Raw genomic sequence first — 144,179 nt, forward strand, 5'->3', positions numbered from 1 at the left:
TATAACTGAAAACTGCTGACTGTACTAAGAACCAGGATAAGCACAGCTTAAATGCAAAAAGGCTATCAACGGAAAGTAACACAGAGATAAATCAGATATTTTAATTATCTAATAATGATTTTAAGGCAGTTATTTTAAAAAGTGCTTCAATGAACTATTACAAATTCTCTTGAAACAAACAACAAAAAAATAGAAAATATCAGTAAAGAAATAAAAGTTATAAAAAAAAAGAACCAAACAGTCTGACCATTGGTGGCACAGTAGGTAGACCTGGGTTGCTGAAGTCCCAGTTTTGAAACCCCAAAGTTGCCAGTTTGAGCTTGGGATTATCCACAAGATCCCATGGTCTCTGGCTGGAGCCCAAAGGTTGCCAGCTTCAAGCCGAAGGTTGCTGAATTGAGCAAGAGCTCACTGGCTCAGCTGGAGGCTTCTGGTCAAGGCACATATGAGAAACAGTTAATGAACAACATGATGTAACTATGAGTTGATGCTTCTCATTTCTCTACCTTCCAGTCTGTCTGTCCCTGTCTGTCCCTCTCTTCTCTCTCTCCCCCCCTCTCTCTCCCACTTAAAAAAAAAAGAGTTGGATTAAAAGAATATTTTAAAAAATGACTAAAAATTTCTCAAATGTGGTCAAAGATGTAAATTTACAGAGTTAAAAAATTGAAAATTTCTCTAAATATCATAAATCAAAGAAATATATGCCACAACATATCATAATTAAACTCTGAAAATTAAAGCCAAAAAGTCTTTAAAGCAGCCAGAGAGAAATAACACATTAACCATAGGGGAGCATAAACTCAAATAAAGACATATTTCTCATTTAAAACCATGGAGGCCAAAAGGGAGTTAGTTGCACAACATTTTTCAAATGCTGGAAGAAAGAACTGTCAACAGTGAATTTTACATCTTACAAAACTATTCCTCAGGAACTAAAGGGAAGTAAGGACATTCTCAGATGAAGGAAAACTGAACACATCTTATTGCTAGCAGACACTTCCTTGAAGAGTGGCTAAAGGAAGTAATTCAAATGAAAGATAATGGTAAAAGAAAAACTTGAAGCACTGAAAAGGATAGAAAAACAATGTAAAGAAATATGGTACATACAATACACTAATCCTTATAAATTTTATAAATTATATTTAATGATTAGAACAAAACTTATAACCTCATCTGATGCGCAAGAGCTAATATTTAAAACTGGAAAAGGTAGAAGGACTAAATGGAAGCAAGGTGTCCACACTTCTTAAGTGGTGAAATGCCAGTAGACTGTAAAAAGTCACATGTGTATATTGCCACATCCAGGGCAACCATTAAGAAAACTATATGCAAAGAGAGATACTCTCAAAATATTATAAATATATCAACATGAAATTCCCAAAAGTGTTTGTGTAACACTCAAAAAACAAGAAAGGAGGAACAAGAAACAGAGAAAACAAACAATTTAAAGGAAGACTTAAGCCATAACATATCAACAACTACCTTAAATGTAAATAGTCTAAATATGTCAATTAAAAGACAGATACTAGCATAGTGGATTAAAAACAAAAACAAAAAATATAACCCAACAAAACTGATTACAAAACACTCACTTTAATGTCAATGATAATAGGTAACTTGACAGTAAAAGGACTGAACTATACATAGCATGTAAAAATTGATTTTAAAAAAAGGAATAACAATAAAATTACAGGTAAAATAGACTTAACCTGAACAAAGAAACTTATCAGAGACAAAGAAAGGCATTACACAATGACAAAAGAATCCACCAACCAAAAAACATTACAATCTTAAAGATATATAAACCAAACAACAGAGTCTCAAATACATAAAACAAAAACTGATAGAGCTGAAAGGAGAAATCAACAAATTCATAATTATTGCTAGGGATTGCAACACCACTCTTTTAGCAAATGATATAATTTTTAGATAGACAATCAACAAATCAAAGGGTGTTTATGTATATGGTTAGCCATGACTCAGACATACATCTCTATAGACTGCTAAAACAAGATAACCAGAGCTTAACTGCTATTCTTGTGGTGCATCTCCCAGGGCAAGGAGTCACATGGGACACTCAAAAGCTTGAAAATAAAATGCGCTTATGATCTGCATTGAGTACATTTCTTAACTTGCTGCTTAATTCAAGGTATAAAAATCTATATGAAATTTATTAATTTTCTTATGAGAAAACGTATGCCTTTCTGTTTAACAGGGTATTTGCAAAAAAGGTGAAATCTGACAGAGTGTAAAAAAAGGCTGTTTGTAAGTAGATAATTTTTCTTTAATAACTTCATCAGACCTCACATAATCAAGTAACATTCAAACTAATTCATGCAAGAGAAATTCACTTTACAATTGTAGAATTTGTGAACAAAACAAGGTAATTCAAGAAACAGTAAAAGCTTACTGTGGTAGTTAGGAGACCTGTGTTTTGGTCATCACTCCCTCATTAATAGCTGTGTGATTTTGATAAAGTCACTTAACTTCTCTGAGCTTTTATTTTCTCACCTGAAAGATAAAAACAATAATATCAACTAACCTCAAATCGATCTTTCCTGCTCTAAACTTTTAAAGCAATGTGAGTCAACTTCACGCTTGTAAACAGGAAGCATTTGTTAGTGTCCAAACTGAAAGTGTACCTTCAAACCATTAATAGAGGACTGTGCTCCTCTGGGTGAATCTGAGATCACCACAGAATACTGTATTTCATTGTGAAAGCAAAGCTAGAGTTCAAGGAGTAAGGCACATGTGAATCAGGTTTCTCAGTACAATGGGCAAACTTGTGGGCCACAAAATTTCTCATAGTCTAAAATATATATTCCAGTGTCTTTCACAGTTTGGTTTGGTTGCTGCAAACCTAAATATATTCTTATCAAATGGACTTCAGATGGAGGTTTAATGAATGCTCTAGTTTTTAAAAGGAAATGCAGTCACAGTGACCTCTGAAAAATACAAGTACTCTTAGATGTGGTATAAGTATACCAATGAGTAAGTTTCATTCTAATCAGTTTTCAGCTGTGTGTACAAAAAATGGACAAGAGCTACTAAGGATGCAAAATCCACTAGAAGGAAGATCTTAGCCTCCCTTTGTCTTGGCTTCAACTAGGCAACATATATACTACATATTTAATTATCTCCAGAATCGTCTACCTTTTATTGGGAAGAGGCCTTTAGGAAACAGTGAGGGTGATATTAGTTCAGAGACAGTAGGAGTTGTAGGGAAATACAAACAGTACTATATGATGAGGGTGGTAATAATCAGAAAGCTCAAGAGTTAGAGAAGCCTTAAATAGATATTAAGAATACCACAGTACCAGAATTGATTGATGCAAACAAAGATTTATTAACATATGGAAGTACCTGCCAGCATGAAAATGTTGAGGGCCCAGACACCCCTGGAGGAGTTGCTTAGTTTACTGGCTAGTTGTTTAGCACCAGCAGTGGTAGGGCTTCTCCCTTGTGCCAGAATAAAACCATATTCCCTCAAAGATTTTCACCATAAACTCAAGAATTCTGAGCTCTGCCATTTTAGTTTCAGCAATGTGCTACTTGTGGTCATCATGTGGAGGGTCTTCCAAAACCTTCCACTTTGGTTGGTTCCATATATGTGGGAGTGGAAGTGTATCTGTGTGGGCTTGGAGCTTCTCTCCAGTCTCTTCAGATGCCAGCCCTGGTCAATTGCTCCTTTAACCCAGATGTCCTGGCTTTAGGAAACAATCAACCCTCCAGAATGCTTGGGCTCCATGGCACACTTGAGGAAATAGACACCCCAATGAGGTTGATGGTTGACAAACCAAGGTTATCAAGTAGACTCAATCCCAGGTTTGACCTGCTGCTTATTGTACCTCGTCACTCTGAGACTGGCCTAGGAATGAGTGATAATCCCTATTAGACAAAAGTATTATCATTGCTAGTGGCCATTACTACTTTACTCAGAGAGATTACTTTAATCCTCATCTCCTCTGGCATAGCATCTGAAGTTTCCCATAATTTTCTCAATGCATTCATCTTTAACTCTGTCTTCTATATTTTCAAAAAAGCAGAATAATGTGCAGGGATAATTTAGGCTTTATTAGCACGTTATAGATGCCTATAGTATAGTACTTATCACATCATGCTGTAAGTTTTTGTTTACATATCTGTCTCTGACATTGACTGTGAGTTCCTCCAGGACTCTAGCTATGTCTTACTCATCTTAATACTCTACCTGCCCCCGCCCCCTGCCGAACTCAATAGCTAAACACTTAGAGAATAGTAGGTTTTAATTGAATGAAACAGATTTATAGTAAGGCTCAGTAGAAAATTATGCCTACTATGTATATATTCATTTACTCAGTAGATATATATTAAGTTCTTACAATGTTCCCAGCACTATACTAAGCTCTAGGAATCCAAACACACTACCTATGAACCCTGGGAGATAATGGCACATAAAAAGATTAATTTCTAATCATTATAGCCTAAATGTTATTGTTTCTGCAAAATTTATATGTTGAAATCTTACTGCCTAAGTAATGGTATTAGGAGGTGGGTCTTTTGGGAAATGATTAGATCATGAGGGTAGAACCCCTATGAATTAGATTTGTGTCTTTCCAAAAGAAAAGCCAGAGAGACCCTTAGCTCCTTCTGATATATAAGGACACTGTGATAAGACAATTGTGAAAGAAGTGAGCTCTCATCAGACACTGAATCTGGTGGTGCCCAGCCTCTAGAACTGTGAGAAATGTTTTTGTTGTTTATACCCAATATATGATATTTTTGTTATAGCACCCCAAATAGACTAAGACACTAAGTAATCATCATGCAATTTACAGAGATGCAAGGGGTATTAAAGACTAGAAGGGTTTATTTAATATAACCTGGTTGAGGAGAGGCTCAGCAAAAGGTTCCTAGGGAAGGAAACTGTTGACCTGCATTTTGAAGGACAGTTATGAGCTAACCAGTGAAAGACATGTTGAGAGCAGACCCTCAGGGAGAGGAGACAGTGGGAATAAAGGCATTGGAACATAACATAGCCAGGTGTGGGTGAAAAACTCTGCCAGTTTGGTGGTTTTGGAGGAAGATCAGGTGTGAGACAAGTGAGGCTGGACAGAGTAACAGAGCCATATGGAAGTAGGAAGTTTATTAGAAGTTATAGAATTTGGATGTTATGCTGTGGCCAATATTGATTCAATAAAGGTGCTTAAGCTGAAAAGGCATGTGGTAAAATTGGCATTCTAGATAAATCACTCCCTGGCATTGTGAAGAACAGAGTTGGAGGAAGAGAACAGAATCAGGAAAACCAGTTAGAAGACAGTTGCTATCGCACTGGAAAGAAGTAAAGAAAACTTGAATTAGGATGGTTGCAGAAGGGATGGAAAGAATAGAAGTGATTTGAGCTTGATTTGGGAGTTGTACTTGGCAAGATTTGGTGATTAAGTAGATTTGGGGTGAAAGGAAGAGACAGGAGACAAGGAAGACAAGAGGTTGAGAGGGCATCCTTAGAAGACAGAATAGAGAAAAAAGACCAGATTTAGGGGGATGTCGTGAGTTCATTTTAGACATCTTGAGTTTGATGTGTACCCAACTCATTCAGGAGATGTCCAACAAGTGGTTGAGAATATGTTTGAAGTTTTATGAGGATGGAGAGAGGGCTGGGACTAGAGGTATATAATTTGTGGTCATAAACTATAAAGTAGTGGTAGAAACCATAATAGTGGGCAAAATCACCAGGGTAAATATGCAGTGTAAAATGGTCAGTGGTTGGCCCTGGTTCCTGGGAAACCAGCATGTAAAGGCCTGGTGGAGGAAGATAAACTCACAAGACCGAGATAGACAATCAGAGCATGTTAGTAGTGTTGGTAGGATTAGCCCAGCTCAGGGCCAGCTTTTCCTTGAACTCTTGTTATAAAGTACTGTACCCTAGATTCTGAAAGGCACTGTACCTCATTTCATTGAGTCCATGTAGAGACACTCAGTCAAGATGAATTTTGAAGAGTCTTATTGAAGGAGAAGATTTGTTAAATATGCCGGCTGCATATGGCTAACATGGGGCAATTGCAGACCCAAATAGTGCTCACTAAGTATATTTCAGAGGCTGGTTATATACCCTTTGACCACCTACAGGTGTGGGGGCATGACAGCATGACACAATCATTAACAAGATTAACATTTAACAAGATTTACATTACATTAACAAGATTAACATTTATCTAGGGCAGGGTAGTCAACCTTTTTATAACTACTGCCCACTTTTGCATCTCTGTGAATAGTAAAATTTTCTAACCACCCGCCGATTCCACAGTAATGGTGATTTATAAAGTAGGGAAGTAACTTGACTTTATAAAATTTATAAAGCAGAGTTACAGCAAGTTAAAACATATAATAATAATTACTTACCAAGTACTATGTCGGATTTTCGCTAAGTTTGGCAGAATAAATCTTTATAAAACAACTTACTATACAACTTAAATCTATCTTTTTATTTATACTTTGGTTGCTCTGCTACCACTCACCATGAAAGCTGGAATGCCCACTAGTGGACGGTAGGAACCAGGTTGACTACCACTGGTCTAGGAGGTTCACAGAAAATGTAGTTCAAGGTAATACAATCAAAGACATTCACAAATTTTTTCAGTATCTATCTCTCCTCCTATGCCTTGAGGTTAATCTCAGGATTCCAGGAAGGGAGAGAGAGCTAAGATCAGTGTAGGGCTGGGGTTGGTGAGCCAGATGTGGCTCTTTTGATGGCTGCATCTGGCTCGCAGACAAATCTTTAACAAAAAAATAATAACGTTAAAAGTATAAAACATTCTCATGTATTACAATCCATTCATTTCCTACACTCATGTTCATGGTTGCAGGTGGCTAGAGCCGATCACAGCTGTCCTCTGGGACAACACCAAATTTTTATTGGATAATATGTAACATACACAGGTCATTGTGAGGTCAGGAAGTAAACTTCCCTCCTTTTAATCAAGTAGTCAGCTAGCTAATTGCAAAAACTCTTCTGACGAAGAAGATGGCTAAAAGAAAAAAAGATGAGGAGTATAGTACTTTTCAGCAGGAATGGACAGAGGATTTTGCCTTTGTGGAGAGAGCAGGTTCTGCAGTGTGTCTAATATGCAATGATAAAATTGCATCGATGAAACTGTCAAATATAAAGTGGCACTTTGAAACACACCATACTACATTTGCATTGAAATATCCAGCGGGGGACAGCAGGAAGAAAGCATGTCAAGAGCTACTGTGCAGAGTGCAAGCTAGTCAGCAGCAACTCCATGTTTGGACCCAATAAGGTGACTGGAATTCGGCTAATTTTGCTGGTGCTTTAGCAGTTGTGAGAAACAGAAAGCCATTCAAAGATGGGGAGTATGCCAAAACATTCATGCTTGATGTTGCCAATGAACTTTTTGATGACTTTTCAGATAAAGACAAGATAATCAAACGAATAAAAGACATGCCTCTGTCAGCAGGAACTGTTCACGATCATACCATCATCATGGCAAATCAAATTGAGGCAACACAAGTGAAGGACATAAATGCAGCATCATTCTTTTCTCTCACTTTGGATGAGTCAACAGACATAAGTCATTTATTCCAGTTCAGCGCGATTGCAAGGTATGTTGTCGGTGACATACTATGTGAGGAAAATCTTGCTGTTTTGCCTATGAAAGAGACAACAAGAGGAGAGGATTTATTCAAGTCTTTCACTGAGTTCGCTAAAGAAAAAAATCTACTGATGGATAAACTTATTCCGGTGTGTATTGATGGTTCTCTGTGCATGGTGGGGAAAAACAGAGGATTCATAGCACTTCTTCATGAACATAAAAAGAGACCCATCCTAAGTTTTCACTGCATCCTACATCAGGAGGCGCTTTGTGCTCAGATGTATGGTGAGCAGCTTGGTAAGGTGATGTCCCTGTTCATTTGGGTAGTCAACTTTATTGTTGCCTGAGCTTTAAATGATCACCAGTTTAAAACACTGCTGGATGAAGTTGGAAATAATTATCCTGGCCTGATTCTAAACAGCAATGTGCATTAGTTGTCAAGAGGGAAGGTGCCCAGCCTTTTTCTGGCTTGTCTGAGAAAAATCTGGACTTTTCTTGAAATGAAAAACATCATGCATCCTGAGTTAGCTAACACTGAGTGGCTTCTGAAGTTCTACTATCTCATGGACATGACTGAACATCTGAACCAGCTCAATGTGAAAATGCAAGGCATTGGAAATACAGTCTTACCCCTTCAACAAACAGTGTTTGCATTTCAAAACAAACTGGAACTCTTCATCGCCGACATTGAAACAGGTTGTTTACTACACTTTGAAAAATTGGGAGAGTTTAAAGATGCATGCACAACAAGTGACCCTGCTCAACATCTTGATCTCCAGCAGTTAGCGGGCTTCACATCTAATCTCCTGCAGTCATTCAAAGCACGCTTTGGAAAATTTCGTGACCGCACTCGTCTTTTTAAGTCCATCACCCATCCACATGAGTGTGCAGTGGACATCACTGAACTGAGTTACATCCCCGGTGTCTCTGTCAGAGATTTTGAGCTACAAGTTGCTGAGCTGAAGGCCTTAGACATGTGGGTGAATAAGTTCAAGTCACTGAATGAAGATTTGTAAAGACTTGCACGACAGCAAGCAGAGTTGGCGAGCAAACACAAGTGGGGAGAAATGAAAAAACTTCAACCTGTGGACTCAGCTGATTGTCAAAACTTGGAATGCTCTTCTCGTCACATACCACACACTACAGCCTGTGAGTATTGCTGTACTGACAATGTTTGGCTCTACGTATGCATGTGAGCAGTCTTTCTCACATCTAAAGAACGTTAGGACCAACCTATGATCACATTTAATGGATGGAATTCTCAACGCCTGCATGAAGCTTAACCTTACCACGTATCAACCAGACTACAAAGCCATCAGCAAAACCATGCAGCACCAGAAGTCTCATTAATGGTAAGAAGTACTTTATTCATCATTGGTTAGCAACAGCATAACAACGTTATTAAAAAGAATTCAGAGACTTATTGTACTTTAAAAGTGTTGGTCTTACACAAAATGCACACATTTACTTGTATTTAGTGTTAAACATATTGTATGGCTCTCACAGAATTACATTTTAAAATATGTGGCTTTCATGACTCTCTCATCCAAAAATATTCCCAACCCCTGTTTTAAAACCTTTTGGCACGAAAGCCCTCCTCCAACACACATTAATATAATCATGCCCATCCCAAGCAGTAAGGGCAACTAATATCATCACCTGGGCAATGGGCTTCCACATGGGCAGTGCCATCTTTAACAAAGTGAGCATAATATGTTTTATCTGCCCAATATCTTGTTAACCTGTTTTTTATTTCAAGGATGTCCCAGCCAAGAACCCAGAAGGGTAAAGGGAAAATTATTTTTCCTCCCTGTTGGTCAAATAAGTTTTTAAATATGATATATGTTTGCTTGCTTATAGTTTGCATTGGGTGTGGGGGACAGGCTGTAAGCCAGCAGGGTGGTTATAGCCTAAGGCTTAATTTTAAGACTAAGCTTTCCCCACACCCTTGACTGATTGCATGATATGGGATGGTGCACTCTCATGAGGAATCCCATTATGCCTCAGATAAGTGACTTTGTATCAGAGACTTCCTTGTTTGTGTATTGGATTAAAGGTTTTAATTTCTACACTATAAAGTGGGGCAGACTAGGAGCTTGCTCTCTCGGTTCCTGAGATTAGTATTAGAGAAGAGTGATGACATTCTAGGAGGAGCCCATGCTGTAGGAGGGCAGAGAAAGGCCATGTGGAGAAGGCCAAGAGAAGCAGCGAAGATGGTGGAGTGCTGAAGGAGAAGGCAGTTAGTGTAGAGTTTGTGCAGAGAGAAGGAGATGGGAACAGAGGTGAATAAGGCTGGTGAGCTAGAAACCTTTGATTTTAGGAAACTCAGATAAGTCCGTAGCTTTGTGAGCACTGAATGAGTGGGTTTTGGAGCCCAGTGTGTATTTTTACTTGCCCACTGGGTGCAAGCTAGGATTAAAGGTAATGGCCCACCAGTTCTTGGCTCTGTTGTTTTTTTACCGACTGTCCAAATCTCATGCAAACCTGCATTGGCCAGGTGGCTGTGATAGTGGCCGTCGCTACTGGCTTTACACTTTCTTACTGAGCAATAGGCGATGTATAGTAGGCTATATCAGCCAGATTTGTGTACATGTACTATCTGATGTTTGCACAACAAAATTGTCTAATGGCACATTTCTAAGCATGTATCCCCTTTTTAAGTAGTGTATAACTGTATGTATATTATATTTTTTTATTTATTAAAATGCTAACAATTGAAATTTACTATTAAATGTCAAAACTCTTACAAATAAATTTAAATAATTTTATCAATATTTATGAAAGGCCTTATCTGTGAACATAGAGGCTAATGCAAGGGGAAAATATCCAGGTATTAAATGGTCAGTCTCCAGGTTTGAACATACACATTTCAGAGATTTGGGTCTTTGTCTTTCTTTTCTTTTCACTTGTGCCTCAAATTTTTATTCTTCTGCAGAAATGTTTTTATGCTTGAGATGTTTGTATAAAGGAATAAAACCTCTAAATCTATAGTTATATTTACCATGAAAATGCCCTGGAAGATACAGCACAACAATTCATATGTGTACCAAGTTTCAAAACATGTCTTATTGAGAATTTTCTGATGGGAGAAAAAGAGGATTTAAAGGGCTCAGTAAGGAGTGGAGAAATGCAAAGGAAGTCTGAGGCTGTGCAAAACAAACATTGTTTCTTTGTGGTCAGGCACACTGGTTAGAGTTCAGACTGCAGCTCTCTCTCTTTAAGTTTTTAAATACTTTCTTTTAGCAGCCTGGGTTTCAATTTCCACATGTAAAAATGAGGATCATACAAGTACTTAATTTATGGTGGTGTTTAGAGTGTAAATGTATTAATATGTGTAAAGCACTTGAAACAATGTCTGTCATATATTAAATACTAAAAAGTATTAGCTGCTATTGTTATTTGCAATTTAAAAACATTTTTATTTTTAGTTTATTGTGTGGACAAGGTTTCAAGTGTCCCATTCAATAGACACCTCCGTTATCATGCCCCTACGCCCCATGCAAAGTATCTTTCCATTCATATTTCCCCATTCCCTCCCACTCCCTACCTCTATCCCCTCCTTTCCATCTGGGACTTGTTACTCTATTGTCTGTATATATGTGTTATGTACATATAACTTGGATAATCCCTTCACCTTCTTTGATCCCACCCCTTCTTTCCTCTTCCCTCTGACAGTTGTCCATCTGTTCCCTGTGGTCCTGTTGCAATTTTAATCTGGGCCATGGAATTGTGTACAGACTTTTATGTTACCCATTTCTCAGATCACCCTCTCCTTTGGAAATGTTTACAGTGCAGACACTTTCCTGTTGGCTCAGGTATGCTCTACACCCATGTGCAGTTTTCAAAGGTTGGGGGCCAACAACTGACTTTTAAGTGATGGGTTTATTTTGTTTTGTCCTATATGTACAGCCCTCAGTTCTTTCACCCAGTACTTGTAAACCCTGGTGAAATCATTGAGCAGCACCAAATACAAACCTTCATAAGTGCATTGAGAACATTTCCCTTAGGAATTTACTTAGAACCCTCTTAGTTGCCCAGGGAAACTAGCTGGTGATGTCACAAGGTATCACCCTTTCAGCTCTCAGTTCCCTTTTGTCCAGCTTGAAGCAGGGCTCAGTTCTTCAAACTCTCCCCAGCCTAAACACATTCTTGTCCTCTCTAAGGCAATGCAGAGACCTTCAATTTTCTAAGAAATGTCTAAACTCAGGTATGTTGAGGTCAAGACCACTCACTTTTGCCTATGCTTCTTTGGCCACAGACCACTTGTTCTGCTTTTTCCCTCCCACGGTATAAAACACTTATGCAAAAAAAGTGTCTGGAGTGCCCTGGGTAACACTTGGTTCTCTTAGATACAAAACCTTAAAAACAAACAAACAAACAAAAAAAAACTTGGAACTGGTCCCTGGAGGTCCAAAGGTTGTTTCAGATATTATGGGGCCTCAGACACCTCAGGAGCAAGATTGCAATACTCTTTCCCTTTCTACTTTGCCTCTGCCCATGCCCCAACATGTCCCAAATCTCTCCCTTCAGGTTTATCAGTCTGCTCCTCATTTTCTTAAGAGATATTATTGTGACTTCCTTGTTCTGCTCAAATGAAAAGGAGAAAAAAGAGATTGCAGCCGTGATGGTATTTTGTCAATGTAGTGGTCTTTCGTAATAAGGTCACTTAAATCATCCCAGCCTGGTAGAGCAGAATACAACTATTGGGTTGATCCCTGCTTTTATGCAAATCTGCAGATTACCTATTATCTAAATGGTACATCTTAAAACAAACAATAATCCTGTCACTGAAATTTATCGGGAAGCAAAATTCAATCTTGTTGAAACTCTCAATCCCAGAGGGGTGTGTTTTACAGTTCCCCAGCCTGCTGTGGGACTTCAGCTCTTACCCAACTGACAAACACCAGAGGAAAGCTGCGGAAGGCATTCAGAGACATTCATTGTTTCCTGGGCAGTACGAGCCATGACGAGGACTTCTATGTGCATATACCACTTCCTGGTTTTGAACTGGTATATTTTCCTCAATTACTACATCTCACAGCTAAAAGCGGATAAGCTGAAATCCATAATCTTTCAAAATGGTGGACAGTGGAAGTATTTGACATTCCTTAATCTGGTAAGTCCATATGACCATCTCAGGAAGCAACCTATTTATGTATAGTATCAGATCTTTAGATTTTAGATTTTATTAGATACAAAATTCTATTATTTCTCTTCCTTCTTCATTGTTTTTGAATTTTGGCTCTCTCTTTTAGTTAACAATTTGCTTTGAGAAGGCTGATTTAGAAGTTATCCATAGTTATACTTTGTGTTAATAGTTAAATGCTTTTTTTTTTTTCAAAGAATCTTATCTTATCTTGGGGCTTTTCTCAGTTGACCCAAATTGAAGGACTAAATTCATTTTTCACCATGAGATTGACTACAGATGCAGGAGGGATTTTGAACTTTGCTTGGGTAAGTCTGTGAGGAAGGCAAAATGGGGTCGGTTGCATATTAAGTGTTCTTCCAATTGAGGAATAGTGCCATTTTACAACACACAGAGACTAACAATTTATCTGAGAAAACCAACCACATATTGCTGTGTTCAGATCCCCACTTTAATTTTTCATAGGCTCAAGGCTCCATCTTAAAGGACAAAATCACCCAACCTAATAGCAAACACAGTTTTCCACTCTTAACAAGGCTTGATCCCTTTTTCTCTTTCTAGCCATGCTGATTACATTCTGGTGAATAGAGTGGGAAGAAATGCAAGAAAAGAAAAGATTTTTTAAAACTTTTGGGAACATGTAAACATATTTTTAGAATTAAAAGCTAAAAATGGCACATCCTTTGGGGGTGTTAATTAATATATAATATTTTTAACTAAAATGTCAAGTGCCAGTGTCAACATCTGATTTCAGAAACTGGACAAAATATTCCATTCCTTTGGAATCATATTCCTAAGCAGAGGTTATACATGCATGGTTACAAAAGAGTGATACTCTGAAATGGTAAGGGTTGAAAATTTAGAAAGTTCCAGTCAAACAAGCTTCGAAGTTCTGCTTCTCCTCTGGTCATTTGCAGACCTTTGATTTTTGTCCTGAAATATCTGAGGCTTGAACACAGCTTTAGTGTGGTTGAAAATATCAAGGTGATAATTTATTTCAATCATAGAATTTTATGGGGGTTAAAAAGCCCAGAAAATAACAACTAAAGAAATGCTTTCTTGGCCCTGGCCAGTTGGCTCAGTAGTAGAGCGTCGGCCTGGCGTGCGGAAGTCCCAGGTTCAATTCCCAGCCAGGGCACACAGGAGAGGTGCCCATCTGCTTCTCCACCCCTCCCCCTCTCCTTCTTCTCTGTCTCTCTCTTCCCCTCCTGCAGCCAAGGCTCCATTGGAGCAAAAGATGGCCCGGGCGCTGGGGATGGCTCCTTGGCCTCTGCCCCAGGTGCTAGAGTGGCTCTGGTCGAGACAGAGTGACACCCCGGATGGGCAGAGCATCGCCCCCTGGTGGGCGTGCTGGGGGGATCCCGATCGGGCGCATGCGGGAGTCTGTCTGACTGCCTCCCCGTTTCCAGCTTCAGACGAAGAAAAAAAAGAAAAGAAAAGAAATGCTTTCTTAGAGATAGAATAAGATAGTAAAAACCTTAGCTTTGTGTATTTGTTGGTTTTATATTAAAATGGTCAATGAAAAGATAGGTGTTTCAATAGCCAGAAATAATGGTCAAATCAAATCCAAATTCCAGAGTCTTACCTCACATTAGCATGGGTAAGCACAGATTTGTCACTTAACTTCTATAAACCAATTCCCTGACTCCTTAATTTTATCTTGGTTACATGCCCCAGAGCCCCCATGTTTTCTGAAAACAAAACAAAAAACACTCATTTTGTTAGACAATATTATTTTCTAGCATTAATTCCCTTTTTGCTTCCCTAACTAGTTAGCCACTAAATCCTGTGGGGGTTTTTTGTTTGTTTGTTTGGTTTTTTGCTAGGTTCATCCCATCTTCCCCAACCTTACTGTTTATCTCATTACAGGTTCTAATTAATTTTTACCTGGATGACCAGATTATCTCATTGTTTTCTCATTAACAATTCAACCATCCATCACCAGATTCCAGATTAATCTTCCCAAAACACTGTTTTTGGTCTGATTTGGTTTTAAACATCATAAGCCTGTTTGAGAAGTATGGTCTGCTACTCAGGAAACTGCAATGGCTTTCCTCTACATTACGGAACCAATTCCAAACTCCTGATGTAAAAACTCAGTACCCAGCCTTCATGTCTCCCTTTTTCCAAGAAGGCTGGTCTCATCTCCTTAAGGCCACTGTTTTTACCTTTCAAAGCCAAAAGGATGAGAGCTGATAGAAGGAGCTCATCCAAAATCCAAAATAAAATAGCTATAATTTATTGAGCACCCATGACAGCATTTTGGTAGATTTATACACAGTATAGAGATGAATGATGGAAGGCCAGGGTATACCATTCATTTGCTGTGGAATCATGAGTAAGTTACCCAACTTCTCTGTGCCTCAGTTTCTTCAAATGCAGTGAATACTATGGGTGGCACTCAGATCCCCCACCTCCCAAGCTCTGAGGTACTCATCTGCCAGCTCTTGGGAAAAATGTTGGCTGCTGATGGCTCCCAGCTGATTGCCCATCCCAGAACTGGGTTCAGCAAAAGGGCACTGTCTAGACCAAGGCTTAGGGACCTCCCTGTGGTTGCTGTTTCCGATGACTGGTTGATTTGGGATACAAAGGCAAGGCTCCAGCACAACTGTGAAGGGCCCACTCAACTCCAGGACTTCTTCAAAGATCAGCTGATTCCATGCAGCCACGTTGCCTTTTAGCTTTCCCTGCTGCTCAGTCCTGTTTCCTACTTTCTTCCCTTGCACCCACAGATGGTCTAAGAGCAATCTCAAGGAGCACTCTGCAGGCAGACCTCAGAGTCTCGGGTTCTGTTTCCCAAGAAACAGACTTACATAATGTAAAATATAATAAACATACAGAAAAGGTTCCTCCTCCTCTGCCTCTTTCTCCTTCCTAATAAAAACATATTTATATAGAGCCTGCGCTGGACTGCATTATATCTAATACAATTTCTAGCACCAAACAGACACTGTGATGTTGTTGCATGAATAAGTGATGAGAACATGGTTCTCACTAGTAAGAGGCACTTTTTTAAGGACCCACCTGTAAGACAGTCTACCCTATCACCATCTCACTACTACACTGCTGCCTGTGGTCACCACCACTCTGGCCAAGTATTTTTGTTATTCTTCTTTCCAACCTGTCCTTTGATGCTCTTTGTTCCTTTGTTCCTTTTCTTTTATCCCCTTCATCATTCCAGCTTGTGTTCTTTAGATCATTTCTTCCTTATGTTCTTCTTACCCTTTATCTCAATTTCTTACTTAAGCTAAATGCATTCATGATTACTAAGATACAGATATAGTCTAACTGGGCAGTGGCGCAGTGGATAGAGTGTCAGACTGGGATGCAAAAGACACAGGTTCAAGACCCCGAGGTTGCCAGCTTGAGTTCAGGCTTATCTGGTTTGAGCAAAAGCTCACCAGCTTGTACCCAAGATTGCTGGCTTGAGCAAGGGGTTACTTGGTCTGCTGAAGGACCACAGTCAAGGTACATATGGGAAAGCAATCAATGAACAACTAAGGTGTTGCAACATGCAATGAAAAACTAATGACTGATGCTTCTCATCTCTCCATTCCTGTCTGTCTGTCCCTGTCTATCCCTCTCTCTGATTCTCTCTCTGTCTCCGTAAAAAAAAAAAAAAAAAAAGATACAGATATATTTGCCAAAGGCTTTCTCTACCTGTTCCAAATGCCACCATGCTAACCACCACAATTATATAAAATTCTCATCACAATTAGTCTCCATTTGCTGTTTTATTCTGAAATAGTCTTTCACTGAAAATATTGCATCATTTGCAAGGCAAGAACTAAGAAAGTCTCTGCCTGTTCAAGTGAGGCACAAAGTGCTGAGCTGGGCATTGGATTACTTGACTCATCAAATAAGAGTTGTAATATCTTGCTCAGGAAACTTGTGGAATCTCCCTCTCTGGAATTTTTTTTTAAATAGAAAAAAAATCTCATTTCTTGTGGTAGTTTAAAAGGGTTCTGGCTTAAAGGCAAAGACATAAACTTGATGACTTAGATGAAGCTTCTGTGATTTTAAGATTCTTGTGAATTTTGTGAAAACACATGAATATAAGAAATAAATATCTTTTAGCTATGGTTTTGTAAATTGCACTGGTTATAAAAATGTAAATTAAGCTCTCCCAGGTGGTAAGTTTGTCAGCTAGCGACAGAAATGGAAGACATCTAACAAACTTAGACCAGCAGCATTTCAGAAAAAGGCACTAAAGAACAAACAGAATTAAGGAAGGACTGGTAAAAAAGAGAGTCAGAGAGCAACAGCTCTGATGTAAGTCTTTTGTGTGTGTGTGTGTGTGTGTGTGTTGTGTGTGTGTGACAGAGACAGAGAGAGGGAGAGATAGGGACAGACAGACAAGAAGGAAGAGAGATGAGAAGCATCAATTTTTTATTGTGGCATCTTAGTTGTTCATTGACTGCCTTCTCATTTGTGCCTTGACCAGGGGACTACAGTAGACCAAGTGACCCCTTACTAAAACCATCGACCTTGGCCTCAAGCTGGTGAGCCTTGCTCAAACCAGATGAGCACACTCCCAAGCCAGCAACCTTGAGATTTCGAATCTGGGTCCTCTGCGTCCCACACTTATCCATTGCGCCACCACCTGGTCAGGCTGATGTAAATCTTGGTCAAGAAGATACCACAAACTCTACTTTCTTGGGCAGCCAAAATAGTTGAAAAATGTAAACGACAATAATGTTTTTAAGAGAAGACCAATTGTTGCTATATTATTTTAACACTGCTGTGTTATTCTGCTTGGGTGATCATAATGGAGGACCACAGACCAGGTGGTTTAAACAATAGAAATTTATTTTTCTCAGTTCTATAGGCTAAAGGTCCAAGATCAAGGTATTGGTAGGATTTGGTTTCTCCTGAGAACCTGGTTTGCAGATGGTCACCTTTTTCCTATGTTTTCACATGGCCTTCCCTCTACATGTCTGTGTCCTGATCTCCTCTTATAAAGACACCAGTCATAACTCCACTACCTCTTTAAAGACTGTATATCCAAATACAGTCACATTCTGAGGCACTCGGAGTTATCACTTCAACATATCAATTTTGAGACAAAGAACAAAATCTACCCCATGACAGCTTCCATCTTCTCCCTTGACTATTCTTTCTGTGCATGTTTTATACAATTCCATTGTATTTTCCTTAGAGAAAGAGCAGGCCATTGTGCTGTTTGGTGAGCTGATCCAACCCTGTCCTGAGTATCCCAGAAGCCTCCTCATTGTGTGAGGTCACGAGCCTTCCTGTCATGTCCTCTAGCTCTGTTGCAGGGTTCCTCTATGCCCTTGTTCTTGCCTATTTATTTCTCTTGGCTATACCCTTGCTCCTCCCTCCTGAGCTCCTATGTGGGAGATCCTTAAATATTTCTTGCTGATACAGATGATGGCATGTCAGTCAATGCAGATTAAGATCAATGGGGACAAGGTTGCCTCACATACACACAGTTGGTGTCTATACACTGTGGCCTACGCCTGTGAAATAAAGTGTGACTGGAGGGTGGAGGGGGAGGGGGAGGAATGACTGGCAAGTCTGCAGAGTGGAACAATTCTTACTGATGAAGGAGGAGCCATGGAGGCTCTGAGTAATGTGTTTTTTTCCCCAATCCAATTTCCACATTCTGCGACTGGAAATGCAAGGGAAGTTAGGATGAGCTCGATTCATGATGACCCTAGGAGGTTCTTGCTGAGGAAAGTGGTCACATGGACTTCACATGCTGGGTGGAGGCAGCCTCTTCCCAAAGAGGGAAATCCTGGCAGACACTCAGTACTCAGGGTGTGATTAATTATTATGTTGATAAAACAGTGTAGGCCTTCTTACCCGAAGCCTGGGCCCCAAGCCTGCCTTTCCTAATGAAAGCAGCTGCCTACTGTGGCCTGAACAGCTGGAAGTAAAATCAGCAGTGAGGTGAGAGCTGCTAGGGTGGAAGGTAGGGTGGCAGAGAACCTTCTTCTAACATCATGTGCAAAAGACTGCACTTCGAATGCTATAGCCCTAGGACCCACATGTCAAAAGTAGATGACAATATTGGGATGGCAACCTCTTCATGACATTTAAAATGGTTGCCAACCCCTCCATGGAATGCTCCCTTCTTGCTTGAAGCTTTCTCCTTCAGAAACCACAAGTTTCTTATGTATTTCTGGTTTTCTACCACCTGATCACCCTTGCTGTTTTGCTGCCCCTTCCTCCTCCTGTCCCTTAGTTGAGGGCATTTCCTCCACTTCACTTCCCACTTCTCTCTCCACTCTCTCTTCCCCTTCCTTTTCCCTCTCTCTAGCACTCTTATCTCACCAGGAGGGTTCAACGCCATAGGTCAGTACAACCCCACCTCTCCTGAGGCCAGGCCTGATTTCCAGATAGAGTTCCTCTACACAAGTGGTTCTTGACCTTACCTGCCATGATTAGAATCATTGGTGAAAATGTTTTAATATCCTGAAGTCTAGGCCAAACCCCAAGACCCATTAAATTAGAATCTCTGGGTGAGTGAAAATTAAGCATTGGTATATTTTGAAGTCATTTTTAATTCTCCCACCTGGAGATAACTTTCTCTTTTCTCTCCCACAGTTCTTTATCTGAGCTGTTCATAGAAACCTGATACTTTTTTTTTTTAAGTTTCAAGAATCAGACTCTGGGTCTCAAATCCTGGCCTTGACTTTTACCAAATATGAGACTTCAAGGAAGTTTGTTCATCTCTCTATGTCTCAGTTACCTCATCTGTGAAATGGGGTAAGAGAGGGAATACTAATAGGTCTTACCTCATAAGGTTGTTATTAAAAATTCAAAGCCTAGATTAGTACCTGGCACATAGCAAGAAATCATTAGAAGTCAGCTATCCTAGCTTTGAGTAGTCACTAGGATTTCTAAGTGATAAACTTATATCTAATCCAGTGATTCTAGAATTTTAGCATATATAAAGATCACTGGATGAGTTTGCTAAAGAAACAAATTCCTGGACCACATTTCCAAAGATTTGGATTCTATAGTCTGAAGTGGGCTGAGGTCCTGCATTTCTAACAAAGTTGCAGGTGACACTGGTGCTGTTGGACAAGGACCCAGCTGGGAGTATTCCTGACCTTACCACCTCTGCATTCTCTCCCACCCATACCTTCAGCCTACAGAGGCCAACTCTGCTAGAGCTTCTCTAATTTCAGCCCTCACACATCATTCCCTGAGAGCCAACTTGACCCCAGGTTCCAGAACTTGCCTGATGCACACTCTCAGAGCCATCCAGCTCCCCAGGTTCCAGAACTTGCCTGACGCACACTCTCAGAGCCAAGTCTTGGCCCATTTATATCAATCCAGAGCTTTCAAGGAATAAAATGGAGTTCAATGAAAGCATAGTTCAAAATCAACCCCAACTCTGTATTAGAAGTCATGAGTTTGTACAAAACACTGAGTGGGCAAAGTTTGCCTTTATGTGATCTTACACCCTGAAAAAGGCCCTCTTTTACTTTACCTGCCCTCAAGGATCTCACAGAATTTAGTGACGACCAGAGCCCAGGGTTTGCTGGATCTCCGTGGACTGAAATTGCTTTCTGACAGATACTCCCTGGAAGGCCTTCAGACCTTTCCCTTTGTTGAAGGAAAACACTGGCTTCTTCCTCAGATAAGCTAGAGGTCTTTTGTGTCTCCCTTAGGAGAGCACTGGGCTCCTTCACAGTGTTCTTGACCCTGACTCTGGCTTTTCTAATTACAGTGCAGCACTAGGCATTTTTCTCTATTTTTCTTTCTAGGAAGAACATGTTGGCCACGTGCCTGGCTCTCCACTCTTCTGATGTTTATTTGGTTTTCCCACCTTGGTGCAGCCAAGGTGTCTAACTATTACATTCTCTGTTTAAGCTGACTCTATTTTGTTTCCATTTTAGCTCAAGTCCATTACACTAAATACTGTACACATTATTATTCCATACACGCCTTTACTCAATCAGTTTTAGAACAAGGTTAGAGCCCAGTGAGCTGGAAGACCAGCCCTTGAATTGGTTTTCAACCTAAATAGCCGACAGTCTCCTCCTTCTCAAGTCAACATTGTTCCCAGAGGGATGAAGGTTTACATCAGTAAAGAACATATTAATTAAAGCAAATTAAAACACCCTCATTTGTTGTAATGAATTTAGTTCTTGCAGGCCATTTTCTACGGGGTTGCCTGCCTGGATGATGTGCTGAAAAGAATTAAAGAGAAAAAAGACATTAAGTTCATAACTGCCTTCAGAGACCTGCTTTTCACCACGCTGGCTTTTCCTATATCCACAGTGAGTTACAAAGATGTGTATGCAATATAATACACATATACATATGGACGAATGTGTCTCCTGGGTGGCAAGGCTGTTTGGGAGTCCATTATTGTAGAACAGAGCAACTGCATTTGCATAATTGTCCTGAAGACTGCATCCCATTGACCAGTGTCTTCAAGAAATAGAGCACATTATTGACAGTTATCATTAGCTTCTGTGTCTTTGTGAATGTTTGGGACAAGATCCTTATTGCTGTCTTATAGGGAAGTTTAAAGGAATTTTCTTTTTTTTTAATTTTTATTTTGAGAGGAAGGAAAGGAAACAGAAACAGAGAAGGAGAGAAATACTGATTCTACTTATTTATGCTGTCACTGATTAATTCTTGTATGTTCCCTGACCAGGGGTCAAACCCACAACCTTAGCATGTCAGGACAATACTCTAACGAACTGAGCTTCTTCCTAGCGAGGGCCTTAAAGGACCTTTCTTAATCAAAATACAACCAAGATAACCTTGGTTGCAGCAGGCTGATGGGAATGGAGAGTGTTGCAGAGAAAGATACCTAATTTTTCCTTTTATACATCATGTTTCACTTGTTACAATAAGGAATACTACTTCTGCAAGTAGAAACCATAAAAGAAAAAAGGTATGAGGAACTTCAAAGTTGGCACATGAAAAAGACAATTGAGGAGAGAGAGAGACAGTCTGTCTGAGCTACCTGGGCATAAAATGGGTGTCCCATTTATCTCATTCATTTTGTTGAATGAATGGACATTGGAAAGAAGCAATACATATGCAAGGGAGAGTAAGCTTGTTTGCTAATATAGTTGTCCACATTTCTAGGACATTGCTTATGTTTTCATTCATTAGTTCGAATGAAAACAAACAGAGATCAAGCATGCCAGCTGCCCAGCAGGGCCTGTAATTAGACATGACTACCTTCTTCCACCTGTCATTGTCTTAGTAAATAGTTTCTATAGTATTGAGACCTCAAACTTAAATACAAAAAGGAATTCTACAAACACTGAATTCTCAGATAACAGAACAAGTATGGGCATTCAGTTTCACTTTGCATGACACCTCTTCTTCACCCTCACAAATCTAAAGGCCAAGTTTTTTGTAACAATGGAGTTTATTCATTTGTTAAAGCTTAGAAATTGAGCCTTTGGAATAGAAGAATATAAGAAGAGTGGAAGATTAATAGTTCCTTTTTCTCCCCCATCTCTACATTGACTTGGATATAGACGACAAACACTTTAAAAACACAGCCAAGGGGTACAAGAGAATGGGGATCAACTTAAACCTCTGAGCAACTGAGAGATCCAACTTGTGATCTAGCTTGTGAGTGATCCTGGGAGTATTTCACTACTTCTCTCTCCCAGCCTTCCTGCTTCCCTGGTGTTGTCTACGTAGAGGGTAGGCAAGGAAAGTGTAAGACTCAAGGCACTCCATGTGGCTTCTCTCAGCATGACTAGGAAAAATTTAAAGAAAAATGAAGTCATTGGTTAAAACAAAATGACTTCATGGTTTGCAAATCCTGTTTATCTATATTGTCTCTGCCTGCCACAATGACAAATAATTGATCCCTAATTCTCCAGACTCCCCAGAGAATCAATATTATAGTTCTATAGTATGAAATTTTCTTCTTTATTTTACATTTTTATAATGTCTTTAAAACAGGTATCTATTTTTATTTTGCCATGTTTCCTTGGTTATCTTAGGATGCTCTGATTGAAAACTAACTTAATGATATTTTTGTGTTTTACTTCCTAGTTTGTATTTTTGTCATTTTGGATCCTCTTTCTTTATGATCGAGACCTTGTTTACCCTAAGGCCCTAGATGGTATCTTTCCAGTGTGGATGAATCATGCAATGGTGAGTGAGGGGAAAGATTTAGTGAATATAGAAAGGCAATATCCTCCATACTAAACTCCAAACTGCCTTATTTATGTTTCCAAACTTCTCCTCAACCCCCAACATCCTGCTCATTCCTCCCTCTCCATCCTGTCACTATTTATTGAAAGAGCTCATTGAAGATATAAAATGAACAGAAACTGGTACTGTAATTGCAGTCACTGAGAGCAGAGGAGATGCCCAGGCAAGACTATACCAAGATACTTATGAAGTCACTCAAAAGACATGCAACCATAGGGCAGGGAACTTGGCACCTGAAGTCCTGAAAGAAAAGTGACTTCAGCAAATAACATCTCATGAAAATTCTGGTCTAGAAATGGCATTAAGCAAGCTTTAAAAAATCCACCCCAACATCCAAAGAATATCTCAGAACTCAGCAACAGCTTCTTAGCTAACACCTGATTCGGACTATTCATCACTGGTGGTATTATTATTGATATACATCTATGAATACATTCTCATTTGCTTTTTATTCATGCACTTATTTTTTAATTTTATTTAGAAAATTAAATTTAAAGGGATGGCATTGATCAATAAGAGTACCTAGGTTTCAGGTAAACATTTCTATAGTATTTGAATTATTGATTATGTTGTTCATGCACTTGATTTTTAAAGGGCTAAAGAGCTAACATAATCTTCTGAGTTCAGTCAGACACAGACTCTGGGATTCTGCTAATTTAAATGGAGAAACTCTCTACAGAAACATTTCTAGGAAAGAAATGTTGGCATCAGCAACTCCAGCCTTGGGTGTCCCTAATGTGGTCATCTCCAAACTTCCATGCTTCCTTTTGATATCGGCTCTAAAATCCAGTGTTCTCATGACTGCATCTCATTCCTTTCTGCAGATTGTGTCCCTTATTCTGGACATTTTCTATTCTCACTATTAAATTCTCTTGATCTATTGTGTCAAGGAATGTTTTCTGCTAACTTCTTAAATACTAGTACAAACAAATATGGAATTGGCTGTTATGGGGTTAATTCGTTAACACTTTCTACATTTTAATAGTGTCCTTCCATGACAACCCAAAAGAATATATACCCAGAAACCACCACTGTGGCAGCCAGAGTGTTGATGGCCAGTCAGGCTGGACGTTTGGGACCAGTTGCCTACACAAATGTGGGAGTGACCTTGCTCCTTTCTCCCTTCCACAATATAAGAATTATTGGCCTACATAACCAGTGTCATAGTTTTTTGAAATTTTCCTTCATTTCCCAACTGCTCTTACATTTATTTTAGTCTTCACTGTAAAATATTGTCCCTGTTGCCATTAGTGATGATGCCCTGAGTTTATGAGTATTATTTGTCAAATTAAGAAATATCACTCTACCCTTTGACACAGTGAGGTTCTGAAACTTTCAGTATTTATCAAGTCTCTGGAATCCTCCCAATGCAAGCCTGCTCACCCACTGGAGACTTGCAATTGTAGTAGAACCATTCAAAACTGAAGAGCGTCTCTAATGGACATTTTTCTACTCTTGTTTTGTATTTGAATCAAATATACTGCTCACAAAAATTAGGGGATATTTCAAAATTAATATGAAGTGATAAAATATTTCCTAATTTTTGTGAGCAGTATAGTAACATCAATGACATATTTGCATCAACCAGGGACAGGCTGCCATTCACTGGTGCCCTAAGAACTCCCATTTGAGCCGACTGCCTTATTTTCAGTAGATCAACTTGACTGTCTAGCTGCTAAGCAGTTCTTCAGTGTTGATGAAAGATAGAAGAGAACAGCAAAGCCTTCCTCCAGGTTTGCCAGGTGAACAAACATTAGCTCCTCAGGTCTTATCTAAATGGCCACTACAGATAGTATCAGAGCCGACAGGTTTAATAGCAGGAATAGGAGTTAGTAACTGAGGAAACTATCAGAGGCCAAGTTAAAGGAGCTGGGAAACTTGCTTCTCAGAAAATTAACCTAAATAGTTCAGGTTTCCCCAAAAGAAAGGTGAAATAAATCAGGGAACCTGTCAGAGCTCCTCTATGTTTGAAAGTAGTACCCAGTTATTGAGAACGTGGTGCAAGTAGTTTATAAACTATCAAGAACTGCATAAATATGCTATCAAGTAAAACTCTCAATCCATGTCAGAATTTTAGAACTGAAAAGACTTTATTGATATTAGTGGAGGTTTAAAAACAATCTGCTCTTAAAAGCCAGGCCTTACTTTGGCTCTTTCAATTGTGAAAAATACCAAATACAACTACTTTGTTATTTAATTTGCTGTCAATATCACTTGGTAAAATAATTATTAAATACCTACTACGTGTGTAACACCATGATTGATATTTTACAAGGATTTTGACTTCTAGCACTGTAAGTCTGGTTCAGCTTAGTGTACTCACACAACCTTGAAGACATAAAATATCAGTTAATACTAATACAAGACATTGATGTAAGTGGCATGCATTGGTTTGTGATTACTGTCAAATGAAAGACACAGACAGGAGCACTTCCTGCGCCTTGTGTTATGGCCTGGCTGTAACCACCATGTGAGTCATGACTAAACACCTGAAAGAGCTCTAAGGCCCTCCAGGATGGAGTGGGGAGTCAAAATGTTAAGGGGGTGAAACTCTAACTTCCAGTTTCCTCCTCACTCATAGCATGCAAGATGTTGTCTATTATTAAATTCAGATCCAATCTCACATTTTTCTCCCCCATCTTGATGTAAAATAGTTGGGCTGCTCAGTAGAGGTGGATGAATCTTGATGAGTGAAGAAGGTCAACTGCAGGTATGTTGGCACTGATGGCCACCTTTGCCCACCAACATTACAGAGCCTTCCTGACAGCTGGCTGGGTTTCACCCCAGCCCTTCCTCTGGGAAGAGGAGGCCCACAACATACATATCTCTAGAGCTCAGTTGTTTTCAACCTTCAGAGGCTAGACCCCTTTGTAAACCTAGGGAAATCTATGGACCTTTTTTCAAAGAAAACACAAACATCCATATAATTATCTGTACTATTTTAGGTTTATGGACCCTCAAATTTTCATTAAGGGCCTCAGGTAAAGATCTCCTGACATAACTGAGCAGATAGTTGAATAAAGGACTCCCAGATAATTTCTAATGTTGAGTTCATATCAAAAAGACAGTGTCAAGAATATTTAGTTTTTGGTCATTCATATGTACTTAGTGCTGTTTTCATTTCTGTTGGGTGGCAAGAGAAATATGAAATATGGTTTTTAACCTCAAAAAGCTTAAATTATAGATGTTATATATCTAATCAGGGTGTGTGGCAATAAGGGTACCAGGAAATCCCTCTATAATGAACTTATATTTAAACAAAAATTTGAATAACATTAGGGAGGCATCACAAAAAATTCTGGTGGAAGAAGGACTCAGGCAGACAGAACAGCATGAACAAAGACTCCAGTAGGAAATACCAGCATCTTAGGGAACAGCTAAAAGGCCAGTGTGGTTGATTCAGGTTGAATAAAGAGGTGAATGATAGAACTGCAGCCAGGGATTGGATTATGTCTTACATGATTTATAAGGAGTTAGGATTTTATTCTAAGTATGATGGGGAAGGACATCTTTTCAGAGAAACCTTACAGGCTGAGGAAGCACTTTTAATATTTAAACTGTATAAACTATAAGAAGGCTGAGGAACAAGCCTTACCTGTCCCTTCCCAACATGTTACATATAATATATATTAAATAGTGCTTATGGCTATATAAATCCCTCTTCCTTTCTCAGCACTTATATCTCTGTATCTATCTATATAGCATCAAATTTACATTACATTTTATTTATTTATCTTGTTAACAGTTCAAAAGCATCACATTCATTGCTGTGTGGAAGATGAACACTAAGGGTGGGCATAGTGGAGATGTAATGGGGAAAGGGAAGAGTGAAGGCCAGTTATAAGATGTTGGTGCAAAGTGCAGAAGGAGATGATAAAGGTTTGGGTTAGAGGTATGTGAGTAGAGTTAATACAACTTTCAGCTTCAGACAAAGGGAAGATGTATAGATAAAAATTCTAGGAGAGGTAAAAGGATTGCAGAGAAAGAAATTGTTTCTGAGATGCTTATTAGACAACAAAATCTAGATGCAGAGCAAAGAGTTGGACATTTAAGCCTAGGGGAGACTTCTGGGCAGGTGACATAAATTTGGTTGTCTTCATCATAAAGATTGTTTATTTGTTTGTTTGTTTGTTTGTTTTTTAGTGAGAAGAGGGGAGGTAGAGAGATAGACTCTTGCATGTGCCCCAACCAGGGTCCACCTGGTAACCCTTGTCTGTGACCAATGCTTGAATCAGCTGAGCTGTTTTTAATGCCTGAGATTGATGGTTTGACCAAGAGCTATCCTCAGTGCCCAGAGCCAGTGCTGGAACCCCTTGAGCCACTGGCTGTGAGAGGACAAGAGGGAGTGAAGGAGGCAAGGGGAGGGCAGAGAAGTAGATGGTCACTTCTCCTGTGTCCCCTGACCAGGAATAAAACCCGGGGTGTCCATACACTGGGTCAATACTCTATCTACTGAGCCAACTGGCTAGAGACAAAGATTGTTTTAAAATTTTTATTTATTAATTAGAGAGACAGAAAGGAGATGAAGGAGTGGGAAGCATCAATTCATAGTAGTTGCTTCTTATATGTGTCTTGACCAGGCAAACCTGGGGTTTTGAACCAGCAACCTCAGTATTCCAGGTTAACACTTTATCTACTGTGACACCACAGACAGGTAAGGCGAAAGATTGTTTTTAATGTAAAATAAGATCAGCTAGGGAGTAAGAATGGTCAGAAACTATATCCCAGTACTAAGCCTTAAAACTTCAGTGCTTGGTAGGAAAAGCAGAATTCAACATAGGAGATTAAAAAGGAGTTGCCAATAGGTCAGGGGGAAGCCCTGTTCATTCTCCTGGAAGTTGAGTATAAAAATGTTTCAAGAAAGAGGAAGTATTTTATATCAAATGTTCCTGAGAGATCAAGCAAGATGACATTGTAAGATGACTTGAGTTAAAATTTGAGATTAGATTTGGCAATATTGAACTCTTTGCTATGAAAGTAGTTTGATTGAGTGGTGGGGAGAGATAGAGCTATAAATAATGCTGTATATATTAGTTTACTTTGCTGCTATAACAAATGAACATAACTTTAATGGCTTAACACAAGTCAAATGTATTAACTTATTGTTCTGAAGGTCAGAAGTTCAAAATGTGTCTTATGAGATAAAATCAAGATATCAGCAGAGCTGCATTCCTTCTGGAGACTTTAGAATTTGTTTCCCTGCCTTGTCCATCCACAACCTGCCTGCATCCCTTGATTCATGGGCTCTTCTTCCTTCAAATTTGTTGTACCATTAAGTTTTAAAATCTTTGGTGATTTTCTACTCTAGACCAAACCAATCTACATTAGAAAGAGAAAATATGACTGCTAACAATGACCAAAAAATGGTATTGGTAAATAACTTGTCAGGTGACTCGAGAGGGTAGAGATATACTGGTTAAGCCAATGAATGGATGCTTCAGTGGTAAGCCACTGGAAAGACCCTTTTTCAGAGCAGTGTTCTAAAGCTTCTGCACAAGAATGAAAATGGAATCATTTGAGGCACAGAGATATTTACTTGGATTTTTTTCCCCAGGCTTAATCTCTACAGTGTTATTTATGGATTGTCCTCTTGGTTAAAACACTTTCTAGCCATTTCTTCACTCATTCCATTCATTTCTCTCTCTGAGGTACGTTAGACTCCCCGTGGCATTCACCTGGGAAACATGAGAAGTTAAATGAATGCTTAAAGCTCAGCAATGAAATTAGAAGCTAAACTTGGATTAAGAAGCAGAGAGCGTTAGTTAGCTGAGTAAGGACAATTGAAGGCATCTTATCCTTCAGGAAGTTTTAAGGTACATAAATAGAGGAGATCCTGATAATGAATTGCCAAAGGATTACCAATCCACTTAAGGTTTTATATAACTAGAATCAAGCATTCACAGTGCCTGCTTTTTTAATCTCTTGAGAGAAGAAACCAAAATGGTGAAAGTACATCTTTTTATTTTTAATTCTAATTCAGAGAACTTTCAGTGTATGCTGAAGAGTAACTTTCATTTACAATTCCATTATCCAGTGAGTCTATCCACAGGCTGCTTTTTAAAGAGAAGAACAGCAGTAGAAAATACATCCCAATTTCAAAATCAAGGTCAAAGGTTTTTAATGATCAAAAAATTCATCCTGTCTTCTAAGAAGTTACTAGGAATTTGAATAGTTGAAATCATTCAGTGCCTTTGAGGGTTTGCTAGTGAGTCTCCTCCCCTCCTGTGTGATGTAATTAATCCTCACTTCCATGGCAACCGTGTAAATACTACCAACAGAAAGAATGACTTTATGCTGGAAAGTACCTAAGATGGCAAAACTCATTACAGAAGATCCAAACCCCTCTGAAATATCAAGAGAAAAAAAATCTAAGTGGGTAGGAAAGAGCTAAAGTCCAATGACCTCAGAACAGAAGAGAAATGCCCAAGAGCTGCCCAGTGGTGGGTGGGTGGATGGGATGGCCTTCTCTGTCAAATGCAAATGGACATCCCCTTCCTGATTAGAGGACAATGCAGAAGAGCCCTTGTGATGCTTCTAGGTGCTACATAACCCCACAGGAAGACACTCTGACAGTTGTGGAGTCCCGTTCTTGCCTTGAGTAGAGAGCTGCTGACAGGTTTTCAACCAGCTCCCACATTTATTTTCCTGTTTTTTTTTTTATCTTCTCTGTCTGATAAGCAATCTTGTGCTTAATTTGGAATTTGAGTTTGTTCAAGTCCTCTATCTCCTTCTCACCTCCAGGTCCTTGTGTTACCAGACAGTAGAATATTTCTTCAGGGCATTATCTATTCTTCTTGATGGTGACTCCACTTGCTCACAAATTACACACATGGGTTTCCTAGCTCTCAGATGCATTATCTAGTATAGGGGTCCCCAAACTTTTTACACAGGGGTTCAGTTCACTGTCCTTCAGACCATTGAAGGGCCAGACTATAAAAAAAACTATGAACAAATCCCTATGCACACTGCACATATCTTATTTTAAAGTAAAAAAACAAAATGGGAACAAATACAATATTTAAAATAAAGAACAAGTAAATTTAAACCAATAAACTGACCAGTTTTCAATGGGAACTATGGGCCTGCTTTTGGCTGAGATGGTCAATGTCCGGTTCCATATTTGTCACTGCTAGCCGTAACAAGTGATATGACGGCCTTCCAGGGTCGTGACACGTGCTTCCCGCGTCACTGGAAGTAGTACTGTACATGAGTGACGCTGCGCTTTGTGACACTGCCACATACAGTACACCAGGAGCACAGGACTCCTCTCACTGACCACCAATGAAAGAGGTGCCCCTTCCAGAAGTGCAGCCGGGGCCGGATAAATGGCCTCAGGGGGCCGCATGCGGCCCGCGGGCCATAGTTTGGGGACCCCTGATCTAGTAGTTTAAATTCTGAGCCCTGCCCATTATTTTCTTCTCCCAATCTAAGGTGCACACTCATTCACACAGAGGTACTTGCTTTGCCAACTTTCTAAATTTCACCTAGTCTTCCAACCTATCACCAAGCCTTAGCTACTAACCAGCTTCATTCTCTTTCTCTCTCTATGTCATTTCTTTGCTAGATTCATCCATTTTCTCTAAAGTTTTACACTAGAGCAAAACTAAAGCAAAGTGAGCAAGGACGTAGACACAAGGAAGAATTCTTCCTATAGGGAGGTCACACATGTTGACATGTGTGAGACAGAAATAACTGTCAGAGTCAGTGGAAGTGTGAGTAAAAGGTTTGCTCAAAGTGAGAATTCTGTTTTTAAGCTCAGTGCTTCTACACTGAGTGCCAAATATATACCTACAGCCTTTTAACAGTGGACAGTGTGCCACTAAAAAACATGTTGCTTCAAACTCCATCTATCCACTCAAAGAATCAGCCATCTAATTATGGATATTTAAAGCAGGATGAAAACCTGATCAGGGGCAGGATGTCCTGGCCATTTTTTGAAAATGCTGTTTTTCTGTTTTAAGAACACATGATTATAACAGACAATAATATGCTAATATTCCCTTTCTCTACCCATTTCATGCTTGACAATAATTATTCTTTTGTAGTGATGATTGGCAGAGATACTAAAATACTTAGCCTATCAAATAGTATTTAATAAAAGTCTTTTGTCTCCAATTAGCTCAGGGAGTTTAGTTAAAGGCTTATACGTAGGAACATTTTAATTAATGTGCATACTTTTACCGACATATTTTAAAATACTTTGCTAACCTAATAATGTCAGTTAGTAACATGAAAATATAATAATTACAGAAATTGTAAGCCTAGAAAAAAAAGGTGCTAAGAGATATTTGTTAAGAAATAAAAGGCATCTAAACTGGGGAGAAAAATGTTACTTTTTGCAAATGACATGTTTCTGTGTATAGAAAACCTTTAAGACTTCACCAAAAACTAGTAAAAGCAACAAACCAACATAGTAAAGTTTCAGGACATAAAATCAATGTACAAAAATCCACTGCTTTCCTATATAATAACAATGAAACAATGATGTATAGGAACAGAATATGGTGTAGGGAATACACAAGTCCACGAATACAGGGAGGCTTTTTCTGTGGGATTGAGTTATCTGCCCCTAGCAGTATTTCTACCACAGAACTCTAAATTTATGCAATAACCCCTAATTGGACTATTCCAGTGAACTGTGTAGTCTGACATGGGAAGCAGGTGGCAATATGGTAAGGTCAGAAAACATTTGAGAGAAAAATGTGAAGTTTCTGAAGTACTCATTTCAAAGGGGTAGGGGTAAACAAAGAAAACTAAAGATCAAGTAATGCATTTTGCTCATCCCTTTATTCTGGACAAGAGCCTTATTTCCCAAGGTTTACCCCACAGGCTACATTGAATAATACTAAATTGCGATTATAGATGAATTTGGTGAAGTGTTCTTCTTTCTAGTCCCTGATGGTGGTGAGTTCCTTAGAATTTTCTGGCAATGACACAAAAGCTCTCAATCATGAAGTGATTTCTTAAGGTGATCAAATTGCCTGCCTTCCATGATAGGAATGCAGCAATTAAGCACAAGTTGGCATTTTTCTATATTCTGTTGCTTACTATTTATGTGTTTATATAATTAGAGTTTCTAGGCTGGGTTTTAATGTCCCCATGATTGCTTGATTTATTCTCTGGTGAACGTGAACATGGCAGTTCAGCACACAAACCTGCAGAACAGCTGGGGCCTATGGGCGAAGGGAGGTATAAAATGCGATTTTGAATTGTTAATTGGGATTTGCCCAACTGAGGAATTTAACTGGTAACTAAACTCTCAGCTCTGCCTCATGATGCCGAGTGACCTAAGATAAAAACCTTGCTAACATAAGTGTTGATCCTCACTGCCACACCTCAATTTCTTTCTTGAATTCTAGATAATTAGATTGAACCATCTTGTCTCTTTCATTTAAAGCCTCACTAGAAGAAGGATGGAAGCTTGCTTCTAGGTCACATTTCTGGGACCTATTCTGTAGCATCTACTTTATGAGGAGGTGACAGAAAAGACAAGAAAAAGAACATTCCTGTCTGACCAGGTGGTGGCAGAGTGGATAGAGCATCAACCTGGAACACTTAGGGCCCAGGTTTGAAACCCCAAAGTTGCTGATTTGAGCGTGGGCTCACCAGCTTGAGCCCAAGTCGCTGGTTTGAGCCCAAGGTTGCTGGCTTGAGCAAGGGATCACTGGCTCAGCTGGAGTTCCCCGGTCAAGGCATATATGAGAAAGCAATCATGAAAAACTAAAGTGCCACAAGAATGAGTGACAAGTTGATGCTTTTTATCTCTCTCCTTTCCTGTCTGTTTGCCCCTAAGCCCTCCACTAAAAATAATAAATAAATAAATAAATAAATTCTTTCTATCACCTGAAGCAGAGCTGAACCTCAAGTTATAATTTTATTTGCCTGAGCCCTACCTTGATTGTCACCAGGATTTTGGGGAGTAGGGGGGTCGTTGTGGGGTTGGCTAATTAGTTTCCTTCAAGACGGATACTGCTTTCAAGCCAGAGCCCAAGAGCATTGCCCCAGACCCAGTAAGTATTATCTATACTTACTCTGTTCATTCCTCTTATTCTGGCTACCAATTGCTTCCACATTGCCAAATCCATGGCTCCTGTGTTTGCCCCCATCTTTCTTAACTCTCAGCAGCATTCATCACAGTAAACCTCTCCCTCCATGAAATGCTGCTTTTTTGGCCCTATTGATAATACACCAAATAATTTTCCTTCTACTTCAGTATCTGCTTGTGTCCTCCACCTGCCAAGTCGTGGTGTTTTTCCAAGCTTTCAGGCCATCTTCTTTGCCAGGACTCTTGTCCCAATAGCTCATATTCATCCCTGCAGATTTAATTTTATTCATTTGCTGAGTCTCCAGCTCAGATCTCTTCTGAGTTCCAAACTTGCATCTCTGTCTACCTGACATTGCTGTATTGGCCCATTTCTGAGTCAGCTTGTCCAGAAGTGAACATGTAGTACTCACTGCCACAGCTGTCCGGGGGTCCTCCTTCTCAGGAAGTGAAACTGCCTCCTCCCAATTGTCAAGACAGAAATTAGCACCCTTATATTCCATCTATTGGTTAATTTTGTTCCTTCTACCTCCAAAATATGTAGTGAATCTGTTAAGTTTCTAGTTCTACTGAGAATACCCTGGTGTTCACCTTCACTTCTTCTACACAACACCTCCAAACTGGTCTTCCTGCTTCCATTCTCAACCTTCTCAATACAGCAACATGGGTTTGAAATGTATGAGGCCACTTACACATGGATTTTTTTTTCAGTAAATACCTGTACTGTTTCAATATGTGGTTGAATTTATTTATAATTTAATCAAATGATATTAGTTAATAAAATTATATAGGTCTCAGGTATATAATTCTTTAATACATCACCTATATATTGCATTGTGTTTACCACCCCAAGTTGTCTCCCTCCAACACCATCATCCTCCTTCTACCCTCCTCTACTTCCTCCACCTCTCTTACCCTCCTGCAATCCCCATACTGTTGTCTGTGTCTAGAAGGTTTTTTTTAATCCACTCACTTTATTCACCCAGCCCCCACACCCTATCCCCTCTGACAGCTGTCAGTCTGTTCTTTGTATCTATGAATCTATTTCTATTTTGTTTAATTATTTTGTTAATTAGATTCCACCTATAAGTGATGTCATATGGTACTTGCCTTTCTCTGACTGGCTTATTTCAATTAGCTTAATACATTCCAGGTCCATCTATGCTGTTGCGAAAGGTAAAATTTCCTTCTTTTCTATGGCTGAGTAATATTCCACTGTGTGATACAGCTTTTTATCCACCCTTCTACTGATAGGCACTTGGGCTGCTTCCAAATCTTTGCTATTGTAAATAATGCTTCAATGAACATAGGGAGCATGTATTCTTTCAAGCTGGTGTTTCCAGTTTCTTTGGATATATTCCCAGAAGTAGAAATGCTAGATCATAAACTAACTCCATTTTTAATATTCTGAGGTAACTCTATACTGCTTTACACAGTGGCTGCACCAGTCTGCATTGCCACCAGAAGTGCATGAGGTTTTCCTTTTCTCCACATTCTCACTAACACTTGCTATTTTTTTGATTTATTGATGATAGCCATTCTGACAGATGTGAGGTGATATCTCCTTGTGGTTGGTATTAATATGCATTTCTCTGATGATTAGTGAATTTGACATCTTTTCATATGTCTTGACAATCTGCATGTCTTAATTGGAGAATTGTCTATTCAGGTCCTTTGCCTATTTCTTAATTGTATTGTTTATGTTTTTGATGTTGAGTTTTATAAATTCATTGTAAAATTTGGATACTAAGATCTTATCATGTGTATCAGCAAATATGTTCTCTCATTCTGTGGGTTGTCTTCACATCTTGTTGATAGTTTCCTTTGCTGTGAAAAAAAACTTTAGTTTGATATAGATCCATTTGCTTATTTTTTCTTTTATTTCCCTTGCCCAAGGTGATATATCAGAAAAAAATAGCTCCTTGCTCAAGATTTTACTGCCTATGCTTTCTTCTAGAATTTTTATGATTTTGAGTTTAACATTTAAGTCTTTAATGCATTTTGAATTTATTCTTGTGTATGGTATAAGAAGGTGGTTTGGTTTCATTTTTCTTTGCATGTCTATCCAATTTTCCCAATATAATTTATTGAATCTTTATTGCAATGTATGTTCTTACCTCCTTTGTTGAATATTAATTGACCATATAAGTATGGGTTTATTCCTGGGCTCTTTATTCTTTTCCATTGACCTATATGTCTATTTTTATGCATGCTGTTTTATATGACCTTGTAGTATAGTGTGATATCAGGTAGCATAATTCCTCCAGTTTTTTTTTTCCCTTAAGATTCCTGTCACAATTTGGAGTCCTTTGTGATCCCATATAAGTTTTGGGATGTTTATTGTAGTTTTGTGAAATAAGCAATTACTATCTTGATAGGAAATATATTGAATCTATAGATTGCTTTGGATAGTATGAACATCCTAATAATGTTAATTCTTCCCATCCATGAACATGACATATGTTTTCACTTATTTGTATCTTCTTCAATTTCATAATTTTCTAAGTACATTCTTGGTTGAATTTATTTCTAATATTTTATTCTTTATTTAACACTTGTAAGTAGGTTGTTTTCTTTTTTAAATTTTTCCATTGGTTTAAGGGGGAGAGAGAGAGAGAGAGAAAGAGGGGAGGGAGAGAAGGGGGAAGAGAGAAAGAGAAAAAAAAGCATCAATTTGTTATTTTACTTAATTGTTTCACTTAGTTATATACCCATTAATTATTTCTCATTAATTATTATGTGCCCTTATTAGGGGTAGAACCTATGAGCTCTGGCATGCTGTGTCTACATGTTATCCATTGAGCCACCTGGCCAGGACCGGGATTGTTTTCTTAGTTTCCCTGATTGTTCATTATTGGTGTATAAAAATGCTACTGTTTTCTGGCAATTTATTTGTATGCTGCTACTTTACTGATTTTATATATTAGTTCTAGTAGTTTTTTGGTGGAGTCTATAGGAATCTCTATGTACAATATCATGTAAACTGCAAATAAGAACAGTTTTATTTCTTCCTTTCCAATGTGGGTATTTTTTATTTCTTCTTGTCTGATTGCTGTGTCTAGGATTTCCAGTACTATATTGAATAAGAGTGGTGAAAGCTGATGTCCTTTGTTCCTGGTATTAAGAAAACATTGTAGTTTTTACCCATTGAATATGATATTAGCTGTGGGTTTGTCATATATGGGCTTTATTACATTGAAATATGTTTCCTCTATTCCCACTTAGCTGAGAGTTTTTATTATAAATGGCTGCTAAATTTTATCAAATGCTTTTTCTGCGTCTATTGACATGATCATGTGGTTTTTATCTTTCATTTTATTTTATGTGGTGTATCATGTTAATTGATTTGTGTATACTTTACCAACCTTGCATCCCTGTAATAAATCCTATTTGATTTTGGTATATGATCCTTTTAATGTATTGCTGGATACGGTTTGCTAATGTATTGTTGAAGATTTTAGCATAAATATTTATTAAGGATAGTGGCCTATAATTTTCATTCTTTGGTCTTTATCTGATTTTATAATTAAGATAATGCTGGCCTCATAAAATGAGCGTGGCGGTGTTTCCTCCTCTTGAATTTTTTGGTAAAGTTTTAAAAGAGTAGGTGTTAGTTCTTCTTTGAGTGCTTAGTAGAACTCCCCTGTGAAGCCATCTAGTCCAGGTGTTGTTTCCTTGGAGCTCTTTTTTTTTTTTTTGACAGAGACAGAGAGAGAGAGAGAGAGAGAGAGTCAGAGAAAAGGATAGATTAGGGACAGACAGGAAGGGAGAGAGATGAGAAGCATCAACTTTTTGTTGTGGCACTTTAGTTGTTCATTGATTGCTTTCTCATATGTGCCTTGAGCGCAGGGCTACAGCAGATTGGGTGACCCTTGCTCAAGCCAGCAACCTTGGGTCCAAGCTGGTGAGTTTTGCTTAAGCCAGATAATCCCGTGCTCAAGCTGGCAACCTCGCGGTCTCAAACATGGGTCCTCTGTCTCCCGTCTGATGCTCCATTCACTGCACCACCGCCTGGTCAGGCTTTGGAGTTCTTTAATTATTGCTTCAATTTTACTAGTTGTAATCTGTCTACTCAGAGTCTTTGATTCTTTCTGATTCAGTTTTGGAAGATTGTGTTAGAAATTTGTCATTTATTTTAGATTACCCAATTTGTTGGCATAGAGTTATTCATAATATTTTCTTGTAATCATTTGTCAGTTGTTATTTCTGTTTTATTTCTGATTTTAATTTTTGGATCCTTTCTTTTTTTCTTGATGAGTCTGGTTAAAGATTTGTCAATATTGTTTATCTTTTTAAAGAACCAGCTCTTGGTTTCATTGATCTTTTGTCTTGACTTTTCAGACTCTGTTTCATTTATAACTCTTCTGATACTTATTATTTCCTTCCTTCTACTCACTTTGGGCTTTGTTTGTTGTTCTTTTCCAGCTCCTTTAAGTGTAAGATTAGATTATTCATTTGAGATTTTTCTTATTCCTTAAGGTAGACCTGTAATGCTATAAATTTCTTTCTTAAAACTGCTTTTCCTTTGTCCCACAGATTTTTTTGAGTTGTTGTGTTCTCATTTTCATTTGTTTCAAGGTATCTTTTGATTTGATTCTCGATCTCATTGTTCATCCATTCTTTGGTTAATAACATGTTATTTAGCCTCCACATCTCTGTGTGTTTTTCAGAATTTTTCTTGTGATTGATGACTAGTTTCATACCATAAGTTCCAAGAAGATGCTTGTAATGATTTCAATCTTCTTAAATTTACTTAGACTTGTTTTGTGTCCGTATATGTTCTCTAGCCTAGAAAATATTCCCTATGTACTTGAAAAGAGTGTGTATTCTGTTGCTTTGGGGTAAAATGCTCTGAAGATATCAGTTAAATCTAGATAATCTAATGTGTCATTTAAGGCTGCTATTTCTTTGTTGATTTTCTGTCTGGATGATCTATCCACTTATGTCAATGGGGTGTTAAAATCTTTTGCTATGACTTATTATTGTCAGCCTCTTCATTAATGTGCATCAAGATTTACTACATATTTAGGTGCTCCTATGTTGGGTGCACTAATTTTTATAAGAGTTATGTCCTGTTTTTGGATTGCGCCCTATAATTATGTAGTGCCTTTCCTGGTCCCTTACGATAGCCTTTGTTTAGAAGCCTATTTTGTTATATAACAGTTTTTTTAAATAAATTTTTATTAATGTTAATGGGATGACATTAATAAGTCAGGGTACATATATTCAAAGAAAACATGTCTAGGTTATCTTGTCATTAAATTATGTTGCAAACCCCTCGCCCAGAGTCAGATTGTCCTCCGTAACCCTCTATCTAGTTCTCTGTGCCCCTCCCAATCCCCCTAACTCTCTCCCTCCCTCCCTCCTGCATCCTCCCTCCTCCCACCCCTGGTAACCACCACACTCTTGTCCATGTCTCTTAGTCTCGTTTTTATGTTCCACCAATGTATGGAATCATGTAGTTCTTGTTTTTTTCTGATTTACTTATTTCACTCCGTATAATGTTATCAAGATCCCACCATTTTGCTGTAAATGATCTGATGTCATCATTTCTTATGGCTGAGTAGTATTCAATAGTGTATATTGCCATATCTTCTTTATCCAGTCTTCTATTGAAGGGCTTTTTGGTTGTTTCCATGTCGTGGCCACTGTGAACAATGCTGCAATGAACATGGGGCTACATGTGTCTTTACGTATCAATGTTTCTGAGGTTTTGGGGTATATATCCAGTAGAGGGATTGCTGGGTCATAAGGTAGTTCTATTTTCAGTTTTTTGAGGAACCACCATACTTTCCTCCATAATGATTGTACTACTTTACAGTCCCACCAACAGTGGATGAGAGTTCCTTTTCTCCACAGCCTCTCCAACATTTGCTATTACCCATCTTGTTGATAATAGCTAATCTAACAGGTATCTCATTGTAGTTTTGATTTGCATTTCTCTAATAACTAATGAAGCTGAGCATCTTTTCATATATCTGTTGGCCATTTGTATTTCTTCCTGGGAGAAGTGTCTGTTCATGTCCTCTTCCCATTTTTTTATTGGGTTGTTTGTTTGTTTGTTGTTGAGTTTTATGAGTTCTTTATAAATTTTGGATATTAGGCCCTTATCTGAGCTGTTGTTTGAAAATAACATTTCCCATTTAGTTGGCTGTCTGTTTATTTTGATATCAGTTTCTCTTGCTGAGCAAAAACTTTTAATTCTGATGTAGTCCCATTCATTTATCTTTGCCTTCACTTCTCTTGCCTGTGGAGTCAAGTTTATAAAATGCTCTTTAAAACCCAGGTCCATGAGTTTAGTACCTATGTCTTCTTCTATGTACTTTATTGTTTCAGATCTTATATTTAGGTCTTTGATCCATTTTGAATTAATTTTACTACACAGGGACAGGCTGTAGTCGAGTTTCATTCTTTTGCATGTGGCTTTCCAGTTTTCCCAGCACTGGGAAATTTATTGAAGAGGCTTTCTTTTCTCCATTGTGTGTTGTTGGCCCCTTTATCAAAGATTATTTGACCATATATATGTGGTTTTATTTCTGGGCTTTCTATTCTGTTCCATTGGTCTGAGTGTCTATTTTTCTGCCAATACCATGCTGTTTTGATTATTGCGGCCCTATAATATAGTTTAAAGTCAGGTATTGTAATGCCCCCAGCTTCATTCTTTTTCCTTAGGATTGCTTTGGCTATTTGGGGTTTTTTATAGTTCCATATAAATCTGATGGTTTTTTGTTCCATTTCTTTAAAAAATGTCATAGGAATTTTGATGGGAATTGCATTAAATTTATATATTGCTTTGGGTAATATGGCCATTTTAATTATATTTATTCTTCCTATCCAAGAACAAGGAATATTTTTTCATCTCATTGTGTCTTTTTCTATTTCTCTTAACAATGCCTTGTAGTTTTCGTTATATAAGTCCTTTACATTCTTTGTTATGTTTATTCCTAGGTATTTTATTTTTTTTGTTGCAATCGTGAAGGGGATTATTTTTTTGAGTTCATTTTCTAATATTTCATTGTTGGCATACAGAAAGGCTATGGAATTTGTAGGTTAATTTTGTATCCTGTGACCTTACTGTACTGGTTTATTGTTTCTAGTAATCTTTTTGTGGAGTCCTTCAGGTTTTCGATGTATAGGATCATATCATCAGCAAAAACTGATACCTTTACTTCTTTTTTTCCGATACGGATGCCTTTTATTTCTTTGTCTTGTCTGATTGCTCTGTCCAGAACTTCTAGCACCCATTAAATAAGAGTGGAGAGAGTGGACAACCCTGTCTTGTTCCTGATTTAAGGTAGAAAGTCCTCAGTTTTATGTCATTTAATATGATGTTGGCTGATGGTTTATCATATATGGTCGTTATCATGTTGAGATATTTTCCTTCTATACCCATTTTTTTGAGAGTCTTAAACATAAAATTGTGTTGTATTTTATGAAAAGCCTTTTCTGCATCTATTGATAAGATCATGTGGTTTTTGTTCTTTGTTTTGTTGATATGGTGTATTACGTTAACCGTTTTACGTATGTTGAACCATCCTTGAGATTCTGGGATGAATCCCACTTGATCATGATGTATTCTTTTTTTAATATGTTGTTGTATTCGATTTGCTAGTATTTTGTTTAGTATTTTAGCATCTGTATTCATTAAAGATATTGGTCTGTAGTTTTCTTTCTTTGTGCCATCCTTGCCAGGTTTTGGTATGAGGGTTTTGTTGGCCTCATAAAATGTGTTTGGAAGTATTGCTTCTTTTGGAATACTTCTTTCAATTTTTTGGAAGACTTTTAGTAGAATAGGAACCAAGTCTTCTTTGAATGTTTGATAGAATTCACTAGTATAACCGTCTGGGCCTGGACTTTTATTTTTGGGGAGGTTTTTAATAGTTTTTTCTATTTCCTCCCTGCTGATTGATCTGTTTAGGCTTTCTGCTTCTTCATGACTCAGTCTAGGAAGGTTGTATTGTTCTAGGAATATATCCATTTCTCCTAGATTGTTGTTTGGTGGCATATAGTTTTTCATAGTATTCTACAATAATTCTTTGTATATCTATGATGTCTGTGGTGATCTCTCCTCTTTCATTTTGGATTTTATTTATTTGAGTCCTGTGTCTTTTTTCCTTGGTGAGTCTTGCCAAGGGTTTGTCAATTTTGTTGATCTTTTCAAAGAACCAAGTCCTTGTTTTATTGATTTTTTTCTATAGTTTTTCTGTTCTCTATTTTGTTTATTTCTGCTCTGATTTTTATTATCTCCTTTCTTCAGTTTATTTTGGGTTGTCTTTGTTCTTCTTTTTCTAGTTCCTTAAGGTATAAAGTTAAGTGGTTTACTTGGGCTTTCTCTTGTTTGTTCATATAGGCCTGAAGTGATATGAACTTTCCTCTTATTACTGCTTTTGCTGCATCCCAGAGATTCTGATATGTCGTATTGTCATTTTCATTTGTCCGTATATATCTTTTGATCTCTGCACTTATTTCTTCTTTGACCCATTTATTTTTTAGAAGTATGTTGTTTAGTTTCCACAATTTTGTGGGTATTTCCCCCTCTTTTTTGCAGTTGAATTCTAGTTTCAAGGCTTTATGATCAGAGAATATGCTTGGTACAATTTCAATTTTTCTAAATTTGCTGATATTGACTTTGTGGCCCAACATATGGTCAATTCTTGAGAATGTTCCATGTACACTGGAGAAAAATGTATACTCTGTCACTTTGGGATGAAGTGTCCTGTAGATGTCTATCATATCCAGGTGTTCTAGTATTTCGTTTAAGGCCACTATTTCTTTGTTGATTCTCTGTTTGGATGACCGATCTAGAGCCGTCAGTGGTGTATTGAGATCTCCAAGTATAGTATGACTGTATTTTTGTCAGTTTTTGTTTTAAGATCAATAAGTAGCTGTCTTATATATTTTGGTGCTCCTGGGTTTGGTGCATATATATTAAGGATTGTTATGTCTTCTTGATTCAGTGTCCCCTTAATCATTATGAAATGACCATTTTTGTCTCTGAGTACCTTTTCTGTCTTGTAGTCAGCATTATTAGATATGAGTATTGCTACACCTGCTTTTTTTTTGGGTGTTGTTTGCTTGGAGTATTGTTTTCCAGCCTTTTGCTTTGAATTTGTTTTTATCCTTATTGCTTAGATGCGTTTCTTGTAGGCAGCATATAGTTGGACTTTCTTTTTTAATCCATTCTGCTACTCTGTGTCTTTTTATTGGTAAGTTTAATCCATTTACATTTAGTGTAATTATTGACATTTGTGGGTTCCCTATTGCCATTTTATGAATTGCTTTCTGTTAGTTTTGTATCTTGTTTGATTCTTCTCTTTTGTTTTTCTATCCTTTGTTTTTGTTTGTTTGTATTCCATACTTCTTTCCTCTGTTGCTACCTTTTTTAAGTCAAGTGTTTTTGTGGTGGTTTTTTCAAGGGTGGTTACCATTAAGTAATGAAAAGGGTACCTACCATATTCATTGTAGTACCCTATCTTATGAGTATTTCTGCACTTCATCGTCCTTTGCTACTGTTAATCTCCATCCTCTCCCTCCTTTTTTTCTTTTGTTTCACAGTTTAAGTTTGGTTTTATTGTGTTCTTGGTGGAGTTATTACTTGTGGTTTTGTTTTCTTTTGTTCTTTGAATCTGGTTGGAAAACCCCCTTTAGTATTTCCTGGGGTGGAGGCTTTCTGATTATAAATTCTCTCATCTTTTCTGTATTTGTGAATGTTTTTATATCTCCTTCTTAATTGAAGGATAGCTTTGATGGGTATAGTATTCTTGGCTGAAAGTCCTTCTCTTTCAGGGCTTTAAATATTGGGGTCCACTCTCTTCTAGCTTGTAGAGTTTCTGATGAGAAATCTGATGATAATCTAATAGGCTTTCCTTTATATGTTGTACTCTTCTTTTCCCTGGCTGCCTTGAGAATTTTTTCTTTGTCATTGGTTTGTGTCATCTTCACTATGATGTGCCTTGGAGTGGGTTTGTTGGGGTTAAGAAAACTCGGAGTTCTGTTTGCTTCTTGAATTTGAGGCTTTAGTTTTTTCCACAGGCTTGGGAAGTTCTCGTCTATTATTTGTTTGAGTATATTCTCCATTCCATTTTCTCTCTTTTCTCCCTCTGATATACCTATTATTCTTATGTTATTCTTTCTGATGCAGTCAGACAATTCCTGTAGGGCTTTCTCATTTTTTATTATTTTTGAGTCTCTTTCTTCTTCTCTCTGTTGTGCTTCAAATTGCTTGTCTTCTATTTCACTAATCCTATCTTCTATCTGGGCTTTTCTGTTAGCTAAGCTTGTTACCTCGTTTTTCCACTCATGAGTTGAGTTTTTCATTTCTGTTTGATTTGTTTTTATAGTTTCAATTTCCTTGGTAATATATTCTTTGTGTTCATTGAGTTGTTTCCTGATCTCCCTAAATTGCCTTTCTGTATTTTCTTGTATATCTCTGAGTATTTTTAAGATTTCTATTTTAAATTCTCTGTCATTTAACTCCAAGGCTTCTAATATGTTAAAACTTTTCTCCATAGATTTTTCCACATCTATTTGTGTTACCTCTCTATCTTTTGTATCAATAATATTCAATTTTTTCTTACTTATTGGCATCTGAGGGTGGTCTTGTTGATAGCACTAATTAGAATTAATAAAGAGTAAAAAGTAAAAAAAAAGAAAAGAAAAAAAAAGGAAAACACCCCACAAGAAAAACAGTAATAATTTATTATCTTTCCCTTTTTTCTTTCTTCTCTTCCCCTCCTCTATCGTGATGACCTGTGAATTATATTATGCTAAATGGAAAAAAAAAAAACTGCCTATAACTGGGGGCCTGATTTGGGGTGAAGATTCAAGGGGAAAAAAAGGGAGTAGGGGAAATTACATCAGAGTAATGGCGGGGTAGGAAGTGATACCGATAAATCTCCCCCAAAACTCAACAAGATCTTCAACCAGAAACAGAAAAACCTATCCTTGGAGCCTCCAGATGTTTCGCAATACACCTGAAGGTATGGTCGAGTGAAAAATTGGCTAAATATATAACCAAACCCCGAAGGAATTAGGGAGTAAGAAATGCTCCGCCTTCCTCACTAACCTAAACAGGGCGGCTTTCTCTGGTAACTGTGAATATAGAAACTGAGGTGGGCAAAGGGGGTGAATAGATCCAGGCCGTGGCACAAACAGCCGAACCAGGTTGTGGCATGGAGATCCTAGCGGAGGAAAAACTGTTCCTGTGGCAACTCGGGCAATACATGCTAACACTCGTGCCAAACCCAGACAAAGAATGACAAGTGGGGCAGCCATTTTACCTGATCTCCTGGTCAGCGTGTGCAGATAGTGGGCAAGAGATTCCTTCCAAAGCCCTGGGAGTGGGTGCCCGTGTTACCCAACTGAGAGGCAGAGTTAGAGGCCTTTGTGTGGGCTGAAAGCAGAATCTCTGGGCAGCCCCAGAGCCTTGGGAAAGCCGCGAACGGGAGGGAGCGAGAACTAATTCCAACGGTGGAACTTTTCCGTGCTGGTGGGGGTTTCACTCAGAGGGAAACACGGCCGGACTGATATCCTGGTCTGCGTGCGCAGATAGTGAGAGATTCCTCCGAGTGCCTCGGCAGTGCGCACCCGTGTTATTGCACAGAGGGGCAGAGTCAGGGGCCTTTGTGTGGGCCAAAGTGGAATCTCGGGCCGCCCCAGTGCCTTGCAAAAGCCGCGCATGGGGACGAAGCGAGAGCCAATTTCAATGCTGGAACTTTTCCATGCGGCTGGGGGTTTCACTCAGAGCGTGAGACTGCTGGACGAATATCCTGGTCTGCGTGCGCAGATAGTGAGCGAGAGTTTATTCCAAGCACCCCGGGAGTGGGAGCCCGCCTGTGTTACCGGACAGAGTGGCAGAGCAAGAGGTCTTTGAGTGGACAAAAAGCCCACCTGATTATGCTAGCAGCTCTGACTGACTGAGCCTTACCCAGAGCCCTGTGCTGAGTGGAAATAGAGTGGGGAGTTGCCAGCTCTTTGAGCCTCTTACTATCCAGACAGAGGCAGCAGCAACCACATAGCTGGATTATCAGGCTACTAATTGAGGAAGGAAAGACTAGGAGAAAAGCTCCAGGAACACGAACTCTCTCACTGTCGGAGCCTATAAATGCCAATGAGCCTCGACTGCCAACGAGACTAAAGCACAATACATGACATCGCCATAGAGACTTATCAACTGCCAACCTCTACCTGAGCGTGCCAAAGGGGCAGAACCTGGGGTACAGAGTCACAGACCAGGAAGAGGGAGAGAAAAGAAAAAGCAAGAAGATAGCCTCTCAAAATCAAGAATAATCTGAAGACTTTATAACCTATCCCATTTTATCATATTTGTTCGTTTGTTTCTCTTATCTTCATTCTTGATATTTTTTTTCGTCTTCTAATTTGGCCGATTAACTCTCTGGCGGTCTTACTCTCTCCTCTCCTTGAACTACACTACCCATAAGTGTTACATCTCCCATTATCTTTTCTTTCTTCTTCCTTTTTCTCTATGAGGGTTGCACTCCAAAACCCTTAACTCTCTCTCTCTCCTCTTTTTTCTTTTTTCTTCTTTTAGTGGTTCCCTCTTTTTTTCTCTCTCTCTCTTTCTTTTCTCCCTCTATATTAGTTTCTTCCTTTCTCCTTTACATCTGCTCTCATTCAAACCTCAATAACAAACAAATTATCTTATCTTGGACTCAAACTTATGTTTGTGGCACTTTGGGTTTTTTTTTTACTTCACCATTTTAGCTCACTAGCAGTGCTCCCATCCCTAGCTCTCCATTTCATCTAGTTCTTGTTCCACTAAATACAATAGTAATTTTTTAATTTGTCCCCCCATTTTTCTGTTTCCCTCTTATTCCTCTCATCATAACTCTTAGTCAACCAACACCTAAAAGCAAATCATTTTATTCTTGAACCAAAATTTTTTCTTATTTGCTTTTTGTGGGTCCATACCCCCTTCTTTTTTCTTTCTTTTTTTTTGCCCCTTTATTACATTTCCTCAATTCAGGCCCTCCATTACAGGCATTGTTTGTTATAATTCACAGTTCACCACAAGATTTTCTCAAGAAAGAGGGGAGAGGAGAGGAGAGGAAAAAAGGAGGGGGGGGAATAATTTTCTTTTTTTTAAAATTTTTATTTTATTTTATTTTTCTTTATTTCATTATTAATTTTTTTAAATAAAAACAACTCTTTTCAATTTTTTATTTTTTAACTTTTTCTTCTTTATTAAATCTCATTAATACTATCAACAAAACCATCCTCAGATGCCATTAAGGAAGAGAAAATCAAATATCATGGATACAAAAGAAAGAGAGGTAACACAGCCAGATGAGGAAAAATCTATGGAGAAAAAATTTAATATATTGGAAACCTTGGAGCTAAATGACAGAGATTTCAAGATAGAAATCCTAAAAATCCTCCGAGATATACAAGAAAACACAGAAAGGCAATTTAGGGAGCTCAGAAAACAACTCAATGAGCACAAAGAATATATGACCAAGGAAATTCAAACTATAAAAACAAATCAAAAAGAGATGAAAAACTCAATTCACAAGCTGAAAAACGAGGTAACAAGCTTAGCTAATAGAACAGGTCAGATAGAAGAGAGGATTACTGAAATAGAAGACAAGCAACTTGAGGCGCAACAGAGAGAAGAAGAAAGAGACTCAAAAATTTAAAAAAATGAGGTAGCCCTACAAGAATTATCTGACTCCATCAAAAAGAATAACATAAGAATAATAGGTATATCAGACGGAGAAGACAGAGAAAATGGAATGGAGAACATACTCAAACAAATAATAGATGAGAACTTCCCAAGCCTGTGGAAAGAACTAAAGCCTCAAGTTCAAGAAGCAAACAGAACTCCGAGTTTTCTTAACCCCAGCAAACCTACTCCAAGGCATATCATAATGAAATTGGCACAAACCAACAGCAAAGAAAAAATTCTCAAGGCAGCCAGGGAAAAGAAGAATACAACATATAAAGGAAGGCCCATTAGATTATCATCAGATTTCTCATCAGAAACTCTACAAGCTAGAAGAGAGTGGACCCCAATATTTAAAGTTCTGAAAGAGAGGAACTTTCAGCCACGAATACTATACCCATCAAAGCTATCCTTCAAATATGAAGGAGAAATAAAAACATTCACAGATACAGAAAAGATGAGGGAATTTATCATCAGAAAACCCCCACTCCAGGAATTACTAAAGGGGGTTCTCCAATCAGATACAAAGAACAAAAAAGAAAAAAAAACAGAGCCACAAGTAAAAGCTCCAAGAAGAACACAATAAAACCAAATTTAAACTGTGACAACAACAAAAAGAAAGGAGGGAAGAAGAAGATTAACAGTAGCAAAGGACGATGGAGTGCAAAAGTACTGACAAAATAGTTTGCTACAATGAACAGGGTAGGAACCCTTTTCATTAATTAAAGGTAACCACTATTGAAAAAACCACCACAGAAGCACATGAGATAAAAAAGATAGTAACAGAGGAAAGATGTATGGAATACAACCAAATAAAAACAAAAGATAGAAAAACGAAAGAGAAGGATCAAACCAGACACAAAACTAACAGAAAGCAATCTATAAAATGGCAATAGGGAACTCACAAGTGTCAATACTTACACTAAATGTAAACGGATTAAACTCACCAATAAAAAGGCACAGAGTAGCAGAATGGATTTAAAAAGGAAATCCAACTGTATGCTGCCTACAGGAAACTCATCTGAGTAACAAGAATAAAAACAAATTAAAAGTGAAAGGCTGGAAAAAAATACTCCAAGCAAATAACATCCAAAAAAAAGCAGGCATAGCAATACTCATATCTGATAATGCTGACTACAAGACAGCAAAAGTACTCAGACAAAAATGGTCATTTCATAATGATTAAGGGGATACTGAATCAAGAAGACTTAACAATCCTTAATATATATGCACCAAACCAAGGAGCACCAAAATATATAAGACAGCTACTTATTGACCTTAAAACAAAAACTGACAAAAATACAATCATACTTGGAGACCTCAATACACTGCTGACGGCTCTAGATCAGTCATCCAAACAGAGAATCAACAAAGACATAGTGGCCTTAAACAAAACACTAGAGCACCTGGATATGATAGACATCTACAGGACATTTCATCCCAAACTGACTGAGTATACATTTTTCTCCAGTGTACATGGAACATTCTCAAGAATTGACCATATGTTCGGCCACAAAAACAACATTAGCAAATTCAGAAAAATCGAAGTTGTACCAAGCATATTTTCTGATCATAAAGCCTTGGAACTAGAATTCAACTGCAAAAAAGAGGGAAAAAATCCCACAAATATGTGGAAACTAAACAACATAATTTTAAAAAATGAATGGGTGAAAGAAGAAATAAGTGCAGAGATCAAAAGATATATACAGACAAATGAAAATGACGATACGACATATCAGAATCTCTGGGATGCAGCAAAAGCGGTGGTAAGAGGGAAGTTCATATCACTTCAGGCCTATATGAACAAACAAGAGAGAGCCCAAGTGAACCACTTAACTTCACAGCTTAAGGAACTAGAAAAAGAAGAACAAAAAAAACCCCAAAACCAGCCAAAGAAAGGAGATAATAAAAATCAGAGCAGAAATAAAGGAATTAGAGAACAGAAAAACTATAGAAAAAATTAATAGAACAAGGAGCTGGTTCTTTGAAACGATCAACAAGATTGACAAACCCTTGGCAAGACTTACCAAGGAAAAAAGAGAAAGAACTCATATAAATAAAATCCAAAATGAAAGAGGAGAAATCACCACGGACACCGTAGATATACAAAGAATTATTGTAGAATACTATGAAAAACTTTATGCCACTAAAGTCAACAACCTAGAAGAAATAAATAATTCCTAGAACAATACAACCTTCCTAGACTGAGTCATGAAGAAGCAGAAAGCATAAACAGACGTATTAGTAGAGAAGAAATAGAAAAAACCATTAAAAACCTCCCCAAAAATAAAAGTCCAGGCCCTGACGGCTATACCAGCATATTTTATCATACATTCAAAGAAGACTTGATTCCTATTCTACTGAAAGTCTTTCAAAAAATTGAAGAAGAAGCAATACTTCCAAACACATTTTATGAGGCCAACATAACCTTCATACCAAAACCAGGCAAGGATGGCACAAAAAAAGAAAACTACAGACCAATATCTCTAATGAATACGGATGCTAAAATACTAAACAAAATACTAGGAAATCGAATACAACAACGTATTAAAAAAATAATACATCATGATCAAGTGGGATTCATCCCAGAATTTCAGGGATGGTTCAACATACATAAAACGGTTAACGTAATACACCATATCAACAAAACAAAGAACAAAAACCACATGATCTTATCAATAGACGCAGAAAAGGCTTTCGATAAAATACAACACAATTTTATGTTTAAAACTCTCAACAAAATGGGTATAGAAGGAAAATATCTCAACATGATAAAGGCCATATATGATAAACCATCAGCTAAGATCATATTAAATGCCACTAAACTGAAGGCTTTCCCCCTTCTATCAGGAACAAGACAGGGTTGTCCACTCTCTCCACTCTTATTTAATGTGGTACTAGAGGTCCTAGCCAGAGCAATCAGACTAGACAAAGAAATAAAAGGCATCCATATCGGAAAAGAAGAAGTAAAGGTATCACTTTTTGCAGATGATATGATCCTATACATCGAAAACCCCAAAGAATACACAAAAAGACTACTAGAAACAATAAGCCAATACAGTAACGTCGCAGGATACAAAATTAACATACAGAAGTCAATAGCCTTTCTATATTCCAACAATGAAATAACTGAGAACGAACTCAAAAGAATAATCTCCTTCACGATTGCAACAAAAATATATAATACTTAGGAATAAACATAACAAAGAATGTAAAGGACTTATATAATGAAAACTATAAGCCATTGTTAAGAGAAATCGAAAAAGATATAATGAGATAGAAAAATATACCTTGTTCTTAGTTAGGAAGAATAAATATAACCAAGATGGTCATATTACCCAAAGCAATATACAAATTTAATGCAATTCCCATCATACTTCCAATGACTTTTTTTTAAGAAATAGAGCAAAAAATCATCAGATTTATATTGAACTATAAAAAACCCCGAATAGCCAAAGCAATCCTAAAGAAAAAGAATGAAGCTGGGGACATTACAATACCTGACTTCAAACTCTATTATAGGGCCACGACAATCAAAACAGCATGGTATTGGCAGAAAAATAGACACTCAGACCAATGGAACAGAATAGAAAGTCCAGAAATAAAACCACATATATATAGTCAAATAATTTTTGATAAAGGGGCCAAGAACACACAATGGAGAAAAGAAAGCCTCTTCAATAAATTTCCCAGTGCTGGGAAAACTGGAAGGCCACATGCAAAAGAATGAAACTGGACTACATTTTGTCCCCCTGTACTAAAATTAACTCAAAATGAATCAAAGATCTAAACATAAGACCTGAAACAATTAAGTACATAGAAGAAGACATAGGTACTCAACTCATGGACCTGGGTTTTAAAGAGTATTTTATGAATTTGACACTCCACAGGCAAGAGAAGTGAAGGCAAAAATTAATGAATGGGACTACATCAGACTAAGAAGTTTTTGCTCAGCAAGAGAAACTGATATCAAAATAAACAGAAAGCCAGCTAAATGGGAAATGATATTTTCAAACAACAGCTCAGATAAGGGCCTAATATCCAAATATACAAAGAACTCATAAAACTCAACAACAAACAAACAAACAATCCAATAAAAAAATGGGAAGAGGATATGAACAGACACTTCTCCCAAGAAGAAATACAAATGGCCAACAGATATATGAAACGATGCTCATCTTCTTTAGCTATTAGAGAAATGCAAATCAAAACTGCAATGAGATACCACCTCACACCTGTTCGATTAGCTATTATTAGCAAGACAGGTAATAGCAAATGTTGGAGAGGCTGTGGAGAAAAAGGAATCCTCATCCACTGTTGGTAGGAATGTAAAGTAGTACAACCATTATGAAAGAAAGTATGGTGGTTCCTCAAAAAACTGAAAATAGAACTACCTTATGACCCAGCAATCCCTCTACTGGGTATATACCCCAGAAACTCAGAAACATTGATACGTAAAGACACATGCAGCCCCATGTTTATTGCAGCATTGTTCACAGTGGCCAGGACATGGAAACAACCAAAAAGCCTGTCAATAGATGACTGGATAAAGAAGATGTGGCACATATACAGTATGGAATACTACTCAGTCATAAGAGATGATGACATCAGATCATTTACAGGAAAATGGTGGGATCTTGATAACATGATACGAAGCGAAATAAGTAAATCAGAAAAAACCAGGAACTGCATTATTCCATACGTAGGTGGGACATAAAAGTGAAGCTAAGAGACATTGATAAGAGTGTGGTGGTTACGGGGGGGAGGGCGGAAAAGGAGAGGGAAAGAGGGAGGGGGAGGGGCACAAAGAAAACTAGATAGAACATGACAGAGGACAATCTGACTTTGGGTGATGGGTATGCAACATAATTGAACGACAAGGTAACCTGGACTTGTTATCTTTGAATATATGTATACTGATTTATTGATGTCGCCGCATTAAAAAAATAAAATTATAAATAAAAAGGGAGTAGGGACCTACTAAATGCCAAAAAAAAAAGGAGAAAATCTTAGACAAGCATAAAATAATTTGCTTGTAAGTGATGGTCGACTAAGAGATATAATGAGAGGGATAAGAGGGAAACAGAAAAAAGGAGAAAATAATAAAGAAGAAAAAAAATAAAAATAATAAGTAAAAATCTGTTGTATTAAGTGGAGCGAAGACTAAATACAATGGAGACCTTGGGTTGAGAGGAATGCTAGTGAGTTAAAAAGCAACGTAAAAAGTACCCAAAATGCCACAAAAACAAACAAACAAAAGAAAACCAAAAACAAAAGCAAAAAAACCCAAAAAAACTTGAGTCCCAAATTAAATAATTTGTTTGTGATTGAGGATTGAATGGGAGGAAAAGTAAAAGGAGAAAAGCAGAAACGAATAGAAAGGAAAAAATAAGAAAAGGAGAAAAATGAAGGAAGAAAAAAAGGAAAAGAAAAAAAAACAAAAGGGGAGAGAGTGAGAGTTAAGGGTTTTGTAGTGCAACCCTAAAGGAGAGTGAGGATGAAGAAAAGAAATAAAATGTAATACTCATGGGTAGTGTCGTTCAAGAAAAGGGAAGCATAAGATGGGTAGAAAATAAAAGGACCGAGGTGGAGGAAATATAAATAATAATAATAAAGGCAATAAGATAGAAGAAACAAACAACAACAACAAAAAATTACTGGAACAAGTTATAAAGTCTGTGGATTTTTCTTGATTTTGAGAGGTTAACTTCTGTTGCAGTTGATGGGATTCTATGGCAATGTCATAGAATTGTTGGCATTGTATGGCATTGTTGCAGGGTCCAACAATGAGAGAGTTTGCTTTCCTGGAGTCTCTCTCCTAGTCTCCCCTTCCTGAATTAGCAACCTGGTGATCCAGCTATAAGGCTGCTACTGCTTCTGCCTGGGGAGTAAGAGGCTCAAAGAGCTGGGAAATCCCCACTCTATCCCCACTCAGCGCAAGGCTTTGGGTAAGGCTCTGGCAGTCAGAGACTCCAGCATAATCAGGCGGGGCTGGGAGTCAATTGTTGTCAAGGTGACTGTTCAGCGCCTAGCATTCAGCTGGACCACTCAACCCAGGCTTTCCACACTTTGTAGCCTGTTTTGTCTGGGAAGAAGAGGCACTAGTTGCTGCTTGCTGTATAGATCTTAATATCTTCCAAGTCCCTCTTGTTAGCGTATATCCCTGAATATGGAGGCTCTGTCAATCAGAAGTTGCCCCCGCCCCTTTAGCGAGAGGCACTAAAAAATATCACGCCTCTTGTCTTGGATCGCTGAACTGAGAGAGATCTTATCAATTAGAGCCCCGTGGGTGCGCAGATTTCGTGGGTTAAGCTAATTTCAGTGATTGGATCCGCAGCTGTGCTCCAGAAAGTATTTCAGGCTGCCCGCGCGCCCCTCCCCCAATGCTTGATTGTTAGCTTGAATGGCTGGGTGAGGTGCCCCGCCCATGGAGAGAATCTCCGGAGTAGGAAAGATAGCCTTGCCGCTGGCAGCTGGGGTGCACTGGGCGTGCGGGAGAATGGGGCACTCTGGGTGTGTGGGCAAGTGGGGTGCTGTGGGCAAGTGGGACATTCAGGGCACATGCATGAATGGGGTGCTCTGGGCACCGGTGGCTGGGGACTCTCACTCGCGGGTGCGCGGGCCGCTGGGGACGCTGGCGGTGCAAGGGAGCTCGCTCTGTGACCGACCGCGGCACCGGGCACTTGCGCGGTTTCTCACCGCACACCGGCGGCTGCTCGCAGCGCCCAGGCTGCCGCTCCCTGAGTGTGGGCGGGCAGTTGCAGGCGTGGGTTGACTCACCACAGGCGTACTCCTTCCTCGGCTTGAATGAACGTTCGTGCGGTAGTTAGCTTCCTCCACACCCTTAGCTCTGACTCGTCTCTCAGATTCAAGTGATAACAGTCCTTTCGCTTTCAGTTTGTGTGGAACTCCGGAATGCTCCAAGGATAAATTTTTCTGTTTCTAGTTGATAAATTTGTTGAGATTTTGGGGAGATCTGTCAGACACGCTGCTCACGGTGCCATTTCCGTGACGTCACTCCATATAACAGTTATTGTTGCCTCAGACTTTTTCTTTCTATTTGCATGAAATATATTTTCCATCTCTTTATTTTTAGTCTATGTGGATCTTTTGTTCTATGGTGTGTTTTTTGTACACAGAATACACATGGATCTTGCTTTTGTATCCATTCAGTACTGCAATACCAGGTTGATGTGTAGAGCAGATAGAGCAAACTCTTATTACATCTCCCAGCTTCCAAATATACATTTAATATATTGTTCTCTAATAGAGGACACATCAGATATTAAACTGATAAGAACAGTTGATCTTAGCCAGAAAGCCAAAAAGTGATATGTTGTTCTTCTTCTTCCTCTTCCTCTTCCCCTTCCCCTTCCCTTTCCCCCTCCCCTTCTTCTTCTTCTCCTTCTTCTCCTCCTTCTCCTTCTTCTCCCCATCCTCCTCTTCTTCCTCCTTCTCCTCCTCCTCCTCCTCCTTCTCTTCCTCCTCCCCCTCCTCCTCCTCTTCCTCCTTCTCCTCCTCCTCCTCCTTCTTCTTCTTCTTCATCTTCTTCTCCTCCTCCTCCTCCTCCTCCTCCTCTCCCTTCTCTTTCTCTTCCTCCTCCTCCTCCTCCTTCTTCTTCTTTTTCATCTTCTTCTTGAAGCAGGCCCTTTAACATTTCTTTTAATACTGGTTTGGTAGTAACAATCTTCTTTACCTTTTTCTTGTCTGGAGAGCTCTTCATTTTTCCTTTAATTTAAAATTATAACTTTGCTGGCTAAAGTAATCTTGATTGTATGTCTTTGCTTTTTATTACTTTTTATATTTTATGCCAATCCCTTCTAGCTTGAAAAATTTCTGCTAATATATCGGCTAACAGTCTTATGGGAGCATCCTTGTAGTGAACTAACTGCTTTTCTCTAGCTACTTTTAAGATTCTCTTTTTGTTTTTAACCTTTGCCATTTTATTTTATTATTTTTAGCAGAAGAGAGAGACAGACAGACAGACAGGGATAGACAGGAAGGGAGAGAGATGAGAAGCATTAAATCACAGTTGCTACAGTTCATTGATTGCTTCTCATATGTGCCTTGACTGGGAGGCTTCAGCTGAGTCAGTGATTTCTTGCTCAAGCCGATGACCTTGGGCTCAAGCCAGAGATGTTGGGTTTCAAGCCAGCAACCTTTGGGCTCAAGGCAGCAACCAAGGGATCATGTTGATGATCTCACACTCAAGCCGGAAACCCTTCACTCAAGCTGGTGAGTCTGTGCTAAGTAAGTGACCTCGGAATTCCAACCTGGGACCTCAGCATCCCAAGTCAATGCTCCACTGCACCACCACTGGTCAGACTAACTTTTGCCATTTTAATTATGATGCGTCTTGTTGTGAGCCTTTTTTTTTTTTTTTTTGGTCCATCCATCTTGTTTGGGAGTCTCTGTGCTACCTGGACTTGTGTCTTTTTCCTTCACCAGGTTAGGGAAGTTTTCCATCATTATTTCTTCAAATAGGTTTTCAATCCCTAGCTTTCTCTCTTCTCCTTCTGTCCACCTATGGTGTGAATGCTGTTATACTTTATGTTGTCTCAAAGGTCCCTTAAACTCTTCTCATTTTTTAAAATTCTTTTTTCTTTCTGCTGCTCTGATTGGGTGTTTTTTCCTACCTTGTCTTACAAATAGCTGATTTGACTCTGCTTTATCCAACCTACTGTTTATTTCTTCCAGTGTGTTCTTGATTTCCAATATCATTTCTGCCTATTCCTTTTTATGGTTTCTATGTTCTTTCATTCTTTCTTTCTTTCTTTCTTTCTTTCTTTCTTTCTTTCTTTCTTTCTTTCTTTCTTTCTTTCTTTCTTTCTTTCCCTTCCTTCCTTCCTTCCTTCCTTCCTTCCTTCCTTCCTTCCTTCCTTCCTTCCTTCCTTCCTTCCTTCTTTCTATTAAGTGAAAGGCAGGGAGGCAGAGAGACAGACTACTACATATGCCCCAACTGGAATACACCCCACAAGCCCCCTATTGGATGATGCTCTACCCATCTGAGCCAATGCTCCATTGCTCAGCAACTGAGCTTTTTTAGCAGCTCAGGTGAGACCATGAATCCATCCTCAGTACCTGGGGCCAACTTTGCTCAAACTATCTGAGCCATGGCTGTGGGAGGGGAAGAGTGAGAGAGAGATAAAGAGAGGGTGGAGAAGCAGATGATTACTTCTCCTTTGTTCCCTGACTGGGAATTATACCTGGGAATTCCACACGCTAGGTCCAATGCTCTACCACTGAGCCAACTGACCAGAACTGGTTTCTATGTCTTTTTGCATGCTTTTGTGCATTCTTATAACCATTGCTTTGAACTCTATATCTGATAATTTGCTTACCTTCATTTTATATAGCTGTTTTTCTAGAGATTTTTGCTGTTCTGTCATGTAGGACATATTTTTTTGTCTCTTCATTTCACCTGTTTGTTTCTGTGTATTAGATAGATGTGTTGTGATTCCCAGTCTTCATGGTGTCCTTATGTAGTAGGTGTTCTGTGGTACCCAATGGTGTTGTCTCCTTGGTCACCTGAGCTGGGTGCTCTAGTAATGTTCTGTGTGGGGGTTATATGGGCCTTCCTGTTCTGCTTTGGTCTTGATTTTTATGGCCCAATCATGTGCAAGATAGACCTTCAGACTGACTGACTGTGAGGCAGAACCCCTACCACATGATGTAAGTTTCTGTGCAGGTGTTGTCCTCATAAAGCAGAATTTACCTCATTAGGGACTGGTGCCTGCCAAAATCAGTCTTTGAGTATACTGATTGTGAAGCTTATTGGCTCATTCTCTGATGTCTGAATCTGTCCACTAGGTGTGTTTATTCTTGGCCTCTTGGGAAGGAATCTGGTACAGAACAATGTCAGACACTGTCTGTGTCTGGCCCTTGGCAACTTGTGTGAAACTGCAAGTGATCCCCAGTTTGTGGCTACCCCTGACGAAATTGGGTATGCCCACAATGTACCAAGCTGTGCACCACGGCTCACTTTTATTAATACCAGGCCCAGGGGCAGGTCAGCAAAAGTCTCAAGGCACCCTTAGTTCTGCCTCTAGCTGCCTCCACTACTTGTTAAGCTTAGTCACTAAAAGAGCCTTTGGTAGAGTTGGAAGGATGTGACTAGTGAATTTCCTGTGGAGGGGGTGCCAGTCAGGCTTTAGGGAAGGTGGTGAATATGGCCCCCATCCCAGAGTCACACAACTTAATCTGACCTGGATTTTTCCAGGAGGGTGGGTTGGCTGGAAGCCAGGATAGTCATTTTAATGGATTTATTGTGAGGAAAAGCACCTGTCAGGTTCACAAGAAAGTGAAGGGAATGGCCTCTTCCCTAGAGCCAGACAACTGAGTCACTCATACCCCCTGAGTCTATCCTGACCTCTATACCCTGGCCAATGCAGCTGACTCTTCAGCAAGGCCTAAGCTCCACAGAATGGGATATGAGAGAGTTCCAAAGGTAGAGCAATTGCTTTCTTCCAGGCTGATGCCTCAGGGAGTGGAATGCTTCAAGAAAGATGATGCCTATGCTATTGCTGTATGATTTAGCACAGTGATCTTAGCAGCTGTCCTCCTTTGTCTCTCCCAACAGCCACAACCCCTTGACTCTCTTCATTGACTTTTAGTCTGCGCCACCCTCCTTCCACTGGAGACCATGGTGAGTGGCTGCAAATAAAATTTTGTGCATTGGCCTTTAAAAGGATGCCTGTGTTTCAAGCCATCTCTCCCTGGTGGACAGAAAACCTGCTGTTTTTCAAAGCTGAATGTTACGTGAGTGCCTCTGCCAAGCTCTGGTGCTCTGGGATTTAGTGGGTTTTGACCCCTCATTTCTCAGAAAGAAATTCCCTAGCCTTGCTGCTGAGATGTCTCTTGGGAACTTCGGCTGCTACCCGTAAGAGTGGTGCCAGTTCTTTTTGTGCCTCTGCCCTTCCTATCAGTCTCAATATGCCTTCTTTTGTGAATCCTTTGTTACAAAACTCCTCTTCAGCTAGTCTTCAGTTAGATATTCAGGATAATTGATCTTTAATTTAATTGCAATTCCAGTTTGGTCCTGGGTAGAGGTGAGTGTAGCTTTTACCTACTGTGCTGCCATCTTCCTTATATGTACCCTGACTAGGGATTGAACCTGCAACTTTGGTATATTGGATTGATGCTCTAACCAGCTGAGCTAACTGTCCATGGCTATATACATTGATCTAGATATTTTTATATGGGATACTTGAGCATCCAAAAATTTTGATACCTACAAGGGTTTTGGAACCAATCCACCATAGATACTAAGGGACAACTAAGTTATTGGGGTATCAAAAATTATATGGGAACTTCTGACTGTGGGGTGTGCAAGATGTTAGCAACCCTAACTCTCATGTTGTTCAATGGTCAACCATACACAGGAAAATAGTCCCCCTTCTTAATACTCTGCACTATTAAAAAAAATCAGCTTAAAAATGACCTCTTCAGACTGTCTTTCCATGACTACCTTACTTAAAGTCCTTTCAATTTTGATGCATAGTGGGAATCATTTGTGTCCTTCATAGTACATGTCATGATCAGTATCTATGTAGTTTCTTACATGTTTATAGAAAACCTTGCCGATTAAACTATAAGGTCTACAAAAGCAGGAACCATATTTATTTACCATTTAATTGCCTGCAGCTGGCACACACTGACAGGGGGTAGGCACATACTGAAAATTACTGCATACAAAAATGAATGAAATCTTTATCTCTTATTCTAGTAGTTTTCTGTGCCCTTGAAGATTACTGCATACAAAAATGAATGAAATCTTTATCTCTTATTCTAGTAGTTTTCTGTGCCCTTTATTGACCTCAGAGTTTCTCATTAGGAGTAGAGTGGGTGTGCTGGGGCCAGAGGACATTGAAGGCAGAGAAAAAGTCTTTAGCAGCCCTGCCATCAAATCGGTGGCTGACATTATATGCTTTAATATTTTGAGGTGTTCTTTTCTATAGAAATTGATAAGTGAGGAAATTTCAGAGAAAGTGTTAGTACCTTGAAATATCTATGGAGTTGTAGCTGCTATATCCAAAACATATGTCAGTGACTAATTCATGTTGAAAAAATGCTGAGTATAGTAGTTGTATATATTTTATTAAAGAAGAGGTGATGTTTATTCTGATTTAGACTGTGGCTGAGGGATGGATGCTCTTCATCAGAACCATTTCCAGGCCCACACTTTTTATTACTAACATTCTTAGATCTTAATTAGGTAACTGGGTAGTCATATAACTAAAGAGAGTTCTAAATAACTGCTGAATCAAGGAAGAAAAGTAACAGTGGCTGAAATGAAGAAGGAATAAAGACACAAAAGGTGGTCAAAGGAAAAAGGAGAATTGGTTAAAAACAGTTTTTATCTCTGTGAACTGTGTGGAAGGTTAGTTTTATCCATCCTTTTCATTGACGGGCTAGCACTGGTACTAAGAGAGATTCTTGATCATGTCCAACCCAGGGTTCCTATTGATTGACAAAGAGGTTAGTAATAGGGTTAGATAATCTAGGAATGTGAAACTGCACCAATATTCTTTGGAGGCTGCCATCATGGACCTTAATATTTTAACAGTTCAATAGTAATCAGGAATCTCCTTATTTTTAGGGCAGAATTAAAAAGTTTCATAAAGGCAGGGAATATTTCAGCATTTCATTTCCCTAAATAGAAACAGATTTTAGCAGTGAAAAGTTCAGATATGAAAGCTGGATAAAAAAAAAACAACAACAACAAAAACAAAAAACAACAAAAAAAAACAACCTTTGGGCTTCTTTGCCCTCTGAGTTTAGAAACTAAAAAAGCGCATCATTTCAGAAAGGTATTCGGGAGAACTCTTCTAGAACAAATTACAAATTGGTTCTCTTCTAGTACAAATTATAAATTGGCTGGGAATAAAAGCTTGTGTGTTTTTGGTGTCTCTCTGCAAACACATCTAGGAATTCATAATAGCCACAATTTACTATTCTGTGGTGAGAAAGAATTTTGTGAACTTCTGAGAAATTTTGTTTTATTTTTCTTAAGAAGACCATGATAAGGAAGTGAGTGAAATTTCTTGGCAATGGGGAGATTGTCTTGTCACTGGCTTGGATTTCCACAAGTATAGAGGGCTCTGAGCAAGCCAACTTGTCATCAACTTGTCCTGCATGTAGGTTCCTAAACTTTACACTTATACAGTTGTCCAGATTTCCACCTGCCCTTATGTATAGAGCAGATGGCAGTGGCAGCCATGGAGGCATATCCATGTTAACCTCCCAGCTTCCAGGGGCTTCAAGGTTCAAGTCTAAGAATACTATGAACAGGGAGTTGAAATTCAAAGATGTAGAGGACTGGACAAGGAACATGGATGTTACCCTGGAAGGAAGAACAAGTAATTTGGGACACAAGGAACAAGCTCCTATGTGCTCACCATATATCTAAAACTGGGAGGTTGAAGGATACTCATGTCTTATTACCTTTACTTGACATTTGACCACATCTTTCTCGAAATATTCTCTTTCCTTCTTTACCTTACCTCTGATTTTCTGATCATTCCTTGTCAATTATACATGCAAGATATTCTTCTTTTGCTCATCACTTAAATCTTAAATGGGATTGATTTTGCTCTTTAGGGGACAATTCACAATATCTGGAGACAGTTTTATTTATTTATTTTATTTTATTTTTATTTTTATTTTTTTTAATTTTCTCTTTCTGAAGCTGGAAACGGGGAGAGACAGTCAGACAGACTCCCGCATGTGCCCGACTGGGATCCACCCGGCACGCCCACCAGGGGGCGACGCTCTGCCCACCAGGGGGTGATGCTCTGCCCCTCCGGGGCGTCACTCTGCCGAGACCAGAGCCACTCTAGCGCCTGGGGCAGAGGCCAAGGAGCCATCCCCAGCGCCTGAGCCATCTTTGCTCCAATGGAGCCTTGGCTGCGGGAGGGGAAGAGAGAGACAGAGAGGAAGGAGGGGGTGGGGGTGGAGAAGCAAATGGGCGCTTCTCCTGTGTGCCCTGGCCGGGAATCGAACCCGGGTCCCCCGCACGCCAGGCCGACGCTCTACCACTGAGCCAACCGGCCAGCGCCTTCTGGAGACAGTTTTAATTGTCACAACTGGGGGTGGGTGAGTACTACTGACATCTAGGTAGTAGAAGTCAATGCTGCTGCTAAAAATCCTACAATGCACAGGCAGCTTCCACAACAAAGCATTATCTATTCCACAACATCAATAATGTAGAGGTTGAGAAACTCTGGCTTAACTATTGCTGTCCCACAGTGTTTACTTCAAGATAGTTCATTCTTATCTCATACACTCTCCTAGGGTCATCTCATCTATTGCCAATAAAAGAAAAATGAGTTTATTCCCTCCCAAAGGCCTATCTCCAGCTAAATTTCTCTTCTGAGCAGCAAACTCATATCTACCAGCTGACTTGGCAACTTCAGTTTTATATCCTACAGACAATCTTTTTTGTTTTGTTTTGTTTATTTTCAGCAAAAAAGGGGTTCATAATTGAAAAAGTAGTCTGTAATATATAATTGTCTATTTTAAATAAAGGGGAATAAAAATTAAATTCTATTTTGAAGAACAAAAAACAACTTAGTGATACTTCATGAGATAATAAGATAATAAGATATAGCTTGAGATGACACAAAAGTTGTTGAAGATAAACCCCTGAGTCTTTTAGGTCAGAAAGGTTTTTACCTAGTGAGTGAAAGAGAAGTTGGTCATCGCATTAAACAGGTACTCAACCCAATGCTGCCTATTGTTGTCTACACTTTCAGAGCCTCCACTATATAATGCTTTAAAACTGACCTAGTCCTAGTTCTGTAGGGCTATAATACATATAGGTTGAAATTTATTATTTTTTAATGGACCATATCTACATACCTTTGAATTGCCTAGAATGCTGAAACATAATTGCTTATGAGATATTTGATGGATATTGAATAAGGGCATTTCCCAAGCAAACGTCTCTTTTCCTTTTTCATCTAGTTCAACTCCCAGCTATTTCTTCTTCTACTGCTAACCCCCCACCCCACAGTGAGTTCATATGCCCCTCATACAGAATGACAAATAGACTAAATCAACCCAATTACTTGCATTTGGGAAAATCACCAGTGAGCAACTGTCATTCTAGTACAATAGTAGATGAGTCCCTTTAGAAACACCCTAATGGGTCATTAAGGGAAAGCTGGAGGAAGGAAGGAGAAAATGTGGAAACTGGTCCATCACGGAATACGTTATATGAGAAGTTTGGAACTCCTAAAATACTGTTATATCCCAAGGAAATCAGCTACCTACACATTCTGAGCCCTTTATTCCCATCGTGGTAAGATAACTGAGAGGAAGGGATGGTGCCCTGAGATAGTGGCTCAAAAGCAAGAACAGATCCTCATGCTTCCAAAACTTTCTCTTTCTTGAAAAGAACAGTCTTCTTCCTCCAACTTGGAGCAGCTTTCTAGAGAGCTGCCCATCTGTCTGTGTCTTAAAAACAAGTCTCCATGTATGCTATGTGGAGCCAGACACAGAAGCATGGAGGAAGGGTGAATTACAGAACACAGAGGAGGAGATATAAGAAGATATTGAGCAAAACCTGGGGAATTTCCACCTAGCCTAATTTCAGAATAGGAGGACTAGAAGCCAGTGGGTCACAAGGTTAGCAAAGACCAGCCTCTGCTGACTATATATATATTCTAACTTCTGCAGGATTGTGACTCTTGGATGGTGACACCACTTTATTGAGTCTACTGTTTAGTTGCCATGATGTGGGTACTCTGGAGTTGTTCTCAGGAGTCGTATTATCTCATAAGTTTCTGTGATCCTCAACACCCAGTTTTTCAGAATTTGGGGTATAACCTATGGTCATGACAAAGGGTAAAGATGACCAGCCTGAAGTGGATTGGCTCTGTGACCTTGCTACTGTGGACATAGACCAATGTGTGGTGCCCTCGTCAGCTGAATCTTGTCTGCAGCTCACACCCAGATGCCAGATTGTCTTTGCAAGCTATGACTTGGACTACTCTCCTCTTCTTCTTCTGCCCCATTCTATTGTTTCATTGATTTATTCATTAATGCCATAGATATTAGGTGGTCAGAGTAGGTTATGCACCATGCTAGGCACTAAAGATGAAATAGTGATATCCCTAAGCTTTGAATTATTTCCATTTCTAGGAAAGGTTTGTCTAATATTAGGTGAATGCAATAATGTGATGCTGTAAAAGGGATTAGCACAGAGTGATCAAGCCACGCCAGGGAAGGGCACCTGCTGAATGTTTCAGATTCCACCCTAGAGTCAGTGACATCTATGCTGAGCCCTGTGAGGAGAGAAGAAGGTGAGGGCTGAGAGAGGGGAATAGTAGGTGTGTGCTGTATCAGTGGTGAGAGAAGAAACTATGGGTGAAGTGCCTAGTAATCAGGAGGTAAGGGCTGACTGAAGGCTGTAGATGGGAGGTGGACAGGAAAGTAAGATAAGACACTTTACTAGATCATGAGATGCTTTGTAAGCTTTATTAAGGGCTTAATTCTACTTTACAAAGCAGAGGTTCAAATGAAGAAAATAGGTTAAAAAGCATTTATAAATCTGAGGGTGGAGGAAAGTCCTGAGAAAGAAGAAGAAAATGTTGACCTCAAGTTGTTTATAATTTAAGTTTGAATAGAAGAACAACAAAAAATACCTGAAATTGACAGTGTAAAAATAAAACTGAATATAATTAAGCACTAAAAAGTCTAGTGAAGAGCGAAAGAGCTGTGGGAGGGACACAAAGACAGGATGTGCTGTGGGTGTGATCCTGTGACATGGGCCTCAGAGGGAGCAGAAAGGGCTAGGCGCTTAGCCCCAAAGGCAGGGTGGTCTCCCTTCTGAGTCCTGGTCTGCAATAAATGAGCCTCTACATTATCTATGACTCTCTGAATGCCTCCAAGCATTCAGATCTCTGGGTCATCAAAAGTGTGTAATACCTACACTCTCATCTCTAAACACAGAGTAAAATGCTGGCTGTTGTCTGACTCATAACTGGAACAAAAAAAAAAAACTTTCATGAAGGAAATAGTATTTTTGGAGTCCATCTACTGCTACGATAAGAAGGCTACCTAGATGTGCAATAGAATCTCCTTAGAAGCAGAATGCCCTTCAATAGATTGTGTTTTATTTTTTTGCTTTGAGATTTTATCAGTTTATTGAACTGATAAAATCTGTTTTTATCAGTTCAAGAACCTCTGTTTTTGTTATGGGGACACAGTTGAGAGCACGTTCTACTATGAATTAGTGTCTCCCAAATAAAATGCAATTGTAGAAATTTATTTGAGACCTAATTAGTTGTAGAAAAAAATTTTCCTTAAAAAGCAAAAAAAGAACTGGTTACATGTGTACAACCTATCTCTCTCTTTTTACTTTGGCTTTCTGGAAAGATATTGTTAAACTTGAATTTCGATAATAGCAGAACAACCAGCCTCTGGTTGTTGTATTTGTGTTTCAGTGTTCTCCTGAGTCCTGATTTCTTTTATATCGTGTCATGTTAATGTGTGTGCTTGGTTGTAAGGTGTCTCAAAGGTGGGGCTGGTTGGGAGAAAAGAATTAAAGAACTAATGAAAATAGAAATGAATTTTAGGGTAGGAAATGGAATGAAACACAAGGCTGATTGGAGACAGAAGGAGGTAGCCTGCTGAGATACAGTACTGGATAAAATGAGAGAAAGATGAGATTAAAGAAAGAGTATAGTCAGGGGACCAAGGCATCAGAGAACCACAGAAGATTTTTGAGCAAGGAGTAGCAACATAGAACTTGTTTTAAGAAAGTTGGTCAAATTGCACTTTTGAGTGTGTACTAAACTAGGAGAAAACTAAAGAGGTAATGATAGGCAAGATTAAAGAATAGGCAGTTATGAGAAAAATTTGAGAGGGAAAGTGAATCCCATTCGGGCATGTGAAGTAAAGCAATGAGTCAGTGATTACAGTAGGTGTGGAGGGGTATAATTATTGTCAGAAAGAGTTAAATTAGAGAAAGGGATTTGGGTGCTTTGCAGAAGGAGGTAGAGAATGATGAGTGCAAGAAGCACATATGCACCTGACTGTAGGGCCTTAAGATCCCAGGTCTTTATTTTGTCTGATCCTTAACTAAATAGAAAGCAAATGACCACTTCTTCACCAGGCAGGACACCATCAAAGTCAACTAGTATCCTAGTAGAAGAATGCTGCTTTGAGATGTTGACCAAACTACTTATTAACACAAAGGACACCAGCATAGGAAGTAAAAAGTCACTTAGAAACCCTCCTTAGAAGATTCAGAGTGTTATCATTTGACCACCTATTCAGTTCACATACAAGTTTATAAATAATGGCATGATTTTCTCCTTGGCCCAATGGAGCATTCATTTCTCTTTTCAAGCCAGTAAAGGCAATTTGCATTTCTGCCAATATTTAATTATAAAAATTTTCAAACATAAAGCACAGATTAGATACTTTTACAGTGAACACCCGTATTACCCACCATTTAGATTTTACTATTAATAGTTTACTATATTGGTGTTGGGCAGATAAAATATATTATGCTCACTTTGTTAAAGATGGCACTGCCCACATGGAAGCCGTCACCCAGGTGATATTAATGTGTTGGGGACAGGCTGTGGGCAGGCATGATCCTTGTAGCCTGGGGCTTGGTTTTAGGACTAAGCCTTTCCCACCCTTTTTGATGTGGGGTGGTACAATCCCATCATGCCTCCGATAAGTGACTTTGTATTAGAGACTTCCCTATTTTGTATATTGGATTTAAAGGTTTTGATTTCTATAATATCTATCTATCTATCTATCTATCTATCTATATATATATATATATATATTTTTTTTTTTTTTACAGAGACAGAGAGTGAGTCAGAGAGAGGGATAGAGAGGGACAGATAGACAGGAATGGAGAGAGATGAGAAGCATCAATCATTAGCTTTTCATTGCATGTTGCAACACCTTAGTTGTTCATTGATTGCTTTCTCAGATGTGCCTTGACCACGGGCCTTCAGCAGACTGAGTAACCCCTTGCTGGAGCCAGCGACCTTGGGTTCAAGTTGGTGGGCTTTTTGCTCAAACCAGATGAGCCCGCGTAATCTGTATCACACATACAGATGTGATAAAGCCAATTGTGTAGCCAGTGGCCAGGGCCACCATCACAGCCGCCTGACCCATGCAGGTTCGCATTGGATTCAGACAGTCAATAAAGAAACAATGGAAATGATATTTTCAAACAACAGCTCAGATAAGGGCCTAATATCCAAAATATACAAAGAACTCATAAAACTCAACAACAAACAAACAAACAATCCAATAAAAAAATGGGAAGAGGATATGAACAGACACTTCTCCTAAGAAGAAATACAAATGGCCAACAGATATATGAAACGATGCTCATCTTCTTTAGCTATTAGAGAAATGCAAATCAAAACGGCAATGAGATACCACCTCACACCTGTTCGATTAGCTATTATTAGCAAGACAGGTAATAACAAATGTTGGAGAGGCTGTGGAGAAAAAGGAACCCTCATACACTGTTGGTGGGAATGTAAAGTAGTACAACCATTATGGAAGAAAGTATGGTGGTTCCTCAAAAAACTGAAAATAGAACTACCTTATGACCCAGCAATCCCTCTACTGGGTATATACCCCAAAAACTCAGAAACATTGATACGTAAAGACACATGCAGCCCCATGTTTATTGCAGCATTGTTCACAGTGGCCAGGACATGGAAACAACCAAAAATCCTGTCAATAGATGACTGGATAAAGAAGATGTGGCACATATACACTATGGAATACTACTCAGCCATAAGAAATGATGACATCGGAACATTTACAGCAAAATGGTGGGATCTTGATAACATGATACGAAGCGAAATAAGTAAATCAGAAAAAACCAGGAACTGCATTATTCCATACGTAGGTGGGACATAAAAGTGAAACTAAGAGACATTGATAAGAGTGTGGTGGTTACGGGGGGGGAGGGGGGGAATGGGAGAGGGAAAGGGGGAGGGGGAGGGGCACAAAGAAAACAAGATAGAAGGTGAGAGAGGACAATCTGACTTTGGGTGATGGGTATGCAACATAATTGAACGACAAGATACCCTGGACTTGTTACCTTTGAATATATGTATCCTGATTTATTGATGTCACCCCATTAAAAAAATAAAATTAAAAAAAAAAAAAAGGAAAAAAAAAAAGAAAACTAAAAAATTTAAACCAAACTTATTTTGATTACTTTAAACCAATACTAGACAAATACAAAACAATATAACACTTTTTATAAGTATATGTAATGTAGGATCAGGTAAATAAAGACATAAACATTGAAATAAAAAAAAAAAAAAGAAACAATGGAGCCAAAAACTGGTGGGCCATTATCTTGAATCCTAGTTTGCACCCGGAAGGCAAGTAAAAACACACATTGGGCTCCAAAACCCACTCATTCAGTGCTCACAAAGCTACTGACTTATTCAAGTTCTCCTAGAATCAAAGGTTTCTAGCTCACCAGACTTATTCACTTCTGTTCCCCATCTCCTTCCTTCTCCCTGCACAACTGGCTTCTCACTCAGCACTCTACCATTTTGGCTGCTTCTCCTGGCCTCCTCCACGTGGCCTTTCTCTGCTCTCTCCTTTAATGCTAATCTCAGGAACCAAGAGAGAGCAAGCTCCTGATCTGACCCCATTTTATAGTATAGAAATCAAAACCTTTAATCCAAAAAACAAATAAGGGAGCCTCTGATACAAAGTCACTTATCTGAGGCATAATGGGATTCCTCATGAGTGTGCACCACCCCACATCATGCAATCAGTCAAGGGTGTGGGGAAAAGCTTAGTCTTAAAACTAAGCCTTAGGCTATAACCATCCTGCCTGCTGACAGCCTGTCCCCCACACCCAATACAAACTATAAGTGAGCAAACATTTATATCATATTTAAAAACTTATTTGACCAACAATGGCATTCTATTAAGCTTTGTTTTGCCTCCATTTTCATGTCTGTTGTATTTACATTTAAGTTTTAATTGATTCTTAGCCCTGAGAAGATTTTGTGAAGGCTTTTATTTTTAAAAGAAATTAAAAAGTGACATTTAATATATACCAATTAACAAAATTCTTCTTCCTGTAATGAGAAATAAAATTTTGTCAGTGCAATAACACCTGACTTAAAACTGTCTACTTATTTGACACCATAAACCAAAGATGTTATCTTAGAAACTTGGGAAAAGGACATCATCTGGGAAAAGCCAATGAAAGAAATTAATTCTTGGGTCCTAGAGTTGCCCAAACAGGGGAAGGAAGGAGCCTGAGGCAAACATGAAGTGGGTAATATTATGTAAGTTTGTTAGAAATAGCATGTTGTAATGCCAGGAGCCGCCATTGTTGCCATTCACGTGCAGGTTCCCATTGGATTTGGGCAGATGGTAAAAAAATGGCAGAGTCAGAGGACGGTGGACCATTCTGTTTATTGGTGTCTCACCAAGACAGAAAAGCCACAAGAGCAGAAAACCTGCTTTTCCCATGAAAGGCAAGGAATCAGGGAGGCCTCTGCAATGGTGATGGCAGGAACTGAGAGAGCAAGCTTCTGGTCTGCCCCACTTTATAGTATAGAAATCAAAACCTTTAATCCAATATATAAACAAGGAATTCTCTGATACAAAGTCACTTATCTGAGGTATATTGGGATTCCTCATGAGAGTGCACCACCCTACATCATGCAATCAGTCAAGGGAGTGGGGAAAAGCTTAGTCTTAAAACTAAGCTTTAGGTTATAACAACCTGGCCTGCTTACCTCCTGTCCCCACACCCAATATAAACTATAAGCAAGCAAACATATACATCATATTTACAAACTTATTTGACCAACACATATGAATGAGAAAGTCTCTCAATACTCTGTCCCAGAAGGTAGAGCTGTTTTATTTATCTTAGTCAATACAAGAGCTAGCTAGTTCAACAGAAAATGAAATAGAGGCAAGAGGCAGAGATCATATTTTAAAATGTTATCTGATTTTTTTTTTATGTGTAAGCTCCCTAGATTTCTCTCACCTGGGAAAGTAAAGTGCTCTTGTGCCCCGGAGGATCTTAGAGATAAGAGTGTGAGCATCCTAGCCTTAGTGATTCAGTTGGAGGAGCTGCCTGACAATGAGCTGCTCCATGGATTGTCACAGTGATTAAGCCTGGCCTCTTTCACAAGAGCCAGGCAAATGCATCCCATTGTAAATTTAGCTTCATACATGGGGAAGCTGTTTATAACCGCTGTTTATTTACTGGTACAAGGTGAGTAAAAGGAAATGTTCAGTATCTTCTGTTGCCACTCATGTAACCTTGTAAAAATTTTTATGGGTCAGTAAATTTTAGTTCTTATCTACAAGGCTATTTTGCAACCTGGGAATCTAAATGACAATTATTAATGCTTAATTCAGTATTTCATGCTTGTAGTTCTGTCTCTGAGACATTCAAATGGAAGTAGACATTACACCACAGGCAGGAGGAAAAAAAAGACATAATGTAGTAGAAAAAAATAAGAAAAGAACAACACTTACCTTTTAAGGGATGCTTGTAAAATGAAATATTTAAAGAAAAATCCTCCAAAATAATGGTTGAATTGATGATAAGGAAAGATAGCTTCTTCCATCCTGTCTGTTTACACATACTATTGTTTTGGCTCATGCTATTTTGTTTACTCTGAAAGGAAATATTTTACCCCTTCTGAGATAATTAATTTTTGTCAGCTTTACTGTTTATAAGGGAAACTGAGAAACTGTTAATTGAAATACAGAATGAGTCACTGTTTTCAGCACTTTTTGGCAGCATTCTAATTTGTGTCAATCCCAGCTTAATTATTAGATTTTTTGAAAGTAGAAAGCATATTTGATTTTTTTCTCTACTGGTTTTTTCTTCCTCTTTTTAAAAAAATAAAGATGTGCTGCCTGACAAAAATTATATAGTTTATATCAACATGAGTTGAAATACCAGTACATTGAAAGAACCAGGAAGTTTATTGTGTCACGCTTGGCTCCTCACAGTACCTAAATATTTAGAAAGCTCACAGAATGTGGTCTTCCTCCTTTCCTCATTCCTACCCCCAACCCAACCAAAAACTGTGATTATTTTAAAGACTCTTTTAGCTGGTATTAAGCCACAGTTAGTTTATGGCTCATCACTAATGATTCACTGAAGTAAACTTCCCAGAAGTCATCAGGGAGAATTCATTTGGAAATCCAATTGAGTGTCACTTGCAAAGGGCAGACTCCTAGATTAGGTGACCCAGTCATGCATTCTTGAGTTATTTGTTGTAAAAGCATTAATCACTGTGAACTTATTTTCTCCTAATGCAAATACACTACATTGTTACACAGGAATTCTGTTCCAAATGATCATTAATTAGAGAGGAGAAGCTGCTGACTATGGACAGGGTTAATAAAATCTGTCAGATCAATGGCCAATGTAATGGGACTGTTAATGGTTGCTAATAGAAGTTGGCTCTTTTCTGGCTGTGGCAGAATGAAGAGGGAACCGAATGTGGGGGGGGGAGGTGGTGGCTTTGCTGGACAGGCAACCATTGCTCACCTCCTGAGGTGGCCTCTGGGTGAGAAGAGCATCCATGTCAGTAAGAGCATTGCCAGTGCTCAGGGCAGCTATGGCTGGAGCACCAGCACCAGCTGTGGGCTGAGGAGGGACTCCTGGGGTGACCATGGGGAGAGCTCTGCAACCAGACTCCAGCTGCTTGCATGCCACATCCTCCCAAAGGCTACAGGTCAGGGTGCATCGAGCACTGGGTGCTGTGGCCACCCCAAAACTTTGCTTCACCCAACATTAGGTCAGCAACAAGATGAAGCACATCACAATAGAGTGATAATCTCCACTAATGCTCACTAGAAGTTTCCTGGGCCAAGGAGACAGCCCTTTGCTTATCTCAGTCTTCAGAGTGGTACCCCTAAATGTGCACCATTCACTATCCTGTTTAATAACCCAGGAAGCTGAAGTTCAGACAGATTCAGTAACTAGTCCAAGGTCAGTTTCAAAACTGTGTCCTGCCGCATTATGTCCCTTTATTGGAGAGAGAGACACAGGAGCTGCAGACTAAAATCAGGCCAAAGGCCCTGGCCAGTTGGCTCAGCAGTAGAGCGTCAGCCTGGTGTGCGGGGGACCCGGGTTTGATTCCCGGCCAGGGCACATAGGAGAAGCACCCATTTGCTTCTCCACCCCCCCCTCCTTCCTCTCTGTCTCTCTCTTCCCCTCCCGCAGCCAAGGCTCCATTGGAGCAAAGATGGCCCGGGCACTGGGGATGGCTCCTTGGCCTCTGCCCCAGGCGCTAGAGTGGCTCTGGTAGCGGCAGAGTGATGCCCCGGAGGGGCAGAGCATCACCCCCTGGTGGGCAGAGCATCGCCCCTGGTGGGCATGCCGGGTGGATCCCGGTCGGGCGCATGCAGGAGTCTGTCTGACTGTCTCTCCCCGTTTCTAGCTTAAGAAAAATACAAAAAAAAAAAAAATCAGGGCAAAAAAAAGAAGCAAGGCAGGACAGTGGACCTGGAAGCCTTCTCATTTGCACTTGCAGTCAGGCAGTATGTTCAGGACCAATCTTGAGAAAAGTATAGAAAAGTATGATTTGTCCAAAATGCTGTTTCTAGAGGCTTTGCCTCAAAAATGTGGGTACCCTGGGTTTTAAGAAGCCTGACTACTTTGTCACCCAACAGCAGCCTTGACAGGGGGTCCTCGGGCCTTCTCTGCTCAGTATTACCCTATACTTAAGACTTGTTCCTTCTCATCCCTCCCTTGGCCCATCAATACTTGTTTCCTGTCATCTAAGGTCATGGTCTCCTGACTGTACCTTAGCTGGGGCAGGTAAGGCAGGAGGAAGCTACTGCCTCCTGGGGCTGCCTCTGAGCCCCAGAATGATGGGACTGGCAGCAAAGACCATCCAGAGCCATTGCCCAGGGTCCCAGCTGCATGGGAGCATGGTGATGCAGGCACTGTGACATTCTTAAGTCCCAGTGACTGCTCTAACCAAGATGTTGACATAGCTGCCTGGGGGCCCAGGAATGGGAATGGGATGGAGCGTGCAGGTGAAGGCTACGGATACATGCGGATGGAAGAGGAATGACATAAAGGTAAAAACTGTAAAACATCAACACTAATAGATGTTTCCAGTGAGTAGAAAGTATGGCATAAAGGAGAATTTAAATTGTTCGATCAATGTAAGTACACTTCACATAAACTCAAGCCACCTTAAGCAAGTCTCAGTAGTCTTCCCACCTGAAAACACCACTATTACTAAAGGCTTATTTCCTTGATTATGTTATTTGAAAAATGTAGTGTGAAGAGTATGAGAGATATGAGAGGGCAGGTGGTTATGAAGGAGAGGATGAAGCCATGAAGGAGTGGGGAGGACATAGAAGGTTTTAGAGAGAGGCTTGTACACACCCCACAGCACCCATCTCCCATCAACAGGATGGTTACATACCGCCAAGTGCAATGGGAAATGCAGAAATGGCTAAGACATGTTCTCTGGCCCCCGAGATCTTACAAATACACATCAGCAGTGCTAGACTGAATGGCTCAGGATAAAAATGCAATCAAATTGAGTGAGAGAAATTAGCAAGAGGAAAATTCAGAGACAGCATCATGGAAGATTGCATTGGTTGTGAAGAACATGGATGATGAGAACACAGGGAGAGAAGGCACAGTTCACACAGCTGAGGCATGAACAGAAGTGTGAGGCTATGAGCAAGAGGGCGAGTACAGAAAAGAGTGAACAGCCTGGTTCCCATGGAGGAGGTGTGTGTGTGCGCGCGCAAGCATGTGTACATGCGTGTTAGGAGAGGGAAGCAGCAGACAGTAAGTAGGACAAGAGAAGGTGACCACACATTACAAAGAAACTTGGTTGCCAGACAAAGGAGTTCAGGTCAGTATGATAAGCAATAGAGAGCTACTGTTGGTCCTTGATCATCTAAGGAGCATGATCTCAGCCAAGTTTTGGAAAGTTTCATCTGGTGGTTGTGGAATAAGGTAGGTTGAAGGAAAAAGAAAGAATTAGAAACACTGGAAAGTCAAGGCACCCTGACATGGCTTGTCATCTTTTCTCCTCCAGCATACATTCATATTCCCCTTCTTACTGGTTGAAGTCATCCTCAGGCCACACTGCTATCCATTGAAGAAGAAAGGACTTACCTTGTTGGCTGTTGCTAGTCTTGGTTACATTAGCAGGTAAGAATAGCAGAGAGAAAATAAACTTACTGCCATTCAAGTCTCTAAGGAATAATTCAGAAGCATGTATTTCTGAGAGTGCCTTTATATTGAGTTAATGGGGATTCACCCATTTTTAAATTTTCAAGTAAGAAGAATTTTTATTGTTTGCTTTTGATACTCATGGAAACATCACAGGCAAGAGAATACACAAATGAGCACACATGCCTATGCACACACGCACACAACAAGTCAAGAGTTCCTCTCTCCTTCTTGTAGCAAAGCTACACATGCTGCTTTCCCCAAGAAAATGTTGATATTTGGGTCCATTTGCAAATTAAATATTTCAAGAGCTGAGTGATCCAAGGCATCTAAATGTATCTGTTCTAAAAAGGCATTTGAAAGGCTGAGCATGCTGGGTTTGGGTCCATTCCTGTTGCCTATATCATTATGTGTTTATTTGCATCAACATCTGGCACTAGGGCTCTTAGATGGCATTTGGGCCATTGCCCAGGGCCCTGCAGAACATCCTAGCTGGAGGCACGATAGATCACTTAAGCTGCTGGCCTAGATTTTATCATATCATCACCTAGAAACACTGATTCTCAGAAATACTGTCCAATGATCTGTCATTAAGGGAAAGTGCTTGGTTTTCCACCCAGTGAGTAGAAAACTTTTTTGTATTCTACAGCCTTGTCATCCACTCTGTGCTTCTGCTTTACTGAAAGGGACATGCCAAACACAATCAGAAGCTAATCATGATGTTCCTCCTCTACTCTAGGCTCACATAAATTGTTCATATCTGGTCTGACCTGTGGTGGTGCAATGGATAAAGTGTCAACCTGGAAACACTCAGGTTGTCGGTTCAAAACCCTGGGCTTGCCTGGTCAAGGCATATATGGGAGTTCATGCTTCCTGGTCCTCCCCCCTTCTCTCTCTGTCTCCTCTCTATAATGAATAAATAAAATCTTTTAAAAAAATTGTTCATATCTGACAGTCTGGGTAATCCCCAGTCCCAATGTAGAAGAAAGTTTAATTTGGTACAGGGATGTCAGAGACAGAATTCAGAAAACAAACCATTCTAAAGGGCCTTTGGCTCCCATGCCTGTTCCATGGGCTTCATAAGCCTGTCTTAGAGAAAGTAACCTTTGTGCTGGAACCCAGATGATGGCTCCATCCCAGACTTTCCTTCCATTTTGTGAGCTCTGCTCCTCCCACCCTTTTGGACCCCTCTTTCCCCTAGTGTCCAAGCTCTTTCTTGCTTTTCCTGTCTTACAGAAAGTACTTGCTCAGTAAATCTACCCCATGATCCCAGTGATCTACACCATTCTCCAGCCTGGGGCCTTTGCGTTTTGAGAAAGACCATTTTAGAGAATAAGGATTGAGTTGGGGACCTCCTGTCTGGAACACTGTATTGGAAAAGATTCTGAGGCCTTACCAAAAAAGAGTTGCATTATCATTTAGTGATTTCTTCCAATTGCTGTATAATGGAAAGTAGCAAGATAAGTTCCATGTATTTGCCAAGTATGGCTTGACCCAAATAAGTAAGTTCTTAAAGACAGAATACCCAGGACCAGGGATGGGGTAAGAGTATATATCCATCAAGACAGTTATGTTGTATGGGCTAGGGAGAAGCAGGGTGGTAGCTGATTGATTATGCACATGACTTTACATACTCTGTTTTATTTTGTTTCATTTTATTTTGGTGGACTTCAAACTTATTAATTCTTTCCAACTGTAACTTTTGGAGTTCATATATGGGATAGTATTTTTGATCTATCAACATTTTCTGCCTAAGGACTTGAAAATTGATTGTTAACTTTCAAACCTGACCCTTAACCTTTTACTTCTCAGAAACCAAGAAGGCACAAGAGCAACTAAGACCACTGGAATTTGGGGCAGGGGGATTGCAGTGGCTGCAAAAGATAGGAAACAATGTGCAAGACGGCTTGGCTTATTGGTGCCTGGGCATGTGTTCTGACAATGCAAGGAGTTGGGTGGTTGCAGAGAAGAGGTACAGTAAGATGGGGTCAGGTGTGAGTATATCACATAGCCATTCAACTAGCTATTTGCTAGTGCCAGGCACTGTGCTAAGATACCAAGGGTACAGCAGTGTAGCAGCTACCATGCTGCTTGCAGGACTGTCTGGGAGAGGCGTGTGTGCACACATTGGGAAGACAGGTTGCGGAGTAGGGTATGCACAGGGTAGGGTTCCACAGACAGCATTCTGTATAATGCTGAGGACTCTCTTACAAAGGAGTAATGTCTAAGCTGAGACCCAAAGAAGGAGTAGGAATAAGTCAAAGAGACAAAAAAGACCTCCAGGCAGAAAAATCAGCGTCTATAAAGGGCTGGAGGGGCTGAGGGTGTGGCTGAATTGCAGAACATGAAAGAGCTAGATCATAAATTCACATCAATGAGTCTGGACTTTTAAACTGAGGGGTTTTCTGTGGAAAAAAAGTTTTAAGCAGAGGAATGCAATGATGCAGCTTATGTAAGAAAGATGATTGGAAAGTTGATTTTGGCTGAAGTGCAAAAATTAGAGGAAAAGGGCAAGGAGACTAGTTGGTGGCATTTGTGAGACTTAATAATAGCTAATTGATGAGAATATTAATCAATTTTAAATAGAATTAGAGGAGGAGGATGGGAGAGAAGACTAAAAGGTCCTCGAGCATTAGAAACCTGACGCCTCACTGGATTCAATGACATGCTCAAAGTCATATGGCCAGGGAAAGCAAAGCTAGGACTTAAATAGAGATCTATTTCCAAATGCAGCTCTCTTTCCACTTTATTCACATGGCCAGGTATTTATCCAGCTCACTTCATGTGTAAAGCAATGTCTGCTAAGTGCTGGAGGAGTTGGGTATGCAGAAGAAGCTTGACATGGTCCCTACTGTTTCTCAAAGCTTTCACAATGTTGTTGTTTCCAGCTCTGTGCTTGTGATGTTGGTGATGTAATGGAGCAAGTAGAAGGAAGCATAGCAGAAATGTGACTAGGTGAACCCCAGTGGTTTGAGATTTTCACCTCCATATCATTAATGAAATAGTAAACCAGCTTTTGGTCCATCAGGCCCCATTATTCCTAGAATAAATCAAACATACCTGTATGTGGGCAAGTTGTGCTGCACACTGACTGAAGCTTCCCTACATCCGTCCATTTCCTAGTTAAGAGAGTTCAGACTCTCTGCCTGCTGTCTCCACCCTTATGCAGTGCTCTGGGGCCTATGAGCCTTCACAGCCACAGATGTCCATCAATATGTGCCACAAACTGTGGATATCCATGGAGATGTTTTAAGGAAGTAGCTGTGGGTCAGCTGTTAGGCGTGCCTGTTTGGATGGGCAAATAGGGAAACGTATAGCAGAAATGAGGTCAGGAACATGGGCCCAGGCCAGACAGAGCGTGAGAAACAAACACGAGTCAGAAAAATGGCAATAACTGAGCTAGGAAAGCATTTCACTGCAGAAATCACATCGCAATGACCTAAAAATAATTACAAAGACCATGGGGACTGCCTTACTTGTGGAACTTGCTTTTTGTTATTTTTCAGATTGCAAAATTGGAGGGCTGGCCCCTAAATGGGAAAAGAAAGCTTTGCAAAGTAGTAATAACTGCAAATCTTTCATTTCCTTCGGAAAGCATTAGTCACCTATAAATATGGTAGCTCACTCGCTCCTCCCTTCTCTTTCACCTCAAAACACCTCTGAGGCAGTGGTGAGGAGCAAGAAAATAGAAACGTTCCTACTGCTGGCTCTTATTCATTCTTTTATTGAGCAAATATTTCCCTTAACACAGGGCTGGTCTTGCTGGGAAAAGCAAAGTTATATAATGCCAACCCCAGCCTGTTGGGGTTTTTACTTAGTAAGTGGGAATCAGCCATACACACAAATGATAAGAACACACAATGGCAAGTGAGACAACGTCAGAACAATACAGGGAACTACAGAAACAGGGAGGAAGAAGTGGTTATGTCTTGCTGGATAGTGTGGGAAAGGTGTGCATTGGTCTGGGCCCTGAAGGACGGGCTTGTTTAGAGCTTCAAAAATGGAGAAAGTGTACAACTCAGCATAGTCTGAAGGCCAAGGGACACAAACTATGTTAGAACAATGATCAGCAACTCCCATGAACTGGACATCTGAGTGAAGGAGCCTGACAGGACATCACTCTGGAACTGCCCTCCTATATAGGCTTGCAGAGGGCAGGCTAGAGGCCATTAAACAGAGTTGAGACATTGTTAGATTCAATTACTGCTGCTGTTTATTTCTATGGCATGGAGCTGGGAGAGAAAGGTATTAGTAACATGGCCAGAGAATTATGATTTTTTAAATTTTTTAAGGACTTTATTCATTTTAGAAGAAGGAGAGGAGAGCAGGAAGCATCAACTCCCATATGTGCCTTGACCAGGCAAGCCCAGGGTTTCGAACCAGAAACCTCAGAGTTCCAGGTTGAAGCTTTATCCACTGTGCCATCACAAGTCAGGCCAGAGAATTATACTTTTAAAAGTCTTTAATTGCTTTAAGAGCACTTAAAATGGATTGAAATGTTAAGATGTGGGAAGCAAAGTAGAGTAAAACCATATACAAATAGAATTTTCATCTAGTGTAATCACACAGTCTTCTTCCTCATCCATAGTTATTTCAGAGTTCCACTGTCATCCATGTCCAAGGGTTCAGAGCACCATCTCCCTGGCTGCAGGTGGTCCAGTTCTCCAAGACCTCCATCTCTACAGAACTCTAGTAATCCAATGAGTGCTCACACATGCCCGTGTTGTACACAGTTCTGAACACTGCCTTCCCACATGAACTGTAGAGCCACAACACCGAGTCCTCTGGGCCCAACATCTCCACCTTGCTCTGCTTTCAAGCTAGTATCCCACTCCCACTGCTAACAATGCCAACACTACCACTACACAGTATTTCCCAATGTTGGTAGAAATAGAACAATGCTGCTGGCCACTGCAACAGCCCCAACTAGCCTGAAGTATATCACCACTTTGCTCTGGGAAGACCAGAAATCTGCTGATGCCTTAACTATCCTTGATAGTGTGTAAGGTATTGCATGCCAGTGCAAGTGTTGCACAAATAGGCAGCCATAACCCAGCCTTGGAGAAAATATTTTCAAAGTTACTTCTCTATAGTAGTTTGTGTGAGGTGAGAGGGATGATTCCTTTCTTTTATACTATGCTCGCTCAGGTGATGACCACAGAAAAGCTGCCAGCATCCCCAGGTTTAACAATCCTCTAAATTAATGCACCCATTTACACATACAGTTATATGTATAGACATCATACCCCCAGAATACCTTAAAAACTGCCAGAGGGCTGGGCTAGGCTGAGTTCCAGAATCAGCCACCCTGCCACACCTAGCATCGACACCAGTGCACTGTGTGAATTCTCTCCCAAAGCCAGCACTGGTACCCCTTCCTGAAATCCAACCTCCTTCTGGGACTGTCTAGATGCTTCATAGTTTATAACCTCAAGGATTCCTTAGCTCTCATGTAACTTAATATATGAAAACAAATATAAAAATGCCACACAACTCCCCTTCTTATCAATGGTTTGGGTCGAGGCTAGTCAGCGTGCATATTGAAGAAGGGTGACAGTGGAGGGCTAGGAGAGGAAACAGTTTTCTACACTCATCACCCTTCCTATCTGAACCTCAGCTCCTGCTTACCTAAAATGCTTGTTACAGAAATTAGAATTAAGAGCAACTGTGCGATCAGGATGGAGAGACATACCTGAGACACATTGTTGATGTAACAGGATGGGTTCTGTGGATTAATTGGCACATAGCAAGCAAATGAAAAAGAAAATATCAATGATAATTCTAAGAATTTGTAGCCAGCAGCCTGGGAAGATAGTGATTTCATTAATAGATGTAGAGAAGTTAGGAAATAAATAGTTCTGGGTATAAGTAAAAAAATCAGTTTAAAATCCCAAATCTGAGTCTCATTCTAAAAAATTCTGATTTAATTGGTCTAGGATATGTACTGGGCATCAGAAGTTTTAAAGCCCCAAGGCAATTTTAATCACCAGCACTTGCCTAGCAAAACTTCCATTTGGAAAATCAATCCAGGGAGCTGAACCCTCCAGGTGAGAAGAGATTGCTGGAGAAAGGGGAGAGGAGAGAAGGGGAGAGAAAAAGAGGCAGAGAGAGAGAGAGGGAAAGAGAAGAAGAGAAAGAGAGACAGGAAAGGGAAGAGAAGAAAAGTGGGAAGTGAATGCTAAGGAAATGCCCTCATCTAAGGGACAAGAAGGGAAAAAGGGAAGCAAATTAGCAAAGAATGATCAGATGGTAGAAAACAGGGAATGAACAAAAACCTCATGGTCCTTGAAGGGAAGAGGAAGCTTCAAGCCTGAAGGGGCATTCCAAGGAGGGGTGGGCAATAGTTATAAATGCCATGAAGATATTACCATCCAACTCTCATTATTGCTAGCATTTTAACATCCAGGTAAACTATTTCTCTAACGCTCTAGCTTCATAACTGTCTTCATTCTATCTATCATCTATCTATCTATCTATCATCTATCTATCTTTCTGCTATCTATCAAACAATCATCTATCTATCATCTATCTATCAGCTATCTATCATCATCTATCTGTATACTTATTTTTGCTTCACTTGAAATTTGTTGAAAGCTAAATAAATCATGAATTTACTTTTTAAAACAATGGTAGAAATTCACAACTCAATATTAAAAATCATATTTAAATTTTATAGTTATTGAAACTAGAGGTTGTGGCTCTGGCCGGTTGGCTCAGTGGTAGAGTGTCAGCCTGGTGTGCGGGAGTCCTGGGTTCAATTCCCAGCCAGGGCACACAGGAGAAGCACCCATCTGCTTCTCCACCCCTCCCCTTCTCCTTCCTCTCTGTCTCTCTCTTCCCCTCCCGCAGCCAAGGCTCCATTGGAGCAAAGTTGGCCCGGGCGCTGAGGATGGCTCTGTGGCCTCTGCCTCAGGCACTAGAATGGCTCTGGTTGCAGCAGAGCGACGCCCCAGATGGGCAGAGCATCGCCCCCTGGTGGGCATGTCAGGTGGTTCCTGGTCGGGCGCATGTGGGAGTCTGTCTGACTGCCTCCCCATTTCCAACTTCAGAAAAAACAAACAAGCAAAAATATTAGAAACTAGAGCTTGTTTTTAACATGTCATTGTTCATATTTGATTAGGAGCATTTTGTATGGTCTGAGTAGAAAGCCTGGGAAGAAAGGTGAACAGAGTTGGAACAGGGGGTAGGTTTCAAGGACAGCAAGAGACTAAAGCTTCACCTAAGGAATCACCCACTAGGTCACCGGTTCTCAGGGACTTTATCATAGTAGGACATCTTCTGCTAGGTTGTAAAATTCATTTGTAAATGGAAACACAGGTTGTCCTTTAGATGCATTAGATGTAATTGTGGCATTAGATATAACTATGACCCTCTCACATGTTTATGTTTGAAGGCAGCATGAAACATAAGGCCAGAGGATCATTTTGTTTTATTTATTCTGCTGAGCTAAAAAGATATGGCATGAGGGTTGACACTTTAAGAACTGAGATGCTTAAAGCCCACAAAATCCTTACCTATTAATCTCTAACCCACAGACTTCCACTATTTTCCTACTGATCAGACACAGAAAATATGCATTTCATGATAATTTTTTGATGTTACAAGATGTAAGATGAGAAGACTATAAGATTAATTTTTGGCTACTGATGTGTGCCCACCCACCCTGACTCACACAGATACATATGGCAGACAGCTCCAGAAAAACATGTATTATTGATATCTCAACTGAGGGTCAGAGTCATTGGCTTTTTCAAAATATTAATAAAGCAAATGTCAAATTAAGTAATTTAAAATGCCACAGGGTACATTTTTCAGTTGTCAGAGGTTATGGTGTTCTTGTTGGGTCAGGCGCTGAGAGCTGTCTCAGCAGCTGCAGTGGACAGCAGTTAGAACCACAGGTGCTAGTAGAGACACTCAGCCATTCATTTAAAAATAGAAAGAGCCTGGACTCAGTGGTAGAGCATTGGCCTGGCATGTGGAAATTTTGGGTTCAATTACTGGCCAGGGCACACAGGAAAGCACCCATCTGCTTCTCCACCCTTCCCCCTCTCCTTTCTCTTTATCTCTCTCTTCTCCCCCAGCAACCAAGGCTCCATTGGAGCAAAGTTGACTCGAGTGCTGAGGATGGCTCAAAGGCCTCCACCTCAGGTGCTAGAATGACTCCAGTTACAACAGAGCAATACCCCAGTTGGACAGAAAATCACCCCTAGTGGGCTTGCCAGGTGGATCCCAGTCAGGTGCATGTGGGAGTCTGTCTCTCTGCCTCCTGGCTTCTCACTTCATAAAAATACAAAAAACTGAAAAATAAAAATAAAATAGAAAGAACTTGCTGTGTTCCAGCATACAGGAAATGGATGTGCATGGCAGATACCATTGTAGTCCTATAGAGCTTCCAGGCTAGGGAGAAAGACAATCAAATAAGCAACACAGGTAAGTTCATGGTAGGAGAAGCACATGGCTAGAGAATCTAACTGAATGGGAGTTAAATGATGTTTAGGAAATCTTTTCTAGAGGAATTGACTAACGCTGAGACTTGAAACATGAGTGCAATTCTGCCCAACACAGAGCAAAGAGAAGTGTGTCTCAAGAGGTGACAAGTGTGTCTCAAGAGGTCAGGGGTCAACAGCATGGATGAAGGTCTAGAAGCTACAGAACTTGGTACATTTCAAGAAACAGAAAGGGGTTCAGTGTGGGTGGACTGCAGATATGAGGGTGGATGGATGGGCAGGGTAAAGCCAGGTAGGCTCAGTGAAGGAGCCTAGATATTCTAAAACAACAGGGACCCACTGGAATCAGGGCACTCCATGAGTGGATTTCCCTTTTAGAAAGCTGGCTAGATTACTGGTGGCCTAAAGTATGGAAAGTGGATTGAAGGGAGCCAGAAATCCCAGTGAGGAGACAATTACAGAAACCCAGGTGAGTTGAAAGAGCCTGGACTGAGATCATGAAGTGAGTGCACTGGAGAAACATTTAGATATGATGTTATTGAGTCTCACCTGGGGCTAAGGAAAAGCTGATGCTGAGACAGAGAAAGAATGATAAATTCACTTTTGATTTGCTAAATTGGTCCTTCCTCCCTTCCTCCTTTCCATTTCTCTCTGCCTCCATCTCTCTTTCCCTCCCTTCCTCTCCTCCTTTTTATTCTCCTCCTCCTCTTCTCTTCCCCCTTTGAACATATATTCACGTGAGCCATGAAGAAATGATACCACCTGAGTATGACATCTTCCTACTCAGGTGTCTCTGCTGATGGCCCTTCATTAAATAACTGCATTCTTGCATGATACTCTATGTGTTTTTTCATGACTCTTCTCACTGTCAGTTAACATAACCTATAACTTCCTTCACACTTTTTCTGTGAAAGTACAGACTTTCTTAGTTTACCTCAGAAACGTTCCTTTCCAGAACCTTATGCTCAAGGAAACAAACGTAAATAAACAGAAAACTTCCAGGCCTAGAGGAATGTCCTTATTTGTCAACTATCTTATATAAGCATGCATGAGGAAATAGGAAGCCCTGATTTCAAGTACATAAACAAAGTGAACTAATTAATGCAACCTGTTTAGAATATATTTAGATGTGCTCATTGATCCCAAACTCTTAACCCTAGCTACTTGGGGATGTTAACTTCCTTCCCTTACACCTTCTCTTGGATGTGGTGAGAAGCAGCCATGGAGGAAAGGAGTACATGAACATCCTTCTAAAATGCATGCATTAATGGGATGTACTTGCATGCAATTCCACTATTGGAAATAGCAATTACCATTTGTTTTTAATCTAGTCAAGTTTTGCATACACAAGAGAAGTATCTAGCCAAGTTCAAGGCAGCAGAGCAGTACTAGCAGGGCCACAACTGGAGACCAAGGGCCAACCACACTCTTGTATGACCGGAAAAGGGATATCCCCTAAAAATGTTTCTTTATTATGGTAAAATATGCATAACATAAAATTTTTCATTTTAACCATTTTTATATATGAAGTTTAGTGACATTAAGTACATTTTGGAGAAATGTCTATGCAAGTACTTTGTCAATTTTTAATTGGGTTATTTGTTGATTTGTAGGAGTTCTCTATTCTGGATATTAATTCCTTATCAGACATGATTTGCCAATATTTTCCCCATTTCATGGGTTGAATTTACACTCTTATCACTGTGCCCTTTGTTGCACAGAGACAGCCCCTTAAATTTCATGCCATAGGTGTGTCCCTTGCCCTGCTTCTGGTATTAGCCATGGTCTCTTCCCCAAGCAGTTGGCAAACTTCAAGTATTTGAAACAATTAAGATCACATTTGGGTTTCTGAAAGTTTAATTAAGCCCAAAATCTCATTCTTCCCTCCTTTGATAGATAACTTGGGGTAACCAAATCTGAATGTTGTTTCTGAAGCATAACCTAGCCCAGGCATGGCCAATATATGGCCCACAGGCCAGATCTGCCTGCATAATGAGTTTATGCAACCCGTAATTAAATTTTTAATATTCTCATGCAAATCAAAGCTACAATGAGATACCACCTCACACCTGTTAGATTAGCTATTATCAACAAGACAGGTAATAAGTGTTGGAGAGGCTGTGGAGAAAAAGGAACCCTCATCCACTGTTGGTGGGAATGTAAAGTAGTACAACTATTATAGAAGATAATATGGTGGTTCCTCAAAATATTAAAAAAAGAAGAACCATATGGACCAGCAATCCCTCTACTGGGAATATACCCCTAAAACTCAAACACACTGGATGTAAAGATACATGCAGCCCCATGGTCATTGCAGCATTGTTCACAGTGGCCAAGACATGGAAACAACCAAAAAGCTCTTCAATAGATGATTGGATAAAGAAGATGTGGTACATATACACTATGGAATACTACTCAGCCAAAAGAAATGATGAAATCGGATTATTTATAACAGGGGTAGTCAACCTTTTTATACCTACCACCCACTTTTGTATCTCTGTGAGTAGTAAAATTTACTAACCGTCCACCCATTCCACAGTAATGATGATTTATAAAGTAGCGAAGTAACTTGAATTTATAAAATTTATAAAGCAGAGTTACAGCAAGTTAAAGCATATAATAATAATTACTTACCAAATACTTTATGTTGGATTTCTGCTAAGTTTGGCAGAATAAATCTTTATAAAACAACTTACTCAAGGCAACCAGGGAAAAAAAGAATACAACATATAAAGAAAGGCCCATTAGATTATCATCAGATTTCTCAGCAGAAACTCTACAAGCTAGAAGAGAGTGGACCCCAATATTTAAAGTCCTGAAAGAGAGGAACTTCGAGCCACGAATACTATACCCATCAAAGCTATACTTCAAATATGAAGGAGAAATGAAAACATTCACAAATACAGAAAAGATGAGGGAATTTATCATCAGAAAACCCCCACTTGAGGAATTACTAAAGGAGGTTCCCCAATCAGATACAAAGAACAAAAAAAAAAAACAAACAAAAAAACAAAGCCACAAATAAAAGCTCCAAGAAGAACACAATAAAACCAAATTTAAACTGTGACAACAAAAAGAAAGGAGGGGGAACAGGATGGAGATTAATAGTAACAAAGGATGATGGAGTGCAAAAGTATGCACAAAATAGTGTGCTACAATGAACAGGGTAGGAACCCTTTTCATTACTTAAAGGTAACCACCATTGAAAAAACCACCACAGAAGCACATGAGATAAAAAAAAGATAGCAATAGAGGAAAGATGTATGGAATACAACCAAATAAAAACAAAAGATAAAAAACAAAAGAGAAGGATCAAACAAGACACAAAACTAACAGAAAGCAATCTATAAAATGGCAATAGGAACTCACAAGTGTCAATAATTACACTAAATGTAAACGAATTAAACTCACCAATAAAAAGGCACAGAATAGCAGAATGGATTAAAAAAGAAAATCCAACTGTATGCTGCCTACAAGAAACTCATCTAAGTAACAAGGATAAAAACAAATTCAAAGTGAAAAGCTGGAAAAAAATACTCCAAGCAAATAACTTCCAAAAAAAAAAGCAGGCATAGCAATACTCATATCTGATAATGCTGACTACAAGACAGCAAAAGTACTCAGAGACAAAAATGGCCATTTCATAATGGCTAAGAGGACACTGAATCAAGAAGACATAACAGTTCTTAATATATATGCGTCAAACCAAGGAGCACCAAAATATATAAGACAGCTACTTATTGACCTGAAAACAAAAACTGACAAAAATACAATCATACTTGGAGACCTCAACACACCGCTGACGGCTCTAGATCGGTCATCCAAACAGAGAATCAACAAAGATATAGTGGCCTTAAACAAAACACTAGAGCACCTGGATATGATAGACATCTACAGGACATTTCATCCCAAAGTGACTGAGGATACATTTTTCTCCAGTGTACATGGATCATTCTCAAGAATTGACCATATGTTGGGCCACAAAAACAACATCAGCAAATTCAGAAAAATTGAAGTTGTACCAAGCATATTTTCTGATCATAAAGCCTTGAAACTAGAATTCAACTGCAAAAAAGAGGAAAAAAATCCCACAAAAATGTGGAAACTAAACAACATACTTTTAAAAAATGAATGGGTCAAAGAAGAAATAAGTGCAGAGATCAAAATATATATACAGACAAATGAAAATGACGATACGACATATCAGAATCTCTGGGATGCAGCAAAAGCAGTGATAAGAGGGAAGTTCATATCACTACAGGCATATATCAACAAACAAGAGAGAGCCCAAGTGAACCACTTAACTTCACACCTTAAGAAACAAGAAAAAGAAGAACAAAGACAACCCTAAACCAGTCAAAGGAAGGAGATAATAAAAATCAGAGCAGAAATAAATGAAATAGAGAACAGAAAAACTATAGAAAAAATTAATAGAACAAGGAGCTGGTTCTTTGAAAAGATCAACAAAATTGACAAACCCTTGGCAAGACTTACCAAGGAAAAAAGAGAAAGAACTCATATAAACAAAATCCAAAATGACAGAGGAGAAATCACCACGGACACTGTAGATATACAAAGAATTATTGTAGAATACTATGAAAAACTTTATGCCACTAAATTCAAAACTTAGAAGAAATGGATTAATTCTTAGAAAATTACAACCTTCCTAGACTGAGTCAAGAAGAAGCAGAAAGCCTAAACAGACCTATTAGTAGAGAAGAAATAGAAAAAACCATTAAAAACCTCCCCCAAAATAAAAGTCCAGGCCCAGACGGCTATACCAGCGAATTTTATCAAACATTCAAAGAAGACTTGGTTCCTATTCTACTGAAAGTCTTCCAAAAAATTGAAGAAGAAGCAATACTTCCAAACACATTTTATGAGGCCAACATAACCCGCACACCAAAACCAGGCAAGGATAGCACAACAAAAGAAAACTATAGACCAATATCTCTAATGAATACAGATGCTAAAATACTAAACAAAATACTAGCAAATTGAATACAACAACATATTAAAAAAATAATACATCATGATCAAGTGGGATTCATCCCAGAATCTCAAGGATAGTTCAACATACTTAAAATGGTTAAGGTAATACACCAAATCAACAAAACAAAGAACAAAAACCACATGATCTTATCAATAGGTGCAGAAAAGGCTTTCGATAAAATACAACACAATTTTATGTTCAAGACTCTCAACAAAATGGGTATAGAAGGAAAATATCTCAACATGATAAAGGCCATATATGACCATATTAAATGGCACAAAACTGAAGGCTTTCCCCCTTAAATCAGGAACAAGACAGGGTTGTCCACTCTCTCCACTCTTATTTAATGTGGTACTAGAGGTTCTAGCCAGAGCAATCAGACAAGACAAAGAAATAAAAGGCATCCATATCGGAAAAGAAGAAGTATCATTTTTGCAGATGATATGATCCTATACATCAAAAACCCCAAAGAATACACAAAAAGGCTACTAGAAACAATAAGCCAATACAGTTAGGTCGCAGGATACAAAATTAACATACAGAAGTCAATAGCCTTTCTATATGCCAACAACGAAACATTTTAGAACAAACTCAAAAGAATAATCCCCTTCACGATTGCAACAAAAAAAATAAAATACTTTTAAAAAAATTTTTAATTTTTATTTTATTTATTCATTTCCATTAAAAATAAAATTATTTTTAAAAAAAGCTTTGGTACATATATACTATGGAATACTACTCAGCCATAAGAAATGATGACTTTGGATCATTTACAATAACATGGATGGACCTTGATAACATTATACGGAGTGAAATAAGTAAATCAGAAAAAAACTAAGAACTATATAAATCCATACATAGAAGGGACATAAAAATGAGACTTAGAGACATGAACAAGAATGGGATGGCAACAGGGGTGGGAGGTGGGGGGAAGGGGGAGGGGTGAAGAAGAAGAGAGGGGTTGGGGGAGGGGAGGGGCACAAGAAAACCAGATAGAAGGTGACAGAAGACAATTTAACGTTGGGGGAGGGGTACACAGCACAATCAAATGTCAAAATAATCTAGAGATGTTTTCTTTCAACATATGTACCCTGATTTATCAATGTCACTGCATTAAATTTAATAAATAAATTAAAAAAAATACTTAGGAATAAACATAACAAAGAATGTAAAGGACTTATATAATGAAAACTAAACCATTGTTAAGGAAAATCAAAAAAGATATAATGAGATGGAAGAATATACCTTGTTCTTGGTTAGGAAGAATAAATATAATCAAGATGGCTATATTACCCAAAGCAATATACAAATTTAATGCAATTTTCATCAAAATTCCAAGAACATTTTTTAAAGAAATGGAGCAAAAAATCATCAGATTTATATGGAACTATAAAAAACCCCGAATAGCCAAAGCAAACCTAAAGAAAAAGAATGAAGCTGGGGGCATTACAATACCTGACTTCAAACTATATTATAGGGCCATGACAATGAAAACAGCATGGTATTGGCAGAAAAATAGACAGTCAGACCAATGGAACAGAATAAAAAACCCAGAAATAAAACCACATATATATAGTCAAATAATTTTTGATAAAGGGGCCAAAAACACACAATGGAGAAAAGAAAGCCTCTTCAATAAATGGTGCTGGGAAAACTGGAAAGCCACATACAAAAGAATGAAACTGGACTACAGTTTGTCCCCCTGTACTAAAATTAACTCAAAATGAATCAAAGATCTAAACATAAGACCTGAAACAATTAAGTACATGGGAGAAGACATAGGTACTCAACTCATGGACCTGGGTTTTAAAGAGCATTTTATGAATTTGACTCCAAAGGCAAGAGAAGTGAAGGCAAAAATTAATGAATGGGACTACATCAGACTAAGAAGCTTTTGCTCAGCAAGAGAAACTGGTAACAAAATAAACAGACATCCAACTAAATGGGAAATGATATTTTCAAACAACAGCTCAGATAAGGGCCTAATATCCAAAATATACAAAGAACTCACAAAACTCAACAACATACAAACAAACAATCCAATAAAAAAATGGGAAGAGGATATGAATAGACACTTCTCCCAGGAAGAAATACAAATGGCCAACAGATATATGAAAAGATGCTCATTTTTATTAGTTATTAGAGAAATGCAAATCAAAACTGCAATGAGATACCACCTCACACCTGTTCGATTAGCTATTATCAACAAGACAGGTAATAGCAAATGTTGGAGAGGCTGTGGAGAAAAAGGAACCCTCATCCACTGTTGGTGGGAATGTAAAGTAGTACAACCATTATGGAAGAAAATATGGTGGTTCCTCAAAAAACTGAAAAGAGAACTACCTTATGACCCAGCAATCCCTCTACTGGGTATATACCCTAAAAACTCAGAAACATTGATATGTAAAGACACATGCAGCCCCATGTTCATTGCAGCATTGCTCACAGTGGCCAGGACATGGAAGCAACCAAAAAGCCCTTCAATAGATGACTGGATAAAGAAGATATGGCAATATACACTACAGAATACTACTCAGCCATAAGAAATGATGACATTGGATCATTTACAGCAAAATGGTGGGATCTTGATAACATTATACGAAGTGAAATAAGTAAATCAGAAAACAGGAACTGCATTATTCCATACGTAGTTGGGACATAAAAGTGAAACTAAGAGACATTGATAAGAGTGTGGTGGTTATGGGGGGGAGGGGGGAGAGGAAGAGAGAAAGGGGGAGGGGGATGGGCACAAAGAAAACTAGATAGAAGGTGACAGAGGACAATCTGACTTTGGGTGATGGGTATGCAACATAATTGAACGACAAGATAACCTGGACTTGTTATCTTTGAATATATGTATCCTGATTTATTGATGTCGCCCCATTAAAAAAATAAAATTATTAAATATTTAAAAAACAAACAAACAAACAAACTAACAAAAAAACCCAACTTACTATAGTTGAATCTATCTTTTTATTTATACTTTGGTTGTTCCTCTACCACCCACCATGAAAGCTGGAACGCCCACTGGTGGGCGGTAGGGATCAGGTTGACTACCACTGCTCTAAACCTATGTACCCTGATTGATCAGTCTCCCCATTAAAGTAAAATAAAAAAATTTTAATATTCTCCACATGACGCACTGTGGAAATGAAAAAAGTGGTACTTTTAAATCGTTATACATAAACTTCGATATCTTCAGCTCAACTTATACTTGTGAACAAATTATTTTTTAATGAATTTAAATAAAAATACAACAAGATCAAGATTGAATGATTTACATTTTGAGGCTGTGTTAAGAATAGCTACTACAAGTATAGAGCCAGATATTAAAAAAATAATAGGCGATGCACATTAGTTTTTTTGTTAATTTGTTGTACTAAATTACTTACATTTATTCATAAACAAATTATGTAATAAGATTTTGTTTACTTAAACGAATAGTTTTTGTATTTAACATTTTTTAATTTTAATATTTCATCTGGCCCGTGAAAAAAGTTTGCTTTTTAATCTGGCCTGGGGGCAGAAACTGTTGGCCACACCTGACCTAGCCTATCCTGATTGTTACTAGAGATAAATAGCCTGAAAAGAAAGGTTGCTGAGAAAGCTCCTACTGTGACACCTCAGGGGAGAGAAGTTTTTCAATTCTTAATAAATAATCACAATGCCCCATTTCTATTTTACATGTAATAACCCTCTTAATCTTTACAATGGCCTTATAGGTACATAATATTTGCACCCTCACTTTACACCTGAGGGCAGGGACAGAAAGGTTAAGTTAATTGCTGAAGGCAACATGACGGATAGGTGTCAGAACTCAGATTTGAATTAGGAAGCCTGGTTCCAGATACTGTACTCTTAACCAATTAGAAACTGTAGCTGATATATCATCTTCCCCATAATTAAATTTATTATTATTATTTTTTTTTTGTATTTTTCTGAAGCTGGAAACGGGGAGAGACAGTCAGACAGACTCCCGCATGAGCCCCACCAGGATCCACCTGGCACGCCCACCAGGGGGCGACGCTCTGCCCACCAGGGGGCTATGCTCTGCCCCTCCGGGGCATCACTCTGTTGTGACCAGAGCCACTCCAGCACCTGGGGCAGAGGCCAAGGAGCCATCCCCAGCGCCCGGGCCATCTTTCCTCCAATGGAGCCTCGCTGCGGGAGGGGAAGAGAGAGACAGAGAGGAAGGAGAGGGGGAGGGGTGGAGAAGCAGATGGATGCTTCTCCTGTGTGCCCTGGCTTGGAATTGAACCTGGGACTTCTGCACACCAGGCCGACGCTCTACCACTGAGCCAACCAGCCAGGGCCCATAATTAATTTTAAAAGTTATTTCAGACTTTGGCATCCTCCAGTGTGGTTGATTTCCAGAAAACTACATTTTTTGACTTCACTTAAAACTATGGCTCCTCTCCTAGCATTTCTTTCTTTTTCTTGGCTTACAGATATCACTTCTATCCTCACATGAGCAAGATCCAAGCCTTCTATAATCTCAGCCACTTGTACTTAACACTCGACCCATGGTTCTGTCCAGGAGGTAAAATCAGGGCCAACAATTAAACCTCAGGTGTATGTGTTAGAGTAAAATGCTCAATCTCTGTCCCTCCTACCCAACAGACTTGGAGAGCCAATGAAAAGCTATACCTGACTCTTTTTTCTTTCTTTTTTTGTGTGACAGAGACAGAGAGGGGGACAAACAGGAAAGGAGAGAGATGAGAACCATCAATTCTTCATTTTGGCTCCTTAGTCTCCTTAATTGTTCATTGATTGCTTTCTCATATGTGCCTTGACTGGGGCAGAAGGGGGCTGTAGCAGAGCAAATGACCCTTTGCTCAAGACAGCAACCTTTGGGCTTAAGCTAGCAACCATGGGGTCATGTCTATAATCCCACACTGAAGCCAGTGACCTTGTGCTCAAGTTGGTGAGCCCACACCCAAGCCGGATGAGCCTGCGCTCAAGCCGGTGACCTTGAGGTTTCAAATCTGGATCTTCCGCGTCCCAGCCTGATGCTCTATCTATTGCATCACCGCCTGGTCAAGCTACACTTGACTCTTAAGTACAGACATGCAAACCCCACTTGCCTGGCTGAGACCCAGCAAACAGATGCTATCTTAGCAAGCTCAATGTCTCAGCAGGTCTTACCTCTCAGGGAAAAGAATAAGTCATGTTCTCCACACCGTCTTTGACTAATGATGTGTTCAATAAACTCTCGTATTTTTTCAACATCACTGAAGTTAATTAATATTAATAGATTAGGTAAAACAGCCAAGTCCAGATCTTGAAATAGATATGTCTCATTAAATCAAGCCTATCTAGAAAAGACTCACTTCTGTGGGTTTGTGGAAAAGATTAACTGTTGACAGATACCCACTATGAATTTATTTCATTTGCCTGAGCTCTAGAACTCATTTCTAAAAAGAAAATAGCTTTCCCCCTACTGTCCTAATTAGTGTGGCTTGTCATTTTCCACAGTGTCCTATGGATCTACTATAAGACTGGTACATGGGTATACCCTGTGTTTGCAAAACTCAGCGCAGTGGGCCTAGCAGCCTTCTTCTCTGTCAGCTACATCTTCAGTGCCAGCATCTACCTATTTGGAGAGAAGCTCAACTACTGGAAATGGGGTCAGTTGATTTCTCTTTTACCTATAAGGCACTTCTTCATAATCCTCTCTCTACTGCTCCTGGGAAGAAAGGGGAAACTAGTTCAAAGCAGAAGGCAAAGGAAAAGCCTGGAGGAAGGCCATACTTTCTCAAAGAATCTCATCATATCATCTCCCTTCCTCCCATAAAAAATGTCTCATTTAAATTTAAGGCTAAAAATAATCTTTAAAGAATTTAAGAGTCAGAGAACAAGTAGTCACCAGCCCTAGAATGAAGAAAAAAAAAAAAAGGATTCAGGTTCTTCCTCCCTTAAGTAAGGGCTTGAAGGAAACAAGATGTTTAAATGTCAAGGTTTTTTGTTACTTGTATAGATTTAGCTTGGTTTGGTTTGGTTTGAAGGAAATGACCCTTTTAGGTCTTCCAATGTCAGCAATACCTTCGAGGATGAGTTCTCATCTCTTTCCCATTGGGTCACTTCTCAGCCTTTAGTAAAGCAATTACCAGATAAGATCACATCCTATACTTGAGGTTGAAATTCTCATCTAGACAGGGTCTTGGACAATGGGAGTATGTCACTGAGCTAAGCTTTCTAATTATAGGTGGGTAGAACAAGGTTGCTTCTTCATAAGAGAAAAATAATTATTTTTAAAATGGAAAATTTTATTCCTCTCCCTGCTTCTCCTACTACCCCAACCCCTAAATATGATTTTGTGGGAAAATTAATCACCAAAATGTCAGGTTGCAAAACAGCCATGATTTTTTCCCTACCCAAGGAGAAGTGCAGGAACTCTACTCTGATTTTTTATATAAGTAAGGTGAGGGTCACATACAGCCCCCCACACCACATGCCCACATGCCATTCTGTTCCATCAAAATAGAAATGGCAGAAGAGGCAGCTTCCACCCAATCTCTAAGTTGGTGTGAAAAACGTAAACTGTATATGCAAAAAAAACAACAACAAAAAAACCCAGAAAAACAAACAAACAAAAACTTTAAACAAACTAACAAACAAACAACAACAAACATGACAGTTTCAGAAAATTTAATTCAAGAGTGCATATATCTGAGAGGAGACTGCAACACTGTTAAATAAGCATCCTGTTTGGCTTTTTCACCTGTTTTTCACTTGTGGAGAATTTAAGTGGTTAAGAAAGTCCCAAAGGCAATATCCTCCTTGAATGCAAACACTTAAAAATAGAATATTAAAAATTACTCCCAAAATCAGGACTCCAAATCACAGGAAACTAACCAGAGGGAAAAAAATGTATTGACATTTCAGATGTGTTAACATTTCATTCAAACTAGTTTGGGCTCCTTGAAATTCTGGGTAAAGATTTTTTTTTTAATTATTTTTTATTTATTCATTTTTTTAGAGAGGAGAGACAGAGAAAGAGGGAGAGAGAGAGAGAGAGAGAGAGAAGGGAGGAGGAGCAGGAAGCATCAACTCCCATATGTGCCTTGACCAGGCAAGCCCAGGGTTTCGAACCGGCGACCTCGGCATTCCAGGTTGATGCTTTATCCACTACGCCACCACAGGTCAGGCAGGGGTAAAGATTTTTTGATGCCTTCCTCAAATCTACATTTAAAAAAAAAGAAAGAAAGAAACTAATCCATTTAAAATTTGGCAGAGAAAAAAAATTGATTACTCAGAGCTTAGAGAACAGTAACTTTTAAAATCAATCGTATTTAGCTCATTAATGATTTTTAAATTATTGGAACAGTGACCAAAACATTCATTAAATTAAAAAAGAAAATTTTCACTATATTTAATATTTTTGAATCTTTATTTGCAACACCTAGCTCTTTTTAATAAGCCTTGTTGTTTAAATACTATATCCAACTTTTCACTAGAGATAAGTCCCAAAGAGCAAAGAGGCCAGTGTTGTCAGCATGTAGACTCTCATTTGCATCATGCATATGTGAATGTTTATGTGAGTTAACTATTGTAAATGGGCAGAGACTACTGTCTCTTCTCTCTTCAGATTTTAACTCCTTCAGAGTAGATTGAGTAAAAAGTCATTTATTCTATACTGCATCAAAATAGGATCATAGATGTGTTAAATTCTGAAAAAATCTTAATTAAAATGGTTGACTGAGCATTAAAAAGAACTTAGATTACTTAAAATTACAATGGCAGTGACCACGTTTTTTTATTTGTTTGTTATGTTTGTTTGTTTGTTTGATTGATTTTAAGGAGAGGATGAGGAGGCAGAGACAGACTCCTGCATGCACCCTAATGGGATCCACCCGATATGCCCATTAGGGGGTGATGCTTTGCCCATCTGGGGCTGTTCCTCCATTGCAACCAGAGCCATTTTTTAGTGCCTGAGGTGGAGGCCATGGAGCCATCCTCAGCTCCAACTTGCTCCAATCGAGCCATGGCTACAGGAGGGGAAGAGAAGAGAGAGAGAAGCAAGAGAGAGAGAGAGGAGTGAAGAAGCAGATGGGCGCTTCTCCTGTGTACCCTGACCAGGAATTGAACCTGGGACTTCCACATGCCGGGATGATGCTCTACCATTGAGCCAACCGGCCAGGGTCGGCAGTGAACACTTTTAAACTGCCTAACGCTAAGCAGAGCTATCTATGTGAACACATTTTTCCGTGTTCTAATCTGCTTAAAACACTCCAAGGCAGCGGTCCCCAAAATGAGGATTTGGCATGGGTATTTTTAAAAGTTTTCCAGTCATTTTAATTTGCAGTCAAGGTCAAGAGCCACTGTCACAGAACAATATTTCTCAAACTCCTACATGCCTACAAATCTTGTTGACATAAAGATTTTGTTAAAATGTGGATTTTCATCCAGTTATACCTTGGGGTTCTTTCCTTCTAATGTGTGGTCCAGAGAGATTGATGCTGCTGGTCTGAGGACAGGACCCTCTATGCCAGAGGACCCTGGACTCCTCCAAGCATAGATAATTATGTCTACAAGCATCATTGTTTGATGCAGTGTTCTCCCAAGTCAGTCTTGGACTATCAAGAGTGCTGGTAGTGATGGCCACAATTCTTTTAATAGTATTTGCTCCACAGAAGATTTTTTTAAAGGATATTTTATTGTCAAAAGCAGCTTAGAGGCCACCTAGTTTACCTCCTTGGTTTTATCTACAAAGACATTTATTATAAGACCTGCCTTGCATGTTGTCCCTGATCATTTCATTAGAATCTTATTGTGAGATGACTCCTCATGCATTTCTAAAGCATTTTTGCCTTTTCTGTGCTAACTTCTCCCAAAACAGTCTCCTCTGGATTATTCCTATCCCTCCTCCTCAGCCTCTTTCCCCATGAGGGTTTCTCCACCAGCCCTCAGTGCCATCATTCCTGCTGCCTTTGCACCGTGGCTGTCCTCATCAGTGCTCAGATGTCATTCCTCTAACACCCTGTACCCCCCTAGCCATCTCCCTTCTCACCCTCCTCCCTGGCAGCCCACTAAGACTAGGAAAATGTTCTTCAAATTTTCAATTCAAAGTCTAACTGTAGTTTTTGTGGTTATAGATACATTAGGTGTAAATCTTTGTGAAGAATATGTTTGTAATTATCTTGTATTATGACTATTAGAATAATAAGATATATAATTACATACAGTATCCATAATGATGCTGATTTAAAAAAATGTTCCCTTTACCATGAAAGCAGAAAAATGTTTGGATCTTGCAGAAGATGAGCATTAAATGTTTGGCCTAAAATATCTCTACTCCTTGGTACTATCTAACAGAGGATAAATAAAGGACAAGTCCAGAGTGGACCAAACTTCCTAACCACCAAACAGGAGGTATTCCACTAGGAAAAACTTCCATCAATGAAGAAAAGAATGATAACAAACAACATTATTTCCCAATCAGAGTTTGAAATCCATTTTATAAACTTGTTTGTGTGAGATAATGTGATCTATTACTAAGTCAACAGTTTCCTTATCTGTAGCCATGCACTATGTAAACACGGTAAGAAAGGAATTTTGAAGACTCAAAGAAGCCTAGAAACTACTCTGCTCTGAGAGAATACAAGAATAGGGACCCACTCATACTTGCTAGAAACAAAAAGGAAAATATTATTTCTTTTATATTCATGCCATGTAAGTCTCGACAGAATGAAATGACTGTTGGAGCTCCACACAGATACACTTTTGGGGACAATGCCTTCTTTAGCACAGGGGTGGCTATGTGAGAATTTCTTAGTGCTCCATCTAGCTGCTTAGTGTCGGATGTGGGAGACTCTGTTCCAGTGAAAGGAATCACCTTCTCTCTTCCCACACAGGAACTTCTTATCACCACTTCTAGTCCTGCTTCTGTTGCTTCTCTCTGAGCCTTCATGCTCTGTTGTGTTTCTTAAATAGAAATGGAGCCTTCAATCCTTGGCACCTGGGGATTGAAGGAGTGAGATGATGATGATTACAGTTAGACTCAATGTATGTTGGTGGTGCTGGGGCGTTGGGGGGGGGGTGGTAAACAACATGAATAACAAAAGCTTTAGGAGCCCTCAGAACTAAAAGGGGAATAAATTTTAAAAGTTTACATTGACCAAGCTTTTGAATGTGAGGAAATAAATGTGTTATTTAGCATAAAAAAGGATTCATTAAAGGCCCCAAAGTATATACTTCAGAACAGAGATGGTACTGTATTTGTACTTATAGACCAAATATAAAGAAGAGCTAATTGGGGCAGAGAGAATTCACATCAAAAATTTAAAATAAGTGGAAGCACAAATAAAAAGAACGTAACTAAACATGACACAGCAGGAAAAGTTAGGGTGGCTTTGCTGGACTGCTGAAGTTAGGCTGCCCTGATGAGGATGACAAGAACAGAAAGAGGACTGTCCTTAAAAATGCTGAAGAACATGACATCATGCCTCCCCACCCCCGCCCCAAGCAAAGTCTCTTTCCATCCTCATTGAGATGTACACTTGAAACCTGTATGGTTTGTGAACCGTGTCATCCCAATAAATTAAAAATATATATATACTGAAAGACATGAATACAAGGATGGCCATGAGGGTGCTGTAAGTAGGAACTGGCTGTCCCAGAAAGTCAGTGTGATGATGAGGCCACAAGGAAGACTTCAAATTGTCAGTCACTAAAGCCTCTGAGAAAAAAGTTCTTTCAAAATAAAGATTAAGGAAATATTTAGTGTTTACTATTAAGAATATAACTTAAGGGGTGGGGGAGGGGAGAGAGACTCAGGGTTTACAGGGTAAAGCATAAATTAGGAGCGTGAGGTTGCTGTGGTACTACAGAGCCAGAACTAACAAGACTCTAAGTTCCAGAATAAACAAGAAGAGACTGAGTTGAAAAAGTTTTCAAAGTAGGATTTATAGCATTTACCAATAGATAGATAATGAGTTAATAAAGTTTTAGATATTTCAAAGCTTATGCAAAGATTTATAATCATCAAATATAGAAGTAACAGCTTGTTGGCTAAATAAAACTCATTCTAGAATCTAATGCTGTACTTTCAGCTGAATAAAGGTCCTTTAATGAACTTGTTAAAAACTAATCAATATGCAAGTACTTTTCTGTCCTGGCTGATAAGTGGATTTGGTGAGAGGCCACAGAATGACCCCTAATTATGGGAATATTCACTCTTCTAGCTCCTCTCTAGTTCAATGTGTTCTCTTTTTCTCCATGTGCAAAGTCCTCAAGTTTGTCTGTGGATTGTGTACACTCTGTAAACACGCGCCCAAAAGCAACAGCATTCAGCAGCTCATATTAGATACACAAAGCCACATGAGAACCAATGGCACCATTGGTCAACTGGCTGGTTGTTGAGCTGAGCACCAAGGGGAAACAGCGGAGTGGCTTCTTGCCCCTGTGATAATGGTGGTAGTGTTTTAGAACTCCTTAAAAGTACATCCTCTTGCTTTGGGAAAAGTGTCCTCGACTTTCCACTGCCTTGAGTCCACTCTCTACCTACATTTGAACACCCATTAGGGAAACCCCCAAATCTGAAGTCTCTCTCTGTTCTTGTCTGCACAGGTGACATGGGACAACCAAGGAAGAAGAAGTGATTATATGCTGTTTTCCAAGAACTAAAAAAAGAACAAAAAACCATGAGAGTCCTTTTTTTTTCATCTGTTTATTGGGGGTGGGGATGGGAAGAGTAGGTGGAGAAACATAAAACAGTAGAAAGGACAGAAAACAATATTTAAATTTAATAAGAGGGTTATAAAGTTAGCTTAATTTGAGGACTCCTGGGTTTTGAAAGGCTTCCTACATGCAAAAAATAACTCCTGCTGTCTCAGAATTTGTTAACTCCTACTTTCTCAGAATTTGTTACCTTCCTCTGACCTCTGTGGAGAATGGTCTGTGGTCAAAATCTGGCCATAGGCCAAAGACACTCATAAACTCAGTGTTCAACAATGTTTAGGCAGATAAAAGAATTTAACAAACTATAGGAATGATCCCTGAAAGTATAGTCTTGATAAAAGAATTTAAAATCATTCAACCTCTTCACTTTACAGAGGAAGTAGCTGAGGGCCAAGATGAGAAGTTACCTGCATGAGGCCTAAGAGCAGGGGTCCCCAAACTTTTTACACAGGGGGCCAGTTCACTGTCCCTCAGACCGTTGGAGGGCCGGACTATAAAAAAAAACTATGAAAAATCCCTATGCACATTGCACATATCTTATTTTAAAGTAAAAAAACAAAATGGGAACAAATACAATATTTAAAATAAAGAACAAGTAAATTTAAATCAACAAACTGACCAGTATTTCAATGGGAACTATGCTCCTCTCACTGACCACCAATGAAAGAGATGCCCCTTCCGGAAGTGCGGCGGGGGTGGATAAATGGCCTCAGGGGACAGCATGCGGCCCATGGGCCGTAGTTTAGGGACCCCTGCCTAAGAGTGTCAGAACTGAGACAAGAACTTTTGTCTCACAGATAGATCTTTTCACTCCCAGTCCTGTACCATTCTTTAATAACCCCAACTTTAATAAACTATTTTCATGGATTGCTTATCGTTATTTTTTTCCTTGGTCTAGATAGCAGTGTAGGGAGATGGCAGCTGGAGTATAATAGCAAGTTATTTGGGGCAATGACAAAATAAGTTATAAAAATATTAGGAAATCTGTCCCCCTTGTGAGCAAGCATTCAGGACAGTTATAAACACTGAACATAGTGACATTTCAAAATCTCTTCCATTCAAGTGTCAGTTAACTCATCAAATAAATGTATACTTTGCTTGGGGAACAGTCTAAGTAGGAACTGATAGGATTATAAGGACTGCTGCAATTGCTTTGGTCTAAAGCACTTTGCTGATTTAGTTCATGATTTAACAAAGCTGATTGTCAGAAAGCACATTCATGAACCTTGCCTCAATTTTCCTGGTAAAATTTTTCAGGTCTTTTTTATAGGCATATTGTATAAAAAACACAAATGACACATGTCTAGTGGTAGGTAAAAATATTCAAATTTATTGGTGTGGCATAGGGCCTAGGGCAGTTGAGGTGTGGCCACCAGAGTAAACTGTACTTGGGCTTTCCAACCAAACATGATACAGGAGATATTTGATGAAATAAATAAAATCGGGTAAAACTATGCCTGAAACCAAATTAAACCTTGATTGCCACATAACTAACCATTGTGCAATATCTATTTGAACACCAGAAATACCACAAAAATACCAAGAGTGGTCTTGCAGGGTTAGGGAAGAGAGCAGGCTATACCATCAAGGCAGGAAAAGAAAGATTAGGACAGGCATCAAGAAAAATGTTTGGTCCCTACTCCTCCACTCTCATTTAATTTGAGCCTGAAGTCTTTCTTATTTCAGCTGGGAACTCACCCTCTTCTCCTATACCAGCTCTTTCTTTACTGCTCCAAATATTTGGTCTCAGCAGGAGCACAGAGGCAGTTGTTACAGTGGCAATTCCCCAGCTATGAAGCCCACAGGGGATCACCCAAATTTTCCATACCCCAAAGATGACTCAGGCTGCATACTTCTCAGAGTCATAGTAAGCTCTTGCTGGGATGAGCCTGCAGATTTCTATTTGTGGCTTTACTGTACCCAGGACCAAATTAAACAGTGATTGCTGCATGACTGGCCAGTGTGCAGTATCGATTCCAACACCAGAATACCTCAGAACCATTTCCCATTGAGCTCATACATAAAGCACACAATGTTTCCTTGGTGCTGCTGTAGCTTTAGAAAAGAGACACAACAAAACATCTATAAAGAACATGGATTAAACATTCATTAAAATGTATGCAGTGCCTAAATAACACTATGTTAAGCTATTAGTGCTTAAAAAACAATACATTGATGAGATAACCAGCAATAATATTAGTGTAGTGTCATGTAATTGACAGACATGCTTACCTCCATGATTTCATTTTATCCTCACAAAAATCTCGTGAGAAGAAAAAGTATTATGTTCTCATTTTACATATGAGTAAACTGAGTGTCTAATATTGGTGTGCTGGTAAATGCTTAAAAACCAACTATCTGGGGGAAAAAATTAAACTTCTGATTTATAGTGTTTGCCCATTTCTATGGTGTAAACACTTTATCATGGCTTTTTCAAGCTTTCAACAAGTCTCTAAATGTTGAGTTGTGAAGAGATGTGAACAACCACTTGGTTCTTGCAAGCCTGTCCAAGATGGCTTCAGTTTAGCACTGGGTTCAGAGGAAGGAAAAGGGATGGTCCAAGGTCACACAGATGGTCGATTCCTGAGCTAATGTTCCTTTTTATTACAGAGCAAAGCAATAAATGATCATCTGAAAACTTTTATTTAAAAAAGGAAGAATGTATGTATATCTGTAAGGCTGTACAAAAGAAAGAGGTCAGGGGACCCCAACTTGATGGAAACTCTTACCCATACATACAGAAAGAGGGAGGAGCAACACTACTGCCTCATGAACCTCACAGGTTCATCCCGTGCTTATGTTCTGGAAGCGCTAACACGTGACATCAATTTTAAATTTGGGGAGACTTATCTTGCTTGCCTAAACAATATATTAGCCCTACCCAACCACCATCCAAAAAGGTGTCATACATTTCTCAAGCTATTTCCATCTCTTCTGCACTTACTCACAACACTTGTCATAACAGGAAGTCATTTTCATCTACTGTAATCCCCAAACACATTGTGCCTGCACACGAGGGAGTGGGAGCGGCCGAGGAAGGAGTGGAGTAAAGCTAGGCCTCCCAGGAGACTGCGTGGCTGAGCACTGAACTCATCCCAAACCTGGGCATCCCTCCTTTGAGGGCCAAGTGTCAGAAACCAGAATCCATATCCAGTCACTGCTTTTCTTTCTCATGCAGTTGTTGGCTCAGTTCTTTTTCTTTTTCTTCTTTTTATTTTTTAAATAAAGCTTTTGAGTAGGCAGCCAGAACTGTTTATTTATAGCTGAGAATTTTCAATGCTGTAAAAATTAGAAATCATTGCTGTATGAGGCCTGTGCCCACTCACACATGCAGAGCTGCTATCTGTGAGTCCTTTCACAGAGTTTGACTGTACACAATCTAAAATAGGAGAAAATGACATGCTCCAAGTCAAATGATGGAGTCACAGCTAAACTGCAAAGCAGAAAACCAGCAATTATTTTTCCTCAGCACAATATGGGGAGTATGGCAGGTGCAATTATCCAATATTATTTAACAGCACTGGTTTGCAGTATAGGAAGAAAATAAAGGTTTCCATGTCTTGAGAAGGAAAAAAATAGAGAAAGAACCTGCCTCCTGGCTCCCATTTCTGTGGATTAAGCTGGGTTATGTAAACTGAAACTGGCCAGGATTTCAAAGAGGAAAGAGAACCACCTGGCTCCCTTGCCCTTCCTCATGGAAGTTCAAAACCAGGAAGCAGGTGACCTGCTTCATTAGGGACTTCTGAGGAAAGGCTCCTTGTCTTGAGGGCTGTAAACAGCCTCTGAGGAGGGGACTGCAGAATGGCTGGATTTGCCGAGTTCCTGTCCTTGTGAGAGGAAACCTGTCCTGCGCTGACTCTCCCTCCCTCAGCTGCATGAATATTGTAAGGTATTTTTCCCCACCAAGAAGGAAGAAAGGGGCTGGAGCCATGAAGTGTGGAATAATAAAAGGCTTTATTGAGTACAGAGCACTTCCCACCCGACGAGGTTCTCTGGTCCCGAGGGGCAGGGCTCAGAGAAGTCGCAAGGGGTGACTCGTGTGGGAGATATTTAAAGGGTCCCTAGGGTGGTTGAGCTAATATGACGTGGTGAAATCTCACTGGCTGATGGAAGTGTCACTCTTTTCCAAAGGGTTCCTGGGAAGTTTCTTTGGGTGCGCTTGGTTGTGAGCAGTCCTAGCCAAAGTTCCCAGGCCTGACCTTTCCCCATTATCCACCGACCTTACATTCTGACCTTTTATGTTAAATAGAATAGGGGTGCCGTTTATTTGTCTGGCTACTTCCTGCTGATCAGGGGCGTCTTGGGGAGAGGGAGATCAGCAGGTAGTGGTTTTGAGGGGTGTCAGGAGGAACATCTGTTTGGCCTTGACTGGAGAAACTTCCCGGATGCAGTCCTGTAAGGATTTTTTTTAAAAGAGGAATAATAGTGAGATCTGCAGGGTCCAGGCTTTTGGTGAGCTGGAGATGGATGGAGTCCAGTGGTTCCGATTGCCAGTCGTCCTGTAAGGAGGCAAGCTTGAGGCAAAACTGCATGTCAGGAGTGGCTTAAAAAGGAGAAAGGAAGGGGTCCCATCCATTCCCATAACTGAGACCTGTGAGGGAACTAGAGGTCCAGAGTGTGATGGCAAAACAGAGAAGGTAGCCCCTGTGTCCACAAGAAATAAGATGGACTTACCCACTAGTTGCGGCAAACCCTGGGTTCTCTGAATCCAGGCTGTGTCCTAGGAGTTCGAGCGATGCACCCACCTGGGTGGCTTGGCCTTGCATTCGGACAGCTCGTGCTCCACGTAGAGGTGCTGAGGAAAAACCTGTTGCCCAAAGGGGCAATTGCTCCGCCAGTGACTGGACTGCTTGCAGTCAGGGCAGGGCTCAGTGGGCAGCCGTGGGCAGGGGCCCTGCTGGGACCAGTGACCCTGCTTGCCACACTTAAAGCAAGCTCCTGGTGGGGATTTTCTCTGTGGCCCAGACTTGGGTTGGGCACTTCCTGTGCCTTGCTGCTGTTGCTCTGCTGGCCTCAGGGCTGCCACAAGAGCCTGGGTTTGGAGTGTTACCTTCTGCTGCATGCAGGCCTGGCAAACAGCCTTGGCCTGTTTCTACTAGTTGGGACCATTAAAAACTTTAAATGCCATGTTCACAGGTTCTGGATAGGGGTTTGGGGGTTGAGAATAAGAGGAGGGGGCTCATGGGGAGCCAGGCACCCAGATTCCACAGGAAACGCTGGAGCCAGAGGCAGAACAGGGCCAGAACTTCCTGCAAGAAAATTGGGGTTGGGCCTTGGGGTCCTGAAAACTGGTATAAGAGCCAATAGTAGGTGGAGAAAGGCCTGATGAAAGAGGGGTTTAAGCACACAGTGGAGAAGGGAGGGGCCCCTGGCCATCAGGGGAGGAGAAAGAGAGACTGGTAGTGGTGAATAAGAAACAGGATTTTGCAAAGGGAGGGGAGGGGGCTCTCAGAGGGAAGATACCCAAGTGAAAGAGGTCCGCAGAGGGACCAGAGATAAGTCCCGAGAGAGGGGTGCCCCTGGGGGTCATGCAGGAGGGAAAGAGAGTTGGGAGTCTGCGGAGAAGGAAAGATCAGGAGTGGAGGTTTTAGGTGAGGTTTCTCTGGCCAGAAAAAAGGCCTGTGTAGTGGAGCAGGTGACACAGAGATTAAGGATGGGTGTGTGAATAACTAGAAGCCATGAATGTAAGAGATCTCCAATCAGTTCCCAGATTTTTTGGCTTTAGTTAAATTGGTGAGGGTGTTAAAACCAAAAGTCCTTTCAGGAGGCTAATCCATGGGTTCTGTGGCCTGGCCAGAGTGGAGAAGAAGAACAGTTTCTTCTTCTTTAAGGAGGGAGATTCCTGTGCCCCCACAGCCACCCTCAGTCCTCGGAGTGGTCAGATTTGAGAACTGGCATCCCAAAACTCAAGCTCTGGCCACAAATGAATAAGGTAAAGTGGATGTGCTCTGGACGTCTCCACGGGCACATGCACTCGGAACAGAAAGACTTCCCTGATGTAGCTGTGGTTTCCGACAGGGAGTCTTGGCGGAAAGAACTGAGGGGAAGGCTGGAGGCAGGGGACTTACCACACCATGTGCCAGAGTGGGTAGAAAGTTGGAGATCTTGGTTCTTTCTTGGGGGGAAAGGGAAAAGGAGTGGTCCTTGCAGACTTCAAACTTCTTCCGGATTTCAGCACCAAAATGTAAGGTATTTTTCCCTGCCGAGAAGGAAGGAAGGGGCTGGAGCCATGAAGTGTGAAATAATAAAAGGCTTTATTGAGTACAGAGCGCTTCCTGCCCGACGAGGTTCTCTGGTCCCAGGGGCAGGGCTCAGAGAAGTCGCAAGGGGTGACTCGTGTGGGAGATATTTAAAGGGTCCCTAGGGTGGTTGAGCTAATATGACGTGGTGAAATCTCACTGGCTGACCGAAGTGTCACTCGTTTCCAAAGGGCTCTGGGAAAGTTTCTTTTGGCACCTTTGGTTGTGGGGGGGTCCTAGCCAAAGTTCCCGGGCCTGACCTTTCCCCATTATCCACCAACCTTACAAACATGAGTAAAAGTAAAGTGACCAACTTTTTTATAATGAAAAGGAGGACAAAACTAAATGGAAGAAAACAATATCATAAATAAAAGAAACATTTTATTCATTGCAACAATAATACACTATAATATGATAAATGCATAATAAAACATTTGTAATACTTTATATTATAATTATGCTTTCATACCTATTAATTTTTTATAATAATTGTAAGAAAAAAGTACTCATTTAGATACAAATACATCACATCACACGCAATGGATCAACTCTGCATCAATCGAATATGAACATTTACAGATTTGTCTTCCAATATCAAAAAGGAGGACACGCAGGAGGACACTTTTCGAGAAAGGATGGAACTTACAAAAGAAGGACTGTTCTCCCTAAGGGAAGATGACTGGCCACCTTAGAAGAGAAGGTGGCCCGCAAGAAATCCTTTTCACTTCTTCCTCAGGTCTCCCTATTTTGGCCTCTAACACACTTTTATTCCTACTCCTAAGCCTGTCCATAAACTGTCCAACCTGCCTGGAATGACCTCTCTTCTTCCAGCCACTATTGAATAAATGTGTTGTTGTCCTTGACAGCTTCAGAACTTACTGGGTCACGTCTCCCCATTGTCCACCACGACACCCCAGCACAGGCCCCAGCAGCCCTCCACCGCATCCCATCATGTCCCACCTACCTGCCTGGCTCTGTTTCCATAGCAGTGTGCAATACCAGAAAGAACATGAGCTTCACAACCAGACCGGATTTGAACTCAAATCCCAGCCCCACTACTCACAATTTATTTGGAACTTGGGAAAAAATCGTTTACTTTTCTGAGCCTTGGTCCCTTGAAGATAATACTGACCACAATAAAAAAAAAAGATTATTTAAAGTGGTGAAAGCAAGTGCATGGCATCCAACATTTCCCATCCTACCCTGCTTGAATGCAAGCTCCTTGAGGTTGTGCGTCATGTTTAGTTGTCTTATCCCCCACCAGGTCTAACTCAGCAGCATGAGGACACACTGAAAATACCTACAGAGTGACTTAAGGGTAGTTACAACTTCTTAATCCTAAGAGTTTCCTCACTAAATATCTTCCTCCTCTCTAGAAGCTGATACTCCCCCAATGTGAGACTCCTATTTTATTTAAGGTAGTCTCTTTTGTATTATATCTCAGAATCCTATTAGAACTGAAGATTACATTATAGTTTCATGTGATCTAACCATGGAAAGCACATTGATAAAATGGGACACAGGACAAATATAATTTGATGAAAATATGGGGAACAGGCTAGGAGAATGAAGGTTGCATGCAGGTAAAGTTCCAGACAGGACCACTGAATGGCCCTGATAACCCCAAAGACAATCTATGGGGTGTGAGTTTCCAAGCTGAGGATACTGCTCTTTGAAAGAGAAGTAGGGCAGAGGGAGCACCAAAAACAAATCTTTATACCATAATTTATTTTCCTTTAAGTGCCTGTGCACTCCTTCCTTACAGATTATACCTGCTGTCATTATGACCTGGTCTAATCTGACTCTTCATCATAACAGATACTTCTTGGCCACTCCTGCAGTATGATTCTTCTAGGACCATGGAAAGGATCTCTGCTCTTACTGCCAACCCATATATCTTTTTTTTAAATTTAATTGTGTTGACATAGCTTCTAGAGTCGCCCTGAATTCCCCTCCTTATTCCCCTTATTCCCTCCTCCCCCTTATTCCCCTCAACATCTCCCTTGTCCCCCTCTTGACAGCACCCTCCCCTTTCGCTTCAGCTTTATCCCTTCCTATCATCTCCTTTCCCTCTGTCCTCTTTTCCTCTGGTCCCTTTGATCCCTCTTCTGTCTCAATTCCATTCCTCAGTTCTCATTGTTTCTTGGATTCCTCAAATGAGTGAGGTCATATGATATTTTTCTTTCTCTGCCTGGCTTATTTCACTTAACATAATAATTTCCAGATCTATCCATGTTGTTGCAAAAGGTAATATTTCCTTCTTTTTCATGGCCCATAGTATTCCATTGTGTATGTGTACCACTGCTTTTTAATCCACTCATCCACTGACAGACACTTGAGCTGTTTCCAAATCTTCACTATTGTGAACAATGCTGCCATAAACATGGGAGAGCATTTCTTTTTTTCATTCGGTGATATGGTGTTCTTGGGATATATTCCTAAAAGTGAAATGGCTGGGTCAAAAGGCAGATCCATTTTAATTTTTTGAGGAATCTCCATATATCTTTTTTTTTCTTTTTATTAATTTTACTAGGGTGACATCAATAAATCAGGGTATATATGTTCAAAGAAAACATGTTCAGGTTATCTTGTCAATCAATTATGTTGCATACCCATCACCCAAAGTCAGATTGTCCTCCGTCATCTTCTATCTAGTTTCCTTTGTGCCCCTCCCCCTCCCCCTTCCTCCCCTCCGTAACCACCACACTTTTATCAATGTCTCTTATTCTCGCTTTTATATCCCACCTACGTATGGAATAATGCAGTTCTTGGTTTTTTCTGATTTACTTATTTCACTTCATATAATGTTATCAAGATCCCACCATTTTGCTGTAAATGATCTGATGTCATCATTTCTTATGGCTGAGTAGTATTCCATAGTGTATATGTGCCACATCTTCTTTATCCAGTCATCTATTGAAGGGCTTTTTGGTTGTTTCCATGTCCTGGCCACTGTGAACAATGCTGCAATGAACATGGGGCTGCATATGTCTTTATGTATCAATGTTTCTGAGTTTTGGGGGTATATACCCAGTAGAGGGATAGCTGAGTCATAAGGTAGTTCTATTTTCAGTTTTTTGAGGAACCACCATACTTTCTTCCATAATGGTTGTACTACTTTACATTCCCACCAATGGAAGGCAAAAATAAATGAATGGGACTACATTATACTAAGAAGTTTTTGCTCAGCAAGAGAAACTGACAACAAAATAAACAGATAGCCAACTAAATGGGAAATGATATTTTCAAACAACAGCTCAGGTAAGGGCTTAATACCCAAAATATACAAAGAACTCATAAAACTCAACAACAAACAAACAAACAATCCAATAAAAATATGGGAAGAGGACATGAACAGACACTTCTCCCAGGAAGAAATACAAATGGCCAACAGATATATGAAAAGATGCTCATCTTCTTTAGTTATTAGAGAAATGCAAATCAAAACTGCAATGAGATACCACCTCACACCTGTTCGATTAGCTATTATTAACAAGACAGGTATCTTTTTAATGTAAAAAAAAATCCCTCACTGGGGATAAAGCCTTCTATTTGGCATGCAGAGACAAATTTAATCATGGAAATATTTATGAAAGAGGTGACCTATTGACTTACACTCATTATGTTTCAATCATCAATGAAAGATATTTCATAATTTGAAACCAAGTTATTAATATGAGAGAGGGCTAGCTTGGCAGGGTGAAAATGGGATATTGTGAAGAAAAGAACAGCTACAGGAAGGATCATCTGCAGACTTAGAGGACAAACCTTGCCTAGTTCACAACTTTTTACCATGTGAGCTGCCAAGAGAAGACTGGGCTGTGTCTTGGCTCTCTACGCCTCCCAGAGAAGCTGATCTATGGTTAGTATGCTCCAAAATAGAGCTAGACAGTGACTGATGGGTCAATAAAATTCTGCATGCATTTGGAGTAGAAAGAGGAGGCACAGCTGTGACATTTCACTCTTTGTTTCTAGTCCTGATTGTGTGCCTGGCACTCCAGGAATTTAAACTTGTTTTATGGCTGGGGAGAGAAGTTTCAGTTGGGTTGTCATTATTCTTAAGAAGAAAAGCAACAGAACAAAGAAAGATATATGGATTCCATTTTCTCATGAAGAGATTTAGCCAGGGTTGAACTCCCCCAAGATTTCTTTTTACCCAGATGTCTTTCTAGCCAGTCCCAGAGCTACTGAAGTGTTTAAAAGGAATGGACACTTATTAAAGGCAAACTGTGTGCTGCCTTGAGAGCAGGGAGTACATTTTATTCACCACTGTGTTCTCCACACATAGCACAGTGCACAATATACAGTAGACTTTAAATACACACTTGATGCTCAGGCAGATTTAAGTAATATGCTCAGGTATCTCCTGCTGGCATTAACATTCAAAACTAGATCTATCTGATCCAAATACCTTAGTACACTGCTCACAAAAATTAGGGGATATTTAAAAATGAATATGAAGTGATAAAAGATCCCCTAATTTTTATGAGCAGTATAGTTTCCACTCTACCAATGGCTTTTATATAATATTTCCTGATATCCTCAGAAATACCATTTACCTCATGACCCAGTACAAACACACACACACTTGCATTTTTGTGTGTGTGTATTTTTCTGAAGGGAGAAGCAGGGAGGCAGAGAGACAGACTCCCACATGCGCCTGACCAGGATCCACCCAGCATGCCCACCAGGGGGCGATGCTCTGCCCATCCAGCTGTTGCTCTGTTGCAACCAGAGCCATCCTCAGTGCCTGGGCCAGCTCCAGTGGAGCCTTGGCTGCAGGAGGGGAAGAGAGAGACAGACAGAAAGGAAAGGATGAAGAGTGGAGAAGCAGATTGGGGCTTCTCCTGTGTGCCCTGGCAGGGAATAGAACCCAGGATTTCCACATACCGGGCTGATGCTCTACCACTGAGTCAACCGGCCAGGACCACACACTTGTATTTTTCATATATATGACAGACCCCTTAATTTTCTACCCTACTATTTTCTATTACTTGAAATACATTATGACCATTTGATTCCTTAGTGCAACAATAAGGTTGCAACTAATAAGTTGAACAACATTGCACTTTACCATGCTGTAGGATTCACTGAACAAGTAATTATAAAGCACCTACTATGTGTTTGGCCCTGGCCAGATACATGCAGAGCGTGAGGATAGGGACATGAGAGTCATCATCCCCACCACCTGCATGAAGATTGCAGGTTTCCATCCTTTCATCCTGCAGCACTTTTGGGAATTGCAGAGCCAGGTCCTGATTTTCCAGCTCTCTCTGTTAGCAGCTGCTCCACTAGACTGAGCTCCTTTGAGATGCTGACAGGAAGAAGAGAAAGAAATGCTTCCTCTGTAAGAGCTTACAGAGCCTTCTGCTGAGGCTTACATCTAGACTGAACAGATAGATTTGGTTACATTTTAGGGATTTGTTTTCACTCAGCACTTAATTTTATTAAGTCTGAAATTATGAAGTTAGATGACATAGAGTTAGGAAAACAGATGCTGCATAATTTTACCTTACCAGAAATCTGGAACACAGTTCTGAAAACTCTCAATCTAGGTGAGTTTTATTACATTTGAAAAAATTTTTAATTACATACTAATTCGATGTGTACTCACATTGTTATTTCATGTACATACATTAACTCAACTTTGCCTATTTTTAAAGTTGCGTGATTGAATACAATTCTTTTTGTTATAAAATAGACTACATTGGCACTGCCTGTATTTTCCTCTTCTAGACATCCTGCCATCACAAACTCTTAGTGTCCTCACATATCACCAAACTGAAAACAAGAGGCCAAGGAAGCTATCTGCAACCAATTCAGTCACGGTCTCCCTGCAAAGTAATGTGGCTTTCTGCATAAGCTTCACATCAAGAGAAAGAAAAGATCTGTTGCAAAATATCCTTCCAACTGACAAATGAACTTCCCTTGGACCCTCCTGGGAGTCCTTTCAGACTGCACATGAAATACAGGGAGTGGCTGTCTACACAATGGTAAAGGGAGTTTTCTGGGCATTCTAGTGGGTTTAATAAAAATGCCATACACACATGAATTTTGGTTTAGTGGTAGTTTACTGGGAAAGAATGAAATAATCAGTCCAGGGTGGGTCTCCAAGGATGAGAGCCAGCAAGTCCCTAAGCTATTTGTGCACAAATGTGTTTGTATGTGTGTTATAAAGGGTTGTGTTTGTGCACCTGAGATCAAAGAGCAGCAAGGCCTTTTTTGCTGGTTGATGGATGGAGGTGCCAATGGCAGGCAGCTCTTTGATTTCGATTTCTTATCTTACTTCCCCTCTCCTTGCCCCCTCCTACTCAATACTTGTCATTTTACATTATTCCACACGGTCACCCTGGAAAGACCCTCTACAAGTGCCAGTGGCCTTGGTTCCTATTAGACAATATCATCAGACTAAGCTGTTCACCTAATATCTAAATAATCCCAATTAACATTTAGCTAAAACTTTACCATTATCAGATTTAATTATATTTACAACATAAATTCATGTATAGTTGCAATTACCTATATCTAGTATAGCTATTATTATCTATATTGGTTTCCTAGGGCTACCATAACAAAAGACCAGAAACTAGATGGCTTAAAAACAGCAGAAATGTATATCCTCTCACACAGTTCTGGAGGTTAGCAGTATGAAATCAAGATGTCAGCCGCACTGTGCTCCCTCCAAAAGCTCTAGGAAAACATTTTCCTTCTGATGGCTCATGATGACCCTCAGTTTGTGGTTGCGCCACTCCAGTCTCTGGTTTCATCTGCCTCCATATGTGTCTCCGTGTCTTTTCCCATAGAGGGAATCTGTGTCCAAATCTCCCTCTCCTTTCTCTTACAAAGACAACAGTCATTGGTTTTAAGGCCCATTCTTAGTCCAAGATGTTTCATTCAAACCATTACACTACAGAGATTTCCCCCCACCTACCAGTGCACCTCTTCTGTCCACAGGGACAGTGCACTGCCTGTGGGAGAAGGACAAGGGGCCCCAGACTTAAATCCATCCACAAAATAGAAACCTTAGCTTCTCTTCTTATGATGTCAGAAGCAGGAGGAGGAGTGGCTTTCTGGACCAGGCCCTTTAGCTGGAGGAAAGAAAAGAAAGTTCATTCCCAGTACACCATGTTGGCTTGGAAATCTGACAGAACTCCTAGGGCAGGAACTCAAGGCCACACAAGCCCACTGTTGCCAGGTTTCTGTGATCTCTTTGTGTTCCTTTTCCTTTGTATCCCCCTTGATTTATGAGACGAGGGGAGATGATCAGTTCTCATTGAACTTACTGTGAAGATGATTAACTGATTAACTAATCACATCTACAAAGACCCTATTGCTAAATAAAGTCACATTCTGAGTTCCGGTGGACATAAATATTGGGGAGATGTTATTCAATCCAGCATATTACCCCTATTTTATAAATGAGAGGACTGAGGATCAGAGGTCATTGGATATCAAATTCTAACTTTTCACACTTCTCACTTGTCACCAATATTTTATACCATTGAGCACCTACTCCAAAGAGCCACTTGCCATTTATTATCTCTAGTCTTCCTCACACACCTAAAAGGTAGGCATTATTATCCCATTGTGAAGGATGAGGAAACTGAGGCTCAGTGAGAGTAATGGATTTTTCCCTCGGAGAATTACCTAAGAGGAATGGAGCCCATGCCTAGTGTGGTCAGCTGGGGTGCTGGCCCCCTATCCTTATGCCATATGACTTCTACAAATTCTTGCTTTTGTTTCCTTCATGATATCTAGGATATCAACCCTTCTGACTCCTCAATGTCAAAATGTTAAGCATTTTAATTTTAAGCCTTTGGAGTAAGAGCTGCTCTGGCAATATAGCTCAGATGGTTAGAGCATCATCCTGAAGCACAGAGGTTGCCAGTTTAATCCCCGGTCAGGGCACATACAGGAATAGATCAATGTTCCTGTTTCTCCCTCTCTCCCTTCTCTCTAAAATCAATAAAATAAACATAAAAAAAATAAAAGGTCCTGGCTGGTTGGTTGAGTAGATAAAATGTCAGACGTCTTGGGTTAAAACCCCCATCAGGGCACACAGTAAAAGCGACTATCTGCTTCTCCCCCCTCTCCCCCTTCTCTCCCTTCTCTCTCTCATCCCCTCCTGCAGCCAGTGGCTCAATTGGTTACAGCATCAGCCCCAGGCACTTCAGATAGTTTGTTTGGTCCAAGCATCGGCCCCAGACAAGGGGTGCTGGGTGGATCTCGGTCAATGCATATGTGGGAGTCTGTCTCTCTATCTCCCCTCCTCTCATTAAAAAAAAAGCCTTTGGAGGCAATGTGGAACAGGTTTAGGCCCTGAAAAATAATGCATTTTTGTACAAAAGCCTTTTTTCTGAGTCCTTGCAGCTTGAATGGCCAAGAAAATGGGTAAAATGGATGCTGAGAGAGCTTTGGGGATGCAAATGTGAAGGGTTGCCAGAGAGGCACGTGGCAAAGCCAGTCAGCCTGGCATGTGCTTGGACTCACTTGGGGAGCTTATAAAAATACTTATGCCCAGACCCTTCCCCCAGAGATTCTGAATTGGCCTGGGCTACAGATCAGGCACTAGGATAAAAGCACCTCTAAGTCATTTCAGCATGCAACCAACCTTGGAAGCACTGGCAGATGGGAATTCTTGAATTTTATTTTGAATTGGCAGCAGCTGAGGTCTGATTGAATACGATTTTCAGGTTGTGTTAAACATCACCTGTGATAGCTAGAACCTTCTTTCCTAATGGCCTCTGGAACCTTAGCCACCCAGAAAATTGGCAAATTTGGTGGCATGACTGACGGCTTGGTCCCTTTGGATGCCGCACCAAAGGTGACTTTAAGGTAGAGTGCAGGGCAATGGTTCAGAGATCTCTACAGAGCTTTCTGGTCGAGTGTTCTCATATCTACCTACAGACCTAAATTCACTTCCCTAGTGGTGAAAGCCTGGAGCGCTGGACTACTGTGGAAGCTCCTGTGGGAATTCTGCTACCAGCATTCAGCCTTTGGACTCAGCCTGCAGCCTCAGTTCTCCAGGGTTGCCTGTGCTGGCCCTCCCTGCAAATCCTGGACTTGCCAGTCTCCTCAGTAGCATGAGCCAGTTCCTTAAAATAAATCTCTCTTTACCTCTCAACACACACACACACACACACACACACACACACACACACATACACGTATGTGTACAAACACACACAAACCCTATTGGTTCTGTTTCTGTGAAGAACCCTGACTAATATACTCCTCTACCTTTCTGGGTTTGCCCTCCAGCCCTGCTCCACGACTGCCCTCTGACCCTTGTCATCCAGATCATTTGCCTGCAGCCCCTGTGACTCATAGGCCTATAATAAGCCTGCAAGTCCCATTTGCCAAAGTCTCTCTCCTCCCTTCATTTAAGAGTCTCCCAAAATCCCACATCATCTAATCAAGGAAACAACAGTCTGCCCTCCCTCAAATGAGCTCATTCAGTGAACAGATTTCAGAAAGAAAATCCAAATATATGAGTGTTGCTTTGAAACTGTCCCACACACGACCTAAGAACACTTGGTATTTCAAATGATCTGCCTTCAAGATCGGGCTGTGCGGGGCTGGGTCTGTACTGCGCAGATCCACATTTGGCACGTGCTAGTGATTTGGCACAAGCTTACAGTCTTGGTCATGGGTTCCTGACTGAGGGACCAAAGGCCACTGCCCTCCAAAGTTACAGATTTTACAAGAAGCTTCACACTACCATCATGCTCAGATAACATTGCCTACCAGGTGAATTGGGTGAAGTGTGAAGGAGTTACTACAGATCCATAACCATGTATCCTTTTGACCATGGGTCACTGTGTCTTCTTCCTGGGAGCAAGGCCCATTATTATATAAGGTCAAAGCAAATGATCAATACATAAAATCCACAGCAAGGTACACAATCACTGATTTTGTGGCCCATTAATCCCACCTGTGTTTACCTGCAGGCCGTCCCAGGGTCAGAGGCCATTAGTAGCTAGAATGAGAGAAGCAGCCATGGCCAAATTTATGGCAGTTACTACAAAAGAACTGCAAGGGTCTCATCACGTTCCCCTGCTCTATGGGTGATAGAAGGTGGAGACATTACCCTCCCCTTCCTACCGCATCTAAAGAGTGGCCATGTGATGTTTCTGCAATCACCATAGGCTACACTTTCAGTAGGCATTTCAGGGGCTACAGAATATGCTACCTTAAAGCTCCACCAATGAACTTCAGTTCCAATGACCCCTGAATGGCTTCGGGAGAGGGTGGTGGCCAGAGGATAGAGAAAGCCTAAAGTATAAGCTCATTTTGTAGGGGCTACTATAGCATCACAGAGAGCCTAAGCTTTAACAGGCTGGTGAAATTCAGTTAGTCCCTTTTCCACAGCATTTATCACCTTGAATGCCTCATTTAACCTTTCAGAGCTAGGTTTCCTCATATATAAACTGGGGCTGAAATACGTACCTTGTGTTAGAGTTACTATAATGTATGGATGGAAAGTCATAATAGACTTAGAATACAGCCTAGGGTCTGGCAGTCAATAAACATCACTTTCCTTCCCTGCTCTCTTAACTCAAAAGCTTGAGGACTGTTTATACGTTATCATGAGCACCTGGTAGATTACCACAAAGGATGAAATAGCTGATAGGTCACAAGAGATCAGAAGATTTTATTGGGAGGGACATAAACTTATTGTCTGCGTGACTTCACAAAATCAGCAAGGGAGTCCTAATCATTCCCGAACTTGAATTGAAGTACAAATAGGAGACCATTACATAAAACCCAACAGAATAAAAAAGGCGAAAAGGCAGTGAAAAATTGTAAATGCCATAGACTTCAGTAATTCTAGTTTTTAGAACCCTCTGTCTTCATAAGCACTAAAATTTCAACAAACATCTCTACGTCAGGTAGGCTTACATTAAGGAAGGACTAAAAGGCAAATTCCTCTTTCCTGCCATGCAGCATGTGAGAATACCTCCCAAGCAGTTCTTGCATTGCAAACCACTAGAGATAAAGTCATTTTTTAATTAACAAGAGACAAGGAGGCCATCCTTGGCATTTGGAAATGGAGTATTTAAAGCACATTTGCTGAGTCTAAATTTCCTCATCTTGTATTAGATGACTTGGCAGGATGTCTTTACAATGGTAGTGTAAATTTAATGAGATGGGAGCGAATATATATTCTTTTTTAGTTTTCAATTGTATTTTTTTTTGTATTTCATGAATAATTCTTAGCCTACCATTAAATGGAACGATGAGAGCCCTCTGGTGGCTAAGCTAATTCTTCCCTTTACTTAGAGATATTAAAACAAATGATCTTGTGTTTTGAAAGTCCTATGTCTTGTTCCAATTAGCAACTTGCTGCATGAACTATGTGTTTTCTCCACCTGTGCCAGTTCACCCTCAGGTGAAGAGATAAAGAGATGTTTTATTTTCAATCTCTTTGCTGCTCATGTTCAGAAAATATCTGGGGCATGTATTTAATCCACTTTCTGGGGGGAAAATCCACATTTTTGGAAATTTAATTTTCAGACATTTATCTAACCAATATCTACTGGCTATCTATGCCAAGTTAAGCACCATACTAGGTGCTGTGAGAGATACAAGAAAATTTAAAAAATAATCTCTAATTGCAAGTAGTTTATGATGTTACAGTATAGAAAAGAATAGCTTTGAATGATTCAAAATGTGATTTTTCTATAAATCTAATTGTTTTATCAAATATATTAAATTTTCTTTGAAGAGCTATGCTCTTGAGTTGTCTGTCTTCTGTCTCCACAGAGTGCCTTTAGCAAGAGTCTGAGCAGCCTTCTGAACTCTTCCTTCTCCCACTTACCAATCCGCTGTGTCCTACCAACTCTACTTCTCTTTGTTTCTGTTGATACCAGTTTAGCTTAAGGTGCTGTCATTTCCAGTTATTACAATATATATTTTTAAATATTTTAAAAATTATTTTTGAGTGGTTAATCTATGCACACACCATAAAATTCAAAATATACAATAAAAATGTGTATAAAATATGTCTCTCTAACACCCTATCCCCTAGTCACTCAATTACCCTCTACAAAAGCAACTACAATTCTAATTTCTTGCATATGCTTTCACAGACACTGTATTCATGTCCAAAAACATACATCTTTTTTTCACAAATGATGACATGCTGTTTTGCACCTTGCTTTCACAATCTTTCAGCACATATTGAAGAAAATTCTAAATCAGTGTAAAGAGCCTCATTCTTTTTAGGGAGATGCATAGAATTCTATTATATGCATGTTACCATAATTCATGTAATCAGTACCCCATTGATGGGAATTCAAATGGTTTCCAATCTTTTGCTGTTATAAGTCAATGCTCCAATAAAGATAATCACAAAGACATCATTTAGCACATGTGCCAGAATACACTTGGAACAAATTCCTAGAAGTGAAATTGTTGGATCAAAGGAAATATGTATTTTCACTTTTCATAATTTTTGCCAAATTATTCTTCATAGAGGTTTTACCAATATCTATGCTCCCTGAGAAAATGTGAGACCATATTTCTCCAAATCTCCAAATTCAGTGGATTGTACAATCTTATGGGTATAAATGTTATCTCAACATAGTTTTAATTTATGTTATTCTAATTTTGAGTAAGGTTGACATCATTTTATGTTTAAGGTGTATCTTAATATGTATTATTTACATGTATTTTCTATTAACAGACTTTTATGCCTTTTGTCTGTTTTGAGGTTGTTGTTTTTTTATATCTTATGTGAGTAGCCTCCAAGATATCTCAGATGATCCTCATCCCTTGGTATACATACACTTTCATAGTCCCCTCTCACATTGTACCAGGGTTGGTCTGAGTGACCAGTGGTATATGGCAGAAATGATATGTCAATTTCAAGATTCACTTGTAAAAGGCATTTGGCTTCTCTCTTGGTGGATCTCACTCTCTCTCAAGGCACTTGTTTTGGGGGAAACCAGCTGCCATGTCAGCCAGTTATAATGGACAAGGTCAAGTGATAAGGAATGAGGCCTCCAACAAGTGGCCAGTGAGAAGCTGAGAGTTCCTTCCAAAAGTCACATTAATGATCATCAAAGTGAATCCTCCAGCCCCAGGTGAGCCTTCAGATGTGACTGCACCTCTAGCTGACAGCTTAGCAAGAATCTCACAAAAGAATCTGAGCAAGCACCACCCAGCTAAGATATTCCCAGATTCCTAATTCTGCAAAACTGAGAGATAATAAATGTTGTTCAAAGCTGCTAAATTTGTGGGTAATTTGTTATGTATAAGTCAACAATAATACAGAACTCTAAATACATTAAGAAAATAAGTCCTCTAGCTTGAGTTTAAATTTACAGTTTAACTTTACACAAATTTCAAATATTTCTCCCTATTTGTTGAATGGTGAATTGGTCTTCTGTATGTTTTTTTTTTATTTCCTCTTTCCACAAAAATTTTTAATTTTTATATAGTGAAACTTACAAATTTAAGAAATTACTTATTTTTAATAGAGTCCTTTTACTGTTTTTTTATTATTATTTATTATTTTTGGATGTACAACTCAGTATTTAGACAATCATATACTCTATATAGTAATCTCCTTGATATTTCCAGTACCCAAACTGGTACCATACATCGTTAACACAATATTATTGATTATATTTCCTATATACTTCTTCGTGACTATTTTGTAGCTACTAATTTGTGTTTCTTAGTCCATTCACCTCTTTCACCCAGTGTCCCAACACCTCCCATAATTCAAAAGAATATACGAATCCCTATGTTCATTGTAGCACTATTTATAGTAGCCAAGCTGTAGAAGCAACTCAGTGCCCATCAATGGGTGAGTGAATGTAGAAGCCATGGTAGATATATACAATAGAATATTACTTAGCCATAAAAAAAGAAAAAAATTTTACAATCTGCAACAGTGTGGATAGAGGTAAAGGGTATTATGTTTGGTGAAATAAGTCATTCAAAGAAAGACAAATACCATATGATTTCACTTACATGTGGAATCTAAAAAACAAAATAAATGAACAAACAAAATTGAAAAAAAACTCAGGTACAGAGATAGAACTGGAGGTTGCCAGAGGAAATGACTTTTTTACTTAGAAATGTTGAAAAGGAGACTACAGGCATTCCTTGTTTTATTATAGTTTACTTTATTGTACTTCATAGTATTGCATTTTCATCAATATCAAGGCAAGACCCTCCATCAGTAAAAAGATCATGACTCACTGACAGCTCAGTTGACAGTTAACATTTTTTAGCAATGAAGTATATTTAATTAAGCCAGGTACATTGTGTTTTCAGATATAATGCTACTGTACACTTAATAGATTACAATATAGTGTAAACATAACTTTTATATGTATTGGGAAGCCAAAAAATTTATATGACTCACTTTATTGCAATATTCACTTTTTTTGCTGTTGTCTGGAACTAAACCACAATATCTCTGAGGCTGCCTATATTAAACTATATTGAAATTTCACTTCCTTCTTCTAATATTAAAGAGCTAGGCTTTTGAACCAATCCTCCTAAAATCAACTAAAAATATAGACAAAAATAATTTTCTTAAAACCATTAAAGAAATGACAAGATAATAAGGAATTACTAGCCCAATGTCTAAAAAACTTATAAAGCCAAGAACAGCCACCAAAGCCTTTTGCCTGAAGACATATGCTGGGGGACTTGTGTTACTATTTTGAAGACCTCACAGAAAGGACGGAAGTCAAAGCTCAGGGTTCACCAGGTTGAAAAGTTAATATTAGACACCTTGTCTAATGTTAATCTAGAATTCCAAAGAAAGAACCCTCAGAATAAAGATAAACCAGAAGTAATACTTAATGCCTGCCCTTCCCCCTTCAAAAAACAGTCCCAAGATAGAGGTGTCTTAATGTTGAACAGAGCAAAGAGAAGAAAAAACACATATATAATCTGTTCCTGAGTGGTTCTACCCAGAGACCAGTCTCCTCAGTTTTTTATTACAGCTTAAGTATAAAACCAAGAGTGGTTCAGAAAATACCAAGGCATGACTTTAATTTGAATTGGTTGCAGAGAGGTAGCTGGGAAAGGCAGCAAAACTGTGTGGAAAAGGGCTCCTTCACTCAGCTCATAAGAATCACCAAAAATCATGTCTCATGGACAATGAGCAGTGCCAAAGTCCATGGCAAACATGTCACAAGAAACTAAGTTATAATGAGAAAGGAAATCAGGAAAAAAAAATACTATATAAACAGATTCTGAAAGATTCCAAATCTTGGAATAATCAGAGGCATTTTATAAACTAGCTATGTTTAAAGAACTAAAGATTTAAAATGTCTGTAGTAAATAAAAACTTTGGGGAAAAATGACCTAGTGGATTTGAAGAACCAGACAGAACATCTAGAAATGAAAAATGCAAAATCATTAATTAAAAATTCATATGATTTCACTCATATGTGGAATACAAAACTGAAAACAACAAGTGAACAAACAAGACAAATAAAATTTCACAGACACAGACAACAGGATGGCGGTTATCAGAAGGAAAGGGGATCCTGACTGACAGTGGTGCAGTGGATAGCATGTCAGACTGGGATGCAGAGAACCCAGGTACAAAATCCTGAGGTCATCAGCTTCAGTACGAGCTCACTAGTTTGAGTGCAAGCTCACCAGCTTGAGCATGGGGTTACTGGCTTGAGTGTGGGATCATAGACAAGACCTCATGGTCACTGTCTTGAGCCCAAAGGTTGCTGGCTTGAGCAAGGAGCACTTGCTCTGCTGTAGCCCCCCAGTCAAGGCACATAGGAGAAAGCAATCAATGAACAACTAAGGTACTGCAACAAAGAAATGATGCTTCTTATCTCTCTCCCTTCCTGTCTGTCTGTCCCTATCTTTCCCTTTCTCTGTCTCTCTTGCAAAAAAGAAAGAAAGAAAGAAAGAAAGAAAGAAAGAAAGAAAGAAAGAAAGAAAGAAAGAAAGAAAGAAAGAAAAAGAGAAAGAAAGAAAAAGAGAAAGAAAGAAAAAGAGAAAGAAAGAAAAAGAGAAAGAAAGAAAAAGAGAAAGAAAGAAAAGAAAGAAAGAAAGAAGGAAAAGGGAGCAGGGGGAGGTAATAAAGAGTAAAGAAGGTCAAATATATGGTGGTGGAAGAAGATTTGACTTTGGCTGGTAAGCATACAGTGCAATATATGGATGATGTATTATAGACTTGTACACTTGAAATTTATGTGACCTTATTAACCAATGTCACTCAAAATAAATTTAATTAAAGAAATTTTAAACGATTAAATAAAAATAAAATGAAACACAAAAACTCAATATAAAAGAAGAATCAACAAAGTTAGAAATTGAACAAAAGAAATTATCCCAACTTTAGCATAAAGAGACAAAAATGGGAACCATAAGGGTGTAGTTAAGAGAAATAAAAGATTTGAATGCTTTTTATATATGCCTCTTGTCTAATTGCTTGCCGTGGCTAAGACTTCCAGTACTATATTGAATAAGAGTGGTCAAGGCTAACATCCTCTTTTGTTCCTGATCTTAAAGGAAATGCTTGTAGTTTTTGCCCACTGAGTATAGCATTGGCTGTGAGTTTATCATATATGCCTTTGAATATATTGAGGTATGTTTCTTCTATTCCCACTTTGATGAGAGTTTTTTTAATAAAAAAATCAGTGTTTGATTTTTATCAAATGCTTTTTCTGCATCTATTGACATGATCATGTAATTTTTACCCTTTATTTTCTTTATGTAATAATCACATTTATTGATTTGTGAATATTGAACCATCTTGCATCCCTGCAATAGATCCTACTTGATCATCATGTATGTATGACCTTTTGAATGTATTGTTGGATTCAGTTTTCGAATATTTTGTTAAGGATTATAGCATCTATATTCCTCAAGGATATTGGCCTATAATCATTTTCCTTTGTAGTGTCATTATCTGGTATTGTAATTAGGATAATGCTGGATTCATAAAATAAGCTTGGTAGTCTTCTCTTCTCTTGAAGTCTTTGAAATAGTTTGAGAAGGATATGTGTTGTTGCTTTTCCTTTGAATGTTGGGTAAAATTCACCTGTGAAGCTATTCAGTCCAGAACATTTGTTTGTTTGGAGTTTTCTTTCATTAATGCTTCAATTTCACTAGTTGTAATCTGTGTATTCAGATTTTATGATTCTTTCTGATTCAATTTTGGAAGATTGTATGTTTCTAGGAACTTATACATTTCTTCCAGATTGTCCAATTTGTTGGCATATAGCTTACAAATTAGAAAGAAAGAAGTAAAACTGCCCTTATTTGCAGATGACATGATACTATATGTAGAGAACCCTAAAGATTCCACCAAAAACTACTAGAACTGATAAATAAATTTAGTAAAGTAGCAGTATACAAAACAAATATCCAGAAATCAGTTGCACTTTTATACACCAATAAGGACCTATTAGAAAGAGAAACTAAGAAAACAATCCTGTTTACAATTGCTTTGAACAAAATAAAATACCTAGAAATAAATTTAACCAAAAATGTAAAAGGCCTTTATTTGGATAACTATAAGACACTGCAGAAAGTAATTGAAGAAGATTCAAATAGGCAGTAGCACATACCCATATACCGTATTCATGGATAGGAGGAATTACCATCTGTACTACCTAAAGTAATTTATAGATACAAATGGTGTATTTCACAAAACTAGAAAATATATTCCCAAAACTTATATGGAACCACTAAATACCCTCAATAGCCCCAGCAATCTTGAGATATGAGAACAAAGTTGGAGGAATAACACCACCTGATATCATACTATACTATAAGTCTATAGTAATCCATACATTATGGTATTGGCATAAAAACAGTCCTATAGATCAATAAAACAGAATAGAGAGCTTAGAAATAAACCCATTTCTTATCCTCAACTAATATTTAACAAAAGAGGCAAAAAGATACAATAGGTTAAAGATAGTATATTTAATAAATGATGCTGGGAAAATTAGACAGATACATGCAAAAATATGAAACTAAAGCACCTTCTTACATCATATCCAAGAATAAAATAAAAGTGTGTTAAAGTCTTAAATGGTACATTTGAAACCATAAAAATTGTAAAAGAGTTTACATAGACAGTAAAATCTCAAATATTTCTCATAGAAATATTTTTTCTCATATACTGCCTCAGGCAAGGGAAACAAAAGAAAAAATAAACAAATAAAACTACATCAAATTGAAAAGTTTTTGCACAGCAAAAAAACCCAACAAAATGAAAAGAACTGAATGGGAGGACATATTTGCTGATACATCTGATAAAGGGTTAGAATCCAAAATTTATAAGAAACATAAAAAAATAACATCAATAAACAAACAATTCAATTAAGAAATGTGCAAAGGACCCAAATGGACATTTGTTCAAAAAAACATACAGCCTGACAGGAGGTGGTGCAGTGGATTCAGTGTTGGCCTGGGACACTGAGGACCCAGGTTCAAAGCTCCGAGGTTGCCTGCTTAAGCACGGGCTCACCAGCTTGAGTGCAGGGTCACTAGCTTGAGTGTGGGATCATAAACATGACCCCATGGACACTGGTTTGAAACCCAAGGCTTGAGCAAGGGGTCACTGGCTCAGCTGGAGCTCCCCTGGTCAAGGCACATATGAGAAAGTAATCAATGAACAACTAAAGTGCCACAACTATGAGTTGAGGCTTTTCATTTCTCTCCTTTCCTCTCTGTCTATCCCTGTCTGTCCCTCTCCCTTTATTTCTCTCTCTCTCTCTCACTTAAAAAAAAAGAAATACAGATGGCCAATAAACATGAAAGTTTGCTCAACATCACTAATCATCAGAGAAATGCAAATTAAAACTACAATGAGATATCACCTCACACCTATCAGAATGGCTATCATCAATAAATCAACAGACATCAGGTATTAGCCAGGATGTGGAGAAAAGGGAACCCTCATGCACTGTTGGTGGGAATGCAGATTGGTGCAGCCACTGTGTAAAGCAGTATGGAGTTACCTCCAAAAATTAAAAATGAAACGTCCTTATAATCTAATAATTTAACTTCTAGAAATATAGCTAGAGAAACCCAAAACATAATTTGAAAGAATATATGCACCCTTATAGGTTCATTTCAGCATTATTTGCAATAGTGAAGATTTGGAGGCAGCCCAAGTGCTCATCAGTAAATGAGTGGATAAAAAAAGCTGTGGTACAGTCTGACCAGGCAATGGCACAGTGGATAGAGCATCAGACTGGGACACAGAGGACCCAAGTTCAAAACCCACACCACCTTGAGCACCGGCTCACCAGCTTGAATGTGTGTGTGGGGGGTGCTGGCTTGAGTATGGGATCGTAAACAAGATGCCATGGTCACTGGCTTGAGTCCAAAGGTTGCTGGCTTGAGCCCAAAGGTCACTGGCTTGAGCAAAGGGTCACTTGCTCTGCTGTATCCCCCTAGTCAAGGTACATATGAAAAAGCAAACAACTAACAACTAAGATACCACAGTGAAGAATTTATGCTTCTCATCTCTCTCCCTTCCTGTCTGTCTGTCCCTCTCTCTGACTCTCTCTGTCTCTGTCAAAAAGCTATAACAACAACAAAAAAGCTGTGGTACATTTACACAATGGAATATTACTCAGCTGTAAAAAAGAAGAAAGTCTGACCTTTTGCAACAGCATGAATGAACCTAAAAAGTATTATGCTAATGAAATAAGCCAGTCAGAGAAAGATAAGTACTGTACCATGTGATTTCACTTATATATTGAATGTAATAAACAAATAAACTAACAAAGTGAAGACAGACTCACAAATTAGAGAACAGACTGACAGCTGTCAGAGGGGAGAAGAGGGGAGAGGGCTGGGTAAGAAGGGTGAAGGGATTAAGAAAAGGAAAAAAAGGACTCACGAACACAGTGACTTATGAACACTATACTCAGTATGTTGATTGCCATAGGTAAGTGGGGTGGGGGAGAATAAGAGGATAAAGGATGGATAAATGGTGATGGATAAAAACTTTACTTGGGGTGATGAACATACAATACAATATATAGATGATGTAACCAATGTCACCCTAATAAATTCAATAAAAATAAATAAATAAAAAGCTCTAAAGAGGGATACCATTGGTAGAAGCCAAAGAAAATTATACATAAAAAACAAGTACCAGTACTAATTAGAAAATTTATCAATGTTAGAAGATATAAGGCCAATACATTAAAAATAAAATTGTTTTGCTATATATTGATAGCAAACTTTTGAAAGATAAGATTTTCAAAAATACCATTTGTAATAAATAGTATAAAATAATAAAATACTTAGGAGTTTTTAGTTTTTGTTGTTCAGGGAGAATTTATATACAATGCAATGCACACATCTTAAATGTTAAATTTGACAAATGCATATACCTGCATATCCTATTATTCCACACCCCCTCCCCATCAAGACAATACATTTTCATCACTCCAGAAAGCTGCCTTATCCCCCTTCCCAATTAATACCTGTTCTACCTCCCACCCCCAGGAACCTCTTTTCTGATGCCTTTTACCATAGATTAGGGTTATCTTTTATAGATTTTATACGAAGTATACCTTAGGGGATGTATTCTTCTGTGTTTGGCTTCTTCACCTAAACATGAACAAATACTCAAGGTTTTCTATGTCTTTGCATCATGTTTCACTTTTTTATTGCTTTTATGTGAATGGATATATTACAATCTATATGGATGTACATTTATAATCTATATGTTCCTACATTTAACACTTGGTTCAATTTTTGTCCGAGCCATTATAAATAAAGTTACTATGAACAGTCCTTTATAAGTACTTTTATCAACATATGTAGGACCCATTTCCTCTTTCTCTTGGGGAAGTACTTAGCAGTGGAACTGCTGAGTTACAATGTACTCATATACTGGGATTATGCTCATAAATGGCTACCCCACTGGACTGTAGGCTCTTTGAAAGCACAGCCAGGTTTGGTTCACTGGCTTATCTCAGATGCCTTGCACAGTAAAGGGCACAAAGTAAAGGAGGTGTTAGCCATATATTTATTGAGTCAATATACTAAAGAGGAAATACAAAAAATACAAGTTACATAAGCAGACAACATACCTTCAATCCAATTTGTCTTTGTTATACTATAGTCTTGTTTCAATGATATAAACACCTCAATAAATTGACACTGTCATAAAATAAATTCCATAAAAAAGAACCCAGGAATTTTGAATCTCTAATGATAACTATTTAAGATGGTTAATATTTACTGAACACTAACATTACTACAAGGATCATTTTAGAATGATCATCACATTCATTTCTTGTACTACAAATAAAAGTGCAAGGAACTCAAGTTGATACATGTTTAGAAATTTGCTTAATTTAATATAGCTGGTGGATCTGCAATGATGATGAGGAGGTACTTTTGGCTTATTTATTTATTTGTTTATTTATTTTTAGTGATGGGGGAGATGAGAGACAGAGAGACAGCAAAGAAGAGAGATGAGAAGTATCAACTCATAGTTGCCTCAACTTAGTTGTTTATTGACTGCTTCTGATAAGTGCCTTGAGGTGGGGGGAGAGAGGGTCCAGCCAAGCCTGTGACCCCTTGCTCAAGCCAGCGACCTTGAGTTTCAAGACAGCAACTTTTGGGCTTAAGCCAGCGACCCCACACTCAAGCTGGTGAGCCTATGCTCAAGCCAGATAAGCCTGTACTCAAGCCTGTAACCTCGAGGTTTTGAATCTGTAATTTCAGTGTTCTAGGTTGGTGCACTATCCACTGTGCCACCACCAGTCAGACTTGGTTTATTATTTTAATAAGTACTTATTTTAATATTTATTTTCTTATAAAAACAGTTTCAGTTAGGTTTTCCTGTACACACACATGAACATACACACACACAAACGAAGATGGTAAATACAAAACCTGCATTACCTATATACTATAAAGATCCAATCCAATGAGTTCATTAATTCAATAATTCACTCTGTACTCAGAAAAGCATGGTAAGTGGATAAGAGCTCATTATTATCATTATCATCATCATCATTGTTATTATTATCATTACCATCATTTGACCCCACTTAATGTGTGTCCTTAGATATTTCACTGTTAACTTGTAAAGGGGGGATAATAATACCTATCATTTTGTTGTGATTAGAAGATACAATGTATATTAAGCCCAGTATAGTATCTGACACTGCATGAATGCTCAGCACAGAGCTGCTGCTACTGCTGTCCCTGGATTGCCTGTTTGCACTGTTTGTTTTGTTGTTGTTGTTTTTAAACTCCTGGACAACTTGTCATTCCCCAGCAGGAGGGCTTCTAATCAGGCTTTATGATTCTCCTTCTTTCAGCCATACCAAAGTTTTGACCAAAACAAACAATCAGAATGTCCATTAGAGAAATGCATGATGTCAATCACATCAGATTCAAGCAATACATCAAAGTATTTGCAAACATCAGTGTTCCTTGTTCTCCTATAGAAACTTTAAGTTTTTAAACATTACAGCTCTGACTTTTCACTGATGCAAATAAGGTGAACTATGTAAAAAATGGTGATCAATTTTTCTAAACATAAACTGCCTCACTTATAGTCATATCCATTGTTATATAAGCTAGGGGATATAATTGAAACTTGTTTAGCTACTTTTTATGCTCTTGAGTCTTCTGAAACACTGAAATTATGTTATTCTTAACTGAAAACCTAATTTTCATAGGTAATTTGAAAGGCCTCACTAAATCACAGGCCACATTCATAAATCAAACTGAAGGAACAGAAACACAGTTCTGACTTCATAACAACCAAAAGGGGTTGACTTCCAGCTTGATTTTGCTGCCTCAATTGGCACACAGCCCTTATTCCCAGACAAGCCTATGCCTGGGAAAGAAAAGGACCATGTGGACACTGGGACATTCCACATGCTGCCAGGTCCACTGACCATGCTCTATGCTGAGCAATGCTCCATTAATACTGAAGCAGTGTAAGAAACCTCAGGGCCACAGGCTCCTCCAGGATCGATAGGGCGCTGCCCATAGCCAGACCTGAAGTGGAGCCCATCCTGACCATCTTTAGGTGTGACCACCCTAGTCTGAATCTGATGCCAGAGAGCTTGGTGAGTCTGCTTCCTGTCATTGCTCTGCCTCTCCTATAGCAGCTGCTTCTACCACCAATGAATTCTTCTGCTCCCAGTGTCATTTGGCCATTGGCTTTCTGGTGTGATTGGCATTACTGGTCTAAGTATTACAGGTAACATTACAATATATTAATTTCAGGTGTACAATATAGTGGTTCAACACTTATATACCTTACAATTTGATAAGCACACTAAGTCTAGTAATCATCTGTCATCGTGCAAACCAATCACAATATTATTGACTTTATTCCCCTTCACCTTTCCCATCCATCCCCCAACCCCTCCCTTCTGGCAGCCATCAGTTTGATCTCTGTTTCTGTGAATCTGGTTTTGTTTTCATTTGTTCATTTGTTTTGTTTGTTTTGGGGTTTTTTTCTAGATTCCACATGGTGAAACCATGGTATTTGTTTTTCTTGGCTTGATTTATTTCACTTAGCATAATATATTCTAAGTTGATCTATGTTGTTATAAATGGCATTATTTCATTCTTTTATATTGCTGAGTAATATTCCATTGTGTATGTATATGTATATACATAGATACCACATTGTCTTTATACAGGTTGCTTCTGTATCATGGCTATTGTAAAGAATGCTTCAAAGAACACAGGAGTGCATAAAGCTTTTCAAATTATTGTTTTAATTTTCTTTAGATAAATGCCCAAAAGTGAGATTATTGGGTTGTATGGTACATCTATTTTTAGGTTTTTGAGGAATATCCTTACTGTTTTCCATGGTGGCTGAAACAATTTAAAATCTCACCAAGAGTGTACAAATGTTTCCTTTTCTCTATATCCTCTCTAACATGTTATTTGTTGACTTTTTGATAAAATTCATTCTCACTGGTGTGAAGTGTTATTTCATGGTGGTTTTAGTTTGCATTTCCCTAATGATCAGTGATGTTGAGCCCCTTTTTACATGTCTGTTGGCCATCTGTATGTCTTCCTTAAAGAAATGTCTTTTTATGTTTATTTCTTGTTATTTAGGTATATAAGTTCTTTATATATTTTAGATATGAGCCCCTTATCAAATATATTATTTGTGACTATATTTTCCCATTTGGTAGGTTGTCTTTTTATTTTGTTGATGATTTTCTTCACTGTGCAGAAGCTTTTTAGTTTGATAAAGTCCCAATTGTTTATTTTTGTTTTTTGTTTGTTTTTTTAATTTTTATTTATTCATTTTAGAGAAGAGAGAGAGAGAGAGAGAGAGAGAGAGAAGGGGGGAGGAGCAGGAAGCATCAACTCCTATATGTGCCTTGACCGGGCAGGCCCAGGGTTTTGAATCAGCAACCTCAGCATTCCAGGTCGACGCTTTATCCACTGCGCCACCACAGGTCAGGCCTATTTTTGTTTTTGTTTCCATATCCAGAAGATATTACTAAGGCTGATGTCAAAAAGTATACTACCTGATTTCTTCTAGGAGTTTTATGATTTCAGATCTCACATTTATGTATTTAATCTATTTTGAGTTTATTTTTGTATATGGTATACTAAAGTGCTACAGTTTCTTTCTTCCCTTTTTTTTTTGCATTAATGTGTCCAGTTTTTCCCAACACTGCTCATTAAAGAGACTATCCTTTTCCACTGTACTATATATTCTTGCCTCTTTTGTCATAGATTAATTAACCAGATAGTCATGGGTTTATTTCTGGGTTCTCTGTTCTGTTATATTGATCTGTGTCTGGTTTTGTGCTAATATCATAAGGTTTTGATTATTATAAGTTTTGTAGTATATTTTAAAATCAGAAAGTATGATATCTCCAATTTTGTTTTTCTTTCTTAAGATTGCTTTGGTTAGGCCTTTGGTAATTACATATAAATTTTAGAATTCTTTGTTCTAGTTCTGAGAAGAATGTCATTTGTATTTTGATAGGGATTGAAGTAAACCTTACATTGCTTTGGGTCATTTTACTGATATTAAATCTTCCAATCCATGAGCATGGTATGTCCTTCCATTTATTTGTGTCTTCTTCAATTTATTTTTTCAATGTCTTATAGTTCTTAGAGTACAGATCTTTTACTTCCTTGGTTAAATTTATTCCTATGCATTTTATTCATTTTGGTGCAATTGCAAATGGTATTGTTTTCTTAACTTTTCCTTCTGATTATTTGTTATTAGTGAATAGAAACAATGGATTTCTGTTTACTAAATTTCTTTACTAAATACATTTATTAATTCTATTAACTTTTGATAGATTCTTCAGGGTTTCCTCAGGTCAACTGCAAATAGTGACAGTCTTACCTTTTCCTTTCCAATTTAGATGCCTTTTACTTCTTTTTCCTGTCTAACTGCCATAGCTTAGACTTTCAATACTGTACTGCTCATAAAAATTAGGGGATATTTTATTGCTTTATATTCATTTTGAAATATCCCCTAATTTTTGTGAGCAGTATATATTGAATAACAGTAGTAAAAGTGGGCATCCTTGTCTTATTTCTGATCTTAGAGAAAAAGCTGTTAGCTTTTCACCATTAAGTATCATGTTAGCTGTGGGCTTATCAGATATAACTTTTATCATGCTGAGGCAATTTTCTTGTATACCCCCTTCCTTGAGAGTTTTTACCATTAATAGATGTTGAAGTTTGTCAAAGGCCTCTTCTACATCTATGGATATAATCATACCATTTTCATCCTTGGTTTTGTTGTCATAATTAGTCACATTAATTGTTTTACACATGTTGAACCATGCTTGTAACCCTAGTATAAATCCCATTTGATCATAGTGTATAATCCTTTTAATATATTGTAGAATTTGTCTTGCTAGCACTTTGTTGAGAACTTTCACATTGACATTCATCAGGGACAGTGATATATATATATATATATATATATATATATATATATATATATAATTTTTAGTGTCTTTGTTATCAAGTGTCAGTGTCTCTGGTGTCAGGGTAATGCTAGCCATACAAAATAAGTTTGGAAGTGTTCCTTCTACTTCAATTTCTGTGAACTAATTTAAAAAGAATAAGTATTAATTCTTCTTTGAATGTTTGGTAGAATTCACCTATGAAGCCATCTGGTCCTGGGCTTTTGTTTGGAGTTTTTTTCATTACTGCTTCAATTTCATTGCTAGTAATTGGTGAATTCAGATTCTCTGTTTCTCCTTGGTTTACTCTTAGAAGGTTGTATGTTTCTACAGATTTAGTCATTTCTTCTATATTGTATCCAATTTGTTGGTATATCATTGTTCATAGTATTCTTTAGTAATTCCTTATATATATTTCTGAGGTTTCAGTTATAATCTCTCCTCTTTCATTTCTGATTTTATTTACTTGGGATTTTTTTTTCTTGATGAGTCTTGTTTAAAAGTTTGTTAATTTCATTTATCTTTTCAAATAATCAGCTTCTTATTAATCTTTTCTATTGTTCTTTTTAGTTTCTATTTTGTTTGTTTCTGCTCTTTTTTATTATTTCCTTTTTCCTACTTACTTTGGATTTTGTTTGTTCTTTCTTTCCTCTACAAGAAGGAGTAGATTCCAGGTGAGGTAGCTTGCTGTGTGTGCACATCCTTGACCTTCTGATCTGAGCAGGCTGCCCTATGCATACATGGCATGTCCTGTTGCATGTGTGTTGCTGGAGTAGGGTCTCAGTGGGGCTGCTTCAAGTATGAGCATTGTCCTGCCTTACTGGCTCCACACTTTCTCCTTACTGGGCAGCCCTCTGTGTGCATTTGGCTGCACTTCACTAATTCTGCCCCCTCTTTTGGTGAGACAGCCCCATGTGTGTGCTAGAAACATCTCCCTACATCCACATGCAGCCTTGTGTGTATTTACCACAAGGCTTTGTTAGTTGTTCATGCTTTCCAGGGAGAGGAACCTGACATGTGTGTGCATGCATCAGTGCCCTGCTCTACCTGCTGGACTAATCTCTGAATAGAGAGCCCCTTGTTCCTGTGCTCAGGTGCCCTTCTGTTCCTGCTGTAGCTAAATCTAGAACGGGTGCCTGAGGATTTGCTACAGTAGCCCTGTAGGTTCGCCAGTGAATCTGGATAGAGCTCCAGCCCGCCATCAAGTATATGGTAAACATAAATAATGGTGCTTACCAGTTCCTCTGGTCCTGGATAGTTCCCTTGGCTCCCAAAGAGCTCTTTTGATTCCCAACCTTCTATATGCAATCTCTCTCTCTTGTTCGTTGTACAGGACCTTTTCAGTTGGATCTCAGTTGTCTTTCAGGAAGAATTGCTATAAATATAGGTGTACATTCAACATATTCTTAGCATGGGGCAAACTTGGTGTTTCTTTATGCCACCAGTTTGTGCCCACCTCCTATACTTATGCATTTTTAAAGCTTTCACTGTTGATGTCATCACAGAAGGTTTTTCTCTATTTAGAAACTTCAAATCAAGTTCTCAGATGGTTATACTGGGGAAGCTATTCAGGAAAGCACTACACAACAACCCAACTCTTTCTTCTGCCACCTTTTCTGTGCTCTAAAGAGAACATTTGTTCTCTTACTGCTTCTCACCTCAAGTAAATATTCTGTTTCACCAGCACTCTCTTATCATGGGTCAGAGCCAAAAACCTCATTTTCCCTTAAGGGAGACTGAGACTAGATGCAAATGTATTGAGTGGAGAAGCTCATGGTTATAGTCTTTTCCCTTAAAATGCAGAGATTATTCTACAGATAGGCTCTCCATAACCCCAGTGGCCATATGTAAATGGACCCAGTAGCCTTGTGTTTAAATAATCAAAGCAAATACATCTGCTATCAGGTGCTCTCAAACTTTTTATAGCTTCAACACCCCACATGTAAATCTGAGAGCATAGTTGCAAGGAAAGTGGTTAGCTATAAGAAGTGTAGTTAGCTGTTCAAACACCACCCCCTCTTTCCCTGAACCTCAAGGCTTCTAAGATGGCTCTGATACTGCAGTGGTTTTGTGTGTTTTTTAATCATTTATTTTCAAATATAGTACTTGCCATTTCATTTATTTCCCATCCGGTCAGTGGCAAAAATGCAGGGAATCTATAAAGACATGAGCAGACTTCTGGTTCACTGAAGGCACAAAAGTAAATACTAGATGTCAATTTGAACCTATTGGGACAATATATTCCCAATATTCAAGCCCATTTTGAAGAATGATTAAGGAAACATCTTCTCTGGAGACCCTCAGGAGCAGACACTTCTTTCTTAAATTTGTTAAGGCAGGCAGAGATTGCTCTGTTTGGCCTTTGAGTTTGACAAGGTGAACCATTTAAATCTAAACAAGCCCTTCGTACTCTCAGGAAATGGTCCCTTTCTGAGTTCCTAAATGTTCTCACTCAGTTTTTTTATAATAGTCTCTTCATTTCTATATACATAGATTTACATATTCTTTATATTTATTAATTGGAATGCCAGCATGCAGAATGACACCAAGAATTATAATAGCTCAGAGAAGGCTCTAGGTCATACCTATGAGCCTGAAGAAAAGTGAAAGAGGGACCCATTAAAATAGTATGTCACATTTATAAAATCTGGCACACTTCATAAGGTACTTTAACACATACAATTTACAGTAATCCAACTTCTTCATGGTAAATAACAGAAGCAACAGAAATAAATGTATTGAATAAACATTGCGCAGTTCACTAAATTTAAAGAAACACCAAAGTATGGGGAACAGTCAGAAACCAAGAGGAACTGGTTCCATGTAGCACAACCAAAGTAATGCCACAGCTACATCTGGTCTGAAAGCTGAGCCAGGGCTCTGCCACCACTGAGCACCTGCCACCACCACCACCTGTCCCTTTCAGATTCAAAGTTCCAGTGCGCACATCTGATTGGTAACACCTATGCCCTGGAAATTGGGAGGGGGTGAGAAGAAACAATGTTCACTTCCCTCACTCCTCACCTCTTGGTGTTGAGTACTGAGTAGCTATATTAGTTTCTACTATAATAAATTACCACAGACTTAGCAATCTAAAATGACATAAGCTTGTTGTCTCACAGTTTCTGTGAGCCAGAATTCTGTCATAGTCTCAGCTGAGTTTTTTGCTCAGGGTCTCACAAAGCTGAGGTCAAGGAGGCAACTGGACCGAATTCTCATCTAGAGGCCCAACTGTGGAAGAATCTGTTTCTCAGCTCTCTCAGATGGTGTCAGAATTCATTCACATACAGCTGTATGTCTGAGGTCCCTACTTTCTTGCTAGCTGTTAGCTCGGGACCATTCGTAACTACTGGAGGCCACACTCAAGACCCTGCCACGCCCACAGAACTAACTCTTCATTGGATGTTCAAAACAAGGCTATTGGCTTCTTCAGAGCCAGCAGAAGCCTCTCTCCAGCATCCTGTCTCCCTTCAGGAAGAATCCATCTCCTCTTTTAAGTGTTCACTTGATTAGGTCATGTCAGCACTGAATAATCTCCTTTTTGTTTAACTCATAGTTAACCAATTAATAACTAGTTTATAAATATGAAATTCCATCATATTCATAGGTCTCACGTATACTCAAGAAGATGGGATTACACACATGTATAAAGAAGGGGATGGGCATATTGGAGCATCTTTGAATGCTGTTCTTCATACTTACCAGGGAATGACAAGCACCTCCACATTATCTCATTGAAGTAGGAGACCAAGTAGAAAATTTACAGCTTTATAAAGAAAAATATATAAATCTCTGAGAAGTCAAATGATTTGGTTATAGCTAGAGGGTTAAGAAGAAGTTGAGATCAGAATTTTTGACAGTACTCTTTCCAAGGGCAAATAGAAATAAATAGTAGTAAACATAAACATTCATGAAAATTAATACTTTTACAGTTGCTATAGGATTTTATAAAAATGAGAAAGAAAGAGTAAAGACAGGAAATAATGACTAATGAGCCCATGGCCTTCTACTAGAGGACATTCATAAGCTACAGGATAAAATGCCAGCAAAGAACATGAACTGTTTGATGTGAGAGAGAATGACATGCATCAGTGACATGACAGTTATTTTTAAAAGAAGCAATTCAGGGCAAGGTGAATTTCAAGGTGATAGAAGTCTCCAGAAAAGATAAAGCAGGTGCTAGAGAGTCACCACCAAGGCCCTGCAGTTTTCTCTACCCTCTGGTATGGGTTTCTACCCTACACATCTCAGAGACTACACCATTTCCCAAGGAATCTTTCCTCCAGCAAGGTTGTCAAGGAGAACTTGAGTTTATTAATTTCTTCATCATCACCCTGAAACATTCCCAAAGAATCTTTTAAAAGGCAGAATATAGAAAAGATAAAAGAAGCAAGATTCTCAATGATATAGCCTGATATTCTATAAACAAAATTTTGTTGTCTAAGAAAATATAAGTAAATGCTTAATAGGTCTTTAAATCCATGTCTGTGCATGAAAATCATGTGTCATAGAGCAGAGTTTTAAAATATATGGATTCAAGTGTATTGGATTATATTGATGTATTTGACATCTTCTATTCACATGTATGCCACATATAACAAGTAGTGATGAAGTTACCAGAAAATCTTTGCCAATCTTAACCCTGCCACCATCCAGTTGTGTGACCTTAGAAATATAATTTTGTCTACCTAAGACACAATTTTCTTACCTGTAAAATAAGACATTAGAAAATTTTGTGTCTAAAAGCCCTTTCAACTTTAAAATTCATAATTTTTCAATAGGCTAATTTGCAATAGTCAATATTAAGGTAAGACCATCATCCTTTTCCATCTTTAGATGGGAGGATGTTAGTTCACATTAATCACAGACAACCATGAACTCAATTACATCCAACCAAGAATATTATCCAGCTCCATTGGTTATTTGGGGATAATTGATTACTATAAAACTATGTACTTACCATAGTTATATATCAAGCTATCTAGAACTACATACATATAAACACACACACACACACACACACACCACAAATACAGGACAGTATATTCAGTGACCAGGTTAACAGAGAGGACAGAGGAGCAGCCTGTGTGAGGGGAAAAGGATAAAGGAAACAGTAGACTCACACAGCTTTTACAAATTGACATTATCCATATGCATCACCATTAATCATAATAATCATCTCCTATAATGAGCACACTGCTTGAACCTATGGCTATGTTTTACTTAATATTTAACACATATTTTCTCCTTAATTTTCTCCCAGTCTTTTAATAAACTGCAGCCAAGGCTAACTGAGGTCTCCACAACATGGTCTTTTTGGCTATTCCCCGCTCACAATTATCTTAATATACACCCAACACTTTTAAAAACAACAATGCAGGCCCTGGCCGGTTGGCTCAGCGGTAGAGCGTCGGCCTGGCGTGCGGGGGACCCGGGTTCAATTCCCGGCCAGGGCACATAGGAGAAGCGCCCATTTGCTTCTCCACCCTCACCCCTCCTTCCTCTCTGTCTCTCTCTTCCCCTCCTGCAGCCAAGGCTCCATTGGAGCAAAGATGGCCCGGGCGCTGGGGATGGCTCCTTGGCCTCTGCCCCAGGCACTAGAGTGGCTCTGGTCACGGCAGAGCGACGCCCGGGAGGGGCAGAACATCACCCCCTGGTGGGCAGAGCGTCGCCCCTGGTGGGCGTGCCAGGTGGATCCCTGTCGGGCGCATGCAGGAGTCTGTCTGACTGTCTCTCCTCGTTTCCAGCTTCAGAAAAATACAAAAACAAACAAACAAACAAACAACAACAATGCATTTTATCACTACCAACAAGAGAGCCAGCTCTCTTTTTTTCTCTTAAGCCTGCAGAGAGCATAGCACAGGAGTGCTAGAACAGAATTCAGACCTTATCTGAAACAAAAGTAGTATATTTGGGACACCAGTCCATTTTATTTCTTCAGTATGCAAGACGAATGCATATTCTTGCTATGATCTTCAAAACCAACTCTCTTCCAGAGAGATATAAAATCACATTTTTTTAGGGAAAAAAAACTGTCTACTTCATTGCCTTTTCTGCTTCACATAGTCCTCCAACCAATACAGATTGAACATCTTATAAAGTTTTTATCAGCTAGGGAACACCCTCACTTTACATATAGTAGTATCCCAACTTTGCAATCCACAGTTTAAATTTTAATGACTCCCAACTTGTCCACTATCTTAAACTATTTTCTTTATACTCAGAATTATATAAAAACTGTCATACTGAATGGGTATGGTGCTTTTATTGCTCAATCTATTTCAGGTCAGGTTATTGGTAAGCATTCCCTCCTTTGTGAAATCCTCTCCTTCTTTGGCTTCTGTGCCTTCTCTCCTCGTCTCCATCCTACCTTGTCGCTCTTCTTGGAGAGTTCCTCCTCCCCCCCCACAGCTCTTCACTTCTCTCATTCTTTACCCTTTTCAGAATGATTTCATCAAAATTCATGGTGGACTTACCACCCACTCAATGCTCCTAAATTTTCTCCAGCAAAGATTTCCCCCTTCTAGAGTACTGATTTATATATTCTAGTACCTATGGGGAACACCGTTAAGATGTTCCCCAGACACCTCATAGTCAACTGGGCTGTCTCAGACTGCTCAGGCTGCCTCAGCAAAATACCACAGAATGGGTGGCTTCAAAAAAAATTAATGTGGCAATGGAAGGAAACTAGACTTTGGGTGAGGAGCACAAAACAGAGTACACAGGTGTTAAATTATAATTTTGTACATCTGAAAATTATAATGTGTAAAGTAAAGTAGAGGTAGAGGTGTGGAAAGTTGGCAAGTCCAAGGATATTATTTAAGGTAAGATCTAAAATATAACTGTGCAGGTATTAAAGAGAAGAAATTTAAGAAAAAAATTTAATCAGTGTTATTACTAATAACTTACTTTGTGTCCTGCATTTGGTTAGCATTTTACATGTATCAGCTCAGTTAGTCTCATTCTCTGTAAAGTAGACATTGAATTCTTATTAACAGATGAGGAAACAGATGCAGAGAACTTAGAAGGTGGCTTCTCAGTCACCAGTTAGGCATTGACTATTGGAATTGCCTCCAAACTAGTTTTTCTGCATTGTCTCAACTGTCTAATCCTTTCCACACATACCTACGTAAGTAATCTTTTCTAGTTGTCATCATCACATTTCTCCAGTCAAAAGTCTTCAGTGGCTCCTCATGCTTTCAGACAACATTCAAATTCCTTAGCATGGCTTAATATACCCTTCATGGTGTAGTCCCTGCATAACTGTCAAGCCCCTGTTGGGAGGTACAGTTCATCATGAGAGTTAAGTAGCTCTGCACTTTACTTGTTGAGTGTGCCAGACTGCAAGACTCATTCCTTTCCTAACGCTGAGCAGTTTCTTTAGCTAGTCACACTGTCTGATTCTGATGTCCTCCACTTCTTTTCCCATAATGCCCAGTGCACATCTTTATAGAGCTCATGCCAGTGTAGCATATTTCACTCCCGCAGCTTCTCCACTGGGCAGAAAGCTACTTAAGGAGAGGGGTCATGTCTTATATTTCTTTGTATGCCTGGCATCTGGAGACTTTGTGTCCTGCAACACTTGGCATTTAATAAATGATATATTATTGAATGAATGACTAGACCCTAATAGGTTGGATTTCTTTTGAAAGATGACCTTAGAAATAAATTATACTCTGTCTCCCTCTTTGCCCTCTACATTTTTTTCTCTTTTTAACTTCCTATCTTTTTCTCTTTTTCTCCTATTCTAAACTATACCCTACTCTGCATGCTTAGGTAGATGCAAACAAACTCTTTTAATCTCTCTTTTACCTTCTCCTATCGCCCCACACCCTTAATCACCACATTGTTGTTTGTGTCTAAGAGCTTTTCTTTGTTTAATCCCTTTACCTTTTCACCCAGTCCTTAACCCCCTCTGACAGCTCTCAGTTTATTCTCTGTATCTGTGAGTCTGCATCTATTTTATTTGTTAGTTTAGTTGTCCATTAGATTCCACATATAAGTGAAATCATATGGTATTTGTCTTTCTCTGACTGGCTTATTTCCCTTAGCAATACTCTCCAGGTCTGTCCATACTGTCACAAAAGTTAAGATTTCCATATTTTTATGGCCATGTAGTATTCCATTATTTAAATACACCATAGCCTTTTTATCCACTCATCTACTGTTGGGGAGTTGGGCTGTTGCCAGATCTTGGCTACTGTAAATAATGCTGCAGTGAATGGCAAAAAGATAGACTTAGGTGAGACAGAAGAATGACTGCAAGCACTGAGAGGGATTCCATGCACCACAGAAAATTAATCTCACTGTATATAATCAGTGCTTAAAGAGAGAAACTACATTTCCTTCCCTCTCCCAAGTTTCCCAAGAAATTTTAAAAATTGACTAAGTAGCAGAAATAAGGCAGTATTTATATTCTTTTAATATTTTAAAATGTATCCACACACATGCATAGAGCCCCTGATGACAAAGAATGGACTGTGGTAAAAGAAAATTGCCCAAGACCCTGGCTCACTTCAGACCAATTTGTTACTGCCATAGTGGACAGTTCAGCTTGAGACCAGTCCTCTTTTCCATCTACAGGCTCTCCAGGCAGCAAACACCATAAACCTAGAGGGTATATCCTTACATGTGTTTAATAAATGCATGTGCTAATAAATAGTGCTCATAGTATAAATGAGTCCCCCACAGAGACTATATTAAAAAGAAACATTTTCACAAGAAAACTAATTATTCCTTTCCCTAGGGAAAGTATATGTCCTCTCCTACTTTCTAAATTACTATCCTGATTCTGACCACGTCTTATAATGCACTAAATGATGAAATGGCTAAGATGTCACACTAGTTTACTTTGTTAGTGAGCCAGTTATTAAAATAATTCTCTCCCAGCTCCAATCTCATCTTTCCATTTTCAGCTTTGTAATTCTGGTACTGACTGTGAACTCTCTGCTTTGCCGGTTCCTTTTACGCTTGCCTCTTCCAAACGGAGGTGATACAGGAAGAACGGGTGTGCTCTTTCTTGTGCATTTACATTGTTGTCAGTGTCGTGCAACTTCACCTCTTCTTCCTTTTATTTATTTATTTTTATTCTTTTCCAAATGAGAGAAGGGGAGATAGAGAGACAGACTCTGGCATACACTCCAACCGAGATCCACCCAGCAACCCCCATCTTGGGCTGATGCTCTGCCCATCTAGAGCCATGCTCGCAACGAAGCTATTTTAGTGCCTGAGGTGGAGGCTGAATGGAGCCATCCTCAGTGCCTAGGCATAAGCATTTAACCAATCAAGCTATGGCTGCTGGAGGGGAGGAGAGAAAGAGGGAGAAGAGAGAGAGAGAGAGAGAGAGAGAGAGAGAGAAGGAGGGGGAGGAGTGGAGAAGCAAATGGTTGCTTCTCCTGTGTGCCTTGACAAACCAGCCAGGGCTTCTTCATCATTTTAAAGAACCTCACTCTTCTCTCATAAATGGCAACAACCCCATCCACATGGCCATCATCATCACAGAGTTTGTTCCTGCTCTGTTCCCCTCTCACTTCTGCTTGCTAACAGCACCCATAGCAGACTGCTCTCCTCCCAGTCATGTCACCAGGCATACCTGTTCCCTGTTGCCTGCCTCCTGTGAGATCTGTTCATTTATAGGAGAATTGCTAAAATAGCAGCTGACAGGAGAGCAAACACTAGCAGCCATAAATATATGTGCTTATGTGCTTAAAAATAATTAATCTAGGATGATATAATAGGAGAAGTCTGGATAAAACAACATCTGCCCTGGAGTGAAGTCACGAGTGGTTTTTCTCCTAGAAGCATGTTTTCCCTTTTGTGCCACAAATGTTTGAAAGCAAAAATGAACTCCTGTATTTCTTTATCTTTTTTTTCTCTAATATGTACTAAGTGCAGGGGTCAGGAACCTATGGCTCACAAGCCAGATGTGGCTCTTTTTATGGCTGCATCTGGCTCGCAGACAAATCTTTAATAAAAAAATAAAATAATAACGTTAAAATATAAAACATTCTCATGTTTTATTCATTTCCTACTGCTCATGTTCATGGTTGTGGGTGGCTGGAGCCAATCACAGCTGTCCTCCAGGACAACACCAAATTTTTATTGGGTAATACGTATTATACATGGGTCATTGTATGGCTCTCATGGAATTACATTTTAAAATATGTGGTGTTTATGGCTCTCTCAGCCAAAAAGATTCCCGACCCCTGTAAGGGATTATTATTATTTTTTGCTTAGTTTCCAGTATTACTTTTTCCATTTTAAAGACGAATAAATTGAAGTGCCAGCCATTTTAGTATTCTCTCATAATTTTCACTACAACTAAAATCTGAAAGCTTCATTCATTTCCTGAAGGGATTATAAAGCTTTTTTTTTTTTTTTTTTTTTTTTTCAGGGGGGAAAGAAAAGAAGGAAAAGTAAAGCAGCAGCAGCAACTGCCACTGCCACCACCTCCACTTCCACTGCTGGGGTCCCTCATCACACAGGTCCCCACCTGCTTTGTGCTCCATCGAGTCCCTCTCACCATCGTTCCTGTGTTCTAGAAGTATTCAGGAAATGAGATAAACATCTTTCTTTCTTTCTTTCTTTCTTTCTTTCTTTCTTTCTTTCTTTCTTTCTTTCTTTCTTCCTTTCTTTTGTATTTTTCAGAAGCTGGAAACAGGGAGGCAGTCAGACAGACTGCGCCCGACCGGGATCTACCCAGCATGCCACCAGGGGGCGATGCTCTGCCCCTCTGGGGTGTCGCTCTGTTGCATCCAGAGCCATTCTAGCGCCTGAGGCAGAGGCCACAGAGCCATCCTCAGTGCCCGGGCCATCTTTGCTCCAATGGAGCCTTGGCTGCGGGAGGGGAAGAGAGAGACAGAGAGGAAGGAGAGGGGGAGGGATGGAGAAGCAGATGGGCGTTTCTCCTGTGTGCCCTGGCCGGGAATCAAACCCAAGACTCCTGCATGCCAGGCCAATGCTCTACCACTAAGCCAACCGGCCAGGGCCAAGATGAACATCTTAAGAGTGCTGATCAGCATCCTACCCATTGCTCCCAGAGTTGTCACAAAATCTATCCTAAGGCTCTTATATTTTCGAGGGTAAATTACTTGAATAGGATGTCAGTAGTGTCCTATGAAAACTGAAATGGCATGTTGGTAGAAATGTTAGCTAAAATTTCCATGGGCAAATCAAAGTCCAAAAAGATCTCTACAAGCAGACCAATGAGGTAAATTAAGACATTTAGGTCTAAAGTAACATAGAAGATAAGGGAAGGCTTGTCACAAGGGGTAGAGATGAAACAACTTTATTGATTGAAGACACAGTATCAGTCATTCATATGCCATGGTTATTTATATAATCACACAGGCTTTCTTAGCAACCTTTGCTGAATCTTATTACAATGCTCATCACACAGTATCTTCCTTACTACATTTTAAGCTCTCTGAGGGCAAGACTGTCTTTTTATCTTTCTTCCTTTCCTTCCTTCACTTTCTCCTTCTCCTTCCCTTATCTCATTCTTTACCCTTCTCTCTTTCTTTATATATAACCCATTGTGGGAGCTTAATGTACCTATCAGAATGAAATGGACTATAGCTTTTAACTATAAAACTCAATAACATTTATACTATATCAAAATGAAATTATTTGAAGACTGCAATACTATTTGTATTGTATTAAGATATAGTTATATGAGGTGGTACAATAATTAAGGATGAATGCTATGTAATTAGACTGCCTCGATGCTGGTCTGCTTCTGTCACTTATTGGGTGAATGATTTTGATTAATTTCCTTATACCTTTCTATACCTCAGTTTCTGTAACTATAATAAGCACCTAATTCATAGGGCTATTATGAGAATTAAATGAAGTAATACATATGAGGTACTTAAATAAGTCTAGTATAAGGGTAAGCACTTATATATGTTAATTATAGTATTATTGTTATAGTATGAAAATGATAATGAGTAGCAGTATTAAAATGACAATGACTATAATTGAAGTTATAAGACATATAACTTCAATATAAGTGACAGACTAGAAGAAAATATTTGCAACATATAAAATAGACCAAGAATTAGCATACAAACTATATACAGAACTTCAAAATTCAGTTTCAGAAAATAACATTAAAAGGAGGAAAAGAAATAAAATGCAATTCACTGCAGTAGAAACTCAGATAGCCAAGAAACACATAAGCACAAACTCATTAATAATTTTGAAAATGCAAAGTAAAATCTATGAAATAACATTTCCCTACCAAGGTGACAGAAATTTCAGTCTGATGATATCAAATGCTGTCAAGTATCTAGGCTGATGAGAATTCTCTTACACAGGTAGCAAAAGTGTAAATGGCACAAACAATTTGCACCTTTTTTTCATGTATGTACATGTATGTGATTCTGTTAGGCAATTTGGCAATCTTTACTAAAATTGGACATGTGCATATCCAAGAATCTGGTGGTTTTTACAGCAGGGCTATTCAAGGAGCTCACAAGCATAGAATTTTACTGTATTGACCTAAGAGCCTGGCTGTGTTCACAAAGTCCTTTTCATTCACACCCACCCCAAATCTTACTTCTGTGCATTGCTCCTAAGTTCAAAACCTTTGGTAACCAAACAAAATAGAAACCTCCTTTAATCATTACTTAGGTCACCATAAAGGCTTTGGTCTTCTAGTCTTTCCTGTATTGCACACAATTCTATGAAGAGTGAAACTTTGTATTTTGCCTCTATTATTTCCAGATTAATCTTAAAAATTGTAACTCTTTGGGGGGAGGTTCATGAAAACAATGAACAGGTAAAATCTACCGCTCGCAAAAATTAAGGAATATTTCAAAATGAATATGAAGCAATAAAATATCCCCTAATTTTTGTGAGCAGTATATTTTTAACACCCTATGACTTTTTTCATGTATGTACATGTAGGTGATTCTGTTAGTCTGGTCAGCAAACCGCGGCTCATGAGCCACATGCGGCTCTTTGGCCCCTTGAGTGTGGCTCTTCCACAAAATACCAGATGCAGGCACTACCTTGATAAGGAATGTACCTACCTATATAGTTTAAGTTTAAAAAACTTGGATCCCAAAAGAAATTTCAATCGTTGTACTGTTAATATTTGGCTCTGTTGACTAATGAGTTTGCCAACCGCTGTTAGGCTATCCTTAATATTTATGCTTAAAATATATCATAGCTTGAAAGAAAAGAACCTTTGAATAATTGGAGGAGTATTTGTTAGTGACTGAGTTTTCCAAATGCACCTGAAATGTTTTTCTGAAACTACCAACCTGCCCAAAGTAAGCTGGATAAAAATCCACAAATAAAATATGTTCATAATTGCTTTCTAATTTGGAGTGAGCTCTTTAATAAAGCAGTTAAAAAGCACATTATAAAACCATATTATTATTTATTCCATTTGAAGTTAATTTTAATCTAATTACATTTATGAAACACTTAATGTTTTCTACTTCTGTTTAAAAATAAATAAATAAAATTATATGCTTGATTTCTAGACCAATAAGTTTTAACATTATGTGTTTGCGTTCTCTTTTGTTAAATACCAGAAAAATTTTATACTTAGGTCTAAAAACTAATGGCATCATTTATGATATTTATATTTGATTCTAATTTAATTATTCCCCATAGCAGAAAACTAATAAAATATGCATACCAACACATGAGCCAAAGAAACAGCATGCTTTTTAAATCATCTTACTTCAAAAATCATTTATAATTTTAGCTAACTAGTATACTGCAATATTATAAATTAATGAGAAATAACATCTTAATTTTCAACTTATAAAGCAGATAAATTGATATCTACAGCATTTAAATCTCTACAATATGCATTCTGAAATATACTTCTCAGTAGTTTTAGAAGTATTTAATATTTATTCAATACTAAATTCAAATTAAATTCAAGAAATATGTAATGAGATTTTAACTCTTATGGTACCATTTATTTTAATTAAAAATGAAGGCAAACTATTTGTGTCACAAAATAAGTGTTATTTTGCTAATAGATTTAACAAAGAGTATTAGTTTTGTCAATATAAGGAGGATATTTTTGTAAATTAAATAAAATAAATCTGCAGTTTCAATGTTTTTATAA

General features: G+C 39.1%; 1 protein-coding gene and 1 pseudogene across 1 annotated transcript; one reads left to right on the plus strand and one right to left on the minus strand.

Moving 5' to 3' along the window:
• Window positions 1–12,524: 12,524 nt before the first annotated feature.
• ADTRP (androgen dependent TFPI regulating protein) lies at window positions 12,525–97,946 on the plus strand. The gene is made up of 6 exons (XM_066264922.1): window positions 12,525–12,708; window positions 20,859–20,993; window positions 22,747–22,848; window positions 72,695–72,810; window positions 91,747–91,898; window positions 97,840–97,946. Exons 1-6 carry the CDS (start codon window positions 12,556–12,558, stop codon window positions 97,869–97,871), a joined length of 690 nt encoding a protein of 229 aa, XP_066121019.1. The 5' UTR covers window positions 12,525–12,555; the 3' UTR covers window positions 97,872–97,946.
• Window positions 53,786–53,964, minus strand: LOC136332508 (U2 spliceosomal RNA; annotated as a pseudogene).
• Window positions 97,947–144,179: the final 46,233 nt, after the last annotated feature.

Source organism: Saccopteryx bilineata, chromosome 3 (assembly GCF_036850765.1).
Source record: "Saccopteryx bilineata isolate mSacBil1 chromosome 3, mSacBil1_pri_phased_curated, whole genome shotgun sequence".
Lineage (NCBI taxonomy): Eukaryota > Metazoa > Chordata > Mammalia > Chiroptera > Emballonuridae > Saccopteryx > Saccopteryx bilineata.

Coding starts and splice junctions, on each gene's coding strand:
- ADTRP (XM_066264922.1), top strand. CDS start 12,556: ATGACGAGGACTTCTATGTGCATATACCACTTCCTGGTTTTGAACTGG. Junction 22,849..72,694: donor TGTGGATGAATCATGCAATG/GTGAGTGAGGGG, acceptor TTTCTCCTCCAG/CATACATTCATATTCCCCTT. Junction 91,899..97,839: donor GCTCAACTACTGGAAATGGG/GTCAGTTGATTT, acceptor TTGTCTGCACAG/GTGACATGGGACAACCAAGG.